General features: G+C 41.8%; 1 protein-coding gene, 1 long non-coding RNA gene and 1 other non-coding gene across 4 annotated transcripts; 2 read left to right on the forward strand and 1 right to left on the reverse strand.

Moving 5' to 3' along the window:
- The first annotated feature begins 20,392 nt into the window (after window positions 1-20,392).
- LOC116270921 lies at window positions 20,393-20,582 on the forward strand. Its single transcript, XR_004179223.1, has one exon. It is a non-coding gene; the product is annotated as a U2 spliceosomal RNA (small nuclear RNA).
- Window positions 20,583-25,147: 4,565 nt separating this feature from the next.
- Window positions 25,148-119,890, forward strand: TOP1 (DNA topoisomerase I). Of its 2 annotated transcripts, XM_021921056.1 has the most exons (21): window positions 25,148-25,440; window positions 25,770-25,794; window positions 57,855-57,957; window positions 72,377-72,500; window positions 73,814-73,869; window positions 76,319-76,414; window positions 77,372-77,447; window positions 81,003-81,109; window positions 89,355-89,470; window positions 94,102-94,223; window positions 95,410-95,532; window positions 97,237-97,424; window positions 98,386-98,530; window positions 108,465-108,608; window positions 109,598-109,783; window positions 111,056-111,124; window positions 111,963-112,077; window positions 113,550-113,677; window positions 117,108-117,202; window positions 117,420-117,569; window positions 118,604-119,890. In XM_021921056.1, the coding sequence occupies exons 1-21, from the start codon at window positions 25,408-25,410 to the stop codon at window positions 118,704-118,706; spliced, it is 2,304 nt and encodes a 767-aa protein (XP_021776748.1). In that variant the 5' UTR covers window positions 25,148-25,407; the 3' UTR covers window positions 118,707-119,890. The 2 variants fall into 2 exon arrangements, with proteins under 2 accessions (XP_021776748.1, XP_021776749.1); XM_021921057.2 differs by lacking the exons at window positions 25,148-25,440; window positions 25,770-25,794; window positions 57,855-57,957; ... (4 more) ...; window positions 81,003-81,109; window positions 89,355-89,470 and adding an exon at window positions 93,724-93,896.
- Window positions 54,156-54,881, reverse strand: LOC110740501. The gene is made up of 3 exons (XR_004179076.1): window positions 54,792-54,881; window positions 54,376-54,509; window positions 54,156-54,230 (listed from the first exon to the last, which is right to left on the reverse strand). It is a non-coding gene; the product is annotated as an uncharacterized LOC110740501 (long non-coding RNA).
- Window positions 119,891-125,295: the final 5,405 nt, after the last annotated feature.

Genomic DNA, 125,295 nt, shown 5'->3' on the forward strand with positions numbered 1-125,295 from the left:
ACACTCATGAAATACCATCTTTTACAAATGAATGAATGAATGAAAAATGTGCCTTTCAAGGCAGGAGGATCCTCCCCATGCTTCAAATGAGAAACCTGATGCTCAGAGAAGGGAGTGAGTCACCCAAGGTCCCAGAAGCCACCTGTGGCAAGCCCAGCCTGTCGGGCTCCTCAGTTCAGTTCTCTACATACAATAAATGAGGCAGGAAAGTGCAATTTTCTGGGCAGCGAGGACACATCACCCGTCCTGCCCTCCCACTGAGGCTTGGTTGACAGGCCCATAAACAGGGAGCAAATATACCAAAGGGTTTCCTTGCTGATTCAATCTTGGGGCTCACTCTGAAGCCAAGTAGGACCTTGATTTGTCATTTCCGGGTCTCTGAACCACAGATGTTAAGTACGTATTGAGCGAGTGAGTCACTGGTACTGTGGACGTTTTAATTGCTGATTAAGTGTTCCGTGAATTCTGGGTCCCGCCCCAACTGTGCCTGTCCCTAAGGTACAGACAGTAATCTCTACTTCTTCGGGGACCTGCAGTGTCTAACACCAACTAGGGTACACAGTGACACTTAAAAATGAGGCATAGGCATAGAGGCCGGGTATGGTGGCCCACGCCTGTAATCCCAGCACTTTGGGAGGTCGAGGCGGGCAGATCACTTAGGCCCAGCAGTTCAACATCACCCTGGGCAACATGGCAAAACTCTGCCTCTACCAAAAAAAAAAAAAAAAAAAACGGCCAGGTATAGTGGCGTGCACCTGTGGTCCCAGCTATTCAGGAGGCTGAGGTGCTAGGATTGCTTGAGCCCAGAAAGCAGAGGTTGCAGTGGGCCAAGATCACATGCCACTGCACTCCAGCCTGGGTAACAGAGTGAGACCCTGTCTCAAAAAAAGAAAAAAAGATAGGCTGGGCACGGTGGCTCATGCCTGTAATCCCAGCACTTTGGGAGGCCGGGGCGGGTGGATCACGAGGTCAGGAGATTGAGACCATCCTGGCTAATACGGTGAAACCCCATCTCTACTAAAAATACAAAAAATTAGCCAGGCATGGTGGTAGGCGCCTGTAGTCCTAGCTACTCAGGAGACTGAGGCAGGAGAATGGCGTGAACCCGGGAGGCAGAGATTGCGCCACTACACTCCAGCCTGGGCAACGTCTCAAAAAGAAAAAAAAAAAAAAGGTACAAGGCTTAGGAAAATTCTGGAAGGACATGCCTCAGATAAACAGTGGGCAACTCTTTTGAAGCAAGTTTACTTAGAACTTTAACTCTCTGCTTTAGGTCTTTATGTAGCATTGGAACAGTCCACAATCAGTATAGATTGCTTCTACAGGTGTGAGTATAGGTATGCTTCTGATTGCATAGGTAACATTCAGAGAACCAATCTGAAACTGGTCTAAGTTCATACTAGCGTGCAAAAAGCAATTACTTGCTGATTGGTTTGGAAACTCCTGAAAATCCTCTTCCTCCAGAATCCTTCTCCCACACATTGTCAGAAGCCTGCTTTCAGAAACACTGAGTCAATTCCCAATCACTCCTTCAGTTGGTAAGCCCAGGAGCACCTACAACACGCCAAGTGCTGAGTGAGCCACCAGGGTGACAGGTGATAAGCAGGGAAACAGGTGGTAGCCCGAGTCAGCGCGGCCTGCATTCAAACCATAGCTGACATGGATGGCACCGGACCATGGACCAGACACTGTGCTAAATGCCCCACAAGGATTATCACGTTTAATCCACACGACAAGTTGATGAGGCAGGCACTATTATTATCCTGTTTGACAGCTGTGGAAACTGAAGTGCAGAGAGGCAAAGGAACTTGTCCAAGGTCACATAACTAGCAGATGGTGGAACTGACATTTGATTCCAGAGTCTGTGATCCCCACTGTGACCCAAAACTGCTTCCCACTAGGAACTTGTCCAGATTCCATAGGCAGTAAGTGGCAGAGTCAAAATTCAAACTCAGAAAAGTTCATCAGCCTCCAAAGAATATTGTTTTAACTGATAAGATGTCCTCCCTTCCAACCCCCTCGATTTCTGGATCCAACACCAACATGCTGGGTGACCTTGGGGAGCCTCCCTGAGCCTCAGTTTTCATGGCTGCAAAATGGAAAGAACACTGCTTACCTTAAGGAGCTGCAGAGGGGCTTTCATGCGAAGACAGTTCCTCCTATGGAAATACGGTAGGCACTCAGTTGAGACACATCTGCGTTCTTTCTGGTTTCCAGGAGTTTGGGGCATTTGGACAAGTGGACACTGGAGCAAGTCTGTGTGATAGACCAAGGGTGCACTAAGTGCTGGGCCAGAGGCTGCTGTGTACCCAGAAAACTCAACTGAAGGAACACTGGAATAAACAACCCTCAGAAGGAGGGAAGTTTTGTTCATCATCTTTCCTGTTTTCCTAGTCTGGCCCAGATCCAAAACCTCTTCTTAATCTTGTCAGGAGTTTGGCCCAGTGCCCCAGGAAGGAGCTGCCAGGAGGCTTATAGTGAGCCAAGTCTTCAAGGAAGTGATGTCTTCTGTGAGTCAAGAGAAGGCAAGAGACTTTCTGGAAGAGAGAAGGAGATAGGGACAGAAACAGGGAAGGGCTCAGCTGGAAGACCCTTCCTTGAAGAAGTGGAGAAACTGAGGCTTAGCACAGAGCAAGGTTTATTGATTGTGCTGGTAGCAGGGTTGGGGCAAGTAGCTTGTCTTCCTTCCTCCCAGGTCAGAGTCCTCTCCACTGCATGTATTGACTGCTCACCCCCTTCCTATTCTAGGACTACCCAGGCAGGGGGAACTGCCTTCACTCACCCTTTCCCACTATTGCTTCCAGAAACATCTCCCCATCTCTACAATGGGGACTTTGTAAGCACAGATGTGGGTCCCATGAGTACTAGAGAAGGAAGCAGTAGCTGCAAAAATCTTGGTGGGTTTGGCCATGCAGGAAATGAGGATGATAGACCCTCTGAAATAAAGAACCAATGCTTCCCACACACCTACTGTGCGTCTGTGCAATGCCAGGCACATCCAACATGTTGTTACGGGATCCTCGGGCTGTCATTTCACCAGCCGGAAACCTCTGTGGCCAGTGGTGCCTTTGCCAGAGTTTTGCTCAGGCCCACTGCGCCCACTTGGCCTGGCAGGCTGTGCTCAGCTCGTGCTAATGGCCTGGATCCCATGCCTGCCAAGGGCGAGTGGAGCAGCGAAGGCGTGTGTGAGCAAGCAAGCGTGGGGTCCAGCCACTGTGCACAGCCAGGAACAATGACTGGTGGAGTGGGCAGCTCCAGGTGCCAGCATGAGTGCTGGCTCCCTACGAGGCTGCAGTTGGACCAGGCATCCTGCAAGCAGTTTCCACTGCTGCCTCTGGGGAATGCAGTGGTTCCTGGGGGCTTGGAGATGTCAGGAACCACAGACCCCCAAAGAGGGTGTCATAGCCCTGGCTCAGGGAGCACCTAGGTCTGGGGTCCCCAAAGGGCCTCAGTCTTCTCCCCTTCTTGTTACCCACAATGTGGTGAGTGAGAGGTGTGTTTCAGCCCTGTTTGCATTACAGCTCTTTCAGCCCCACCATTCAGGAGGTCCTGAGTTCTTGTCCCATTCCGGGGAAGAATGAGGTATGCAGACAAGTGGAGGGTGAGCAAGCTGAAGAGCCGTATTGAGCAATAGAGCAGCTCAGAGGAGACTCACAGTGTGTAGCTCCTCTCTGCTGCCAGGGTGTCCCACTAATGTTCAGCTTTAATGTTAAGCTCTCAGCAGAGAGGAGCTACAAGACCCTGGAGTGGGTAGCTCCTCTCCACAGCTGGTCATCTTGATGTCTGCTCAGCTCCCAGCAGAAAGGAGACTCTGGAGGGATAGCTCCTTTCTGCAGCTGGTTGTCCCGACATCTCTCTGAGTCTGGATGAGTCCAGGGTTCTTATGGGCTTCAGAGGGGAGGAAGTGCATGCTGATTGGTCCATGGGTGGCCATAGGCAGGCCCAGAAAAGGCACCATAAGTTCCTACTCCAATCTGCAGGACTGGCAGCCTGGCCTCCAGGCTTCAGGCCTTCCCAGGATTGAAGATGGGGCTTCACCAGGGACCCACCCCTTTTTGCCCAGAGCCTATCTGCCTCCTGCCACTGTTCATGGCACCCAGGTTGTTCAGGCAGAGGGGCACCTGCAGGCCAGTGCTGAGCTGCCCTCAGCCCTTCCTTGGCCTCCCTCCCATGTTAGCTGGTGCCCAAAGTCTGAAGTGGGCCAAGGTGTCAGAGGGCTGGTGTGTCAGTGCTGCCCCAAGCATTCACACACCCAGCTGGGTTGCAACAGCACCTGGGATCAGCCTCAACTTTGCTCTGAGATTGAAGCAGGCGCTGGGAGCAGGGAGAAGCCAGGCAGTGGAAGCAGGCATTTCTGAGCCTGCAGGGGCAGGGGGGCCTTCCTGGGCCCCCAAGAGTGCAGAGATGCCTGGGTCTGCACCCCTGGTTTGGGCAGCTGCAGCTGCACCCATGGAGCATGAAGCTCCCTCCCTGTCAACTCAGAAGATGGCAGGGCTCCTGCCTGTTCCCGACTCCTGCTGGCTCTGTGGAGTGCCTCCCCCACTGCAGACTGCATCATGGCAGTGACCACTCTAGACAGGCCACTGCTGCCATCAATGTTACATAATCTAATCCTCACACTAACTCTGGGAAGTAGATTACATCCCCATCTTGCAGATAAGGAACCTAAGGCTCATAGGTGAGACATTTCCTGCCCAACTCTATCTCCAGCCCATAACTGTCTTCCAACCTCTAATCCTGGCTATCTACTTTGTCTCAGATGTCACCACTTGTAACCCCACATGCTTCTCAAAGTCACCTTGAACTCATCCTCTTCCCCTCCCATAGATTTCTGGTCTTCCATCATAGCCTTACTACTCAGAACCCCAGATATTAATGTTGACTCCACCCTCTCCCTTATTTTCATTTCCAAATAGCCTGGGATCAGTGGTCCCCACTCCGAGTCTATTTCCTAGACATAGGCTTTCTTCAATTCAAAGGCATGTAGCATAGTCCAGACTTTCATCATCTCCCTCTTAGATGACTTCAACAGTTTCTGTAAAAGCTCCTCTGCCTCCAGTTTATCCTTCTATCCATCCATACCCCGCTTAAAGTGTCAGGGGCAATCTTTCTAAAATGCAAATCTGTCTAGTCTCAACCAGCTGAAAACTCTTCGGTGGCTTCACAGTGCCCTCAGGATAAACCCGTTACAGAGGCTTGCCTGGCCCTAAAAGTCTTGGCCTTTGCTGCCCTCTCTGGGGTCAGATTGGGTCACTGTCTATCCTCTGCCCCTGAAGCCTTGGACGTCCTGGAATACATACAGTTCCTCTTTCACTTCAAGGATTTGACCCATGCTGTTCTCTCTGCCTTCCCCCAGCTAACTCCTTCTCATCTTTCAGGTCTCGGCTTAGTCACCACTTCCTGACCACCCTGCTCTTAGGCTTCCTGAGCTGCCCTTCCAGTGAATCCCACAGTTCCCTTATACTTCCTACACTGGGTTACCCAAACCCTCCCTCTCACATTCCCCTATACAGCCCAAAACAGCCTTCCCCAGCAGCACAGAACACTGGGGCAGCACTCTCCAATGAAAATACAATGCATGCCACATGCGTAATTATAAATTTTTGGATTGGGTGCGGTGGCTCATGCCTGTAATCCCAGCACTTTGGGAGTCCAAGATGGGTGGATCACTTGAGCTCACTCGAACCCCTGGCTCAAGTGATCATGGTAAAATCCTGTCTTTACAAAAATGCAAATATTAGCCAGGCATGGTGGCTTGCATTTGTAGTCCCAGCTACTCAGGAGGCTGAGGTGGGAAGATTGCTCAAGCCTGGGAGGTCGAGACTGCCATGAGCCATGACCATGCCATTGCGCTCCAGCCTGGGTGACAGGCTGAGACCCTGTGTCTTTTAAAAAAAAAAAAATTAATTAATTAATTAATTAATTAAATAAATTTTCTAGTAGCCTCTGTCTCCCAGGCTCAAGTGATTCTCCCACCTCAGCCTCCAAGTAGCTGGGACCACAGGTGCACATCGCCACACCTGACTAATTTTTTGTATTTTTGGTATAAATAGCATTTCATCATGTTGCCCAGGCTGGTTTCAAATGCCTGAGCTCAGGTGATCCACCGGCCTCAGCCTCTCAAAATGCTGAGATTACAGGTGTGAGCCACTGTGCCTGCCCTCTAGTAGCCACATTTTTTAAAGTAACAGTAAACAGATGAAATTAATTTTAATAACAAATTTTAACCCAATATTTCAACATATATCAATATAAAAAGTATTCATATTTCATTTTACTTTTGTACTAAGAATCTGAAATCCAGTGTATTTTTCACACTCACAGCACATCTGAGTTTGAACCAGCCACATTTCAAGTGCTCAGTAGTCCTGGGTGCTAGCGGCTATTAGATTAGACAGTGCAGTTTTAGAGGATGCTTACAGCTAACTGGCCTACGTCCTGTACTGGAGGACATTCATTCTGCGAAAAATTCATAGAAATTCTCCTCTTTGGAAAAAAGGATTCTAAGTCAGTCTGGTCTTAAAAACACTGACAGAGTGAAACAGGGTTTTCAATGCTTTAGGACCTCAAGAGTCTTCTCTGTGCTAGTGTGAGATGTGATACAGACCAGAGAACATGTAACATCTCCCCAGCTTACTTGAGCTCAGAGCTCTGTTTTCATAAAGATTTCTGGAGAATGAGATGTGATAAAGACCAGAAGAGCAATATAGCATTTCCCCAACTTATCTGAGCTCAGGGTTCTGTTTTCATAAGGCCTTTCAGGGGATTAGTGTCCAGTGGAATGCTCTTTGGCAAATGTCACATCCCTGATTCAGTAGATCCCAGGATCCCCACAGGAAGAATGTGGCGTTCAGGAAGTCTGCCTTAAGTGCCTCAGCACCTGAGACTTGATTACTGAATTGACTAAACTAATTATGGGAGGCCACATAGGGCAGGACTAGAATTAGTGAACAAAAATTGCAGCATATTTCAGCCCAAACAAGGATTTTTTTATTGTGTGTGTGTGCACACACACGTGTGTTTTAAAAAGTTTAAATCTAAGTTGCCAGATCTGTCTAAAAAATGCAATATGTGGCCTTGCGAGATGATGATTTCTCTGTCACTCATAATCAAGGAGTGATCAAGGTTAGAATTCTCTGTCGGGTAGGGGGCTCTGACCCAGAGTCTCTAATTTTTTTTTCCAGAACTTAAAAAAAGAAGGAAAAAAGGCAACAATGGGCAGAGAACTTGAGCATCAGAGGAACTCATCAGACATGCTCTGGACCATTTATTAAGAGCACACTTTGGGATTCTGAAGGCTTCAGTGGAGGATTGGTTTACAGTCAAATACCCTTTGAGGCTACAGACTCTTGGTTCAGTTCAGATGATTTTTTCTTTTTTTTTCTTTTTTTTTTTTGAGACAGTCTCACTCCGTTGCCCAGGCTGGAGTGCAGTGGCCACTATCTCAGCTCATTGCAACCTCCGCCTCCCAGGTTCAGTGATTCTCCTGCCTCACCCACTCTAGTAGCTAGGATTACAGGCATGTGCTACCACACCTGGCTCTCTTTTGTATTTTTATTAGAGATAGGGTCTCACTATGTTGGTCAGGCTGGTCCCAAACTCCCATATCTGCCTGCCTCAGCCTCCCAAAGTGTTGGATTACAGGCATAAGCCACTGCATCTGGCCTATATTACCCTTTGATAAAAAGTTTTAGGGCCGGGTGCAGTGGCTCATGCCTGTAAACCCAGCACTTTGGGAGGCTGAGTCGGGCAGATCACAAGGTCAAGAGATTGAGACCATCCTGGCCAACATGGTGAAACCCTGTCTCTACTAAAAATACAAAAATTAGCTGGGCATGGTGGCACATGCCTGTAGTCCCAGCTACTAGGGAGGCTGAGGCAGGAGAATCGCTTGAACCAGAGAGGCAGAGGATGCAGTGAGCCGAGATCGCGCCACTACACTCCAGCCTGGCAACAAAGCTAGACTCCGTCTCAAAAAAAAAAAAAAAAAAAAAAAAAAGGTAGCCATGCTATCGAGAGGCCCCTAACCACCCTCAGACAGACAGACAGCAGATGGAATCAGACCAATCATCTCAGAGCCTCCAGGTGCCCCTCAGTAAGATGACTGGAAGGACCTGGAAGCTGAGGCCTTTAAAGGTTGGGCTCAGTGTCTCTATGCCAACCACGGGGCCTGGTACAATGTAGGTGTTCAAGTAGGTGTCTCCTTCCTTCCTCATACCTGGATTTTAGGTGTGGCAGTTCCAGAAATGCCATGGCCTGTGTAAGAAGGGTCTGGAGTGCCTCATTTAAAGCTCACAAGGATCACAGAGGCTGGCACAGCTGGGCTGAGAACAGAAGGGGAAACGAAACCCTTTCATGGCTCACATATGCTCAAGCAACTACAAAGAAGCCACCTGTGGTCAGTTGAAGAGTGGATGGGGGAGAAAGAGGGAGCTTCAGAGAATTGGGGGTGGTGTTGAGGAAGAGAGTTTTTAGATGGTAGAAATGGGGGAGGTCAAAGAAAACAGCAGTTAAGAATAATAGGCAATACACCATAGGGTGAGGGTAGGGGTGGGGAGGGTAGGTTTCGGGTGGTGGAGATGGGAAAGGTTAAAAAAACACACAGCGGTTAATAATAGGCAACACACCATCCATCGCGCACCAACCATTGAGAGGTTGAAATCAGTCGATGCATGAAAAATGTACAAATCTTGCTGTTGCTGTTAATAATAACAGTATTGATAATATCATAGGAAGAAGCTTCCGCTTCTGAAAGGAGACCAGGTGGACTGATTTGGGAACCAAAAACAACCAGAAATCTAGAGGGGAGGGGAGAAGGCGAGGAGAGATCTTGATCTAGGTGCACTGGAACTTCTGTGCAAAATGCTGTGTTTAAGTGCAAAGATATTAATATATTAGAGGAAGAGATATGATAGCCCACATCAACTTCCCAAAGGAGTCCATCACACACACACACACACGTTTAAAAATTACTGATCTAGAGAAATTAAGAGCCAAGAAAAAGAAGCAGATGAGACAAGAGGCCCACAGTCGTCCATGGTTGGAATGAGCCATCTCCACGGACCTAAGACTTGGGATCAGGGGTGGCAGAGAGTAAAAAGGGAAGAGACAAAAGAGAATTTGTTGGAATGAAGACGTAAAGAACCCAGCCAGCTCACAGTGGGAACGGAATGGGGGTTAGTTCAGCTTTCACATGGCCCAGAGCAGGCTCACAGAGGCTGTTGGCTGAAGGCTGGGTGAGTGGATGGATGGGCAGGGAGCCTGACTCAGCAGCTGAGGATTGGGGAAACTAGGGAGGCAGACTGCAGATCAGGAGGCAAGGAATAAGAGAGATCTTGACTCTAGAGGACTGGCAGGGATTGACTGGAGAAATGATTTCCGTTTGCCTGGTGTGATGGGAAAAAACTGTCAGCCAGTGTATACTTCTCCCCATCTAAAATACTTCTGACTCTGTGGGTGAGGATTTGCAAGAAGGCACTCTGCCAGGGGGAGGGACTTAACTGTTGGCTCTGTGGCTGTCTCAGGAACACTCTAGGGCAGATGGGGGGGGGGTGGGCAGAGACTTTTCTTTTTGAAAGTTGTGAGTTTGTACCCTGACTTGCCCATTTCATTCATGTATTCATGCAAGAAATATTTCTTAAGCACCTACTATGTGCACACCTTTCTGCCAGGTGTTGGAGATGCAACAATAAATAAGAGATAGGATAGTCCCTGAACTTAAAAATCTTACATCTAGTTGAGGAAATGGATAATGACAGTGCAGTATGATAGGTGCTGAGACTGGGGCCATGCACAGGTTGCTATAGGAACAGAGGAAAAGGGCACTCATACTTCCCCAAGCCTGTCTTCTTTTTATTTATTTATTATTATTATTATTATTTGAGACAGAGTTTTGCTCTTCAGCCTAGGCTGGAGTGAAGTGGCGTGATCTGGGCTCACAGCAACCTCCGCCTCCCAGGTTCAAGTCATTCTCCTGCCTCAGCCTCCCAAGTAGCTGAGATTACAGGCGTGAACCACCACACCCAGCTAATTTTTGTATTTTTAATAGAGACAAGGTGTCGCTATGTTGGCCAGGCTGGTCTCAAACTCCTGACCTCAGGTGATCCACCCACCTTGGCCTCCTAAAGGGCTAGGATTACAGGTGTGAGCTACTATACCCGGCCTTAAGCCTCTATCTTCTTATCAGCAAAGTGGGAATCATGGCTGGGTGCGGTGGCTTACACCTGTAATCCCAGCACTTTGGGAGGCCAAGGAGGGTGGATCACCTGAGGTCAGGAGTTCTAGACCAGCCTGGCCAACATGGAGAAATCCCATCTTTACTAAAAATACAAAAAAATTAGCTGGGCATGTTGGCTTGCGCCTGTGATCTCAGCTACTCGGGAGGCTGGGGCAGGAGAATCGCTTGAACCCAGGAAGCAGAGGTTGCAGTGAGCCAAGATTGTGCTACTGCACTCCAGCCTGGGCAACAAGAGTGAAACTCCGTCTCAAAAAAAAAAAGAAAAAAAAAGGGAATTATGTTATTCACTGTAAGGAGTTTTCTGGCACATTCCAGGCCCCTGCTTGACACATATTAGGAGCCCGTTGCAGCCCATAATTAATTCATTTCTTCAACAAATGTTGATTGAGTACCTTATGTGTGTCAGACACTTCTGTGGATGGTAGAAATGTGGCACTAAATAAACTGAGAAAGCTGGACACAGTGGCTCATGCCTGTAATCCTAGCACTTTGGGATACCAAAGCAGAAGAACACCTTTAAGCTCAGGAGTTTGAGGCCAATCTGGGCGACATAGCAAGACACTGTGTCTACAAAATATAAACAATTAGCTGAGCATGTTGGCGCACACCTGTAGCCCCAGCTGCTCAGCAGGCTGAAGTGGGAAGATTGTTTGAGTCTGGGAGGTCAAGGCTGCAGTGGGTCATGGTTGTACTGCTGTACTCCAGCCTGGGTGACAAAATAATATTATTTTTGTCTCAAAAATAATACATACATAAATAAATAAATAAACTGATAAGAATTGCTGCTTTCATCAATATTACATCCTACAGGGGAAAAACAATAAGTAAAATATTACGTAGGCCAAATGGTGACAAGTGTGTTGGAGACAAAGTAGGGATGAAAAGAGGGAAGAGCTGAGGGGAGAGGGTTGTAATTTTAAATAGAGTAGTCAGGGCCTGTCTTAGTGAGAGATTTTAGCAAGTATCTGAAAGAAGAGAGGCACTAGGCCATGGAGCTATCTGGGGGAGGAAGTTCAAGGTAGAAAGATCCACAAATGCAAAGGGCTAATGTTGGAAAATGAGTGTTGTGTAATAGGCTTTTACAGAGCCCAGGGTGGCTGGAAAGAGGTGACCAAGGTGGACAGCACCAGCAGATGAGGTCAAGGGAGGCCTTGGAGGGGAGCAGGTGTGGCAGGGTCTTGGAGCCACTGTAAGTCTTTAACTTTACCCTGAATGAGATGGGAGCCACTGGAGAGTTTTGCACAGAAGAGTGACAGGATCTTACGTTTTGTTTTGTTTTGAGATAGAGTCTTACTCTATTGCCCAGGCTGGAGTGCAATGGTGTGATCTTGACTCACTGCAACCTCTGCCTCCTGAGTTTAAGCAATTCCCCTCCCTCAGCCTCCCAAGTAGCTGAGATTATAGACGTGTGCCACCACGCCTGACTAATTTTGTATTTTCAGTTGAGACGGGGTTTCACCATGTTGGTCAGGCTGATCTCGAACTCCTGGCCTCAGGTAATCCACCTGTCTCAGCCTCCCAAAGTGCTGGGATTACAGTCGTAAGCCACCACATCTGACCCTTCCCTCCCTCCCTCCCTCCCTTCCTTCCTTCCTTCCCTTTTCTCGAGATGGAGTCTCACTCTGTGGCCCAGGCTGCAGTGCAGTGGCGCAGTCTCGGCTTACTGCAGCCTCGGCCTCCTAGGTTTAAGCAATTCACCCTGCCTCAGCCTCCCAAATAGCTGGGACTACAGGCGCCTGCCACCACACCTGGCTAAATTTTTTGTGTATTTAGTAGAGATGGGATTTCACCATGTTGGCCAGGCTGGTCTCGAATTCCTGACCTCAGGTGACCTGCCCACCTCAGCCTCCCAAAGTGCTGGGATTACAGGTGTGAGTCACTGCACCAGCCCTTTTTCTTTTTTCTTTTCTTTCTTTCTTTCTTTTTTTTTTTTTTTTTAAAACAGACAAGGTCTCCTCTGTTGCCCAGGCTGGAGTGCAGTGATATGATCATAGCTCACTGCAGCCTCAAACTACTGGGCTTGAGACCCTTCTGCCTCAGCCTCCTGAATAGCTGGAACTAGAAGCATGTGCCACCATGCCCAGCTAAATTTTAAAAAATGTTTGTTGAAATAGTATCTCACTGTTGGCCAGGATGATCTTGAACTCCTGGCTCTAAGTCATCCTCCTACCTTGGCCTCTGAACATGCTGAGATTACAGTCATGAGCCACCATGCCTGGCCAGGACCTCAAGTCTTAAATAGGACCACTCTGTTTTAAAGGATCACTTGTTCTGACTATATACCATGGGATGACAAACATAGAGCGAGGGACACCAGTTAGGAGACACCTGCATTAAACCAGGTGGAGATGATGGCAATTTGGGCTAAAGTGAAAGCAAAGGGCATGGTGAGAAATGGTTAACATCAGGATATTTGAAGGTGAAGTCAACAGGATTTGTTGACAAATTGGATAAGGGGGAATAGGCAGGCAAAACGGAGTCAAGGAGGCGGGGTGTGGTGGCTCACGCCTGTAATCCCAGCACTTTGGGAGGCCGAGGCGGGCAGATCAAGAGGTCAGGAGTTCCAGACCAGCCTGAACAATATGGTGAAACCCTGTCTCTACTAAAAATACAAAAATTAGCCAGGCATGGTGGTGTGCAACTGTAGTCTCAGCTACTCAGGAGGCTGAGACAGAAGAATTGCTTGAACCCGGGAGGCGGAGGTTGCAGTGAGCCGAGATGTTGCCACTGCACTCCAGTCTGGGCAACAGAGCTAGACTCTGTCTCAAAAAAAAAAAAGAGTCAAGGATGACCTGAGCCATTAACTCATTAACTATGATTGGGGAAGACCAAAGGAGGAACAGGTTTGAGAGGAAAGATGGAGGGTTGATTTGGCACACATTGTGTTTAAGAAGCCTGTTGGAAGTCCAAGTAGGAATACTGGGTAGGCAGCTGGATACGTAAGTTTGACACCTGGGGGCAAGGCCCTGATTATGGGTATGAACTTAGAACTTCTCAGTATATAGTTGGTATTTAAAGCCACAGGAGTGAATAAGATAGTGAATCAAGAGGACAAAGAAAAGAGGTCTGAGGATTGAGCCCAGGGGCTCTCCAACATCCAGCAATGGGGGCCTCACTTGCTTTTAATTTGAGGGTTCCAAGGCTAGGTTTGAACATTCTGTAAGGGCTTGTGCAAATATGTCCCCTAAGTTCTGTCTCCCCCTTTGAACCCAAATGCTCACCATGAAGGGAAAAGTCCACAGAACAACAACAACAACAAAAAAATAGTTTTAAATAGCTTGTTAAAATCATTAGGTTATGTTTTCCAAAAATAGAAGGAAAGCTAAGTTCTGGGTCAGTGGGAGAATGTAGAGTTTTTAGCATTATCTTTCTCCCACCAAACCCTTTGAGTCTTCCTGTCTTTCCAGCCTTGAGGGCTCTCTCACAAGGTCCCAGAACTCTGTATTGTAATTATCTATTTTCTCTACCTCCAAGTGGAAGCCCTATTGAGTTCATCACAGAACTACTAGCCAGGCCTGGCACCAAATAGGCATCAGGGAATGGCAGTGGAACTTGACTGCATTGCAGAATCTGACGAGGAACTTCCATCTTCCTGGGCTCTGGGTGTCCTTCTCTAGTTCCACCACCAGAGCTGGTGTCTGTTCTGCCAGGCCCTTTTCGAGGCACCCATAGCTGATCCTGGAAAGGTAGGGACAGACCCTGTAGGCCTGGACTCTGCCCTTTGGGCAGAGAATATCCTCAGGGGCCTGCATGAGCCATCCTGAAAAACTAGTTCTGTGAGTCAATCCTCAAGTGAGTTCCTGTGGGAAAGGTCCCAGAATCTTGGAGGTGAGGTTGGAAGCAGCTTGTCACCTCTTAGGGGCAAAGAGGGGTGTCTCCTCTGAATGGACCTCCCTCTTTATCTGACCCAGAGTTCCTGGCATATCAACTCTGCTAGTACTTTGTCAAGGTTGCTGGGATGAGCCAAAAGGCCCAGAACTGGAAATCAGCAGACCCTCCTATTAGACATGAGTGTGTCATGTCCATCATAAACAAAGAAACAAAACCTCTCTCTTAATGCCAGGCTACTTTAGTTGCTGCATTATATTCTTCCTACTGTTTGTAGCTAAATCTCTTGAATGACTTGTTCAAACTTGCTATCTCCACTTCCTCACCTTCTATTTCATTCCTAACTCAGGCCCATTCCTAAAATAAAGCTGTCCTTCCAGGCCCTCCCAAATGATGTCATCTGGTGTCATTAACTCCAGGTACTACCTTGATACTAACAAACTGCAGTCCCTCTCCTGAGCTCCAAACCCATGTATTCAGCTGCCTACTAGACATCTTGACTTAGCTAACCCACAGACACTTCAAACTCAACATGTACAGAGTGAACTCATCATCTTTCCTTAAAACAGATCCCAAGTGTTCCCTGTCTTTGTGAATGCACTGCCATCCTCATCCTTAACTCCCCTCCTCCCTTTCCCTGGTATATATATAATCAATCACTAATACATCAACCCTATGCCATGAATATCCACCCAAACACATACACTTCTCTGCATCCTCATGGCTTTTTTGCTGATCAGGGCCATTATCATCATTTTTGCCTCAATGATGACAATAACCTTTTAACTGTATTCTAACAAGCTCTGTGTGGTGTTTTGTTCTGTTTTACAGACACCGTCTCACTCTGTCACTCTGTAGAGTGCCAAGTGGCATGATTACAGCTCACTATAGCCTCAAACTCCTGGGCTCAAGTAATCCCTGCACTTCAGTCTCCTGCCTAGCTAGGACTACAGGTGCATACCACCATGCCTGACTAATTTGAAAAACATTTTTAAGGGGAGAGATGAAGTCTTGCTATCTTGCCTAGGCTGGTCTTGAACTCCTGGGCTCAAGCAATCCTTCCGCCTTGGTCTCCCAAAGCATTGAGATTACAGGTGTGAGCCACCATGCCTAGCCAAGCCTCAAGTCTTGAATACTTTAAATCCATTTGCTTTCTTTTTTTTTTTTTTTTTTTTTTTTAGCAGAGTCTTGCTCTGTCACCCAAGCTGGAGTGCAATGGCGCAATATCAGCTCACTGCAACCTCTGCCTCCCAGGTTTAAGCAATTCCTGTGCCTTCCTCCCCAGTAGCTGGGATTATAGGTGTGCGCCACCACATCCAGCTAGTGTGTGTGTGTGTGTGTGTGTGTGTGTGTGTGTGTGTGTATTTTTTTAGTAGAGACGGGATTTCGCCATGTTGCCCAGGCTGGTCTCAAACTCCTGAGCTCAGGCAGTCTGCCCACCTTGGCCTCCCAAGGTGCTAGGATTACAGGCATGAGCCACCACACCCAGCCTGTAGGTAATATTTTCTAAAACACATATTGATTATGTTCCCCCATCACTCATAGCAGCTCACAGTGACTCCCCAGTGCTACGAAGATAAACTGCAAATGCCTTAGAGACCCTCCATGAATTGGGTCTTGCTTACCCCTCCAGCCTCATATTTCAACATTCCTCTTCACCCTCTACCCCTTGGCCATACTGAATTACCAGGCATTCACCACATAAGCCCTGCGCTTTCCAGTTTCCAAATTTTTGCCCGTCTGTTCTCTTGGCCTTGAGTGCTTGTCTCCCTCACACGCCTTCTTTATTCTCCCCAACCTTTACCTGGCTGACTTCTGTTTCCTTTTCGAGACCTAAATTTAAATGCCATTTCCACTGGAAATCCGTGCCTAACTCTGTAATTCTGGATGGCAGTTCTTCTAAAGGGTTCCTACTGCAAACACACTGTACTTTATCCTCAAGGCACTCATCACAGTAAGTGACAATTACTTGTTCCCTCCTCTGTCTCACCCACCAGACCTGAGCTCCTTGAGAGCAGGGGCCTTTTGTCTTTCTAGTTCACGACTGAATTCCTAGTACTAGCATAGTACCTGGCTCATAGCTCATAGTTGATGTGTGTGTGTGTGTGTCTGTGTGTGTCTGTGTGTGTGTGCGTGAGTGATGCAGGGAAGCCAAAGAAGGGTCAGGATGCAATGAGAACCTGGCGAAGGAGGGACAATTACAAAAGAAGGTCTTGGGCAGATTCCATACAGGTAGTAGCCACCAATGGCATGTGGAGGACAGGATCAAGGGTTAACTCAAGAGGCTTCAAGGTTTTGAGCCAGAGTGACCGGGAGGAATAGAGCTATTTGCTAAGCGGGGACCATAGAAGGGAAGGGCAGTTTCAGGAGAAGAGCTGAATCCAGGACCAAAGGGCTGTGGGGGTCATCAAGGGGACACATGCAATAGGCTTATGGGTAAATATTTCTACGGCTCTAAAAAGAAGTCAAGGCTAGAGACATTCATTTAAGAAGCTACCTGGCTGGGTGCGGTGGCTCATGCCTGTAATCCCAGCCCTTTGGGAAGCCAAGGTGGGAGGATCATTTGAGGTCACGAGTTCAAGACCAGAATGGCTAACATGGTAAAATCTCGTCTCTACTAAAAATACAAAAATTATCCAGGTGTGGTGGTGGGCACCTGTAATCCCAGCTACTTGGGAGGCTGAGGCAGGAGAATTGCTTGAACCTGGGAGGTGAGGTTGCAATGAGCTGAGATCATACCACTGCACTCCAGCCTGGGCGACAGAGCGAGACTCCATCTCAAAAAAAAAAAATAAGGCTACCAAGAGGGGGGCATATAGAGAGAAGACAAGGTTGATGATATAATCTTGGGGATCCCTTAAATTGTGCTGAAAGAAGAGAGGGAGAAATAAGTGGTATTTGGAGAGGTAGGAAAAAAGCCAGGAGAATTAATGGTCATTGGATCCAAATGCAAAGGACCTCAAAGAATGTGCTCATCCTTGTCATTGAGGGCTGCAGGAAAGTGGAGAAGAATAGGCTACTCTATTTGGAAACTAGGAAGTCCCTGATTAGAATGGAAGCCAGACTGACAGTGTTTAAGGAATGAAAAGTAAAGCAGAAAAGGCAGCACGTGTAGATTGTCCTTTCCGAATGTTTCAAACACAGGTGAGGGCAACAGTGACCTAAGGACAACTTGGGAAGCAGGTTAGGGGTTCTAAGACTGGGCTCCATATACACACTGCTTGAGTTCAAATCATAGCCCCACCATTCAATAGCTGTGTAACTTTGGGCAAGTTAACTTACTTAACTTTCCTAAGCCTCAGTTTCCTTGTCTGTAAAATGAAGGAACAAGTAGCCCCTGTTTCATATGGTTATTGCAATGATTAAATAAAAATGTATGTGAAGCACTCAGCACAGGGCAGAGATGTGGTAAGCAACCAATTAATGTGAGACATGAATTTTGACAGGGTCAAGGAGGAAAACTGGGAGAAGGAGAAGTTGCCATGCAGGAGGGAGAGAAGATGCTCGAGTGAACTAGGCTCTGGGGAGGTGGAGGGGAGGGGATTGAGGACTTGGAGGGCTTCTGGGGAGGGAGGACGGGGAAGTAGGCCTTTTCAAAACCCAACTTTGGCTAAAGGATCACCTACTGGTTACTGAGTGAGGCAGCTACTTCTGTTCCATTTTCTTGGAAGTAATGCTGAGGCATCTAGGAGCTTCTCTCACTCTTAGAATCTTCCAGTATTTCCTGGAGCCTGGTCTCTGCCTCTATGCCTCCCACTGCCTGCTGGTTCTCTAGTTGGAAGCAGCTGGACTCAGGCAGCCACAGGTCATCCCAGGAGCACACATTGAGATAGGGGGATTCAGAGAGAGCTGCTTCACAACTTCTATTTGGGCTATACCCTTGACACAGGCCAAATCTTTCTGTCCCCGTCACAGTTTGCATCTTCAGGTATTGCAAATGATCTTCCATGGTTAAGGTTGCTTCTGACACACAATGCTCTCCCTGGACCTCCTAGCTAATCTGCTTATTTCCAGTGTCAATTCCACCAAATTTTTCCCCTTCTGCTGCCTGTGATTGTTCTCGTACCTGTTTAAAACCCTGTCATAGTTCACCTTGCAGTATCTCCACCGGCACTAGGAGGGCCTCTCCCACCTGCCCAGTCTACATTCGGTGTATCTTCACTTTTACCCTCTGCTCCATCCTGACCAAAGCTATGACTGTGCATATATTGCCTCTCTTCTTGCAATATCTTTTCTTCTCTTCCACGGGCTAGCACCCCCTCATCTTTCAAGAATAGCGTCCAACTAGAAACCTTTCCTAATATTGCCCCCACCACCACTGGTGAGTTGGATGTGCTCCTTTACTCAAGAGTTCCCATAGCAACTGGTAGCTGGCCCCCTCTTCCCTATCATTCCTTATACCTTAGCATTACAGTTGGGGAATACGTCTGTCTCATTATCAGACTAGGCACTCCTCCAAGATGACGATTAGATCTTATAAATAGCTATATCTCTAGGGCTTAGTATAGGACCTACCAGCCTCAAATAGGTAAATAGTACCTATTTGCCTTCATTCCTCAGGGAATGCTGGTTGAATGAATAAATGTCCTCATCACAGAAAGGATGTCTTCTGGCAGGAAAACAATGGAGATACAAGTGGACTACTTTTCTTGCCCCAAGCCACATGGCCAGGATCCTACATCTTTGTTGCTTGACTGCCTCTCATTTCACAATTCAAGAGTTGCCAGCTTTCTTATTGATTCTAACCGTTTTTTTTTTTTTTTTTTTTTTTTTTTTTTGAGAGGGAGTTTCCCTTTCGTTGCCCAGGCTGGAGTACAATGGTGCAATCTCGGCTCACCGCAACCTCCACCTCCCAGGTTCAAGCGATTCTCCTGCCTCAGCCTCCCTAGTAGCTTGGATTACAGGCATGCAGCACCACACCTGGCTAATTTTGTGTTTTTAGTAGAGAGGGGGTTTCTCCATGTTGGTCAGGCTGGTCTCGAACTCCCAACCTCAGGTGATCCGCCTGCCTTGGCCTCCCAAAGTGCTGGGATTACAGGCATGAACCACCGCGCCCGGCCTGATTCTGACCTTTTTATTCCACACATCTCAACTGTTGCTGAGCTGTTTCATTCTAGGAGGCAAAGGGCTCTTCTGGTTGTTCCTGAGATCGCCAGCCTGAATCTCCTTTCTTGAGCACCCAGCAGGTTCTTTTCCAAGGGAATCGGAATCTTGAAAGGGCAACAGATTCTTAGGCATTGGCGGGGAGAGGTGCTAGAAGACATGGTTGTCAAAGAATTGGCAAAGTCAAGAATGTGCCAGCATCCAAGGGTCAAAATGTCAGGAGGGGCATCCTGTTCCACAGCATGCCAACCCCAGAGGGGATGCCAAAAGGATAACAGAGGCCTTGTGAGTGCCCAGGAATCAGGTGGAGATTAGGACCAACCCATCAGAGTGCAATTAAGCAAAAGGAGGAATCAATTTAAAGGTGCTAGAACAGGAACCATGCAACCAGGCTTCAGGAGAAAGTAGGAACCAGGGTACTGAACTTCATTCATCAGGGTTCTCTCTCTCTCTTTTTTGAGACAAGGTGACACTCTGTCACCCAGGCTGGAGTGCAGTGGCGCCATCTTGGCTCACTGCTGCCTCAGCCTCTCAGGTGATCCTCACCTCAGCCTCCCTAGTAGCTGAGATTACAGGCACACACCACTATGCCCAGCTAATTTCTGTTTGTAGAGACAGGATTTTGTTATGTTACGCAGGCTGGCCTCAAACTCCTAGGCTCAAATGATCCAGCCACCTCAGGCTCCCAAAGTGTTAGGATTATAGGTGTGAGCCAAAGCCCCGGCAGGGACTTCTATCTCTTATCTCTTCCTCCACCCACTTCCTCCTATTTCCTCCCCCATCTCCAGGTTTCTCTGGCCCTTCTGACAGCAAGTAGGGCCAGGAGCAGCTCCCTAATCTACATACTACAGATCTATCCACAAGAAGATAGATGGAACCATTCTCCTCTTCTGAATTCTAGAGCCTTAAGGAAGTTAACCTGAGTGGCTCAGCTTGGATCGAGTGCCCATCCTGGTCCAAGTAACTGTAGCAGCACATCTGTGTATTTGTGTATCTTGTTCCTCCATAATCTTGCAGTCCAGGGAAACTGTGCAGATGGATGGGTTCCTGAAAAGCAGGAGTTGCTTAGACAACCCTAGAGGTGTTCCGTTCTGGGAGACAAGAGTTGGGCCAGGTTGATAACTAACCTAAGAGAGTCAGAATCAAATGAATAAGAATTAAATCTTGGGTGACCACCTAGATCAAGAGTCTCGAGGTTCAGTCATTTCAAAAAGTTCAAGTCTCATTGCTTCTTGGCCTTCTGGCTAAGATCATGTGCAGCATCTGTTCTTACCAGTTTAATATCTGATACATTCTCTATCTGAGGATAATATAATAAATAGATTTTTGGAGCAAGGAGATGGAATAGGAGCTTGGTCTGTCCACTCTACACATTGACCTGGATTGCAGTACCTCCAGGAATGGTGCACCCTCTCTACCACCCCCAAAAAGTCCAAGTCTCAAGAAGTAGTCCGGAAAAAAGTGTTTTTGGATTTATCTACATTTTTTTTTTTTCTGAGATGGAATCTCCTTCTGTCACCCAGGCCGGAGTGTAGTGGCACCATCTCGGCTCACTGTAACCTCTGCGTCTGGGATTCAAGCAATTCTCCTTCCTCAGCCTCCCAAGTAGCTGGGATTACAGGTGTGTGCCACCATGCCCAGCTAATTTTTGTATTTTTAGTAGAGACAGGGCTTCACCATGTTGGCCAGGCTGGTCTCGAACTCCTGACCTCAGATGATCTACCTGCCTTGGCCTCCCAAAGTGCTGGCACTACAGGTGTGAGCCACCGCTCCTGGCTGGGTTTACCTACATTTTGGAGATGCTGCACTCCAGGTCCCTCTTTTCAAGAGTCACATAAGTATTTGCATATGGAAGACCCTGAGAAGGCGCCTGGGAAAAAAACCTGTTTAACTGTGAATATAATAATGTATGTATTTGTATGTGGACCTCTTCTTTTAGTGGATTATCTATAAACCGTCCACTGTTCCCAATGCATACTTTGGAGACAGACCTACACTACCAGTTTTCACCTGCTAGTTATTTTTATAAGGGTTGGGATGGTCCATGAGTGAACAGTCTTGATTTAAAGCAGTGTTTCCCAAACCTCATTTATTTGCCTATAACCTTCCTGGAATTTGTCTTATATGTCTCCTCTGTGCACTATTCCTATATGTTTTTATGTAAATCAATCATTTTTTTATTTTATTTTATTTTATTTTTTTTGAGACGGAGTCTCTGTCGCCCGGGCTGGAGTGCAGTGGCACCATCTCGGCTCACTGCAAGCTCAGCCTCCTGGGTTCACGCCATTCTCCTGCCTCAGCCTCCCGTGTAGCTGGGACTACAGGCGCCCGCCACCTCGCCCGGCTAGTTTTTTGTATTTTTTTAGTAGAGACGGGGTTTCACCGTGTTAGCCAGGATGGTCTCGATCTCCTGACCTCGTGATCCACCCGTCTCGGCCTCCCAAAGTGCTGGGATTACAGGCTTGAGCCACCGCGCCCGGCCCAATCATTTTTTTAAAAAGCCTCATCCCAGTTATATCCGTAAAACAATGGTCATTTTTTCTTATACATATTGGAATACATATCTATTAGAATTAAAATGCTTGTCCATGCACTATCAATAATCTCCTCAATTACCATATGGTGGGGACATGGGTTTGAAGTGTTAGGAGTCAGGAGTGGCCTCTGTAAGACAGAGTAAGTCAGTCAACCTCTGAGCACTGCCAGCCACACATGCTGGCAGAGTTCAGCCTGTGACAAGACCGCCTGGATATTTCCATGTTTGTGCACAGGGACGTCCTCGGTCTGCCATTGTGAAGTCTATGCTGTTTTCATGCCTACCTAGTCTTTTTTGGAGGGACCTGGAAAGCAAATGCACGCTGGGTATGGTGGCTCATGCCTGTAATCCCAGCACTTTGAGAGGCCAAGGTGGGCAGATTATGAGGTCAGGAGTTCGAGATCGGCCTGACCAACATAGTGAAACCCGGTCTCTACTAAAATTGAAAAAATTAGCTGGGTGTGGTGGCACATGGCTGTAATCCCAGCTCCCTGGGAGGCTAAGACAGGATAATCGCTTGAACCCAAGAAGCGGAGGTTGCAGTGAGCCGAGATGGCGCCACTGCGCTCCAGCCTGGGTGACAGAGTGAGACTCTGTCTTAAAAAAAAAAAAAAAAAAAAAAAAAAGCAAATGCAGATTCTCCCTGAGAAATGGGGGTTGGGAGAGTGGAGTAGTGTGGATGTACCATTTTTCCTGAAGGCAGTCCTCAAATTATCTTGGACTCACTGCAGCAAGCAGATGCCTCATCTTCTGGCCAGGGATTGATCCTGAGATGGGAAGAGTATGAGAAGAGACACCAAGAGCAAGGCAAAACTGGCTCTGGCAGCTTGCTTCAGAGAAAGAGTATAGCTTTGGAGTCAGGCCAACCTGAGGATGAATCCAAGACTCAGCACTTACTAGGTGCCTGCCCTCAAACAATTATTTTTTGATAGTCTATTAAAGACCCACAATGATCACCACAGAATGGACGAGGAAACTGGGACTCAGAGAAGTTAGACAACTTGCCTGAGATCACACAGGTAACAAACAGCAGAGCAGAATTCAAACCTCAGTTGATTTGACTTCCAAATGTGCGCTCCTAACCAAAGCAGGGTAACCTGCTTTGATTTGCCCATTTCTTGAGCACCTCTTCTGTAGGAGGGCCTGTTGCTAGGTGCTGGGAATTCAGTGGTAGGCAAGATGGACAAGATTCCCCCCCACCCCCTCACAGACCTTGCTTTCTATAGGGGAAATAGACAGGAAACCAATTACTCCATTTGTAACTTAATAACAAGTGTCATAAGTGTTACAAAGGAAATAGATACTACAAGGCACCCTTTGTTTTATTTTTGTTATTTATTTTTTGAGATTCACTCCCTCTGTAGCCCAGGCTGGAGTACAGTGGTGCAGTCTCGGCTCACTGCAACCTCTGCCTCCCGGGTTCAAGCAATTCTCCTGCCTCAGCCCCCCAAATAGCTGGTGTGCACCACTACATTCTGCTAATATTTGTATTTTTAGTAGAGACAGGATTTCACCATGTTGGCCAAGCTGTTGTTGAACTCCTGACCTCCAGTGATCCACCTACATTGACCTCCCAAAGTGCTGTGGTTACAGGCGTTAGCCACCATGCCTGGCCTATAAGGCACCCTTGGTCAGCCAGTGGAAGCAGGGTCAGTAGTGTGCCTGGAAGTCACTTTGAAAAAGTGATATTTAGGTTGATCTTGAAGCATTCACAAAGTGTGGTAAACACATCTAATGTTTACCATTAGATGTGATAAAGATACTGATGGTCCACTGGATGAACATTTTTCATATTTACTTCCAAATGATTTCATAGATACTATTTCACAGATAACAGGATGAAGGTAAATAAAAAGGAGATCAATTAAAATATTAAAAATAATAGTGAAAGTGGTAATAGATGCGGCAATATCCACAAAGGAGTAATGGTTCGATTAGCATGTTGAAAAGATCACTTTGGTAATTGTTGGAATGCAGTTTAGGAGAGGGCCAAGAATGGAAGCAGCAATCCGTTAGAGTGTAGTGTTTTGGAGTGCAGTGCTTTTTTGTGTTTTGTTTTGTTTTTGTTTTTAGACCGCGTCTTACTCTGTTGCCCAGGCTGGAGTGCAGTGCAGCCTCGACCTCCTCTGGCTCAGGTGATCCTCCCACTTCAGCCTCCCGAGTAGCCAGGACTACAGGCACATGCCACCACGCCCTGCCAGTTTTTGTTTTTTTTTTGGTAGAGTCGGGGTTTTGCCATGTTGTCCAGGCTGGTCTTGAACTCCTGGGTTCAAGTGATCTGCCAGCCTCAGCCTCCCAAAGTGCTAAGATTACAAGTGTGAGACTCCACCCCCGGCCAGCGTATTGTATTAATCCAAGCAAGAGAACGCCGACTTCAAAGGCTTATGGGCGGCAGAGAGAAGTAGATGGAGTGAAGAGAAGTAATCAGCGGGACTGGTGGGAAATGAGGGAAAGGAAGGTGTCAGGATGGGGCTTTTTCTAGCTAAGTAGAGTTGAGTTCATCCCCAGAGAAGCTTGAGAGGCATCCAACTATAGATGCAAGGTAGGTGGTTGTTGGTGCCTTGTCTTTAAGACAGTTTGCCTTTTGTAAAACAGGCGACCTCACAGAGCTATTGTTCAGAATTCAGAGCTGGGCACAGAATAGATGCTCTATAAAAGGCAGTTCTATTCCCCATTTGCTCCGTCCTCCCAGCATGCTAGGGATACAGCCGCGGATAGAGACAGGTTCAGTTCCCTTTGGTCTCTTGCATTCCTCCTCCCCTCAGCACAATTCCTGGGCTCATAGCGGATGCTTAGTATTTGTAGAATGAACCAAAGAAATCAGACCCTTGGTGACCCAGGGCTACATGTACTCGGCGGAAAACTGGGGCTAAACCGGACCCTTGGTTGGTTGAAAAATTAAAATAATTTTTAACAAGTGGGCGTGAAATACTCCAGAAGTTGGAGGGCTTGGACAAAGGCTGGGGAGGGGACTCCTCCCACCAGGCAGCCTCAGGGCCGGCTTAGCAAGAAAGGAGGCGCTGGGGAGACCTCTGGGGTCCCGGCTGCCAACGTACTCGCTGCTCCAAATAGATGGGAACGCGGGACACCAGCTCGCCTAAGATCGCCTGGGTCCCGCCGCGGCCTTTAAAGGCCCACCACGTGGCTGCGCGGCCAGCCCTGGCCCGGAGGCGGTGCCCGGGTGGCGCCTGCGCACTGCCTAGCAGAGGGGTCGGGGTTCCGAGAAAAGGCGTCGGGAGAGGAAGGGGAGGCTGCTTGGGGTGGGACGCCGTGGGAGGAGTCGGCTCCTTATGCAAATCACAGCGGCGCGCGCACGGTCCGGAGGCGGGGCTTGCGATGCAAAGCCGGGTCCGTCCGGCGAACCGCGAGGGGGCGGGCCGCAACCCTCGGCCTCTTTCCGCGAGCGCTGACGTCGTCGACGTGTTGTTTAAAAGCGACCGCGCAGGCGCAGTGAGCCCAAATGCGAACTTAGGCTGTTACACAACTGGTGGGGTCTGTTCTCGCCGCCCGCCCGGCAGTCAGGCAGCGTCGCCGCCGTGGTAGCAGCCTCAGCCGTTTCTGGAGTCTCGGGCCCACAGTCACCGCCGCTTACCTGCGCCTCCTCGAGGCTCCGGGGTCCCCGTCCGCCCGCACAGGCCGGTTCGCCGTCTGCGTCTCCCCCACGCCGCCTAGCCTGCCGCCGCGCTCGTCGCTCCGGGCCGACATGAGTGGGGACCACCTCCACAACGATTCCCAGGTACGGCCCGGCCTGACCCCGGCAGCCCTGGACCTCGGCCTGGCCGTCCCGCGACCCCCGGCGCAGGCCCCTACCCCAGCCCCGGCCCAGCCGCTTTGACAGGCCGGGACCCCGGCGAGGTGCCGCCCGCCGGAGTAGATCGGCTCGCTAGGCCGCGAACAAGGGCCGCGAAGTTACAGTTCGAGGGGGGATGGTTGCCCTCCGTGGCTACCCCCGGGACCCCGTCCTCCCTGGGGGCGCAGGGTGGGCCAGGCCCCCAGCCGCGCGCGCTCGCCGCCAGAGGGGTTAAAGTGGCTGTTGTTTGATATTCTCTCCTTTTCTTTTTCCAGATCGAAGCGGATTTCCGATTGAATGGTGAGTGTGCCCCCTGCCCCGACCCCGGGGCCCCCCAGCCGCCGGCCGCCTCCCCGGCGCCCTGCCGGTGCCGGGCAGAGGACAGACATGGCGTCCCAGAGACTAAGTCCCGGCTCCTCGCTCACCGGCCCCATTGTTCCCATCGGGCCGCCTCTTGACCCCCTTTCCGGGGACCCCAGCTCCCCCAGATCCCGGCCCTCCCAAGAGGGGGCAACGGAGACCCGGTGTCGTCCGCCACCCGGCCTCGGGCGGTCTTTCCGGGCCGGGATTCCTCCCGGGAAAGTCGCCTTGTCGACGGTCGGGACTTAGTCTCTGCGCCATTTTCTTTTTCTCTCTCCTCTCCTTTCTGTGCCTGTGTCTCTTTCTCTCCCTCCCTCGGCTCCTTCCTTGAGCTGCCCAGAACGAGATTTCTGCAGAGCAAAGCTATATAAATCACATACTTCACCAGAGAGGGAAGGATGGGGGACTGAATTATTATTTTTTAAACTTTATTTTGGGGGTTATTCCCTTTCTGCTTCATGTTTGTTTCCTTTTTTGCTTCCAGAATGAAAGATTTCCTTAGGCAACTGTTAATTTTTTTTTTTTCAATAGGATGTTTATGATAGGAATTATGGCTCTAAAACTAAAGTCACCGTTTGTGGAGTTCTTTACGTTTCCAGGTTGTTTTTCCCAAGTTACGTTCTTTGCAAAGGTAGCAGTACCTCACTAAAGAAAGTTTGCAAGTTCTCTGTGGGTCACCCAATGTAAATGTTGGATTTTTAAAAAATTAAACTGTTAGTGACTGTAACTTTTCATTGTGGCTGAGGTTCCCAATGTAGTGTTTTTTTGGAAACGCAGTTTAGTTTGTACTTGTTGGAAGGAAAGATTGTTGAGCATCTCTTGTGGACCTGGTGTGTTGGTCTTTTCGTTTGGGCTGTAGGGAGGAAAAAAGGATTTTATTTATTGAAACAAAGAGTGTCCAGCACCCACCCCTGCTTCCTGTTCATTCTTTTTCACGAGCCACTGTTTTTCAGGAATCAAGAACTAGCTTGTTTTTTCCAATTCTTTATGTTTTTGAACCCTTTTCAGTCAAATCAAGGCATTTATTCTTTGTGTATTTCTACTTCAGTTACCCAGGGAAGATTACTCCAATAAAAAACTCATCCTTGCAGGCTTTCGAACAACCCTGTTGAAGGAGAAGGTACCTTCTGTAGTGTGCTGGGAATTCCCACTGATTTTGATGGTGCATAATCCTGCTCAATTGAGTCTGGGTTCCGGGAACCTCTCCAATGGGAGAAGCTGATGAGTAGGTTTTCTAGTGTTGTAATCAGCAGTCCATCATGTTAGCCTGCTCTACTGAGAGCAACCTTATGTTCAGAGTTTGAAGTGGGGCATCCAGCAGGAGAGAATCTGGTTTAAAGTATGGCATTTCTTGAGCACCAGTTATGTGCCAACCACTGTGCTTAGTGTAGAGCTGATCCTGTAACCACAACACTCCTTTGCTCTCAATTCAGTCTATTGGGGGAGACATTATTAGTTAATTATAAGGTAATTACTGGGGCATATGTGTACCCAAAATGCTTTGAAGTATAGGGGACTTAATTTTATCTGAAGATGGGGAAATTTCTCAGAGGAGGTGACTTCTGAGCTGAGGGTTGTGGAAGACTGGACGCAGAGAATTGTCGGGTTGGAGTGTTTCTTAAGTACATTTAACCAACCTATCACGATTTTAAAAGAGGGAGGAGGTGAGGCCTGCAGTTTAGAAAACCACAGTATAGACATGTTTCTTTGGGATACAGGGGCAAAGAAAGGATGTGCAGGTGAGGCTGTAAGAAGTCCTTTTGACTTCGCTAGAGGAAGGTGGGATCTTAACATAGAATGTATTCTTTTGGCTGTCAGGCTGGGCTGAGTAGGTAATGTAAGTAATGAAACAAAGTTTAGCCCTTTCTTCTTGTGAGAAAGTTGACTTACATGGTTCTCACCTAAGTCACGTGAATGATTGTGAGCTGGTTAGGTTATTGATCTTTACTGACATATTTATAGAGGCTGAAGTAATCTGCCTATGTTGACTTTTAGAAGTGTTGGCTCACATTTAATAGCAATAATAGCTATTATTTATTGAATACTTACTGCCAGGCATGAATCTCAGCTCTTTCCATGGGTCATCTAATTAAATGTAATCCTTGGAAGGACCATCGTGAGTTAGGTCCTATTATTTCTGTTTTGTAGATGAGGGAACTCAGGCTTCAGTGTATTTACTGGCTTGCCCAAGGGCCGTGAGTTGACCACTCTAAATCCCATGAGCTGAGCCACTGTGCTAAAGTGATACTGTATGATACTAGCATGAAAAAATAAAAAGCCGCAAATCTCTGTTTTCTTACAGAGCTGAAAAAGGAGAGAGGGAAGGAAGGATTTGATAATTTGTCATTTGCTTTTTATCTAAACATGCTTCTTCAAAAGAAAAAGCGCTTTGACTGTCTCCCTGCCACCATAAAGGTCTGACACTGGTGTAATTATTCTTTGTGAATATTGTCTGGAAGATGTGGTGTTAGTAACTATGCTTGCTGTCTCAAGTAATACATTGTTAACCAGTGATTGATTTATGTAACTATGAAAGACACTTTAAAAAAAGTAGAAATCAATGTTTACTTACGCCCAGATATGTCATTATTGAACTTTGTATTAAGAGGATATTGCTTAAGCATGATTTTAAGAGGGCCTAACCCATCTTACAGATTAACTGTACAAGTTCATATATTAAAATCAAACGTCTCTCATTTTGCCTGCCCTCATCCCCTAAGATATAAAAGATTCCCCCCGCCCCACCCCCCACACATTTTGGAGTTCATTCTTCACAATATTTAAAATTGTAGCTGTTTGTATGTAATTTAGAACATTCTGGCCCATACTCAACTGCTGGGAAACTCTGTTATTTATATTTAAAACGTTGACAGTGAGTTAGGAATTTGGAGCAGAAACCGTATCTAGGTCTAAGTGAAAAGACTTCCTAAGTATTGGTAGAACAAACTGTAGTGGGGCTGAGTCATTATTACAGTACTGTACAGGCTGCGTAGCACTCTGTAGAATTGATAATGGTAATACCAGGTTAAAGTGTTAGCGATTCTTCTGGTGTTTCAGATGTCTTCAAGTTTTTACCTGTCTGCAATGGAGATAGGGAGTTCTCCCCCAATTGACCCCCTTAGCGAATCTCAATACTTGACTCCATCAGTCTTTAGTCTAAGAAATGATATATGGGATCATGGTTTGACATCTTGCGCTGATTCTGGTTGGCTTAATGGAATCAAATTGGATGAAGGTAATTAAATATGAATTGTTTCTGATGCTAATAGACGGTTGTACTTCTGTGCTATTGGGTATGGATTGGGATGGGCGGTAGCATAGCTGAATGCGGTGGGGGGATTTCAGGTAGCTGATGATGTGGCTTTCTGAAAATTGCCATTACCTTTTTAAAACTGAAAAGTGATGGTACCACCAAATGAAATCTGCAGCATCCTCAATCAGGAAATACTTAAGCATTATGCTCCAAGATGGTTGTCTTTCCTTACGTCGCAACTGGACTCCTTGAGGCACCTTTTTAGAATTAGTGAGCCGCTAGGATTTTTATACTACACTTTGACATAAAACAAAGTTGCTTGTCAACATGTGTTTTTTAGTTTACCAGCATATCAGATCTCACAAACAAATTTTAGGCTAGGATTGGATGTTTCTGGTAAAAACAAGAAAATCCAGGCATCACTAAAAGAATCATAAATATGTTGTGGCATGAAAGGTGCAAACTAAATAATATAGCTAGCAGTAACAGTCACCAACTCCTGCTTTTCTTTGGTTCAGTAGATAGAGTAAAATGGAAAATAGCAAACCAAGGTCAGTCCTCAAATCTCGTTTTAACCAATAGCAGCAAAAAGAATTGAGTCTTTTTCCTCTTGCTGTCAGCATAAAGATGAGGAATTGAGAGAGTTGAAAAGACATTCATTAGTTTGTTCAGATTATTAAATAACATATCTTAAAGTCTATATTCCAAAATTGGGCTGTGAAGTTATTTTGTTTTGCTTGTTTTCAGTGCGTGTGTGGGGTGGGGAGGTGCAAAAAAAAGTTTGCCTTTTAATATACAACTGTGTTGTGTATTAATTATATAATAACAGTTGTCCCCTGCTGCTAGTGGTATGGAAAATCATTCTGTTGTGCTTTCTGAATGCGTATCATTTTAGAAGATTTCAGATTATACTAAAACCATGTTATTTCATGTTAGTTGGACATGAATGCATATTTACATGACACATCATTATCAACTTTTGCCTTTTGCCATCTTTTTAGTGCAAAGTAAAACTGATACTCTTCAAATCCAAAGTTGTTTCCTCAGAAGTGTGTTTTGTGAGGGATTGCATCTTTCCCATGTGGAAACTGCGTCCAACTCCGGTAAACTGGGTTCACTTGGGAAAATGAATTCAAATGTAATTAGCTTGAATGAAGCTGTGGAAATGTTTGAAATGAGTATTTTGACGTTGGACCTGGAGGTTTAAAAAAAAACAGAACTCTTGAAAGAATAGTAAAATATATTGGATGTGGAGGTGAGAGTCAGTTGAATTTTCTGTGTTGTGTGGTTTAGATTATCTGACTGTCCCTTAATTATTTTGAAACCATTAACTTTGGATAATAAGGGCATTTAGGCAAACAGTTGACACATGGATTTCTTAAGGTAAAGAGTTTAGAGACTTCCAAATTAGCCCTTAAGAGGCGAATGGGTATCGTGTTTAAAGGAAGCTTTCAGATTGTGTTTAAACTTTGAGTAGTAATATTTGGAACAGGTCTTTTCTCTCTATTTCCATGTCTCAAACATCTCAAGTTTGAGCAGCAGCTTTCTATCCCCGTGGCTACAGACCAATAGCTGCAGTAGAAAATCTAAAATAGAGGCCAGGGTTGGAATAATTATCATTTTGCCAATCCCCACCCTCCCTGCCACCTGCGTGTCTAGATGTGGGCAGTATGTGCTGTGTTGATAGCATAGGGCCTGGGAAGGGTGGACAAAGTTTGGGGGTTGTGGGGAAGCTTGTAGATGAATGTCTATTAGATATTAATGGTATTTTGGTGGTATTATAAGAAATGGCTGATAGTTTGCTGAAATGATTTTGTAGTAAATAGGTATTGTTGAACATTTTCTGTGTGTATAAGAAAGACCCTAGATATTTTTCAAACTGGGAGAGAAGTGACATTACCGGTATCTCATGCATATCTCTGGAGTATATAGATCGTAATATCAACTTTGGCTATCTGTATCAAAGTTTGTATTAACTGTCTTTGTGTCATTTATGTCTCAACGTTTAGTGAAGAAGGAAATTCCAAGGGAGGTAGGCAACTTTTAATTTTAACTTCTTTCCTTTTTTTTGAGCCGGGTAGAGGGCAGACAGGGTTTCTGTTTGTTGCCCAGGCTGGAGTGCAGTAGTGTGATCTCGGCTCCCTGCAACTTCTGCCTCCTGGGCTCAAGCGATCCTCCCACCTCACCCTCCCAAGTAGCTGGAACTACAGGTACACGCTACCATGCCGGGCTAAATTTTGCACTTTTTGTAGAGACGAGTTTTCTCGCCATGTTGCCCAGGCTGGTCTTGAACCCCTGGGCCCAAGCAGCGTGCCTGCCTCAGCCTCTCAAAATGCTGGGATCACAGGCTTCAGCCACTGTGCCCGACCCTTAATTTCCTTTTGGTAGGTATTCGTTTTTCATTTGTTGTCTTAAGCTTCTAGTTTCACCCACTTATCTCTCTGCTAAATTTTTCTGCAATGTGTAATAAATGTTTTAATTTACCATCTTTCCTTCTACCCTTCCCATCAGATTTGGGGTGGGGAGGCAGCTCTACCAGGCCATTAATTCCCCTCTGAGCCTTTGAAATTCACATTTTTGTTTCTGTGGATTCAAGGAGCCTAAAGAACACAGTTCATTAGCATACCTAAGAAACACCTAGGTAAGCTCCAACAAAAGATGGTAAAGCAATCAGCATTTTTAGGGACTTTAGATCTCCAGTATTTGTTGTTGTAAATGATGATGTTGGGAAAAAAATTTCACAGGTCCCTGGGTATTCTGACGTTTTCCTATATTTTAAGAACGAAACCGACCCAGTCAGCACATGGTCCCATTATTCTTCATATTGTTTTTCTTAGCACACCCTAGCAAAGATAGATGCCTAGGACTTTTCTCGGCTGTTGGAGTTTACAGAAAAAAAGTTCTTTGTTGAAGGTTAGTCCTCCACCAGAATAATACACCCTTTTGCCCCTTAATAGAAGTCCAAATGTTAATCTTGCTATCATGTATGTATGAATACCCAAATTTATAAAGCTTTGTAGGTATATTACTGATTGTGCAGGAGACTAGTAGGTTTCAGAATCATTGTCATTTGTGGATCTCATTGGCTAAGACCCTTTACTTAACCTGACTCCAGTAAGGTAGCCCCTTTGTTTCCTTCTCGTTGTCTGAGCTCTTGCCAAGCAGCAGAAGGAGAAGTGGGATGAAGGGAACTAATTTTGAAAACGTATTAGGCACCACATTTTTATGTGCATTAAATCTGAATTGAATGAAGATAGTATAGATTGCACAGGCTTATGGAGAGAACCAGAGACCAGGAAAGGAAATGTTTTTTTCTTTTTACCCTTTATTCCTTTTCATGTCCCCTTTTTGATAACGTGCTGCTTTGGTCCAGATTCTGGAAACCCCACTCAGGCTGTAATTGGTAAGCTTCTAGTACAGGTATCACAACCTGCCCTTGATTATCTGCTGGTAGAGATAGCTTGGACCCTTTGTGTGTGGAATGTTAGGTCTAGGGTGTAGCGGTGAAGAGTGGGGGTGTGAGGAGACAGCTGTGTTAAAATACAAAATTGGTATAGGATTCAGAAAAATCTAAATAAGTCCCTATTTTTCCTATGAAATGTGGGCTGGCCACTGAACCTTGTTTTCTCATCCATAAGCAAGGATAATATTTATGTTTCACAAACTACTGAGAACTGGATAAGTATATGAAGGTGCCTCTCTGTCCTCATTGTAAAATGTAAACTTTGATCAGACAGCTTCTATTCTCAACTGGATCTTTATTTTGAATGTTAGGTTTGAAATAGTGATTGATGTTGGGGAGTCTTTCACTGGTATTCCGTGTTAGTTTTAAATCTTCTTGACATTTACACAGTGAATTGTACCATGTAACTAGTGTTGTTGAGTCCTTACCTAATTGAATCAGCATAGCCTACACTGATCTCTTCCAATTACAAAGTAGTCACTGTAAAGTAAAAGGTGTCTTCATATCTAGGTTTGGGCTAAGTAGGAGCCAATGTATATCTGGTTCCTACTTTTCTAAGAACGAGGTTACAGCAAAGTGGTCATTGCCGAAAGAACTTCTAGCAGTACTGAAGATGGGCTCAGAAATGAAAGAAGTCTATTGATGTGACTAATTTCTCAACCATTTAATAGAATTATGGATTTTCTATTAAAAATAACCTGACCCTTTTCGATGCATTTAATAAAATGCCACGTTCATTATTTGTTAATTTTTTTTAACTACAAAATTCAATATGTCTTGTGTCAGCATATTTTTTCAAAGGCCACTATTTTACTTCTCCCCCAAAGCATTTTAAATTGAACAGAGAAGTCTCAAAGCACCTGAGAATTCAGTTTTTCATTTATTCAAATAGTTGCTTAAAGTGACCAACTCGGTTTTCTTTGAAATAGTAATTCTTGGGAATAAGAATACCTTAAATAATATAATAAAGCTTATCTGTGAGAATTTAGTACCAAATGCCATGTTAACAGTTACGCGTGAGTATAGGCATTTGGGAGATTCCATGAAAAAACTTGATAAATTCAGCAGAAATTTCAGTAATGGCTCAAAAGTCTAGCTAATGCTGAATATTGAATTGCTTTGAATTTGTTATTTTGGAAGTGCTACTTAAAGGAAATAAACGAAAGTCATTTAAGGATGTGTTCAGTAGTGTTCATTAGATTTAAGCCAAATGGATCTTAGTAGAGATCTTATGCCATTCAGCAAAAGGATTATCACAGAAGCATCACAACAGGCGCAGACTTACATTCAATTAAAAGTAGGCAGGAGGACATAATTTTGTAGTGTAGAATTTATGGAATAGGGCCTAATTTTAAAGAATCTTAAAAGATAAACATCTCAGGAAAAATATAGTTCATAAAATATGGGAAAAAAATCTGGGAAGATGGGTATTTGTTAATGCTCTGTAGCTCTATTGCCCTCAGTATACAAGGAATGTGCCCGCAGTAGGGTTGGATTTAAGTCTTCAAAGCTTTGGTCTCTTTTTCTTTCGTGTTCTTCTGATACAGAGTGCGAATAATCTCCCGCCCCTCAACCCCACCTACATCCCCACCACCCCATAATAGAGACTTAAAGGGAATTTAAATTCGAGTTCTTGAGCTTCTGCTCAATGGCTAGGTCTTTGAACAAGTTAATATCAGAGCCTTAGTTCTTCACCTGTAAAGTAGGTTTAATACTTACTTTACAACATTGAGGATTAAAGAGCATGTGAGGATTACTTTATGAAAGGTGAAGCTTAGAACAGAATTTTTAGTTCCTTGCCAATGCCAAAAAAAAAAAAAACCCAACACCTTTTTCAGAATTTGCTTTATTAGTCTCTTTGTACAAAGGGAACATCTTTAATTTCTTTAAATTTGGACATACATCTATTGTGAAATTCTAACCAAGCTGGAGGGGTCACTAGGGAGCATTGAGTATGATACTATTGCTGTAAATCATAGAAAGGCCGGCTCAGGAGGGTGCTGACTTGCTTTGACTTTGTGGCAACTTCGGTTGCCCAGTGACAAGCACTTGCTGTGTACACACCACTTCGTTTGTTTCTCATACCTTAAATTGTGGATTAAAAATCTTTGGGGCAGGGCTGGCGGCTCATGCCTGTAATCCCAGCACTTTGGGAGGCCGAGGTGGGCAGATCACTCGAGTCCAGGAGTTCGAGATCAGCCTGGGCAACATGGGAAAAACCCGTCTCAACAAAAAAATAATACAAAAATTAGCCAGGTGTATTGATGCACGCCTGTAGTCCCGGCTACTTAGAAGGCTGAGGTGGAAGGATTGCATGAGCCCTGGGAGGTAGAGGTTGCAGTGAACCGTGAGCATGCCACTGTACCTACCCCATCTTGGGCAACAGAGTGAGACCCTGTCTCAAAAAACAATACTAATCATCATCTTTAGCAGTGATTAACTTTCGCCTTTCACACTTGGGATGGTGCAATATTTGGCAGTCTACTTAGGACACTAAAATTTTCACGTTTAATTGTAAATGGAAAAGTTTAAGTTGCCATATTCATTCGTACAAACATTCAGAAAGTGAATATCTGTAACTAGACACAGATGAACAAGACAAACCTACATGCCTATCAGGATGAACTTTGAAATTAGTAAGTTGTTAGGTATATACAGTCACTTCCTCTGTTGAGATTTTTCATTAGGCCTCAGTACAAAGGCTCCTGTCATACAACATGAATGGGGACTGGAGGTACTTTCTGGCAGTTAATATTTCACTATTGGTGCAAGAGAGTGACATCTCCATTTAGTCCTAATCGTGAGTTTTTTCCCCTCTTAAAGAAATTGGAGACCTAGGACCTTGGATTTCCAAAGATTTCCAAACTCTTATTCCTTAAAAATGTTACAAAAAAAAAAATTTTTTTTTTTTTTTTTTAGTATACTTATATACCCGTTAAACCTTTTTGCCTGAAATAGACAGAAAGATTTAAGTTCTGTGTATTTATTTCCTATTATCTTTTTGTATCAGACACCCTTGTTGCATGAATTTTAGAAAAATAGTTTTTGGCTGGGCGCGATGGTGGCTCACGCCCGTGATCCCAGCATTTTGGGAAGCCGAGGTGGGCGGATCTCAAGGTCGTGAGATTGGGACCATCCTGGCTAACATGGTGAAACCCCGTCTCTACTAAAAATACAAAAAATTAGCCGGGCGTGGTGGCGGGCACCTGTAGTCCCAGCAACTTGGGAGGTTGAGGCAGGAGAATGGCTTGAACCTGGGAGGCGGAGCTTGCAGTCAGCTGAGATTGTGCCACTGCATTCCAGCCTGTGCAACAGAGCGAGACTCGTCTCAAAAAAAAAAAAATAGTTTTCACGTTTCCTGAGCAGGTAGGTTGTCAGAATGGCTAGAGATGTTCACATTCTATGTGAGAAATCATGTGACAATAGCTAATTCAAGTATTTTGAATAATTTAAATCCTTGAATTTAAAATCACCATCTTCACATATTTGAAGAACTAAAATCTTAGAGAATAAATTCTAATCCTGGGAAACTAATTTTATGAAACTATTTAAATATTATTGACCCTTCCTAATCCATGAAGTGTCTTGATATGGGTAATACATAAAAGCTGTTAAAGCTCTTCAGAGAAAGGTGCAGAGTACATAGTGGTGTTACTTACAGTGGTTTGAATACTAGAAAAGTGATCGGGACAAAATGTTAGACTTACTGTGCCTTAATCGTACTGTCAGTGCATTTTTTCAGGAATGGATGCAGTGTTAGTAGTTCTTACTGTTTAATACCAGAAATGAAGAAACAAGAGGTTCTTAGGAATTGATTGTGGCTCAGGATCTATTTCTTAATTTTTAGTGTTTCCATTTAACCAGGAGAGGAAAGGAAAGGGAGGAGAAGGACACAAATTGGCTAATCTTTATAACTACTGGCTTGTTACACTTGATTTCCAGGCCAGGCACACAACACTGAGAAGTCCCTAAGAAGTACGTTTATTAGAAAATCGATTTTTTAAAAAAAAACTCATCTCTACTAAAAATACAAAAAATTAGCTGGGTGTGGTGGTGCATGCCTGTAGTCCTAGCTAGTCAGGAGGCTGAAGCAGGAGAGTCACCTGAACCTGGGAGGCAGAGGTTGCAGTGAGCGGAGATGGCGCCACTGCACTCCAGCCTGGGAGACAGAGCGAGGCATCGTCTCAAAAAAAAAAAAAAAAAAAAAACCATGTTAGGTTCTGTTTAAGTAGTATTTCTTATACCCTGGAATGAATGAATGCCTCTTAGTCTTTAGAATTTGATAACGTTTAGCTAGGTATACCCAATACTTCTCCATTTTACTACATATTTTTAGGAAGGCACTAAGTATTGTGAACTCCTTGAGAGTTCTAAACATCTCAGAGCCTGTTTCAGTATTGATGGCATAGTCACAGATACTCCATTTCCTTTCTAGGGAAGTCTGCCTGCAATTACCACCTAACCCCAAGCCAGAAGTGTAACCACTTTTCTCTGGCTTTCATTGAGCTTTTGTTATCCTCTTTTAATATTTCATTCTGTAGTAGTCTGTATTTATGTGTTTTCCTTATTAAGAAGTGGCCAGCACTTTGGGAGGCCAAAGTGTGTGGATTGCTTTAGCCTGGGAGTTCTAAAGCAGCCTGGACAACATGGTGGGACCCTGTCTCTACAAAAAAATACACAAATTAGCCAAGCACGGTGGTGTGCGCCTACAGTCCCAGCTACTTGGGAGGATGAGGAAGGAGAATCGGTTGAGCCCAGGAGGTCGAGGCTGCAGTGAACTCTGTTTGCCCCACTGTGCCCCATAACAAGACCCTGTCTCAAAAAAAAAAAGTAAGAGCACCGTTTCATTCTGTATGGTCAATATAGATGCTTTCAACAAACGTTTCAGTTATGAAGTGCAAACTCCTTTCTCCCCTAGCTTGCCAGCTGGTTGAAGATCAAGTGAGAAACTTTGAGAGCTTAACAGTAAGTTTTCATTGTTATTCTCTTTTTTTTTTTCTTTTTTTTTTTTTTTTTTTGAGACAGAGTCTCGCTTTGTCGCCCAGGCTGGAGTGCAGTGGCGCGATCTCAGCTCACTGCAAGCTCCGCCTCCCGGGTTCACGTCATTCTCCTGCCTCAGCCTCCAAGTAGCTGGGACTACAGGCGCGCACCACCACGCCCGGCTAATTTTTTGTATTTTTAGTAGAGATGGGGTTTCACCATGTTAGCCAGGATGGTCTCGATCTCCTGACCTCGTGATCCGCCTGCCTCGGTCTCCCAAAGTGCTGGGATTACAGGCGTGAGCCACTGCGCCTGGCTCATTGTTGTTCTCAAGCTAATGTGCCTAAAAGTCACCTGGGGATGGTTGATGAAAATACGTATTCCTACTCGTACACCTTGTAGTGGAGGGTACTGAAAATCTGCATTTTTAATATATCTTCAACAATCCCAAATGATTCTGACTAATGCAGGTGACCCATGACCTCCTTTGGAGAAGTTGATCTATCTATCTGAACTTTACTATCTTATTTGGCTGAGGATGTGTATTTGCTTCATTCAATTACAGTACTCCATTGGTTAAGGTATAATGCTTATAGGATGATGATGATGTTTATTATTAGTTGGAGACAGAGTCTCGCGTTGTGGCCCCAGCTGGGGTGCAGTGGCACAGTCTGGACTTGCTGCAACCTCTGCCTTCTGGGTTCAAGTGATTCTCCTGCCTCATCCTCCTGAGTACCTGGGATTACAGGCACACACCACCACACCCGGCTCATTTTTGTATTTTTAGTGGAGACGGAGTTTTGCCATGTTGGCCAGGCTGGTCCCAGACTTCTGGCCTCAAGTGATCCGACCGCCTCGGCCTCTCAAAGTGCTTGGATTACAGGAGTGAGCCACCGCACCCAGCCAAGCTTACAGGATATTTTTAAAGGACCCGAACAGTGTTTTTTAATATATGTTTATAAAAGCTTGATACTTCGCTCTAAGTTAAATAGTTTCTACCTTTCAGTGAGCACTTACCAAATAGCAGATATAGTTAACTGCCTTTGCAGCTGTTTTACTGTGTGTCAGAATCCTAATCCTTTCTACTACTTCAGTATTTAACAAACCATTTAATTCTGATGTTACTTTTTCGGATTGGGTGACAAGCAGAGCACAAAGAGCAGGGTTTGTTTCATACTAATACTAGGATGGTTAAATCAGGACTTTAGAAAGTAAGTGGGGTACAGCATAGTTTAGTGGAATACTGAAAATCCAATCTGAGGAGCTCACTACCTTTAGATTAAATTAGTTGGGGACTTCAGCTCCTGATGGTACTGACTGAAATGGAAGCATTTGAATAGAGCAGTATAGTTGACCCTTGAACAACACGAGGGTTAGGGGCGCTGACTCCTGTGCAGTCAGAAATTCGAGTTATAACTTTTGACTCCTCAAAAACTTAATAGCCTACTGTTGACCAGAAGCCTTACTGATAACAGAAACAGTCAATTAACACATATTTTGTATATGTTTTATATACTATAATCTCACAATAAAGTAAGCTAGAGAAAAGGAAATATTAAGAAAATCATAAGGAAAATATGTTTACTCTTTATTAAGTGAAAGTGGATCATCATAAAAGCCTTCATCCTCATTGTCTTGTTGGGTAGGCTGAGGGGGAAGAGGAGAGTTTGGCTTTGCTGTCGCAGGGATAGCAGAGGAGAAAGAAAACCCTCATGTAAGTGGACTCAAGCATTTCAAACACGTATTGTTCAGGTGTCAGCTGTGGTTCTCAATGTGTGGTTTCCTGGTCAGCAGCACTGCATTGTTTGAAAACTTGTTGGACATGCAGATTCTTGGGCCTCACCCACAACTACTGACTCTTAAACTCTGGGAGTAGAGGCTTAGCCATTCAGGTTTTACTGAGTGTCTACCAGGTGATCAGACGTGGACTGAAGTTTCAGAACCAATAGAATAGAGCAAGATACTAGTTTTGTAGTAATTCAACCTCTTAAGCAGTATTCCTTCTTCTTTCACAAGGAATCATGGATGGGGTTATTACTTGTGCGTGCTTATAGTTGTGAAGTTGGAGTAATTCATAATCGGGGGAGAATCTTCTGGAGTATAAAAAAATTTAAGGAGCAGTTATATGATTAACACCAGAAAAGCTTCTTGTATTTCTGAAGAATATATACCACCTCAGTAGGAGAGGTGTGTTCAGTCTTACTCTTTCTACAACTAGTCGCCCAGAGAATGGCCTGCGCATTTCAAGCCCCGTCAGTGAGAATTGTCTAGACAAAGAAGGTACCTTGGTTGAATTAGTAACAGGATACATGAAACAATGTATCAGCATACTTAAAGTCTTTATGGCCAGACAAGGTGTGGACTTAGTGTGTTTAGAGGCCCCTGACCCTTGGAAACAAACGCAGTTTAGGCTGAGCTGTGGATCCCCATGTAGGCCAGAGGTTTGTAGTCGCTCTCACTCTTCCTGGGCATCAAGGATTCCTTAATGGAAGCAAAGGAGGACAAGCCTACAGGAATGGGCCTGCCCTAATTGAGCTGGCCTGAGAAGATACATTTTCAGGTTAGACAAGTCCTTTTTCCCTTTTAAGTTCTGCCTCTTGGGAAAGGAGATGCATTTGTAGTGCAGGGATGTCCTTGTGAAAATGTGACTTGCTATATATAGAGCAGCATATGAAATACAAGTGCCCAGCCGGGTGCGGTGGCTCACACTTGTAATCCCAGCACTTTGGGAGGCCAAGACAGGCGGATCACCTGAGGTCGGGAGTTCGAGACCAGCCTGACCAACATGGAGAAACCCCATCTCTACTAAAAATACAAAATTAACCGGGTGTGGTGGCGCATCCGTGTAATCCCAGCTACTCAGGAGGCTGAGGCAGGAGAATCGCTTGAACCCAGGAGGTGGAGGTTGCAGTGAGCCGAGATCATGCCTTTGCACTCCAGCAGGGCAACAAGAGCAAAACTCCATCTCAAAAAAAAAAAAAGAAGAAAAAAGGAAACACAATTGCCCATCTTAAGGGTCTTGTACTAGTTAATTACTTTCGGAGATAAGTAAAAAAAATTCCGGCGTTGTCTTCTATTAAGAGAACAAAGGTAGTTGGTAAAAATGGAATTTGTTTGCCCTGCTCCTGAAGCTTAAAATAATTACTCTATCTCTGTTTTGTCTTACACTTCGGCAGACTAATAACTTCAGTTGAAATGTTTTCTGGGCAGGTGCTCATTGAGGGCCTGCTTCTCCAGAGGTTCTGTGCAGTAGCAGGCTACTTTGAGACAGCCAGCTTAGCCAGGCCTGGGAACCACACAGAATAGTACAGTGCCATGTAGGGAAAAGGTCCTTGACTGGGCTCCAACAGGTACAGTAGAGAGTGCTAGGAAGCAAAGTATTGTCCTGGATCATTTCATCCAATAGAACTTTTTGTCATGATGGAAATGTCCTATATTTGTGCTGTCCAGTATGGTAGCTGTTAGCCATATGAGGTTTTGTTTTTGTTTTTGTTTGTGTGTGTGTGTGTGTGTATGTGTACATGTGTGCATGAGAGACAAGAGTCTTGCTCTGTCACTCAGGCAGGAGTGCAGTGACGCGATTTCAGCTTACTGCAACTTCTGCCTCCCAGGCTCAAGTGATTCCACCCTCACCTCCCGATAGCTGGAATTACAGGCGTGGGCCACCACACTCAGCCAATTTTTTTGTGTTTAGCAGAGACGGAATTTTGCCATGTTGACCAAGTTTGTGTCAATTCCTGGCCTCTAGTGATCCACCTGCCTCAGCCTCCCAAAGTGCTGGGATTACAAGCGTGAGCCACTGCATCTGGCCCATATGAGGCTTTTGAGCCCCCTTGATATGTGGCAAGTGAGACCGGATAACTTATTTTACTTAATTTAAATATAAACTAGCCACATGTGGCTAGTGGCTACCATATTGGACAGCACAGCTGTAGATAAAATTTAGATAAGACCCAAGAGATTGTGGTTTAGATTCTACTTGGAATATGAGTGATTGGGGCTCTTGGAATTTAAAAATCCAAAGACACATGTGAATTTGATGTGTTATTAGTTTGAATAACAGCTTTCCTTCAGTATGTCTACATTGTTTTATCCTGACTGACATGCTAAGAGGGCTTACATGCTAAGAGGGTAAGTAATGTTGTGTTTACCAAAGCAGTTGGAAGCTCAGGCAGTTTTATTTGTCCGTTTTATTTGACCCCTTAGAGCTAAACGGGTGAAAATTTCAGGTCCTTTGGATGAAGTAAGTTCTCATTTTGTCTCAGCAACCCTATGAGGTAGGTTATGTCTATTGTGTAGTTGACAAAACAGATGAACTTACGTTTATATACACCTTTATGGATTAGTAGCCTTTAAAATGGTTGGTTTTATCTCACAACTTCATTTGAAATTGTAAGTTTCTAGCATGTTGCCTATAACAAGGTAATTTATTTCTATTTGTTAAATTGTTACCAGTAATAAGTCAATAGCCTACTATAAGCAGTAGAGAAGCAAAGATTGTAGACTACCAAATAGCACCCAAGAGGCTAACTCATGCAAGGTGTTGCTTATAGTAAAAGCAGATCAGAACTCAGCCTCTGTATTCTATATGGGATTATCTTCTCACTTGCATGTTCATGATCAGTGTAGGCTGCATCTTATAAGTAATCTGGCTCACAGTTAGCTAGACATATATTATTAGTCTGATGGAACAAAATGGGATTGTAGCTTTGACCACTATGATGACCACTGTCATATAAAGTCTTAGATACCAACTTGATAAATTGCTTAAAGACTGGGAATAGATCCAGATTCCTCCAAGTTTAGCTTCCAGTTGTGATCAGTTTTGGGGGGATGCAAGGAGAAAATGAATAGGAATGAAATAAATAGCTGATATTTGAACATTTTTATTTAATTTTTTTTTTTTTTTGAGACAGAGTCTCGCTCTGTCACCCAGGCTGAAGTGCAGTGGCGCAGTCTCTGCTCACTGCAAGCTCCGCCTCCCGGGTTCACCCCATTCTCCTGCCTCAGCCTCCAAGTAGCTGGGACTACAGGCGCCCGCCACCATGCCCGGCTAATTTTTTGTATTTTTAGTAGAGATGGGGTTTCAACGAGTTAGCCAGGATGGTCTCGATCTCCTGACCTTGTAATCCGCCCGCCTTGGCCTCCCAAAGTGCTGAGATTACAGGCGTAAGCCACTGCGCCCAGCCTGAACATTTTTAATGCCCTAGGCAGTACCTTAAGAATTCTAAGCTTTCATTTATCAATCCTGAGGTAGTTACCATTACTATTTCCAGTAATGTTAACTGGGCCAGTTTACTTTTGAAGAAATTAAAGCTTACGGTTTAAGTAAAGTAACTAGCTCAAGGCTTTATAGTTACAACTAAACCACAGAGCAGGGGGGCTCATCTAGGCCTACCTCATGCCAAAGCCTGAGTTCCTAATTGTGACACAAAACAAGGTAAAGGAGGGCCTGGGGTAACTTAGTTGCCTCCTGAGAATTCTGGGCTGTGGTGAAATTACCCATTAGACTGGGGGCTCTCATCTCTTCACTTACGATGTGTCCTTAACAGACTAAATGCAGGCTTTGCTGCGCTTTAATGTAATTCTTTCCCTATTAAAGGAAGCTTGCTTGCCTTTGCAGCAAAGCCCCCTGGACAGTTTATTTTTTAGCAGTTCAGCTTGTGCTTGGACCCAGTTATTCCAGAAATCAGTAAAATCTATTTGAGTATTCAAGAAAAAGGATCTTTTTGTTAAATAAGGATTAACTAGAAACCTTATTTTATAAGGATCCCTGAAGTCTGCTTATTTACTAAGGAATTTCATCAGAGATGGTTAGCATTTTGTGAACAAGTATGATGTTGTTCCCACTTCAAGGGGGATAAATAACAAATTTAACCAGCTTGTTGCTTAAGAAGCAGAATTAGCAGTGGGCCAGTCATTGGCCTTGCTTCAGAGTTATCATGTGACTTACTTAGTTTTGCAGAGTGGTAGATTTTAACCACTTTCAAGTCAAGTTGGTTGGCCATTCATGGACTGTGTGCAGGGCGAGAAGAGAGATGAGAACAAGTTAACAGAAAGCTGAGGTGTGTTAGACAGGAGTAGGTAAATCAGGGAGGATATTCTTCATTTAGACCCTGAGCTTGAGTAAGACACCTTTCTACAGGAGACATTGCAGATACTTTCTAGTTAATACTAACTCAGTGTTCTGCAGACTACACCTGCTTTTGTGTGGCCCACGAACTAAGAATGGTTTTTGTATTTTTAAATTTAGGCATGTGCCACATAACAAGATTTCTGTCAACAATAGACCACTTATATAATGATGGTCCCATAAGATAGAAGATGATACATTTACTGCCCCTTTTCTATGTTGTAGATACGTTCAGATACACAAATACTTAACACTGTGTTACAGTTTCCTACAGTACTGTAACGTGCTGTACAGGTTTGTAGCCTAGGAGCAACAGGCTATACCATACAGCCTAGGTGGTAGTAGGTTATACCATCTAGGTTTGTGTAAGCACACTATGATGTTTGCATGACAAAATCGCCTAATGACACATTTCTCAAAATGTAGTTGGAGGAAAAAAATTGAAAGGAGGAGAGTATTACTTCACGACACAGGAAAATCACGTGAAATACAAATTCCAGTGTCCATAAATAAAGTTTACTAGAATGTGGCCATGCTTATTCATTTACATGTAATCTGTGGCTGTTTTTGTGCTACTGTGGCAGAATTGAATACTTGCAGTGGAACTTGAATGGGCTACGAGGTCTAAACTATTTAGTACCTGGCCCTTCACAGAAAAAGTTTGCTGACCTGATTGAGTGTGCTTGTGTGTATCACAGGAAGCTCGCCAGGACTCTTGGTACGTAACCTCTAGCTCCCAAAGGCATCTGAGCCCCACTGGCAGGACTCAGTTACCTGTCTCTCTCTAAGCATGACTGCACTCACTAGTGTCAAGACAACAAAGAGAACTTCTATTTTAAAGAGCTTGACTAACCCCCTCCTTATTATCTAAGTTAGAGTAGCTGTGCCATCCCTTAAGTAGCTTTTCCTCCTTCCTCTCAAATAGGGGTTGGAAGAATAGCAGGTGAAAACAACCTTTTTCTTCCTCAGTTGTAGAGACTCAATAGTCTAGGCTGTAAATTTAAAAAAAAAAAAAAAAAATTCCCCAGAGGCTGACTCAGCACATGCCTGCCTTTTAAAGGAACAGAGAGACCTAATTGAAATAGAAACTGAAAATAAAATCAGTAGCACATCAATTTTTGTAGGTGGCTCATATTTGGTATTAATGTTGCTCAGAAGATTCAGGAATAAGAAGTAACAATGCAGGGTTTCTTCAAAATATGGTTCTGGACAGTGGATTGTAGTTACCTGGAGAGCTTGTGTTAAAATATCTGAGGATGAGTCCAAGTACCAGGGCTCATACACAGGAATATTTGAGAACCACTGCCCTCAAGCATTTAAAATTTTCCTTTTACCTAAACCCACATGGGCCAAGACAATTTAAAAAATTCATAGAATTCTTGTGACCAGACATGTAAGGGGTCAATAGAGGTCATTTTACAGATCAGAAAACAGACCCAAAGCTGAGAAGTAAGTTATCTAAAACCCCACCAGGACATTGCATTAAAGGAGTTGCTCTAAGCATGTCTTCTTGCTATTAGAAAGTGAAATTGACTTGTAAATCTGTCATTTAGTTTTCGGCATAATAATAAAACAATGAACAGTCTGTTCTGGCTCTGATTGCACCCAGAATCTCCAGATCAGAAGACCTTCTTGTAGATCAAGTAACATACTTCTCTGAAAGACAGTTTGGCCGTCCTATCATTGAAGTCTGAATTATCTTTTTTGATTTTTAAATATAATTAATTGGTCCCGGAAATGAGAACCAGAGGAAGACAAGAAGATGAACTTGAGTTTAAAGAGCATAATGGAAGGAGTGGGATGGGAGGGAAGGTTGTAAAATAAGACAGGAAGGGTTGTGGAGAGACAGATTAAGGTAATTGTGGTGTTGTAAAGCCATAAAAGAAATTTAAATGCGGAAGTGGACTGGAAGAGAAAACATTCTCTGACCATTTAACCCTTTTTTGTGTGTGTCAGTTTGAGGCCTAAAGTAGACCAATAGGCTCCTTCTTGTGTGTCTTTTCCATGGCAAAGCCTTTAAGGATAATAGCTGACCACTAATCTCACACAGCTGCTGATGTTTAAGAACCTAATTCTTGAAGTGTTTTTAAGTCAGTTTGTGGCATTTCTTCTGAACACATGGGCACTTTGGAAATTGTAGTGACAGGTTTTAGAAATTTGAAGTTGTGTTGCAGAGTTGATAACAAAATTGGGTCTTTGAGCAACTCAGTCTTTTAATACAATGCACTTCTAAGTTTCTGATGGTATTTCCCCAAGTTTTGAATATTGAAGAGAAAGACCACACTTTGCAAAATAATTGACAACTTTCGTTTAATTCGGTTTGACCCTATCTTGAACTTGGTCTTCGTAACTTCTTTTGAGGGTCTTTTCCGACTATAACACTAGAGGCTGATTCTGGAACTTCATGGAGGCAAGTCCAGTGAAACTTGCGCAGTTAGGGGGACCCTTTTCCCCCTCCCTTTTCAAAGTTAGTCAACAGCTACTACTGTTGGGATGGGGTCAGGTGGGTATTATGCTTATTATGAAACTTGATGAGGGCAGGGACTCGGTTTTGTGGCTGAGTTGTATTTCAACACTAAACTGGCACTCAGTAAATACTTGAACAAATGAATATTGTGAACCCCAACTTCCTTAAGGACAGAAGAACTATTTGTACTTTTGTCTGCCATCTTCTCAGCTGGAGATTTTTTGTTTGTTTGTTTTGTTAGCTTTCAATACCAGGTCCCTAACGGGGGAACCCCATAGTTTCAAGATGAACAAGTCCATGACAAAAATTCTTGTTTATATGCAGTACACATTTAGAGAGAATAAATGATCATTTGGACTTTAAAAATTGGAAATGTTACTAGTCTCTTCTCTCATTCTTTAGTTTTTTTTTTGTTGCTGTTGTTTTGTGTTGAGGCGGAGTTTCACTCTTGTTGCTTAGGCTGGAGTGCAATGGTGCGATCTTGGCTCACTGCAACCTCCGCCTCTGGGTTCAAGTGATTCTCCTGCCTCAGCCTCCCAAGTAGCTGGGATTACAGGTGTACATCACCATGCCCAGCTAATTTTTGTATTTTTAGTAGAGATGGGGTTTCACCATGTTGGTCAGGCTGGTCTTGAACTCCTGACCCCAGGTGATCCACCTGCCTCGGCCTCCCACAGTGCTGGGATTACACGCATGAGCCATTGCTCAAAACCCCCATTCTTCAGTTTTTTTAAGGGTTTCTTTAGAACTGAATCTTCCCAGCAGTTTTCTTTCCTTTTAAATTCCAGAGCTCTTTGGGCCTTTAGCCAGAAACAGTCTCTATCCTGCTTACTTTGAAAGGCTATTAACTATGCCCTGGAATTTTGGAAATGTTCTCCTTGAGAATTGCTGTAAAGTAGTGATAAGGACTCTTCTGTAGGCTACATATTGAAGCCAGCCACCATTAAGATGGATCACAGACAGGGTGTCCTGGATTGAAACTGGACCGACATTGGTATAGTCTGAATTTGAGGAGTAAAGAAATATGCCCTTCCCTCTCCCCTAACAGTTGGGGGATACTTGTTTTTACTCCTTAACCATTCCCCTTTTAATGATGACAAGTTTTCAGCTTTTTCAGTGCCTTTAGTTTTACATTAAGTTCCTGGGAGATTGACACACCCTTGATATTTACCGCACTCCCGGATGCCAGTCTTTTATCACTCAAGACCAGCTTGTTATCTGTCCTAGACAGAAGCAGTCTTCTTTTAAAAGTATTAGAACATACTAGGTATAGAGTGTTAAAGAGAATGTTGATTTTGTTAAAACTCTTGCTTTTGGGGATGTGATATGGGTTTGAAAGTCAAGAAGTAGAAGATGTAAGGGTTTATCCCAGTATATAAGTTTTAATGATGAGGTGATATTTTCTTTAAATAATTTATTCACCCATTATGTTCACTCAAATGGTTCTAGTGTTCACTTTCCTTGTGCGCTAGCTGTATATATGTATGTCAGAGAAGAGCAGAGATTATCTTTGACAGAAGTTGTATTGTGAGTGTCTTTTTGCGGAAGATATTGATTGTGTAACTGTGCCCCACCTCCATCCCTCACACACTTGATTTGATGATTATCTTTGAAGGAGGAGCCCATCATATTATACAGCTGCCCTAAGTCTCAAATCTATCATCAAAAGACGGTGTAAAGGGGACTGGCTCAAAACATGGCAGAGTCTCCTTTATATCAGAAAGCTTTCTGCCTTTGCTTATAAGGCAGCAGAGGACTCTTCTTTCCTGCCCTGATCTGATTACCCTAAAAGCTTTAAGATCATGGAATAGTTGATAAAACAATCAGTATTCTGTGCTGATGACTTATCCTTTTCTCCCTTAAGAAGAGGTAAATGTTTTTGCTTGGATTGAGTTTAGAGACTCCAGGTAGAATAAGATAGGCAACACTGTTAGCCACCTACCGACCACAGCTAAACAGGCAAATGTGCTTCTGCATGGGGAATGCTATGGCGTTAACAGTGCCTTCCTTAAAACCTGTGAGTTCTTTAGGCTTCCGGGTACAGGGTTGTTAGAGTAGACCAAAGTTTACTTCCTTTTTCATATGTGCTTTTCTTTCCTGGATCTTAGTATAGGAAAGAAAATCAGACAGCATATCTGTCTGCTGTCTGACCCAGTTACTGGCCGGGTGGGCATTGTGAATGGGTATGGTTGCTGCCTCAAATGCACATATACAACCTGGCTAAGTTGTATCAAATGATTGAGTAGGCTGACTTCAGTTCTATGTAAATTAAGGAGAAGGTTTAGGAATGGTTGTACTGCCTTGACAGTTGTTAACATGTTTATAATTTCTTGGAGATTAGCCAGGAATTCTGTTACAACTATACACAAATATTGATTGACTTTCAAAATAAAATTCTTTAAAATCACTGAAATTTTCTGAGCCCAAGTTTCTTCATCTGTAAGATAAGCAAATTTACTAAGGTCATGGGTATGTAGTACCTGAGGAACAGAGATTTGAAGCTCTTTACCACTGATTTATGCTACTGTGTCATAGATCTAGTAATTAAGTGACTTTTACCCAAGGTCATATACTGAGTGATAGAACAAGGATTTTGAATAAGATATTTTTCACTGTTGAACTAGTCTGCTTTCTCCAGCAGAGGCTGCTCTGCAATGTCTCTATCACATTAGGGTTTGGTCATGGTCTTTGTGCTCATCATGTTTGAACATGTTTAACAAAGTATTTTACAGACTTGGTTATTTCTTCCCCTCATGTAATTTGTGTATTTGTCTGGTTTCCCTATGGAGAATGAACTTTTTATCTTATATATGCCTGATGTGACATTGATTTGGCCACTTGGGGTTGACCTTGTACTTGGTTTCCATATCTGCAGCTTCATTGTCATTTTGGGTTTAGGCCAGCTTTCAGAAATTTTTTTAACAGTTGGATCAAATTTTATTGGATTCATTTGATACTGAGTTTCTTATTCCTGTATATTTTGTTTCCTTTCTATCTAAGCAGAGAACTAGGACTCTAGAGTTACAAAAAGTAGGAGTATATCTATAACTTTTTTAAAAGAAAAAAGGACCAGGTACTGTGGCTGACGCCTGTAATCCCAGCACTTTGGGAGGCCAAGGCGGGTGGATCACTTGAGGTCAGAAGTTCGAGACCAGCCTGGTAAACATGGTGAAACTCCATCTCTACAAAAATACAAAAATTAGCTCGACATGGTGGTACGCACCCATAATCCCAGCTACTGGGGAGTCTGAGACAGGAGAATCGCTTGAACCTGGGAGGCGGAGGTTGCAGTGAGCTGAGATTGCACCACTGCACTCCAGCCTGGACAACAGAGTGAGGCTCTGTCTAAACAAACAACAACAACAACAAAATTCTGCTTTGGACACATGACTTTAGGGAGATAAACATAACTCTGGGGTTTTATTTTTTAATATGCTCCTGAAAACAGTCAACTCTCCCATTTCCTAGCTGGGAGAAGTATGTCTCACTTAATTTTGCTCATTCAGGAGAGAATGAATTTTTCAGCAATGATAGTAATAGCTGGCTGTCGCGGCTCATTTCTTGCTGCAGTGTAGCACATCCGCCAAGAATGCCCTTTCACCTTCCTTTGTCTTGCTAACTCCCTCTTAGCTTTCAGTAAGATTTGGCTCAAACTGCATCCTCCAGAAAGCCTATGTTAACTCCTAACTGCCACTCTTGGATCCAGGGTCTTTATTTCATCTTGTTCTCTGGTGGAACCAGGCTGTTTTATCTCATTATATTACTCTTCACTTTGAAACAAGGAGGCAGTTAACCTAGATTCAGTATTTTTACTCTTACGACTTTTTTCCCCCAAAATGCCCATAAATTAAGTAATCTTACTGCCTTACTGTGCTTACTGAAAAATAGCAGCAGGGCAGAAAAATAGAAAATCTTGCTATCATGTAAGAGATGTGGAAGTAATGGTACCCACATGCTTCATTTGGAAAATGTCTATTACCTTTATAAAAAGTTTGTATAGTTTCTAAATACAGGAGCATCATGATGCAATAGAAACTGTTACTTTAATGTTAATTGACATTCGAAATTTTGGGTTTCAAACGTTTCCTAAAACATTTTTTCTGAACCCTTTTGGTATTCCCTTGATCTACCATTCTACATTCTGCCTCCTTTGTTTCCCTGTCATTTATTAAAAGTACTGCCTCTTAACTTTGTCATCATGCACTTATTTCTCTAGATACACCTTGGAGTGTTTTTTTCAGGCTAAATTGTTAGGCATGGGATTGCTGGGTTTAAAGAGGGAGAGTGTGTGAGTTTGTTTGATATTGCCAAATTCTTCCTTCATGGGGGTTATACCAACTAGATGCACCTTATTCATCAGAGATGTTAAAATGAGGCAACAGTATCTTAGCTTAGATTTGAGGAAATCGTTACCACCAGAGTTGTGAAAGTTAGGTGATATATGTAATACTGCCTTGCACAGAATATACATTTAGTAAAGGATACTGATATGGTTTGGCTGTGTCCCCACCCAAATCTCATGTTGAATTGTAGCTCCCGTAATCTTCATGTGTTGTGGGAGGGACCCGGTGGGAGGTAATTGAGTCACCCGGGCGGTTACCTCCATGCTGTTCTTGTGATAGTGAGTTCTCATGAGGTCTGATGGTTTTATAAGGGGCTTCCCCACCCTCCGCCCACCCCACTTTGCTCCGCACTTCTCCTTGCTGCCACCATTTGAAGAAGGACAGGTTTGCTTTCCCTTCCACCATGATTGTAAGTTTCCTGAGGCCTTCCCAGCCCTGCGGAACTGTAAGTCAGTTAAACCTCTTTATAAATTAACCAGTCTTGGGTATGTCTTTATTAGCAGCGCGAGAATGGACTAATACAGATACCTAGATACGTATTATTATCTTTTGTGAACTGGTACTATTACTCTATCATAAGAGTGGAAAGAAACTTTAGTTGAGATAGTGTTTGTAAGCACCCTAGCATGGTGCTAGCACCCATATTAATGCCTTTTCCTCTTGTGTGCCGTGGGCAGCCAGCTACTTAAGATTATATCTTAATTACCTTAATGGATTGTAAACTGCTTGAGGGCCGAGTCCTTGTCTGGTGAGTCTTTAGCAGGATGCTTTGGACTTGAATATATTTGGTTTTAAATTGAATTAGCCTTCAGAATATATTTCTGAAATGGTAGCAAAAGGATTTTTTTTTTTTTTATTTCTTTTTTTTACATATTAACCCTCAACTCCTGGGTAATGGTACCCAACACCTATTCCTACAGTGGGAAAAGACAGAGACACTTTCCTTTTGTTAATTGGAAGCTTCTTTACTTAAAAACTTTTTAAACCCCAGGGAATATGTTAGGTAACAATAGCAAAAGATGTTGATTCCTGTCCTATCTGTTTAACTTATCTGTCCTTAGGGAGTAACTCCAGTTAAATTGCAGTGAAAGGAGTTAGTTGCCTTAAGTCTTCTGTTTTCTCTAGACTGCTTTATTTCAGGGGGCTTCCATGTCTTCATCTAGAATTTTCACTAGGAATTAAAATATTTGTTATTAGAAAGCATTAGTTGGCCTGAATTCACAGTGAATTAGGTTTTCTGATGATTTAATATGCACTGGTTTTTATCTTTCATATCTTATCTGTCAGTTAAGTTCAACACATTTCTTTTTGCACTTAACAGGTGCTTGAAGTGGCAGGGTCCTTCCTCTAAAACATTTTAAATAACACTAGTAGATGAATTCCAGTTAAGGGGAAAAGGTATGTGCTGAAAGTAATCTTCAAGGCCACAGTATGTTCTCTCCAAACACATATTTTTCACCACAAGGGATGTAGATCTCTGTGTGCCCTTATTGGCATTACTTTTTCAATTATTGGCATCTCTTCTGAACAACATCTTTAGTCAGATGTCCCACTGTTACCTTAGATACACTATGGCTCAGATTGGTCCATCATTTCTCCAGTCTTTTCTTTTTCACCATCTTTATTATGCACAAGTTTCTTGTTTTTGCCAAGGCCTCTTGTTCCCCCAGTCACCTGGACATAAAGACTCTCTCTGACTCTTTATTACACTGCATTTATTACACATAGTAGTGAGTTCCTGGAACTGGGGTCTACTTCCATTTTCCCAAATGTGCTTTTACATTTTTTCCTTCCCTCTCAGTTCCTTTGCTATCATTTTTTTTGTAGATTGCTTCAGAAACCTCTAGCTAGTTATTTTGCTTTTACTTTTATCTCTACTGTTCTTTAACACAAACCCTCTCTTGGAACTAGGCCAGTCTTCTTGCCATACCCTCATATAATAACACAAAAATGAAGGGTTGGAAAGGAAGAAGCTTAAAGATAAGGTTTAACTTTTCCTTATGAAATGTTTCAAGCATACATATAGAGAAATATAGTGAACTCCCATTTATCTGTCACTCAGCTTCAATAATTATCAACCTTTTGCTAGTCGAATTTTGTCTATCCCCATATCTCTTGGTCACATCCCCCCACCCCACCCCAGAGAGTATTATAAGCAAATTCCAGGCATCATTTACATGGAAGTACTTCAGTATTTATCATTAGAGATTCTCTAATCTGTCAATTTACCTACTGCAGATTATCTCTACAGTTTTGCTGTCAGTTGGTTATTTAGTTTGTTTAAATGCTTTTGGCGTTCAGAAGGCATCCCATTCTTTTAGTGGTTAGTTCTTTTGTACTGACCTCAGTTTGCCTCCCTATCATTTCTCAGCAGTGATAAAAGTTTATATTTACTCAGAAATTACAAATTTACAGAGTAAATTTATATAATTCAATATAATATTTGAAGAAGTTGCCATGTAATATACTTTTTTTTGACACACCTTTCACAGCACACATAGCACATGTAATAACTTTTATTTGTATGTTAGAGAGAGGGTCTTGCTCTGTAGCCCAAGTGGAGTGCAGTGGTGTAATCATATAGCTCCATCCTTTAACTCCTGTGCCCAAGCAGTCTTCCCACCTCACCCTTGGAGCAGCCAGTGTTACAGGTGCACCAAGATGCCCAACTAATTTTTATAAAAGTTTTTGTAGAGACGAGGTCTTGCTATGTTGCTCAGGCTGGTCTCAAACTCCTGACCTCAAGTAAGCCTCCCACCTTGGCCTCCCAAAGTGTTGAGATTGCAAACATGAGCCACCGTGGTCAGCCATTCCTTTAAAATAGGAATACTTGGGGTTCAGAGCTGTGACGTAGGTCTTATTTGTGTCAGTGAGATTAATGAGCCACAGCCCCGAGTTTCTCACAAGACATTTTTGATTTGCATTTTTAGACAGCAGTTGCTTTAAAAAACTTGGGGACTTGGCTTAAAATCAATTTTGAAATTTTGTGCATTAAAAAAAAGAATGTAGCTGGGCGCGGTGGCTCACGCCTGTGATCCCAGCACCGGACTTTGGGAGGCTGAAGCGGATGGATTGCCTGAGCTCAGGAGTTCGAGACCAACCTGGGCAACACAGTGAAACCCCATCTCTACTAAAATACAAAAAATTAGCGGGGTGTGGCGGCGTGCACCTGTAGTCTCAGCTACTTGGGGGGCTGAGGCAGGAGAATTGCTTGAACCCAGGAGGCTGAGGTTGCAGTGAACTGAGATCGCACCACTGGACTCTGGCCTGGGTGACAGAGTGAGACTCCGTCTCCAAAAAAAATGTTATTGGCAGACTGTTATCTGAAACCTGCCTGGAATTAATTTCAATTTATCGTTTTCTTAATTTCTTTTTTAAGTTTAGAGCTTTTTAGTGATTTAAGCAAATTTTCCTATGTACACTAGTATTCGTCAAAATAAATTTTTAAAGCTTCGTCCATTTTTTACTATAGAAGTAATTTATTGTGGGGAAGAACTAGAAAACAAGATGAAGTATGTGCACAAAAACTCAAGTTACTCATAAATTGACTACCCTAAGATTACTGCTTTTAATATTTTGATGTCTATATTCCAGTCTTCTTCATATATATTTATGCATTTGTTGAATTATACACAGAGTAGTAGTTGTTGTTTTTTTTTTTAATGTGATGTCCTTGCCATACCCTAGGGCTGTATTAGCAGATCTTGATGTTCTGAGGCTTGTTTATTGAATCTGGGCTGCAAACAAAATTAAATGACACGTGCTTTATTCCAGATTGTAGTGCTATTACATGTATTGTCATTATTATGATTTTAGCCATAAGTGTTTGGTTTGAGGCAGAAGTAATGGGATATTGCTGTCAAGTAAACAGGGGCCACTAACCTTGTGTGAATCAAGTTAGCATTTTAAAATTATAGACTCGAGGTTTTTAGAAGAAGCTGAAGGGTTCTGTATGCTGCATGAAGATTGAGTTCAAATCCTGCTTCTGACACCATATGATTTTGTTGTTCCCATCTCTGTAGGATGGGAATTTCTTACAGTTAGTACTGCAGTCATGCAGATTTCTTTTCCCCAGGGCCTGGCACAAAATAGATGCTCAGCAGATTATGACACATGTGGCTTCTTTCGCTTTGAGCCACTCAAGGGATGAAGACACATTGCCTATACATTATTAATTGATTGCTATAAAGCATGTTGCCTCAAAATACAATAGCTTAAAACAGCAGACACTTATTTTCTCATGTAGTTCCTGTGAATCAGGAATCCAGAAGTAGTTTATCTGGGTGGCTTTGGCTTACCATCTGTAGATTGCAGTCAGTATGTCAGCCAGGGCTGCAGTCATTTGAAAACTTAATTTGGGCTAGAAGGTCCACTTCCAAGATGGCTCATTCACATGGCTAATTGGCAGGAAGCTTCAGTTTCTTACTACATGGGCCTTTCCAGAGAGCTTCTGAGTGAGTACATGACAGTGTGTCAGTGGCCTCCCCAAGAGCAAGGAGAGAGCAGGAAGGAAGATCTAATAATGCCTTTTATGGCCTAGAGTCAGAAGTTGCCCCCTCACATTTCCACTTCATCCTATTTGTTAGGAGTGAGTCACAGTGTCCAGCCCACACTCAGGGGAGGGGAATTAGGCTATACCTCTTGAAAAGCGGAGTACCAAACTGTCTTATAGTCAAGATAGTGTGTGTTTGTGTAAGGTTAGAGTAGAGGGTCTGGAAATAGACCTATAATTATATGACAGCTCAAAAAGTCCAAGACAATTTAATGGGGAAAGGGCCATCTTTTAAAAAATGATGCTAGACTATTCACGGTAACGACGACATGGAATCAACCTAAATGTTCATTAATAATGGTAGACCGGATAAAAAAAGAATGTGGCACATGTACACCGCAGAATACTCTGCAGCCATAAGAAGAACGAGATTGTGTCCTTTGCAGGAACATGGATGGAACTAGAGGCCATTACCCTTAGCAAACGTAACAGAGGAACAGAAAACCAAATATTGCATGTTCTCACTTATAAGTGGGAGCTAAATTGTGAGAAGACATGGACACATATAGGGGAACAGCAGATACAGGGGCCTTTTGGAGGGTGGAGGGAGAGAGGAGGGAGAGAATCAGGAAACATAATTTGTGGGTACTAGGCTTAATTCCTGGGTGATGAAATCATCTGTACAACAAACCCCCATGACACAAGTTTACCTGTATAACAAACCTGCACATGTACCCCTGAACTTAAAAGTTAAAAAAAAAAAAAAACAGTGTTAGGACAACTTGACATCTTTATTGATTTAGGAAAAAATGAACACTGGCCCTTACCTCTGTAAAACTGCTAGAAAATAAAGAAAGAAAGAGAGAGAGAGAGAGAGAGAGAAAGAAAGAAAGTGGTGGTATGCCCTTGAGAGAGAGAGAGAGAGAGAGAGAGAGAAAGAAAGTAAGTGGTGGTATGCCCTTGTAATCCCAGCCATTCCAAAGGTTGTGGCAGGAGGATTGCTTGAGTCCAAGAGTTTGAGAGGAGCCTGTGTAACATTGTGATAATAAGAAAATGAGACTCTTTCCCTGCCTTTCACCCCAGAAGAGAGGGAGAAAATCTGTGTGGCCCTTGAGTAGGCAAAGATATCTTGGGGTACAAAACATACCCTAAAAGGGAAAATTGATGAAGTGGACTTGATTAAAATTTAAAACTTTTGTTCTTTGAAAGATACCATTAAGAAATAAAGACAAGAAAATCATGGGGAGAAAATATTCACAGTTCATATAGCTAGCAAAAAATTGATAATCCAGAATGTATAAAGAGCTCTTACAACTCGGTAATAAGAAGACCAAGAAAGGTTTGAGCAGATACTTCACCAAAGAAGGTATATGAGTGGCCAATAAGCACATGAAAAGGTGCTTGTCATTAAACATCATATAATCATCAGAAATACGTGAATTGAAACCACAGTGAGATACCACTCCACACCTGCTAGAATGGCTAAAATTAAAGACTGATGTCAGATATTGGTGAAAATTTGTAGCAATTGGAACACTAATGAATTTTTGATGGAGAAATACAATGGTACAATTTGGCAATTTCCTATAAAGTTAAACATACTTTTTTTTATATTACCCAGTAACTTTTCTCCTAAGTATGTACCCAAGAGAAATGAAAACATGTCTACAAAAATACTTGTATATGAATGTTTGTAGCAGATAAATAATAACCAATACCTGGAAACAACTAAATTGTCCAGCAGGTGAATGGGTAGGTTACAGTATATCTGTACAATGTAACACCACTCAGCAATAAAATGGAACCAACAACTGATATATCCAACAACATGGATGAATGTCACAAATGTTATGCTGAGAGAAAGAAATCAGACACTAAAAGAATAAATCCTATGTGATGTTACTTAGATGAAATCTAGAAATCTAGACAAATCTGATCTATAACATGATCAGATCAGTGCTTCCTTTGGGCAGGGGGTGGAAGATGGGAAATAACTGGGTAGGAGCACAAGGAAAACTTTCTGAGGTGATAGACTTGTTCTAAATCTTTATTGTAGTGGAGATTGCACCTGTGGGTGTCTTTGAAATGTTTATTATTACAGTTGTTTCTTAATATTTGTAGGGGATTGGTTCCAGAACCACACCACCCCCTACCCCTAGTATATCAAAATTTGCAGATGTTCAAGTTTTTTGTATATAAAATGGCACAGTATTTACATATAACTTACACAATCCTATATGCTTTAACTCATCACCATATTACTTAGATTACCTAATACAGTGTAACTATATAAATAGTTGTTATATTGTGGGGGGATTTGTATTTTTTGATTGTATTGTTATTACTCTTTTTATTTTTCCCTGAATATTTTCAGTCTGCAAATGGTTGAATCTACGGTGCTCAACCTGTGCATATGGAGGGCTGACTGTATTTTATTGTTTCGAAATTATACCTTATTAACATTTATTTAAAAACATATCTCTTGAAGTTTCGATTTTTCAGAAGTTGTAACATCTGATCTTTAGAATCAGTGTTCAATATCTATCCCTTTGTTATCATTTATAGGTCAGGCTTAATAGTATTATGTCTAGGGAGAAAAACGCCAAACTGTGGCTTCTTTTCACAGAATAATTGGCTCTCATTTCCTCATCCTCCCCATATTCGTAACATGTCTTGATTGTAGAAGTAGGCTAATGGGACGCTTTGTCTAGGCTTCTTTGTGAAAGCTTTTTTTTTTCGGTGGCATGTGCTATTACACCTACCATGCCATTTGAATCCTGTCATTGTACTTCTTGACCATCTTGTCAGGGTAGGCATACAGAAGATAGTTCATGACTCCTGTTAACTGACTCATCTCTTATGGTTGCAGATTCTCATAAACACAAAGATAAACACAAAGATCGAGAACACCGGCACAAAGAACACAAGAAGGACAAGGAAAAGGACCGGGAAAAGTCCAAGCATAGCAACAGGTAAGGGTGGAATCAAGCAAGTCCCTCATCATTCAGCAGTAGGTTGGCCATTGCTTGGCTTACCTAGAATAGGTCTTAACTTGAGCTACCGGTAAAGATAGCAAAGTAAGTAGAAACTGCATTTGATCCTAGAGTTGCTAAGAGGATGGCCCTGATTTCAAGGCCTTAAATGGGATGCCGTTGTTCAGATCAAGATGTAGAAAGCAAGTATGTTTGATTTTCTTTTAATATATACCTCGTTAAAAATACAGTTGTTCACTAAGATAGGTAAGGATTCGTTGTGACACATGATGGCATTTAATCAAGTCTGTAGCAAGCTTGCTTTGATAAAAGGTAACTGGATTGGAGACCTGATTTTTTTCTTCTTCTTTATATATTTTAAAGAGTTTACATTAAAAATTCTTAATTTGGGCTTCCATGGTCTGTTAACCCCTGAAATTATATGCAAATGGTTGAGTATATGAGATTTCTTGGAGAGGCTATTCCTAGCTTTCATCGTGTTATCAGAGGAGTTTGGCTCCCACAAAAGCCTACAATCACCAATATGAATGAAACTCAATAGTGCTGTCTTCTGGGATGCAAGCCTCGAGGAGATTTTTCTCTTGTTCATTTTGCTCCCATTTTTTTTTGGTGTAGGAGGCAAGTGGTTAAATCTAGTTATTGAAAATGAGGACTTGCACTTCCATTCTGATTTGAAGACAGTTGTTGGTGAGAAAGCCGTATGGTATTCCCATTCCCATAGTGGCCTGAGCTTGGTTAGGGAATGTAAAGATCTGTTACACATTAGAACAAGTGTCTTCATCCTAGAGTTCCTTAGAACTTCTTTATTAACTTGTGTTATTGTCTGTAGACAAGTTAAAGTGAGAATTGCTTTCCAAGTCTGTTCTTTTTTGTGAATTATTAAAATAACCAGATTTAATTTTCTCGATTGGGGACATTTCTTTGGGAATCATGTGTCATGCCTGTGGCCTTTTTTCCCTGTCCCTCACTCATTTCTTATCACTTGATCATCTAGTTTCCATTTTCATTATTCTGGTAAATTTAATCTCAGTAGTTGAATCTACTCTGCATCTTTTCTAGTTTACAGTTGTCTAGCTCATGTTAATATCTACCATACAGCAAAGAATATTGCCAAGGATAAAGAAGTTCATTGCATAATGATAAAAAAGGGACCCATTAGGAGAACATGACAGTTATAAATGTTTATCCACTAACATCACAGCCTCAAAATACATGAAGCAAATCTGATAGAGCTGCAAAGAGAAACAAACATTCATAATTACGGTTTTACCACCTCTTTCTCAATAATTTTTAGTCCAAATAGAAAACAATTAAGGATATAGAAGACTTGAACAATATCAACCAACTTGATCTAATCGACATTTATGGGTTTTTCCCATCCAACAATATTAGAATATTCTCTTTTCTTTCTTTTCTTTTCTTTTCTTTTTCTTTTCTGTCTACTTTTCAGATTTTAATTTTTTTCAGGGTTTATTTTAGATTCAGTGGGTACATACAGGCAACTTTGTTACCTGGGTATATTGCTGTGATGCTGAGGTTTGGGTACAAATGATTCTGTCACCCAGGTACTGAGCATAGAACCCAACAGTTAGTTTTTCAACCCTTAACCGCCCTCCCTGCTCTAGTAGTCCCCAGTGTCTATTATTGCCATCTTTATGTCCATGAGCACCTGATGTTTAGCTCCTGCTTGTAAGTGAGACTATGTGGTATTTCGTATTCTGTTCTTGCCTTAATTTGCTCAGGATAACAGCCTCCAGTTGCATTCATGTTGCTACAAAGGACATGATTCAGTTCTTTTTTTATGACCATATAGCATCCCGTGGTATATACGTACAACATTTTCTTTATCCAATCCATCATTGCTGGGCACCTAGGTTGATTCCATGTCTTTGCTATTGAGAATAGTGCTGCAGTGAACATGTGAGTGCATGTGTCTTTTTAGTAAAATGATTTGTTTTCTTTTGGATACATACCGAGTAATGGGATTGCTGGATCAGAAGGTAGTTGTGTTTTTAAGTTCTTTGGGAAATCTCCAAACTGCTTTCCCTAGTGGCTGGACTAATTTACATTCTCATCAACAGTGTATAAGTGTTCCCTTTTTCCTGCAGCCTGCCAGCATCTGCTGTTTTTTGATATTTAATAGCCATTATGGCTGGTGTGAGATATCTCATTGTGGTTTTGATTTGCATTTCTCTGATGATTAGTGACATGGAGCATTTTTTCATAAATTTGTTGGCCATTTGTATGTCATCTTTTGAGAAATGTCTATTCATGTCTTTTGCCTGTTTTTTAAATAGGGTTACTTGTTTTTTGCTTGTTGAATCATTTAGGTTCCTTATAGATTTAATTAGATCCCATTTGTCAATTTTTGCTTTTGCTGCAATTGCTTTTGGCATCTTTGCTATGAAATCTTTGCTCATTCCTATGTCCAGAATGGTATTGCCTAGGTTGTCATCTAGGGTTTTTATAGTTTTAGGTTTTATATTTAAGTATTTAATCCATCTTGAATTTATTTTTGTATGTGGTGTAAGGAAGGGGTGCAGTTTCAGTTTTCTGCATATGGCTAGCTAGTTATCCCAGCATCATTTGTTGGATAGGAAGTCTTTTCCCCATTGCTTATTTTGGTTGACTTTCTTGAAGATTAGATTGCTATCAGTGTGTGGTTTTATTTCTGGGTTCTCTGTTCTGTTCCATCTGATCTATGTGTCTGTTTTTGTACCATTACCATGGTGTTAGTGTTTTTGTACCATTACCATGCTGTTAGAATACATTTTTTTAAGTGCACATGAAATGTGCCAAAGTAGATCATACTTTGGACCCCACCCTCCTTAAACCATCTTCCTTTGGCTTTAATGCCTCCATGCCTCTCCATCTTTCTGGCCACCCTTTTCACCTCTTTCTAATGCACAGTCATTCCTTAACAGTTTTTGGCTGTCTTTCTCTGCTACCTGTTTTGCTCTTTATCCTTATTTCGCATTCCATATTCAGTCTTGTGAACTTATTTTCAGTTCCTTAAACATAACATGTTTTCTGATGCCACTAAGCCTTAAAACATGCTGTTGCTGGTTCTTTAATAACCCTGTTGCCCTTTTGCTGTCATTCTTTTAGTTGCAGCTCAGACTTGACTTGTTCCAGGTATCCTTTCTACCCATCTTCTCATATTAAATGCCACTTTTGTGTGCTCTCTGGTGCCTTGAATATATTCCTATCATAATAATAATTATGATATTTAATTGTCTCTTTACTTTTCTGTATGGACTCCTGCACTCTAAAGTCCCTGAAAGCAGAATTGGGATCTTTTTTTTATTTTTGGAGGGGGGTGTTTTTGTTTGTTTGTTTGTTTGTTTGTTTTTGAGATGGAGTCTTTCTCTGTTGCCCAGGCTGGAGTGCAGTAGTGCCATCTCAGCTCACTGCTATCTCCAGCTCCCAGGTTCAAGTGATTCTCCTACCCCAGCCTCCCAAGTAGCTGGGATTAAGGTACATGCTACCACATCCAGCTAACTTTTTTGTATTTTTCATAGCGAAGCTAACTGTTTTGTATTTTTAGTAGCGACGGGGTTTCACCATGTTAGCCAGGCTGGTCTCAAAACTCCTGACCTCAAGTGATCCGCCCACCTTGGCCTCCCAAAGTGCTAAGATTACAGGTGTGAGCCACCACACCCAGCCTTTTGTATTCATTTTGCATCCTTCAGGCTTAGTATAATACCTGGCAGATAGGTGGCACTTATTAGTCTATATTTATTGAATTAATGAGTGGATGATCTATGGGTACATTAGTTTCCATCTTCTCTCTTTCTTCTCACATACTCTTAATCTTCTATAGGATAGTTATGAAGTCACTTTGGCTTATCTCATTTTTCACACAATTGTGTGTGGTAAAGTAAACATAACAAAATTTACCATTTTAAAGTAGCATTTAGTATATTGACAGTAGTACACAAGTATCACCACTGTTCATCTCCAGAACTTTTCATCATCCCAGACAATCTCTGAATTCACTAAATAATAACTTTTCATTCTGTTCCCCTATCTCATTATCTTTCTACTTTGTCTTTTTTTCTCTTTCCCTTCTACTTTTTATCTTTATGAATTTGCCTATTCTGAGTACCTCATATAAGCAGAATAATACAATATTTATCTTTTTTTCATCTGTTTTGTATTCCCTTAATATGTTTTCAAGGTTTATCCATATTGTAGCATATCAGAAATTCATTCTTTTTTATGACTGAATAGTATTCCATTGTATGCCTGTTACCACATTTTAAAAAATCTACCTGTTGATGGACACTTGGGTGTCCCTTTGGCTACAAATACCCTTTGGCCTCAAATACGTATTTGAGTTCTGCTTTCATTCTCAGGGGTATACACCTAGGAGTAGAATTGCTAGATCATGTCCAGCAGTGGCTGCCTGCTATGTTTATACTGTGCTAATTGATGTGAAGTGTGAAAAAAAAATTAGATAACCTTTGACCATGAACAGTATCATCTGAGGATGTGAGAGACCTGCTTACAGATCAGATGAAGAATGTTGATTTTTATTTTACTAGACTGTAAGAAGAAATTCCAAAAGACTTTAAGAAGAAAGAGGTTAATGTTTAAAACATAAGCTTTTGAAAAGTTATCTTCTCTAACACATTCTACTTTGTTTTGGGAGGAAAGATACAGTAAAAGTGACATAAAGGGCTTTGAGACATGTAAGTTTGGCCTTGTCCTGTTTTACAAAAATCTTAAAAAAAAAAAAAAAAAAAAAAAGGATGTGATTTTTGTAGAAGAAATCCTCATCCTTGTGCATCCATTTAGGTCTCATGTGATCTTGACTAGGTTACCTAACCTTCTTCAACTCAGTTTCTTCATCTTCATCTTGATACATGCTTCACAGGGGAACCATGGGAGTCAATAAATACAGAAACTCTTCAGTTGTGAACTGCTCTACAGATGTGCAGAGATGACACTTTGACATCTATTTAAAAGCATACTTTTCCAAGATCATATTGTAGGCAAATTCAATAATTTGTTATATGTACTTTTGTGCCCTTTTTTTTTTTTTTGAGACAGAGTCTCGCTCTGTTGCCCAGGCTGGAGTACAGTGACATGATCTCAGCTCAATGCAACCTCCACCTCCTGGGTTCACACCATTCTCCTGCCTCAGCCTCCCAAGTAGCTGGGACTACAGGTGCCCACCACCACGCCTCCCTAATTTTTTATATTTTTAGTAGAGATGGGATTTCACCGTTTAGCCAGGATGGTCTGGATCTCCTGACCTCATGATCTGCCTGCCTCAGCCTCGCAAAGTGCTGGGATTACAGGCGTGAGCCACTGCGTCCGGCCACTTTTGTGCCTTTTAATATTTTCTTCATTCCTATAAAAATGCTAGCCTTTTTGCCAAGAGCTATTGGAAAAACCTGGCCCGAGTTTCTGTTTACATGTGACATGACTAAATCTAGCCCTTGGTCTCTTTATTCACATGAGTAAATTTTAAAGTTTAATCAGATGATCTGTTGTAAGCAGACTTTTAAGTACTTCCCTGTTTTGATGTCTACTGGCACAGTACCTCTTTGCAGCAAAGCAAGGATATTGGTTATATTTCAGTAAAATTATTTTATTTTATTTTTTAATTTTTTTTGAGACAGAGTCTCGCTGTGTTGCCCAGGCTGGAGTGCAGTGGTGTGATCTCGGCTCACTGCAATCTCCACCTCCTGGGTTCAAGCAATTCTCCTGCCTCAGCCTCACGAGTAGCTGGGATTACAGGTGCCTACCACCACACCGAGCTAATTTTTGTGTTTTTACTAGAGATGGGGTTTCACCATATTGGTCAGGCTGGTCTTGAACTCCTGAACTTATGATCCTCCTGCCTTGGCCTCCCAAAGTGCTGGGATGACAGGCTTGAGCCAGTGCACCCAGCCTCCAGTAAAATTTTATATACACTGTGATCCTTTTAAAGTATCTCTGATATTTTTAATAGTTTAGGGTTTCTTCGATTTCTTCTGTAGCAGATTAAAGAAATCTTCGGGATTATTTAATCACGTCTGAACCCCAGAATAATTAGGATGTAGCATGTTCTGTTCCAAAATGCTCTCATTTATTCCAATCCTTGCTTATCAATTGTAGCTAATTTTGTGGCCATTTGTTATGAGAAAACAAGTGTTTCTAATGTGTTTCTGTGTCCCTCCCTTCTCTGCTAGATATTAGCACCAATCATTTGTCATCAGGCTACACTTAGGACCCAAGCCCAGGAAGCATCTTACTCTCCTGTGCAGTAGCAATACTGAAGACTTGGAGTGGGAGAGTAGCCTTTCTGCAAAAACAGAATGGGGCTATGGATCCACATCCCAGGGGATGCCATTTGGTTTCCTCTTTATTGTCCTCATGCAGGGTGCAAAACAGGGGAGCAGGTATTAAGAATCATTTCATCTTGTCTCCTCTTTGTGTGGACAGGAGTCTGAGGTCACATGCTCAACCATAGTGACGTGGTAGCAGAAAGAAGAGGATGTGAGACCAAGGATCCTGAGTCCCCACTACATTATTCCTTCCAGTGAAAAATACCTCCCTCTGTAAAAAGAGTTAGTTTAGTTTTGTAGCCAAACTGTCTGTTTAAATATAAGCACCCCTTACTTGTATGTGTATGGTAGGCAGCTCAGGTTTAAAAATGTCAGATCATCTCAGGCACTGCCATTATCTCTCTTTGTCCCCAAATCCCTAAAATCTTTGGCACTGAAAGTATTAATCTCATCAAATTCTGAACCTATGAAAACTTCATCTCTGTCTTTCTCTTGTCTGGTCTGTAACATCACAAGAACAGCTCACACCAAAGTTAAAAAGTAATTTCATCAATCATCACTTATCTCTTGACACTGCTTCTTTCTGCTCTTCAGGTCCTTTTTCTTTTGTTTTTGGAGTCAGGGTCTCATTGACTCCTAGGCCGGGGTGCGGTGGTGTGATTATAGCTCACTGCAGCCTTCCTAGGCCCAAGGGGTCCTCCTGCCTCAGCCTCTTGAATAGCTGGGACAATAGGCATGCACCACCATGCTTGGGTAATTAACTTTTTTGTTTTTAGTAGAGATGGCAGTCTTGCTATGTTATCCAGGCTGGTCTGGAACTTCTGGTCTCCCACATTGGCATCCCATAGTGTTGGGGTTACAGGCATGAGCCATCATGGCCGTCCCTCTTTTAAAAAATACATAAATAATCTCAAAAGGAATACTCTTATAGATGCCAAGGAATTACTTGGCTTGTAGGATCTCACAAGCTACCTTTCTTAAAGGGTTGCATTCTTATCCATTGTTTATCTTTAATACTAGATCTCTTATATAAACAGAATATTATTAAAAGCAATTTGGGAGAGGGGGCCAGATTTTAGAGAATAAGAGAATCGTGTGAAATGAAATTCCTCCTCTTAGTTTTTGACTCTGTGCATCTCTTGCCAATTTTAAACCTGGCATTCACACTGGAGTGACAAATTTGTGGAAAGCAAGGGAAGACAGAAAACTGCTGTGAAATAGCAAGGGAAGTACTTTTCCAGCCATATTGGCAGTGCTATTCTGTACTGTCAGTGTGAGAAACATCTGAGAATAAGGATGCTTTTGGCTTCTGCTTTCCTTTCAGTTCCAAATCCTACCTGAACTGTAATTGAGAAAGTGTAGAATTTTAGGAATATGCACTTGATTTAAGCATCCAGTTCTCAGATTAGGGGAGATTTTTCTGAAATTAATAAAATTTAAAAGAGACGTGTGCTGCTTTCCGTGTGAGTGGTTTGCCAGAGCCCTCCCTTTGTCTACACATCACTATATCAGCCTGTCTAGGGGAAATGGATAGCTTACATAGGTAGGCAGAGAAGATTGAACAGTTTAGAAATGAGGAAACTCAGTACCACTACCATTCACATGGGAGTCAGTATGATATATTGAATAGCATACTAAGATAAAAGTTAAGAGGCCAGGTTCTGTCGTTTATAAGCTATGTGTTGTGATCCAAGCTGCTTAACTTCTCTGGGTCTCATTTTCCATTTTGATCAGGAGTTGATAACAGTACCTGCTTTGTCAAGCTTTCAAGTGTGTTTATGCACATGATAGCTCTTTGGGAACTGTAACATACTAAATAATTGAGATAATGATGGTGATGATGATAATTACCACAAAGCCTAGTATAATATCATGCAGATAAATTGGAGCTGTTGAGTCTGGTAGTTGAATCTAATTCTATAGTTATTGATAGCATTCAATTTGGAGCCCTGATATTTTCAGTATTATATTTATCCCTATTTATTATAGTGAGCCATCATCATTGTTTTTAAGATTTCATGGTGGAGACAGCATTTGAGCTAGCCATTCAAAGATGGTTAAAATTTTGCTAAGGGAAAGTAATGGTTAGAAAGAAAAACATAAGCAAAACGTACAGGCACTGTAGTATATGCTTTGTTCTGGGAGGAATCTAGTTAGGTGGGTTACACAGGGTGGAATAGTAGAAAATAAGACCCAAAAAAGTGACTTGAGGCAAAACCATTAAATGCCATTTCAAAAAGTTGGGACTTTTACTTACGCTAACTAAAAAGGTGCGGGGGAAATGTTGGGACTCGATTCTGAGTTGAGCAAGAAGCCATTGGAAATAGTTGAGCAAATAGGACTTAGCCACAAATGACATGAAGGGTCTGAGAAAAAGGGTTCCTGTCTTGGATAACTGGGAGGCTGTTTACACTATTAATAGAGACAAAGAACTTAAGGGAGGAATGGGAGTTAGAATGGATATCGGTTTTGCCATCTTTGCACACATTCTTTTATCGTCTCTGGCCTGAAAACAAAGGATTAAATAATTTCTAGGAAATTAAATTTATCTTGAAGTTTTGATACTTCTATAATATAAAACACCAGAGTCCTTGTGATTTTGTTTAGTGATGTAGAATCGGCATTGTAGTGTATAATGATGATGGACATTAAGGAACCCTTGTTTCTTAGTGCCTTTTGGAAACTGGCTAATTTCAGAAACTGCGCTCTTTTCCCAGAGGGAACTTTTGAAGTTACTTAAATATTTAATTTTACAAACATCATTTAAGCTTTAACTGTCTTACTATCCTTGAAAGGGTCATGAGTTTCCCTCCTAAACCAAGACTTTGAAGCTCTCTGTGCTCTCACAGGAATCCCCATGATCCAACTTCATGTGACCTGCAGAGGTCTGCTGCCTTGAGAAGTAGACAGGTAGCTGGGCTGTGAGTGGCTAAGTCCTTTTCTCAGAATATATGGAGGCTCCTTCTACCTTTAACAGTGCTTTTTTTTTTTTGCTTTGTTTGGAAAGTGACAGTAGTCAAGTGCATGACTCTGGAGCCGGACTGCCTGAGTTTAAATCCTATTTTTCTCATTAGAGCTAGTTCCTTGGGTGAGTTACTTAACTTCTCTGTGCTTCAGTTACCACATCTGTGAATTGTACCAGTACTTACCTGAGTTTTGTTACTGATATTAAATGTGCCTGGCACTGGGTGCTACTCAAGTATCTGTTAAATACTTTTATGGGGGATGGAGGACAGATTTTAAATAGTTTCCCATAGCCAACATTCTAGCTTTCCAGAATATCAATATTTTGTTGTGGTAGTGGTGGTCTTTTTTCCTAGAGAAACAATGCTTTGCCAGAAGGGAAACATTTTTCCCTACTAGCTCCCTACTTCCACCCTTTCTCCCACTCTTCTATATAAGTGCCTTAGAGAGACCCTGGTCACCCTTTTCTTAGCTCCAGCAAGAATCATAGACCAAAGGTTTTGCTGTCATCACTTTAAAAACAGTGTAGGTTATTTTTTCTTTCTTTCTTTTTAATTTTTTTTTAAATTTTTTTTGAGACAGAGTCTCACTCTGTCGCCAGGCTGGAGTGCAGTCGTGTGATCTTGGCTCACTGCAGTCTCCAACTCCCTGGTTCAAGCGATTCTCCTGCCTCAGCCTCCCGAGTAGCTGGAATTACAGGCATGCGCCACCATGCCCAGCTAATTTTTGTATTTTTAGTAGAAATGGAATTTCACCATGTTGCTCAGGGTGGTCTCAAATTCCTGACCTCAGGTGATATGCCTACCTCAGCCTCCTAAAGTGTTAGGATTACAGGCATGAGCCACCACACCCAGCCCAGTTATTTTTTTCTTTAGTGGAATTCAGCCAATTGAAGCTAACACATGGCATGGACACTCTGGAAAGGTGGGTTTGGATCTTTCCATTTGTTCTCTTTAGCATTGACTTTTGCTTTTCTAGTCCCTGCTAGTGTGTTGGAATCTTACCCCATACAGATGCAAAACTATGAACCAAGAAGTCAAGATCTATGCTTAGCCAATAATTGGTTGTTTTCTCTTTCAGAGTTCCTCATGCCCATGGGGTAAATTCATATTTCATCCATAAGTGTGACCATTACAGAAGTATCTAGGACTGCTACTGTCTGTATTTTTGTCCTTCAGCATATCCCAGACTAAACTTACTCTTAAAATATGTTTGTCTGACCTTCGGGTTCCTTCCTATGGTTGATATTAAGCCTTTCTTCTACTCTTAAAAGAGAAAATGGGGGGTGGGGGGGAAAGAGACCAAAAAGGCAACCCTTTCAGGTGTCCAGCATTTTTCTAATTTAGCCCTACTGAAGTTTCTTCAGTAATTAATTGGCTGTTTTTCAACCTGTAAACTGGCTAATATTATAGCCTTCAATTGTACTTTTAAAGCCCTTTTGTTATTTTGACATATTGTGTCTGTTGTGTATGGAAAAGTAGCAGGTTCAGTATGAAGATAACATAGTATTTTATCTCTTAAAACAGCCAGCCAGCAAATGAACTTTCTGCACTGGTCAGAATTTCCATCATTTCACTGTTTTTTTTTTTTTTTTTTTTTTTTTTTTTTTTTTTTTTAAATTTATTTATTATTATTATACTTTAAGTTGTAGGGTACATGTGCATAACATGCAGGTTTGTTACATATGTATACTTGTGCCATGTTAGTCATTTCACTGTTAATGAGAAAAGTGCAGTTCTTTAGCTACCTTGAAAGTTAAACATGTCCTAAGTCTTTTGGAAAAAGACATACATATTAGAAAATCTCAGAAGGATGCGTCAGCCTAACTGACCCCACATTGACTCCATTTTATTTGCTGGCCAAATCTTGTTTCTGACTTTCCTGGCATAGCCCTGGACATGCTTCTGTATCATAGGACTTGTTCCCCAGTACCTTTGCTACTTCCTTCAGGTGCATTCCTAGGAAAGACTTGCAGTGGGGTTTGCTGTTTGCCAGCACTCCTGCGGATTTGGGGTTATGGAAGCCAGGTTGGGCTCCCAGACACTCTGCTCTTTCTTTGTGGAGGCAGGGACAGCAACAGCACCTAACAAGTAGGGATGATCACATTGTATTCAGAAGCCTGGTGGAGCTCTATAAACCCAAATTTCTAGCAGTCTTCTACATGATGCCCTGTAACAGAAACTGTCCTTAACCCTGAATCATCTGAGTTCAGCTAGTGTAAAAATCCAAATCTGCTCTTATACCTAAACAGTTAGGAGTAGAGAAGACTTGGCTTCCTTTGGAAAGTCAGGATGATAGCTTCATCCCATTCTGGTTTTTGTGATTAATTGTGACCTGCAAAGGGGTTTACTACTCTAGCAGGAACTTTGAATTTCCTATATACATTTCTCTCTGGTTAGCAGACAGAGGAAATATCATTGACTTTTGGCTTCCTGGCAGATGTCTCATTTGCCTTGTCATTTGTTGATTCCTTTTCCCTGATCTCTGTTTGATGTGATAGTGTACACCAAAGCTGAAAACTGCAGGGCCACATGTACACTTGTAGGTACCTATGCTGTGATTACCAAAAGGCTCAGAAAGCCAGTTTTCTAGTGAAATTGGCTAACATTCTAAGAAATGCTTTCATTGGGAAAGAGAATGGGTCAGGGAAAGGTGGAACTTAAAGGAAGATGGAGTGTTCTTGAATTCAGATTCCTGAATTAGCCATTTATAGTTTCATGGGAAGATAAAAAACAAAACAAAACAAAACAAAAAAAAAACAAAACAATCAACCCCAAAGGTGTTTATCCTTTCAAGTATCCAAACATCTTTATTCTAGAAAGTTTCTGCTTGATGGTAAAATAAAGCTAGGACCGTAGAGCAAGTCTCAGACTCACCATGGCTGTTTCTTAACACCAGTCTACCTTAAGCAGCAGGTATCAATTTAGTGGAAATATAAAGGTATTGATATGTAGTGGAGGCTGCTCTGCACTTGGAGGTGGAAATATTCAATTTAAATTCCAACTTTGCTTTTAACATTGCAACTTTGAGTAAGTCTTTTAACCACTGTCTCCTGTTTGTATGAGCACAAGGGGATAGATAATAAAACTGGCCTCACAGGAGTGTTGTGAGAATTGAATGAAATAATGTATGTGAAAATACCAAGTACAATGCTTGCTTAGAAAGTAGAATTTTGTTTTGCTGTCCCCTCCCCCGCTATAGTTGGCAGGGCAAGGGGAGGCAGTATATTCGTCCATCAATATTGTAGATGCAGTTGTTCCCAGATTTTTTGCTTTTAGGCAAAACTTTGTATAGATGACTTACATACCCTCTTACAGTGATGCTTAATAAAACAAAACTACCATGCTTTTATAATGGAATGGTAAGCTCAAACATTTTGCTGGTAGTATAAAAACCAAGTGCCTGTGATTATATATACAGTAACTCCTGAAGAATCAATTATAATCTCAGCAACCTTGCTCTTTGACCATTCATTCTAAAGCTTGGAGAAGTTAATGAGAACAGATAGTAAGAGTGCTAATGCAATTGGAAGACTTTTTTTTTTTTTTTTTAAACAAAGTAAGGGATACATTTTTAAATAAAACATTGCATTTTGGTAAAAAACACAGATTATGCGAACACATTGAGTTAGAGGAACATCATATTAATTCCAAGAACAAAAAGCATGGTGAAGAAATTTTGTAACCATGCACATGCTCTGTTCTCATGAGTTAAAAAGAATTTTCCTCCTATAGAGACTTGTTATTTAAATGTGTGTCACATGTAAATAACAGTCTAATGAGCGCAATATAGAAGGAGAAATATGTAAGCAAGGGAAAGCGGGCGTTGTGTTTTTCCATCTATTTCAGTTCTTGAGTCTTTCCTAACCTATAGTGTATCCTGTTTCTCCCTGGCTAGATTTCTTAAAGTTTCTGCTTATTCATCACTCAAATACCTTTCTCAAGTTGTAGCTACTTCTGTGTGCAGTGTGTAATAGCAGATGTTCTCCCGATCTAGATTTTGTTGCTCTGCCTAACTGCATGCCATCATTTGTTTCTCCCTTTGTGATCTTCTGCTGTAGTCAAGTATCCCTTCAGAATAAACTTCATGGGATGGACATAGCCTAATGAGCTCATTGCTGATGAAGTCTTTTTTTCCTGTGCATTGGTTAGTGCAGTAAGCAAGGCTCCTTAACTGCCTGTCCCAGTGTACTGAAAAATAATAGTGTTCTGTCACCTTAAACTACAACTTGTGGTTTTCGCTTATTGCTTCTTTAGTCTTTGACCACATGCATGTTTTTACGTAGTTGCAGTTATTTTATTATATTCCTTTTTCTGTCATAAACACTTTCGAAATGTATTTGTGGTACTCAAATTATAGCTTAACAGTTAAATAATTTGATATATTACAGTTTCCCCTCTTGTTAGGTTGTATCCAATTTTGGGGTTTGTTTGTTCGTTTTTGGTTTTTTTTGTTTGTTTAAGGGAAGCACCAAAATAAACATCTTTATATGTAATGTTATTTCCCTAAGAAAAATTTCCAGGAGCTTGATCCCAGGGTAAGAAGCTATGCACATTTTCGTGGTTCTTGCCTTATAATGTCATATTTTGCTTTTTTAACCTTTAATAAAGAACGTTCCTATGCCCTTGCTTTCAGATGGGTCTTTTCTTATTGTAAGGAAAGGACTAACATAAGTCCCATCTAGAAGTGACTAACTTGACTAGTTAAAACTAGAAGGAAATATCCACTGTATTGGGCTGTTCACTCCATAAACCCTGGCTTGGCTACATGTGTGATATGTTTCAAGTCTGGCACAAAGCCACCAAACACTTTCTTGGTGAAACCTCCTCACATCAGATATGAATGCTGAAGTGGGAGCTTTCATTGTTTTTGTGCTGGTAGAACGTTGCAGAAATACACAGGGCTGGCTGTGTATTCTTAGTCACTTTAAAAAAAATGTCCTGGTGTGTCTAGAATGATGGTTTCTGGTTCTTTGCAAAAATAAAAACATCAAACAAGATAAAGTCCGATGTAACCAAGACCCTCTACTTGAACCTTCTGTCAGTACTGTTTAAGTACTGTAAGTTTCCATGGTTCATGTTATCTTAGGATATCTTGTGAAACGAATCCTTGTGGTCCCTACTCTGGGTAACACTTTGTGACTTAACTTTTTACAGTGAACATAAAGATTCTGAAAAGAAACACAAAGAGAAGGAGAAGACCAAACACAAAGATGGAAGCTCAGAAAAGCATAAAGACAAACACAAAGACAGAGACAAGGAAAAACGAAAAGAGGAAAAGGTACAGAGTTTTCTAGTGGGGGAGGAAGGGACGTGGATGCACTTTTGTTTACCTTTAAAAGCAGCTATCTTCACTGCATAGTAAGATCCCTTGGCCTTGGAGTGAAAGGTCTCTTGTCAGGAGAATTCAGAGCAAACTTTAGTCTTAAACTATAAAAACTAAGCCTTTTATCACCATATGTCTCACAGTAGCAGATCTGTCCATATCATTACCTTTTTTTTTTTTTTTTTTTAATTGCCAATGGATACATTGAGAATGCATTAGGGAAAATTAATTGTTTTTGGGAGAAGGCCTAATGCCTTGTTGGTCTTCTGTTCATTAACTTCCCGAGTGAAAATTTAGTGATGCTGGTGCCCTTTGTGGCTTTTGGTTCCAGCATAACCAGTACAAGCCTTCTAAAAATGACTAGGCTCACCTGGTTGAGAATGAATAGTACTCTGTATAGTTTTAAAAAGAGATTGTTTTTATTTTAGCTTTGAAAAAGTAATTTTTGTACTTGGTAAATTCAGATACTATGAAATAAGGAATATGGTGAAGAAGACATCTCTTCACCACTGACTCATTGTCTCCCATCCTTCTCAGAGGCAACCGCTATACTGATTATGTTTTGTATCCTTCTAGAGATACTCTGTGTATATCTATGCGTGTGTGTGTGTGTGTGTGTGTGTGTGTGTGTGTGTGTATCCCTTCGTGTGTATATATGTGAAGATTTTTTTGAAAGATAAAGTTTCTGACGAATCTACAAAGCAGGAAGTTGAAGGGGAGGGGGTCATAAGTATACTTTGCCGGAGTCAGAGAAGGCAGGGCATATAGTTTTTTGTTTGTTTGTTTTTTAAATAAAGACAGGGGTCTCACTATGTTGGCAAGGCTAGTCTCGAACTCCTGGCCTCAAGCAGTCCTCCCACCTCATCCTCCCAAAGTGTTTGGATTACAGGCATGAGCCATCACATCTGGCCCATATGTTTTGTTTGGTTGGTTTTTGCTTTTGTTTCCTCTCTGCACTGCCAATGGCAACTTCTTGAGTAGTGGAACGTACTTATTGGGGAAAAGAGACCTGCCATCACTTAAAGGTAAAAAGCTGCCATTTTGAAGGGAAACCTTTCTCAGTGAGTTGGACAGTTTCACCCAGAAGAATTGTTAAAAACGAGTTTTGGACAAATGTCAGGACCTTTAGTTCATCTATTCAGTTTTGCTAACATAAGAGCCAGCCTGTGATCATGACGTCCCAAGACTTGATGCTACATATTCTCAAAAAGAGGTTTCTTCAGATTTAGTCCTTTCAAGGTACTAGTTACTGTTGTTTGACTTTTCAGGTTCGAGCCTCTGGGGATGCAAAAATAAAGAAGGAGAAGGAAAATGGCTTCTCTAGGTAAGACTTTGCTGCTGCGTGGGCTTCCCTTTTTCCGGGTGGGCAGCAGGCCAGCTGCCTGTGTTGTAGTGTTGTCTGAGTTTACCCAAAACACACTGACCTGGCCATCTTGATGGTTCCCAGAAAGTCAGCAGTGAGAAGACTTCATCTAAGCCAACCTGAGCCTTTCTACAGTGCCATATAGTGAGACTGACCAGCACATTTTCCAGAAGGTTATTTCGAGTAGAGAAGGTTGACAGGAGAGATTTTTAAAAATTGAGATTTACATATCACAAAATTTGTCTTTTAATGGTATACAGTGTACTGTTTTTCTTTTAGTATATTCACAAGGTACTACAGCCTCTTCACTAATTCCAGAACATTTTCATTTCTCTAAAAAGGAACTTCATATTCAGTAGTGATTATGGAGTTTTCTGAAAAATTGCTTAGTCTGAATTCATCCTTAATAATATTGGGAGACTTATATATAAAAGATCATTTGACCTACATGTTAGGGATGAGTGTAGATTTGGGAAGAATTATGTTATCTCTTTTCTAGAAGGAGAGGAAAATGCACACAATCTAGAGGTTACTTCCTATACTGCTTTTACCTTTATAATATTTTTTTCCTCATCCTCAATTTCCTAAAATAAGCCCAAAGGGTCCCCTCTAGTTTCGAAACAACTGGATGTTTATTGTTACATATTCTCACTTCACTGAATGACAGAATGGATTTATTAGAAATGGTTGGAAATATTTGCATTATTGACTAGGACAAAACACTTTGAGAGTTTTGCTTCCTTGAATCTTTGAACTTCCAGTTTCATTTGTTAAAGTTTTTGACAATTGTGCCTGGTTCTCTGGGTCCTTTAGACAAGGAGAAGCAGGTGCCCTCTTCAGGCATGTTTCATAATTGTTCTAGGAATGCAGAATAATAAAATTCAAGAAGCATTAGAGCTGCAAGCTGCCCTAGGAATTTTGATTTCTGAGATAAAGTGACTGAGGCACTGCTGGGCTAATCTCTGCCAAGAGACCGCCCTGGATTTTTATTAAACTGATATGAATAAACTTTTTGGACTTGGTGTGTAGTTGTGAGTTCATTTTCAGACTTTTTGGGTTAGAAGATTAGGAACACAGCCTTCTTTGAGGCAGTGGTCTCTGTGTTCACTTTGTTGGACTCCTTGCTGGCTTCTGTGTATGTCTTTGTAAAGAATCCAGATGCTTCACTGGAATACAGTTTTCTGGTAAATTGTTTTAGGACTTCTTCCTTCAGACCTAGTAACCCTTCCCACATGTTTTTGTCTTCAGTGTGACAAACTTAGGATCTAGCATTTACTTAACTAGTTGGGTAAATGACAGGCTTTCTTTCCTTCTGGACCCTAGGGTCTATGTCAGTATTCAGGCAGGAGGGGGAACAGCTGTAGAAGCTGGCATTTGGTTAGTGTGCTAAAATAAGTTCTTTAAACATTCAAATTCTATCACAAGCAGGGGAACCCAGTATGCTTTTTTTTGGTTGGAGGTACTCTTGAAACCCTGTGAATATACTTTGTAGTGGAGTCTGGATTCTTAATCCTTGGATCCCTCCACAGGGGGCAGCTACATATAAGGACGCCATTCCTTGTGCTGAGTTAAGGCAATGAGGTTCTGAAGAGATGTGCCAGGCCACGGAGGATCCCTTGGGGGGCAGTGATTGTTGGGCTTTATGGTATTTTTTACTTGTTCCTTCTCTGTTTTGGTTCAAGATGGTTGTCTCAAAGGATTGTCTTTTTATATTTATATTTTAAAGGTAAGATCTTAACAAATAGTAGTGAGACACTCTTCTGTATATAAAGTAAACCTAAGTTAGGACATTGAACAATGAATAGATTTGGCATAGGATACCTTCTGTTTATTCTGGTTTAACACGTGCCCTTCTTTTGTTGTAATGGTGTCAGCTTGGTTATCTTTCCACGTAACTGAATATACATGTACATTATTGCCAGAGTTTTAGAACTTTAAGATACTAAGTTGGGGAAATCAACTTAGTTTATTTCTTTATTTGTTTATTCCTTTCCTTGTAAAAGCTGTACTTTAGCTTTTGGAGTACTGGAACAATCAGTTCAGCTTGTGGGGTCAAATATATGGTAGGTTTCTTGTGTAAGGCAAGAAAACACCTTAGGTTTATTTCTGGAGTGGTTCATGCCATGCTGGCAAAGACAGCTAAGAAATAGTGAGAAAGAATTCTGACTTAGAGTAAGGAGTCTTGATCCCAAATCCTGATATTGCCCATTCACATGTACAATGAGGACAAATACTCTCTACTTCACAGGATTGAAGTGAGAAAAAGTGCTCACAGAAAATCTTTATAATATGTATGTGGTTATCCTTATTTATATTAGCTTCTTTTCAATGAGATGACATATTCGTTCTTTGTATTAATACAGTACAGATGTTCTAGCACTCTGTGACCAGCAATTTTTTTTCTCTTTAGTCCACCACAAATTAAAGATGAACCTGAAGATGATGGCTATTTTGTTCCTCCTAAAGAGGATATAAAGCCATTAAAGAGACCTCGAGATGAGGATGAGTGAGTATTTTCTTAAAACTTTGACTTTGGAAAACAAAAAGGAGGAGTTTAAAGAATACATGTGATGTGTTTCTTTATAATACATATAGAAGCTGCATTAATTGGCTTTTACTCATTTGGGATTTGTGATTAATGGACTGATTTCTCTGAATTATGAGAAGTAGGGTTTGCTAAACAAGTAAGTAGTATTCCCAAGGCTTACATGAAGATTATATAAATTTTTCTTATTGTAAAGGCAATAGATATTTATTGTAGAAATTTCAAATAATACAGAATTCATGAAGAATAAATTAAGTCACTTAAAATTTCTCATTGCCTACCATAGATAACTTAAAGCAGTTTCTCTTAGACCTATCCCTGTCAGTACATTCTAAGTGAAGTTTCAGTGTGTAAAAATAATAAAACTGCTCATAAAACATGTACCTCTTTCCCCAGATTCAGTGAGATTAAATTATATTCATTATTTTCACTCTTACATAGCTTATTACGCTATTATTATAGTAGAAAATGGATGGAAAGGGAGAAGGGAAATACTTAGTGAACTGCTTTGTATTCATTCAATATAGAATTTCTTTCCTCCACATTCCAGTGAGTTACTGCTATGTGGTAGCTAGTGTGCTGTGCGTTTGGTTCCCAAACTTTCATCTTTTATTTTTTATTTTATTTCCCAAACTTTCATCTGATAATGGTATTTATTTCTGCATATATCCCCCCACCCTATTTTGCTTCCAGGCCAGTATGAGTGGTTAGTTTTGTTCTATATAGGGCTGTAACTATTTCTTTGGTCTGACCTTCATTATTTTCTCCACTTCTGTTACTCTTGACCATAGAATGCCCAGCCAAGAATAACAGCAATTACTCCTGCCATGGAGGCTTCCAAGAGTTTGTAGGTCTCCTATGAGTGAGGACTCCTGAATCATAATTATGCTAACTGTGTATTCATGTTCCCCTTTCTAGTGCTGATTATAAACCTAAGAAAATTAAAACAGAAGATATCAAGAAGGAGAAGAAAAGAAAACTAGAGGAAGAAGAGGTTAGTAAAGAGACTTAGGCCCTTTGGGGTGAGTTTGGAAGTGAGAGTTTTCCAGTAAGCAACTTCTTAAGACAAATGAGTTTTAGGTATTTATTGGCTTGTTTGTTGTAGTAATAACATTAGGGAAAAAAATTCAATAAGTGATGGCTGTGGCACTGGTAGTTTTAAGATCTCTATGAATCCCCACAGTGTCTTAAGTTAACCACAACCAGCAGTGATTCTGCTCTCAGCCTTCCTGGGTGTCTGTCTACCCACGGCTATGCTGCCAACAGATGTTCTTCCAAAAAGTATGTCATCTTCATGTATACAGAGGCAATGTTAACAAGAAACCACATTTTGGCTTATAACCCTGAAGAAATTTCCCTAAGAATTTTTTGCTCGTCATTCACTTTGGGTAACCATTCCTATCTAAAGTTCTTTAATGGGTGCCCCTTTGACATAAAATTGACACCCAAACTCTTTACCGCAGCTCCTCCCAATCTGGCCCCTGCATCTTGTGCCTCTCTTCATCTTGTGCCTCTTCTCTAGCTTGCTTGTACCAGTCACACTAACCTCCTTTGTTTCTTTTCCACACCAAATTCTTTCATACTTCCGAGATTTATGGAGCACCTGCTGTTCCTCTCTCTGGAGCACACATGCTCCCTTCTTTATCCTCTTGGCCTATAACCTTCCTCAAAAAACTCGGTTCCATTTAAATGCTTTCCTAAATGTTCTTGTTGATGCTTGTGGTAGATTGAAAATAGAATCATATGCTTTCTCCTTTTGACACTTTTGAGTTCTTATACTAAAAAATTGTTAGCAGGTAATTCAAGAAAAGATGTCAGAAATTCACAGAGGTCTTAATGATGCCTTCCCCTAAGAGAAGAAGGGGTTGTGTGAGTTCTTAGCTCTTATGCTACATTTGAGGTTAGCCACTGTCATGGGCAAAATGGGTTCACAAATGTAAAGTGGATAGTTTGAAGTACCAGCAGTAAAGAGAGTGATAGTGAAGGGGCAGGGAGTCTTAAGAGGATAATCTATCATAATAGTAGAATGATGTTAATAATCACAATTAAATGTAATAGGTGCTTACCATGTGCCAGGCATTCGTCTACATTTTTTATATATGTATCATTTCATTTAATCCTTACAACCTGAAAAGGTTGTTATATCCCTATTATCATCTCCATTTTGCAGATGCAGAAATAGAGTATAGAAGTATTGAATCACGGCCGGGCGCGGTGGCTCAAGCCTGTAATCCCAGCACTTTGGGAGGCCGAGACGGGCGGATCACGAGGTCAGGAGATCGAGACCATCCTGGCTAACACGGTGAAACCCCGTCTCTACTAAAAAATACAAAAAACTAGCCGGGCGAGGTGGCGGGCGCCTGTAGTCCCAGCTACTCCGGAGGCTGAGGCAGGAGAATGGCGTGAACCCAGGAGGCGGAGCTTGCAGTGAGCTGAGATCCGGCCACTGCACTCCAGCCTGGGTGACAGAGCGAGACTCCGTCTCAAAAAAAAAAAAGAAGTATTGAATCACTTGCCTGAGGTCACATAGCTACTAAAGTGGTAAAGGCAGCATTTGATCCCATGCAGTCTGACTTCAGCGCCAGCACACCAGCTACTATATTATCCTACCTCCCGTGGGACTTTGTTGATCCTCTGATTCTGCAAGGAGGGAGAAGAAAGGTCTTTAATGAAATCATATGAAGACTATTAGTGAGTGAGTTGAGCCATAGAGAGATGATCAGGCCCTATATTTAGAAGATCGTAGTTTTTATGACAACTAGTCTATTCTTGGCCGAAGTTCAAATTAATAAGCACTAATTCAAGGAATTGAGAGTGAAATGTTAAGTAGTGATTATGGTAGTCAACCACTCCACTTCCATGTACCTAATCAGTGCAAACTAGTCAGTAAAGGAATACAAAACTTGAATTCTCCAAGTGTTGTTTTTCTTTTATGTTTATATTGCATTTATGCAAAAATAATACTCTGAATTTGTTAAACCATTGGGAAAAAAGAACAGTTGACTTCAGTTTTTATTCTATTTAGCAACCCTACCACATAGGGGAAAAATGCTGGCTGAAAGACTGAATTAATACAGTCTTGCTGTGGCAGGGACCCCAGATGGCAGAATCTGTCATTAAACGTCACTCGCCAACTATGTTTTTTTTTTCCCCCTCTTGTTTTTGAGAATTGTTCTGAGGTCTCTCCGTGACTGATACCCCAGTTTGAGGTTTGAAAACATACAGTGTAGCCAGTAGTTTCCTAATGGGACCATCTGCATGCCTACTCAGAAGCTGTTTAGAGTATCTTCACCGAAAAACATTTTCCTTTCCTGTGGTGTGTTTCACCCTAAATAGTAAACATTATCTGAATTAATGTGATCCTGTAGTACCTTCTCGCAAACATACCCACATATTTATATTCTCCATGCCTGTTTTAAAATATGGGTGGTACTGTAAGCTTTTCCTCTTTTTTCTATTCCTATCTTGATTGCTCTCCTATTATGAGGGTCTAAAATGTTTATTCCATTTATTGCCGTAAGTCACATTCTGTTATTTTTCTCATAAAGTTAGGCTCTTATCATAGTTAATAACAGCTGTATGACCTTTATCAAGTGAAAAAACCTATTTCAGAGTCCTTGCTTATAACTGGAAGTGGTTAAATGGACCCGTCCATACACTTTCCAACTGTGCCACTCTTTAATTGATTTTAAGATTGTTCAAAACCACCTTTAAACTTGTTGAATAAAGACTGAATAAATAGTTAAATTATGTTGAATAGGTAGGACACAGGAAAATATTCTTTGAAAGAGTTCAGATTCTGAGTGGGATCTTCACTTGTTGAATATTACATTTTTGTTTGGGTTTTGTGTGTATGTTTTGAGATATATCTCTGTATTGGTGAATTCTGCCTGTTTAGGTTTGATACCCTTTTTTTGTGCCACTATGATCAGCTCATTTACATTCAGAGTTCAAAGAAGAGCCATAAAGAAATACCACCATAGGAATTGGTATCATTTTAGAACCTCTGAAATACTTGCTTACTGCATCATGACTTTGTGTATACAAGCAGCAGTGATAGAACTATACTCAACTAAATCAACTGGGAATTTTCTTTCATACTGAATGCTAAATATCTAATGCAAAGCCTTGTATAGCCGTTATTTGATTGTACTAGAAGAGGTTTAAAGATGAGTAGGATTAAACATAAGTGAGGAAAAACGTAAGTGAGGAAAGTACACTCGGATTACTCTCTAGAGCAGTACTTTTCCAAACTCCTTTGAGGTTTAAAAAAATATATATATATAGTTTCCAAGTCTCTTCCCCTGCAGAGTGTTTTTTTAACTGCTTTCTCAGGTAGTCGTTTGTCAGGAAATTTTAGGAAATACTGCTCTAGAACAGAGCACCAGTACATTGTTATTCATCTGTCAAATGAGAGGAGTAGACCTGAGATCCTCTTTAGTTCTAATACACTGTGATTACAATTTTTCTTCCTCGTGGCTCCCAAAAACTGCCTCCAGAAGTGTGATCAGTCCTTATTTAAGTGCTTTCTCACCATGTTTCTTTGTAGGATGGTAAATTGAGAAAACCCAAGAATAAAGATAAAGATAAAAAAGTTCCTGAGCCAGATAACAAGAAAAAGAAGCCGAAGAAAGAAGAGGAGCAGAAGTGGAAATGGTAACATTTCAGCACTGGGTTAAAATGCCACCTCTTTTATTGCATATCCTTACGAAGCAAGAATATTGAGTTATTAAAATTAATATCCTGATATTTGGGGTAAAATACTTAAAACAGTTTCTCTAGAATAACATTCGAAATAAGTTTTCCAACTTCTAGTGAAATCATTAACTGGCTCTAAATCTATTGGATCTCAAACTGGTTTCCACCACTGTGAACAGAATGGACTGTAGAAGCAGACCTATGTATAGGTGGGAATTTAGCATACGAAGAGAGTACAGATACATTTAAAATCATAGGGAAAGGATAGATTATTATGTAAGTCATGTTGGGAAAACTGCCTGTTTGTTCAACAACAGAAGAAACCTCAACAAGGAAACGTGGGTGAATATTTTTATAATTGTGCAATCGTGACGATCCTTTGAAGCAGGACATAACCAGAGCCATAAGGAAAGGTGTTTTACATTTGATACATCAAAGTTCAATTTATGGCAGATGGATGACAACATGCCATTAAAAAAGAAAAAAGCAAAGTATTTGCAATACAAAGGGCTGATATTCCTAATATGAAAAAAAGCTCTTTTAAAACAGGTGTGAAAGGAATGGTCTAATCAGAATGTGAGGAACAGGCAGTTTAGTAAAATAAATGGTTAATAAACATCTAAAAATATCAACTTCATAAGTAATCAAAGATGCAAAAAAATGATAAATCTTTTTTTAATGCCTCTTAGATTGGGGAAGATTAACAAATGAAAATATCTAGAGTTGTGAATATGAGAAAACAAGCATTCTCCCTCCCTGTAGGAGTGAAAATTCAATCTTTATGAAGGACAGTTTAGTCATAGCTGGTCGCTCTTGAGAAGTGTGTTTAGGTGGAGAACTTTTCTACTTTTGGTGTTTAGAATCTTGAAATAAACATGTTTTTAAAAAATACTTATTTCTGTTAACATATTCTACTATTTACTATACCAACAGTACATGATTTTGTGTTTATGATGAAAAAACTCAAATGATTGAGAGATTTAATAGTTAGAGTAAAAATCAAAGTCACCTGTACCTCTCTTCTCCCATTCTCATTTTCCTTTCCAGCTTTCCAGCTTTGAGGTAATCACTGTTCATAACTCGGTATATAGCCTTCCAAACCTGTTTATGTGCCTTTATGGCTTTTGTAATTTAGAACTTTGATGTCCACAGCACCTCTGAGGAAAGGGAGGAGAAAGAGCACTGACCAGGAAGGTGGCAGAGAGGAGAGCCAAAGTGGCAGAAGTGTGGCCACACAGTGACAGCTGTGTGATTGGCATGTTGCTGTGGCATCATGGGATTAAATGGGAAGTATAGAAAAGGAGTATCACAGAGCAGAGGAACCCTGGCTCTTTCTAGAGGTCAGAGTCAGAAAGTAAAAGAAGGCCAGGTGCGGTGGCTCATACCTGTAATCCCAGCACTTTGGGAGGCTGAGGCTGGTGAATCACTTGAGGTTAGGAGTTTGATACCAACCTGGCCAACATGGCGAAACCTCATCTCTGCTAAAAATACAAAAATTAGCCAGGTGTGGTGGCGTGCACCTGTAGTCCCAGCTACTTGGGAGGCTGAGGCAGGAGAATCACTGGCACCTGGGAGGAGGAGGTTGCAGTGAGGTGAGATGATGCCACCACACTCCAGCCTGGGTGACAGAGCGAGACTCCATCTCTCAAAAAAAAAAAAAACAAAACAACAGGGCACAGTGGCTCATGCCTATAATCCCAGGACTTTGGGAGGCCAAGGTGGGCGGATCACAAGGTCAGGAGTTCGAGACCAACCTGGCTAACATGGTGAAACTATCTCTACTAAAAAAATATAAAAATTAGCTGGGCATGATGGCATGCACCTTAATCCCAGCTACTCGGGAGGATGAGGTGGGAGAATTGCTTGAACCCGGGACGTGGAGGTTGCAGTGAGCCGAGATTGCATCACTGCACTCCAGCCTGGGCAACAAAGCAAGTCTCTGTCTCGAAAAAAAACATGAGTTTATTTTCCTTGTTTTTATGTCACTTTTCTTTAGAACTAATACAACATTTTCAGTGATCTTGATCTTTAAGAAAATGATTTTTAGAAATAAAGTGATTGTGTAAATTAGGGGTTATTACTTGGAGTTAAGAGAATGGTACGTTAGTAAATTCATCAGTCAGGGTTCTGTGGTAGGTACTCAATAAATGCTTGTTAAATGAACAAATAAATTTCCTTATCAGGAGCTTCCTGCTGTCTCCCCTTTACTTCAGAGCTTTGGCTCTTCTTGGAATCCAGGCAAGTGCACTGGGTCCGGCCTTCTATGTGTAGAATTAGGTGCCCTTGAGGGGTTTAGGAGCCTAATTTTGCTTTTGTGGTTGAAATCCTTATCAGTGTTGGCACACATTCTCTCTGAGAGACCATGACTTTTGGTTTTTATTCTTATTTTGGGTTAAAGGGGAACTGGCTGGTCTTTAACTAAAAGTTGTTTTTTGAGGGATGAGCAGACTTTGCTACAGCTTCTATCATTTCTCAGGTGTGATGGTTAAACCTTGCACATTCTTTTCAAGCACAATGGTTGAATGGCACGTCGAGTTTTTGGAGTTTAAAATAGGAATGAAGAGCCTCTTAACTGATAGCTAGAGGCTGCGTATAGTACTCTGAAGTCAGTTATCCAGTCCTCAGTGACTGCCACTGATGACCTAGTCGGGAACTTAAATGGCAGAAACTCTTACGTTAACTATTCCTTATGCTGTCCCACTAAAATAAGTACACACTTTACAAGCTTGACAAATTTGCATATCTTTTGCTTTCCTTCTAAGTCCGCAGAACTGTTTATCCTTACCAGGAAAAAAAACACTTACTCTGATCTTTATCTCCCTCCTTTGGTAATTGTTCGATTGGAAAAGGTCCAGGTCCTTCAGGGTTTCTTTGCTATATCACATTATCTCCATAGAAACATTGTTATAAGTGGTGGCAGTGTGCTTGGGTTCATACATGAAATCCTGTTTATCCCAGATGTCCTGATTTTTAACTGTTGGCCATTGCAGCTGAACAGAGTTTTAGCATTGTTGGGTTAATTAAGTACGCTTTTGTATCAGAGCTGACCTGTGGGAATATAAGTTGCAAGTTAATTCTCAACAGATGATTCTTCATAAAGAATTAGAACCTGGGGAGTTTATTGCAGGTGTTAGGTGTGACTTTAAATGGGGTTTTGAATCTCTTAGCAAAGGTAAAATGCTGTGAGGAGTCAGGACTATAATGTTGTAAGGAATTAGTGTTGCAAGACCAAGACTCATAAATATATGGTCAATGATAGTGATAAGAAATTTATGGAATACGGATTATTGACATTTTGCTCAAACCAGAAAAACTGCCCTTAATTTCAAGGATTAGCATTCGGAATCTATAGCATGTGACCTTTATTTCTAAATTTAAAAAAATTAAATAAGAGTTTTATAGCATACTGTGAAGTGCTTGCTAACTGCAAGGGAACTTGATTTTAAAAAGCACATGGAGTTTACTTTCCTGTCTTTATATTTCTAGCACTTTTCCACCTTTCCCCTTCCAAGCAAATGTTATTATTAAATTGGTACTTGATTATTCCAGTCAAGCTGCCAAAGGGAAGCCATTTTGATGTCTAAGTACATGTTTTTGTTTGTTTGTTTTTAAATTTGGGGGGAATATATGCACGCATGGGGAGGCTTAAAGGACAAAACTGTTTGCTTTTATTTGTACAATAATAGCTGTCAACCCAGTCACATGAGCTTATTGAAAGACATGCTCTTTCTGTTTAAACTGAGGTTTAGCGTTGTGATTTGTTGAATCTCTTAATTTACTTAAATGGTAAAGAAGTTGCTGTGGGTCTTGAAGATACACATGTTGAAATAGGAATTGTAAAAACAGTTTGGAGTCTTCATTTAAAAACACTGTAGGACCGGGCACGGTGGCTTATGCCTGTAATCCCAGCACTTTGGAAGGCTGAGGTGGGCAGATCATGAGGTCAGTAGACGAGACCATTCTGGCTATCACAGTGAAACCCCATCTCTGCTAAAAATAAAAAAACAAAATTAGCTGGGCATGGTGGCGGGCGCCTGTAATCCCAGGTACTCGGGAGACTGAGGGGCAAGAATGGTGTGAACCCTGGAGGCGGAGCTTACAGTGAGCGGAGATCGCACCACTGCACTCCAGCCTGGGCAACAGAGCGAGACTCTGTCTCAAAAAACAAACAAACAAACAAACAAAAACCACTGTAGTTGAAGAGAAGAATGGTGCCAAAGTCCCAGGATAAGGGAAAGTGTGGCGTTCTGAATCTCCTCACGGTTACTCCGTGACTGCTACATGTCTGTTTGTTGAGATGTAGGAGCTCTGTATATATTTTGTATGTTAACCCTTTGTCAGATACATGATATACAGATATTTTCTCCCATTCTGTGAGAGGCTCCTTGCAAATGCTCTCATACACCTACATATATGTATATTTTCTCTATTTGGAGAGTAATAGACTGTAGGACTGGGCAAGTTCCTACATTGAGATCTTTTTATTAATATATCAATATCTGAAAAAGTGGTAGATTAATTATAGAAGATCTTTAGTGTTCTGAGGTCTAAGATTCTACTAAATCTTTATTTTTGTTTAAATTATTTGTGTAAAATACATATGACATAACATTTATCTTAACCATTTTTAAGTGTACAATTCAGTGGCATTAAGTACATTCATATTGTTGTGCACCATCACCATCTCTAGAACTCTTCATCTTGCAAAACCGAAACTCCGTAGTTATTAACAATTTCCCACTTCTCTGTTGCCCCAGTTCTTTTTTTTTTTTTTTTTTGACGGAGTTTCGCTCTGTTGCCCAGGTGGGAATGCAATGGTGCGATCTCGGTTCACTGCAAGCTTCGCCTCCTGGGTTGAAGCAATTCTCCTGCCTCAGCCTCCTGAGTCGCTGGGATTACAGGCTCCCACCACCATGCCCGGCTAATTTTTTACATTTTTAGCAGAGATGGGGTTTTGCCATGTTGGCCAGGCTGGTCTGAAACTCCCGACCTCAGGTCATCTGCCCACCTTGGCCTCCCAAAGTGCTGGTATTACAGGCGTGAGCCACCGTGCCCAGCCTATTCCCCCCAGTTCTTGGTAAGCACCATTCTACTTTCTGTCTCTATGAATTTGACTACTCTTGGTAACTCGTATTAATAGTCATACAGTATTTGTCCTTTGTGACTGACTTATTTCACTTAACAGAATGTCAGCGCTCATCCCTGTTGTAGTGTGTTTCAGAATTTTCTGACTTTTAAAGGCTAAATATTCCATTGTTTATACTGCATTTTGTTTATTCATTCTTCTTTTGATGGACACGGGTTATTTCTGCCTTTGGCTGTTGCAGATAGTGCTGCTGTGATCATTCGTGTACAAGTATTTATGGGCATGTTCCTGGGAATGGTATTGCTGGGTCATGTGGCATTTGGATGCTTAACTTTTTGAGGAACTGCTGTACTATCTTTTTTGGCTGCACCTTTTTACGTTCCTACCAGGACCACACAAGGGTGCTAGCTTCCCTACATCTTCACCAATGCTTGTTATTTTTTGTTTTATTGCCATCCTTATGAGTATGAGTGGTATCTCATTGTGGTTTTGATTGGTATTTTCCTAATGATTAGTGATGTTGAGTATTTTTTCAGGTACTTATTGGCCACTTGTATATCTTCTTTAGAAAAATGTCCATTCAAGTTCTTTGCCCCAACTCCCCACCCCCACACTTTTTTTTTTTTTTTTTTTTTGGAGACAGAATCTTGCTCTGTTGCCCAGGCTGGAGTGCAGTGGTGCAGTCTTGGCTCACTGCAACCACTGCCTCCCGGGTTCACGTGATTCTCATGCCTCAGCCTCCTGAGTAGCTGAGATTATAGGCATGCACCACCACACTCGGCTAATTTTTTGAATTTTTAATAGATACAGAATTTTGCCATGTTGGCCAGGCTGGTCTCGAACTCCTGACCTGAAGTGATCCCTTCTGCCCGCCTCGGCCTCCCAAAGTATTGGGATTACAGGCGTGAGCCACCGTGCCGAGCCCCTATTTTTTATTTTATCTTTTTTTTCCTCCACCTTAAGACTGAGGCTTTGCCCATTTTTTAAATTGGGTGGATTGTTGAGATGGAGGAGCTCTTTATATATTTTGTATGTTAACCCTTTATCAGATACATGATTTACAGATATTTTCTCCCATTCTGTGAGTTGTCTTTCACTCTCTTGAAGTGTCCTTTGATGCACAGAAGTTTTTAAGTTCAGTGAAGTTCAATTTACTTATTTATTGAGACAGAGTGTCTCTCTGTTGCCCAGGCTGGAGTGCAGTCGCGTGATCTCGGCTCACTACAACCTTCGCCTCCCAGGTTCAAGCGATTCTTGTGTCTCAGTCTCTGGAGTAGCTGGGATTACAGGCGTGTGCCCCCATCCCTGGATAATGTTTGTATTTTTAGTAGAGACAGAGGTCTCGCCATGTTGGCCAGGCTGGTCTCGCACTCCTGTCCTCAAGTGATCCGCCCACCCCAGCCTCCCAAAGTGCGGGGTTTACAGGTGTGAGGTACTGTGTCCAGCCGCAATTCATTTATTCTTTCTGTTACCTGTGTTTTACGTGTCATATCCAATAAATCACTGTCAAATCCAATATTGTGAAGCTTTTTCCCTATGTTGTCTTCCAAGAGTTTTATACTTTTGCTCTTATATTTAGGTCTTTGATCCGTTTTGAATTAATATTTGTGTATAATGTAAAGACCCAGTTTGATTATTTTGCCAGCACTATTGTTGAAAAGACTGTTCTTTCTCCATTGAATGGTCTTAAGCATCCTTGTTGTAAATCATTTGACCATATATGTTGACTGTGGTTTTATAGTAATACCATTGTTACAATATGGTTTGATACATGTAATTTTTATTTGATGTTTCTGAACTTTGTTTAAAATTGAACTTGTTCCATGGCTGAATGATTGATAAAATAAAATAAAATAAATAAAATATTGGACTTGGAAAGTAAATATGAGGGTAGTAAGTTAGTTATCTATTAGAGTAAAAGAAACTTGAGACATATCAACCAGTTGCAGTATGTGAGCCTGAGTTGGATCCTGGTCTATAAAATAAATTTCGATCAAATAGGGAAGTTTTTAATATGGACTGGATATTAGAATTACACTAGGAAGTTATTAATTTTGTTAGATGTGATAATAGTTTTGTGGTTATGTGGAAGAATATTATTTTTATGGAGATACTTGCTGAAAAATATTTAGTGGTGAAGTATCAAATCTGCAACTAACTTTGAAAATGGTTCAGCTAAAATAGGAAATTTCGCAAATTATTAACTTTTTTTTTTTTTTTTTTGAGATGGAGTCTCACTCTCTTGCTCAGGCTGGAGTGCAGTGGCACGATCTTGGCTCACTGCAACCTCTGCCTCCTGGGTTCAAGCAATTCTCGTGCCTCAGCCTCCCGAGCAGCTGGGACTACAGGTGCGCGCCACCATGCCCGGCTAATTTTCGTATTTTTAGTAGAAACGGGGTTTCATCACATTGCCCAGGCTGGTATCGACCTCCTGACCTCGTGGTCCGCCCGCCTCAGCCTCCCAAAGTGCTGGGGTTACAGGCGTATATGGTGTTTATTGTATTACTCATTTTTTCTCTTATGTTCAACCATTTTAAAAATACATTTTCAAAAAGTTGTTTCCACTGAGCTTTAGATTCACTTATCAGTGTTTGCTAGATAGTTCCAGGTAATCCATAAGTACCTTAAACTCAACATGCCCCAGTTAAGCTGTCATTTCCTAGTCTTCTTGCTTTATGTCCTTTCTCATAGGGTTGTTTTCCCCTGTACCTTCCATCTGACATCACCACTCTGAGGAGGCCTTAGCCTACTTATGAACAATGTGAACAATCCCTCTGTCATGTATGCCATTGTGGTAAAACAGCTGTTGACATTTTCATGTCCCTCACTTGTTGCTGAGCTCCTTCATTGTTGATCTCTTCTGTCCAGTATCCTTGAACTGAGCTGTTGAAATGTATTTTCCTTTATTCACCACAGTATTTCATCTTTCTTGCGAGTGTTGGCGTTTTCAAAATGAGAGACACTGGTTCTTTTGATCCAGGCCTTGAATGTGAGGCCCAGAAGTCATTCCAGAGCACTAATCAGTTGCGCGGATAATTATTTGGCATTTAATCAGTGATGAGACCCCCATGTTAGGCAAGGTGATCACTAAATGAGGTTGTGCTTTGTCTTTTAAAGGTGGGAAGAAGAGCGCTATCCTGAAGGCATCAAGTGGAAATTCCTAGAACATAAAGGTCCAGTATTTGCCCCACCATATGAGCCTCTTCCAGAGAGTGTCAAGTTTTACTATGATGGTGAGTTGTTTCAAGGTTCTTGATTCTTGGCCAAGAAAAGAAATCTGCTTCTATTTAGGAATAGAAAACAAGGAAGGATCCTATATAATAGATAATCCTTTTTATTTCATTTTGTTTTATTGCCATGCGATTTTGAGGAAGGGGCATCAGGTGTTAACTCTTAAAGGCCCATTTGCTGCTGAAAAAGTGCCATGAAAAAGGGGCTGTTCATGTCTTCCCTACATAGTCCAAAAAAGGTTTGTCAACATGGCTCACAGTGTGTGGTCCACAAGCTGAAGGTTTTGATCTGAACTTCATTTCTAGGGAGTGACTCTTTGCAAGAGTTATTAGAAAATCCTCACTTGAATGGTAGTATTTTATGTTAGCAATATAATAATGCAATCGGGCAAGCTGCTCATCACTAGAAGCAGTACTAGTATATGGTTGAGGATTAATAGTCTGCTATCAATCTCTAGATAAGGCTGGTAGGCATCTGTCACTTATTCTGTGTAGCATAACACTATGCCTTTGATATATGTACAGTCAAGTCTGATGAGCTGCTTTAAAGAAATGCCCTGCCTGGGTCGCTTAGAACCCTCAGAATTGTCCTTTATCTGTCGTTGGTATTTCTATCCTTGGGTTGAAGGATTTGAGGGTAGCCTTTGACATGCCTCCTGTTGGCAGTGTAGCAGTATGTAGATGGTAATAACTGATTTTCTTCATTCCATGAGTTTTATCTGGGAATGGTTAGAGCATTGTTCCTCATACCCTTATGTGCTTACGACTCAACAGAGTGGATCTGAGCCCATTTAATAGTTGTGGGGTGGGCTTCTTTTCCCTTCCCCACCGACCCTCTTCTTTCCCCTTTCCCAACCATCCTTCCCTCTTCTTCTGTCCCCTTTCCCCACAGTCCCCCTTCTCCTTTCCCCACCATTCCTCTTCCACCTCCACTTGTCTTGCCACCATCTTTTGCCCACTGTTATTTCACCTCCCCATTTCTCCACCATTTTTCCCACCCTCAACCCCCCACTGTTTTCTTCTCACCCATCCCACTGCCCCCACCAAAAAGAAAAAGTTGTGGGGTGGGATTGAGTACTTCTGAACCAAGTGGTCTGCTGACCAAACTTTGAGAATCACTGGGCAGGATAACTGCTGAAAAGCGTCAGTGGTGAACACTCAAGTGTTCTGGTGCATCTCTCTTTCCACCAGTAGTGGCCGTAGGTCCACCAGTGCTTGTAGGCCTAGGTAGTAGTTTACACTAAAGGGCTGGGTCTGCAGCTGAGGAAAATGCCAGACTTGGCAAGCTGAAATTTGTTTTTTTAAATGACATATTTATTACCCAAGCGTGGTGGTACATGCGTGTAGTCCCAGCTACTCGGGAGGCTAAGGTGGGAGGATCGCTTAAGCCCAGGAGGCGAAGGTTACAGTGAGCCCAGATCGCGCCACTCCCCTCCAGCCTGTGTGACAGAGTGAGACCCTGCCTCAAAAAATAAAAAAATAAATAAAACAACATATTTATTGAATGTATTTGTGTTCAGACATCAACACCCAGCAGTGGATAGTACTACTGACTTAGACCCTGATCTTGGGGAGTTTGCAGCCTAACAGGACTCCATAGTCTCTGGCAAATGCTTATATTACGTAAAGGTTTTGAACTGTTGACCAGAGAGCCTAAGATAGTTCTTTTCAGCCCTCACAGTGGTCATTCCTGGAGACTCTTAAGTATAATTCAAAGCCAAAACTCCTAATTAAGAGAAAGGGCCTAGGACCTTGAAGAGCACCATCTCAAAGTGTAGTCCATAGCCCTGGTCTGGACTCACCAGGAGCTTTAGTATGCTCAGCCGGTAAAGCCTCACTTTGAGGTTCAGAGTGATGGGAGGGAAAGCTAAATTCCCTCGTCTTGGGATTTCTCTTCCTTTTCAAGATGGGAAGCAGAGGCCTGGTCTAGTTCACAGGTTGCCATAGTCCTTTCCTCCCATTCTTGCCCAGTCTCCAGCATTTTCTCAGTTGGTCCTCCGCTGGGATTTCTTCTCTTTGTGTGAACTCTTACTCTGTAGTAAGTCAAGAAGTCATATTTGACTTTACTTCAAACTGATACAGTAAGTGCTGCCTACTCTCTGGGGAGGAGAATTCTTAGACTCCTTTAGAACCTGCCAGGGAGGTGGGGCATGGGCTAGCTGAAGCAGTGAATTACTGCCTCCTCTAAGGACCTTCAGTTTACAGCTTTGACTCAGCAGTTTCCTTTTCCTGGAGCTCGGCCTTTTCCACAAAGTGTTAACATTGCCAGGAACCTTCCAGTCATCCTCCCACTACTCTACTGCAGGGAGCCATCATTTCATCTTTTGACAGCTCGTCTAAAATAGGAGGAGTCACAGTTGCTTCTTCCTCTATTGGGACAGAATTCAGTAAAACAGCCCAAAGTCTCATTTTAAAAATTTTTTAAATTTATTTTTATATTTATTTATTTGATACAGAGTCACGCTGTCACCCAGGCTGGAGTGCAGTGGCACAATCTTGGCTCACTGCAACCTCCACCTCCGCGGTTCAAACGATTCTCATGCCTCAGCCTCCCTAGTAGCTGAAATTACAGGCACACGCCACTACACCTAATTTTTATATTTTTAATAGAGACGAGGTTTTACCGTGTTGGTCAAGCTGGTCTCGAACTCCTGACCTGAAGTGATCCTCTCACCGCCTCCTAAAGTGCTGGGATTACAGGCGTGAACCACCATGCTCAGCCACATTTTTGTTTTAATGGTGTTAACATTTATTTTATACCAAACAGACCTGAAAACAGTTTACATTTTTCTCTTGCTATTTTATTTCATTTATTTTATTTCTAATGACTTAATGTTTTCCGTTATATTGGAAACATGTTACAGTTTTCTAAAGAAGTTCAGGGAATCTTTTAATACACAGCCAATCTTCCCCAAAGTGTCTTCCTTCCAAAGCAGAAGCTTGGGGGTTGATGGGGGCAACTGCGCCACCTGTTGGCCTTTTAAGTTAATGGTGTCCAAAGTGGGCTCTTTTTATTATAACTGTTTCAATTTTGTGCTATAGTTCTCTACACCCCTGCAGTCAGATTGCAAATCATTATGAGATAAGATGTTTTCTGAGTTTCAAAATTAATGGATTTCTGGTTAAATTTTAGTTTTCTATAAAGAATGTGGGCACCCTTGGTGAATTATTAATACCTGTGTAATAGTAAGGTGGTGGATTTATAGTTAACCTCATTTTAAGTATAGCCAGATGCTCTTAGTATAGCATTGATTGGTTCCAGGTGATGTTGTAAAGTTGGATTTTTAAGAAAAAATGGAAATTGGTGCTAAGAGTACTGACAAAAGCATTCTGTTTGAAAAGTGGATTAAATTCCCAAGTACTTTTCTTTCATTGCTTTATTAACTAAGTCAGGTACATAAAACCCCTAGGCCCTATTCAGATTTTCTTTACCAGTTAGCAGCTTTCATTGTGAAACATCTGAGTCCCTTTAGACAGCTTTTTGTTTGTTTGTTTGTTTGAGACAGAGTCTCGGTTTGTCGCCCAGGCTGAAGTGCAGTGGTACCATCTTGGCTCACTGCAACCCCTGCCTTCTGGGTTCAAGTGATTCTCAAGCCTCAGCCTCCTGAGTAGCTGGAGTTACAGGCTCCCACCACCACGTCCGGCTAATTTTTTATATTTTTAGTAGAGATGGGGTTTTGCCGTGTTGGCCAGGCTGATCTGGAACTCCTGACCTCAAGTGATCTGCCTGCCTCAGCCTCCCAAAGTGCTGGGATTATAGGCATGAGCCACCGCGCCCAGCCCCTTCAGACAGCTTTTACATAAACAATTGGATACACCAGGAACTCCAGTCATCCCTTGTGCTGTGGATGCATCCTGGTTCCCTGAAAGAGGCAGCATCATGGTACCCATGTTCCATAGCAGTGTATTGCAAACTCTAGTGTGCATCCAAGTCTCGTTAAAATGCAATTTCTGTATAGGATTCAGGAGGTCTAGGAGGGGGACTGGGATTCTGCATTTCTAACAAACTCCAGTGTGATGCCAGTGCTGGTGGTCTGTGAGCCACTGTTGAATAGCAAGCTTCTAGAAGAAGGTCTTATTTAGGCTTTTCATATGGGAAATCTGGGCTTGCCTAGTATGGATATATATTTTTTATTCATATTCCACCCACCTAACTTTGAAGAAGAAAGATGCCTATTTCTTTTCCCCACAATTCCTTTCTTCCACTCCCTGCCCTATCCCTTCCTCCCCTTCTTGAACAGAGGCTGCTTAGCTTAGCAGTGGCAGGAGTCCCTCTGAGGATTTGATTTTTAAAAACCATTGAAGAGGTGTAAAGGACCCTGCTTGCTGAAAGGAAAAGGAAGAGTGACTGGGCCTCCCCCAGGTCATCCCTGTCCTGAGCAGGCACCTGGGAACAATTAACTGGCATAGTCTCCAGAGAATGACCCAGGTAAATATATGCTAAAGGAAGGAGAATTTGTACAAGTAGATATAAATCAGTATGTTGTCTTTGTTGTTGTTGTTACTATGTGTCACCAGACCTTTATATACCATGAGAAGGCAAACCATTATTAAAGAGAATTCGCTAGCCCTGGGTATTTATACTTAGAACATGAATACTATACCTCACTTTTTGGAACCACTTTTTTCTCTAGGTAAAGTCATGAAGCTGAGCCCCAAAGCAGAAGAAGTAGCTACGTTCTTTGCAAAAATGCTCGACCATGAATATACTACTAAGGAAATATTTAGGAAAAATTTCTTTAAAGACTGGAGAAAGGTACTGTAGCCCATGTGTTAATATCTTAGTAGCTTGCAAAACAATCAAGTATGAAGTAATAAATAATTATTTTGCAAAACATTTCCTGATGTAAAATTTTGAGTTTTATGGATTTTGCTGTATTTAAAGTTGTGCACTTTTTGTCTTCATTTACTATATTATGTAGGGTTTCGGTCCAATAAGAATACTTGAATATCGGCCGGGCGCAGTGGCTCACGCCTGTAATCCCAGCACTTAGGGAAGCCAAGGCAGGTGGATCACAGGGTCAGGAGATTGAGACCATCCTGGCTAACATGGTGAAACCCTGTCTCTACTATAAAATAGAAAAATTAGCCGGGTGTGATGGCGGGTGCTTGTAGTCCCAGCTACTCGGGAGGCTGAGTCAGGAGAATGGCGTGAACCCGGGAGGCGGAGCTTGCAGTGAGCCGAAATTGTGCCACTGCACTCCAACCTGGGTGACAGAGCCAGACTCCGTCTCAAAAAAAAAAGAATACTCGTATATCTTTGCTATCGGCTGTCATGTGATGGCAGGTAGGGGGTTATGAGATTAGGCCAAACAGAAAACCTCGACTCTAGTTGCGCATAGGAAAGTTTGTCTCTGCAGGACTGCCCCGTGTCTGCTGTTGCAAAGAGAAATGTTAATCTGATGTCCCACTCCCTGTTCACTCCCTGTTAATTCTTGCTCATTTGTTCTAGGTACTTTCTACTCTTGAAACAACATATACTATATTTGCCTAGGTGATTTTTTAAAATCTCATTATTCTCAATTTGGATAATGTGGACAGAGGCAGCAGTAAAGTTTACTTCCTGAACTAGCTCTGAAAAGCAAATTTAATAAATGAATAGAATAGGGGTAATGTTTCTAAGAGAGAATCAGTATGGAATTCCAAACTTGTATTCATACGCCTGGGGACAGTGTGCCACGGAGTCTAAGAAACCACATAAGAGTTCATTTTTTTCCATGATAAGTCATTTTAAAACATTTTAATATTATTAAATACATATTTTATAATAAAGAAATACAACTGTGTTTTTTTGTTTTTTCAAAATTCATTAATTGAGATTGGCTACTTCGAGAAACCTTTGACTGAAAAAATGGTGCTTGGGTATATTCGCAAAGAAACCCAAGGACTTACTAGTGTAGTTTAGTTGTTTTTCTTTCATCTCCCTGTTTTCTTTTGACTAGGAAATGACTAATGAAGAGAAGACTATTATCACCAACCTAAGCAAATGTGATTTTACCCAGATGAGCCAGTATTTCAAAGCCCAGTCGGAAGCTCGGAAACAGATGAGCAAGGAAGAGAAACTGGTACTACAGAATTTATTAAACCTCTGGAGAATTTTGGAATCGTGATTGGTTCATTTAATTTTCTTCTTGGTTCTCACGACACAACACTAACATCAGTAATTTCACATCATTCTGTGCTAAAGACTTAGAATTCTCAAAGTCTAAATTTTCTTAAAGGTTTTAGTTAGACTGAAAATTGTGAATAAGTACTTTGCTCAGTAGCTCTCTATAGGAACCCTGGTGCTTCAGTGACCTAAAAACCAGTCAGTAACTCCAGCCAATAATATAGTAATTAAGGATGGACAGAACTGTCCCACAGTGGCTACTGGATATTAAGGATTTAAGACAGATGAAATCATATTGGCCATATACCTTCCTGTTCTTTTATCTGTTTTACTCTGGAATCTTGCAGTGCTCATCCATCTCCATCTTCCAGCCTTGGCCATCCTCATTACTGAAGAATCTTTCTGGTATCCAGCTGGGATGTCATTTTTCTTCTACAGGCTGCCTGTTGTTGTAAAAAAAGGAAAGAAAAAAAGAAAACAAAAGTTTATTGGAACCAGCTGCCCCTACTTGTCTACATATTATCTATGGCTGTGTTTATGCAACAATGACAGAGATGAGTAGTTGCAAAAGAGACTCTGTGGCACTCAAGCCTAAAATGTTTTCTATCTAGAAAAAGTTGTCAGCCCCTAACTAAAGGAATCTAGGCTAGAATTTCATTTTTTCCAATCGGAAGTCTAGAAGTTAAGGATTTTAAGGAATTTTTTGCACTTCAAATTCCTGTAGTTTCAGTATTTTGAAGGACTTGCATGTTTATATAATTCAGGCCATTGTATTTATATAACTCATTGTTTCATGGTACTTATTTGGCCACTAGTTTAAAAATTAATGTGTTACTATAAGAATGTTAATTGCATCAGACTTTCCGTCTCAGGTAAATCTTATCCTCAATATTCCAAGTTAGTGAAATTTAGTATATTATTTACATCGGGGCATTTTGAAACTTAAAAGATCACTTTGGAGCTTTGTTCTTAGAATACTGATCCAAAGATAGATTTTATAAACATCCCCTTGTCAGAGTCCCTGCAAGGACACCTGCTGCCAGCAAGGTCTGTTCCCACCCACAAGGCAGCAGGGCTTAGTTAAATTGAATCAATAAGTATATAAAAAGAGTCAATAGAGGGTAAGGAGGCTCAAAATCTTGCCCACCATACCCCACCTTTTTGGAGCAAGGATCATAGTATAGAGCATTTAACCTGTATACCTACAAAAAAATTAGTGACAGATCTGTCTGGACTTTAAAACCCATGTTTTTAAGCTGTTTAACTGTTGTTTTAATTAAATGGCTCGAGCTATTCTTTTATGAGGCTCTATCAGAGACCCCTCTCCATTTCCTGTTTTGATAGTACTCAATAAAACAGTACGAATTTTTAAAGTACATTTAAAAACACCCAAACAACATTTATAAACATATATCCTTTAAGACACAGGAATCAGTTTTGAATTTAGTTGAAATCAATCCTTATAGGCAGATCTTTTTGGGGAATTTTATGATATTTAAGTTTGAGAAAACCACTAGAGGTTTTCCTTTATTTGAATTCATTTTTCAGTCATTTTCAGACTTTTCTCTATCTTGACCTAGTCTCCCACAAGAGATAAAAATGTATTAGTAGAGAACAGCAATCGGAATCTATTTTGAGTACTTTCTTGGCTGTCTTCCAGAAAATCAAAGAGGAGAATGAAAAATTACTGAAAGAATATGGCTTCTGTATTATGGATAACCACAAAGAGAGGATTGCTAACTTCAAGATAGAGCCTCCCGGGCTTTTCCGTGGCCGGGGCAACCACCCTAAGATGGGCATGCTGAAGAGACGAATCATGCCTGAGGATATAATCATCAACTGTAGCAAGTGAGCTCGCACTTCATCCTGTGGGCCAAAAAGGGGGTGGAGGGTGTCCTTTATTGTACTTGGGAACATTTCCCAGGTTACACAGGACTGTTTGGGAAGGGAGATACTTAAGAGCAGGACAGTATTTCATGCATAGGTCTCCAGATGTTTTTGAGGTACAATAGTCTCCCCTCATCCACAGGGGATATGTTCCAAGACCCCCAGTGGATACCTGAAACTTCGACCCAACTGCTATCACTTGGAACACATTTCTGTTGATGTCTTCCACCCCCAAATTTAAAGCCTTTTCCATCTTTATTAAGTACTTACCACATACAGTGGCTATAACTTTTGCAGTCTGAGGTGCAACAGCAAAACTAGCATGACTTTCTTTTTCCTTCTTCACAGTTTCACAGATGGAAGATTCGTTTTTACCTTAGATCTCAGCAACTTCAGCATACGGTTTTTTTTATTAAGTCGATAATTTTCACCTTTTCATTTAAAGCACTCTACACCTTCTCTTTGGCATATCCAAATTGCCAACATCAATACTTTCGCACTTTGGGGCCTTTATTAAGTAAAAGAAGGGTTATTTGAGCACAAGCAATGTAAAACCATTATAGTCAACCTGATAACTAAGGCAGCGCCTTAGTTACCCGGGGCAAGTGACGTAATTCATGGATATGTTGTATATATGGTTCACGTGTCCCAGGTGGGACTACAAGAGATTTCATCATGCTCCTCAGAATAATGTGCAATTTAAAACTTACGAAATGTTTATTTCTGAAATTTTGTATTAAATATTTTTGGATGACAGTTGACTGAGGGTAAGTAAAACCATGAATAAGATGGGACTACTATATTGACTGTTAAGAAGGAAACTTGGAAAAATATGCTCAGCATATATGTCCACTTGGGGTCATGAAAGGTGAAATTATTCCTCACATCTCATTTCACTATCCTCTTGCTCTGTTATTTCCAGAGATGCCAAGGTTCCTTCTCCTCCTCCAGGACATAAGTGGAAAGAGGTTCGACATGATAACAAGGTTACTTGGCTGGTTTCCTGGACAGAGAACATCCAAGGTTCCATTAAATACATCATGCTTAACCCTAGTTCACGAATCAAGGTAAGTTACGGGATAGTTGAGAGCTGCACTGGTTCATGGTGCTGATAATCTTTTTCTGTTGAAATGTAATGTTCTCGTCCTCCAGAATCACTTTGACAAATTAAAAACCCTTCCCGTTGAAAGAAGGCAAGTAGTTAGCATTATGGTGATCTTCCTACAATGCCTCCATTTTTTTTGGTCACATTGTAATCTTATTTATTTATTAATTCACAAATATTTACTGAAATCCCAAATGTGCCACACAGAGTATACATTTGGTGCTAGGAATTATGTTGGCAAACGACAGACGTAGGTCCTGCCTTCACGTTGCTTAACGTCCAGTGGTCAGAATGTGTTGAAGTAAGGTGGTTGTATATTGGCCTCTGCAGATCTCTTCTACTTCCTCACCTCTCTTGGCTGTGAGAAGGGAATGTAATTTCTGTATAGCCTGAAACAAGTTGTAAAATCTAGTGTTTTACATACTTCTGGCTTCCTGCAGTCTCATCTGGGTAGGTTCACCAGGGCCAAATGAAATTATGTGTGTGAAAGCACATCATAAACTATGTTACATACCTGTGCATTGTTATTTATTGATAGTGTTATTGCAAGGAGATAACTGCCTTGGGGGGAATAAGTTCTCGTTTGCCAGATAGCTACGTATATCCAGCTTTAGAGAGTTCCATGAACTTCTTCCCTCCAACATACTATGAAATATAAACCTAATAGAGACAAAAGCACAGTCAAGGAATTAGTTCTATGTAGACTGTTACTGTTTTATGTGCAGGAGACCTGGGACCTTTCTGAAGAGGTAACATTTAAAGGATAATATAGAAAAAAATTTTTTTAAAAGTAGTACCTGAAGATCTGGCTGGCCTCACTATATGGCTTCCTCTCCTGCCTCTTCTTCTCTCAGAACTATCAAGCTCTTGCTTACCTCTGGGATTTCAAAAGGCTACTTTATTTTCTCTATTAGAAACACCCATTCTCCTATTCTTTCCAGGGATACAATCCTATTCATCCTGTAAATATCATCTTAAATGTTACCTCTTCAGAAAGGCCATCCCTGAATCCTAGAGGCTGGATCAGGTACCCTGGTATACTCTCAGATGGCACCCTGTACTTTTCCTTTGCAGCATTTACAGCAGTTTAAATCTACTGGTGTGATTTATATATAATGCCTGTAAGTCTTGCTGAAGTGAAGCTATGTTCAAGACAACTCCACTGTTCAAAGTCCTTTAAGGGCTCAGTCTCTTTAACATGACATTTAAAGCTGGCTGCATTTAGCAGTGGATGTCACAGGAGAGCATGAAGAGACTGAAGATCTAAGTTACACTCTAAGAAGATCTAAGAGTTCCTAGGTATTGGATCTTGGGCAAGTTTTGGGGCCTTTAAGTTTAAAAGGAAGCTACCAACCTGGGATTTAAAGAGGGAAATGACACCAGATTTGTATTTTGGAAACTCATTACATAATTGATCATTCTGACTGCTGCTCTGTGGAGACTGGATTGGACACAAACAAGAGGTAGAGAAATCAATGGGAGGCCGTTGCAGTACTCCAGGCAAGAAACGGTGATGACTTAAGACAAATGATGGCAATGGGGATGGAGAGAGGTGACAGATACATAATGTATGCTGAGTACTTGTACAGGTAAGGATTAGAGTTAATTGTAGGAGCCTCTCTGAGGGCTGAGATCCTTGTTAGATAGGCCAGTGGAACACCTCAAGAGCAGAGAGCCAGCCAGTTTTATTCCAGACAATATCCAGCTAACTGCTATACACAATAGACATTTTTGCAAGTTTCTGGATGATGATTATGGTAGTGAACCTAAAAGTCACCCAGAGTTAGACTCTGAACCTTATACTCAGGACAGAGTGCCTGACTTGAACTGCAATGGGATCCCAATAGGAGTCATTAAAGGCCTGGAAAAGTGGTGCCATTAGGGGAAAAAGAAATGATTTCTTGAGCTTGCTCTCAGTTCTCTTTTAGGCTGTCTCGTACTCAGCAGTATAGTGAGATCTTCAAAGGTTGGGGTTTGATAGTGCCTTGAATCATTTTTAACTTTATATTGCCAGCGGAAGCAGCATTCTCTTTTTAGATTTTTTAAAAAATAGAAAGATACAAACATTATGGATTTTATTTTTGGTGAAATATTGCAAACATACAGAAATAGATAATTATGTAATGAACACTTGTATGTCCACCATCTGGCTTTGTCACATCTTAAAATTATGTTCTATGTGCTCAATTATTTCATTTCATAAAAAATACTCTGATAAACGTAGCTGAAGCCACCTGTATACCATTCACCTCCTTCCTTGTAGATTACGATGAACTCGGTGTTTTTTATTCTCATATATATTTTTTGTATTTTTACAGTATATTTATGTGTGCATAAACAATATGCAATTTTACAATATGTAACATACTAGTAACATACTAATTTAAAACTAAAACTTGTTTTTAGTTTACAATATGTTGTAAACTTGTAAGCTAAAGACATATATATTGTACAACATATTGTAAACTAAAAACAAGTTTTAGTTTTAAATTAGGTATGTTACTGGGATCATTCTGCAACTTGTTTATTTCTCTCCAGCTTTGATTTTGAGGTTTTATTATCTTAACCTACACTTTTAATTAATCCGTTTTACTTGTTACATGGTATTCTATTATATCATAAAAACTTATCTATTCTGTTGGTTTTTGTTGTTGGTCTTTTGAGACAGTGTCTCGCTCTGTTGCCCACGCTGTAGTGCAGTGGCGTGATCTTGACTCACTGTAACCTCTGCCTCCTGGATTCAAGTGGTTTTGGTGCCTCAGCTTCCTGAGTAGCTGGGATTATAGGCGTGTGCCACCACGCCCAGCTAATTTTTGTATTTTTAGTAGAGACGGGATTTCTCTGGTTTTGAACTGACCTCAAGTGATCTGCTCACCTCAGCCTCACAAAGTGCTGGGATTATAGGTGTGAGCCACCATACCCTGCCTCTATTCTCTTCTTAAGAGGTATTTAGAGTTGTTATACAGTCTCTTGCCCTTTAAACAGTGCTGGAAGAAACACGTTTCTTGTGTATATGGATGAAAATTTGTTTTACACATTAGATATTTCCAAATTGTTCTCTTACGTACTTCAATTTACATCATTACTCTCCTCCTCTCCTCCCGCCTCCACCCACAACAGTATTCCTCTTTTTCCATATCCTTGCTAATGTTTCTAAAGTTTTGCTTTTTACATTTGGGTCTTAGATCGACTAGAATGTATTTTTGCATATGGGAAGAAGTTGAAATCTAATATATTTTCCAAATGAGTAAACTGTTGTCACAGAACTATTTAGTTGTATTACCTCCTCTCTTGTATATAAGATATATCTACATATGTGTCAGACTGTTTCTGGGCTCTCTGTCCTCTTTAATTAGTGTGTCTGTTTCTGCATCAGTAGCATACTGTCCTAACTTCTGTAGCTTTATAAAGTCTATTGAGTAGGACAAGTTTGTTTCCTTCTTCAAAATTGCTTTGGCTATTCTTGGCCCTCTGCTGTTTCATATTAACTTTAAGATAAACTTTTTCAAATTCTAATGAAAACTGTTGATAAACTTGTTAATTAACAAATTCTAATGAAAACTGTTGAGATTGTTATAGGAATTGCAATATATTTATAGATTAATGGGGAAAGATACTGACAATATAATTGAGTTTCCAATTCAGGAACATGTTGTACCTCTCTATTCATGTCTTTTGAATGTATCCACCAATATGGTTTTTTAATTTTCTTCATAAAGGTTTTACATTTCAAAAATTTTTATTTTTAAGTGACCTTATAGTTTTTATTGCCAATGTGAATGAGATTTTTTTCCATTACATTTCTGTTGGTTATTCCTGAAGTGGTTATGCTTATAATTTTGAGGTGTTGATCTTGTATCTGGCAGCAGATACAAGAGGTGCTCAGAGTTGTTCAGGGTTGCTGAACTCTTAGTTCTAAAAGTGTCTGTCATTTGGGGTTTCTATGTAGATAATTATCTATAAAAACAGTTCATTTTCAGTTCATATATTTCATATTTAAGTTTTAATTTTTATTTCTAAACACAATTATCCATAAAATCCTAACCCTTTCCCTAGTCAATAGCAGTCACAGCCAAATGTTTTATTAATTTCTATACTCAGTGCTTCCTTTATCTCTTACCTTCTGGGGTTTCTTGTCTTGTTGAAATACACCCTTTAATGCTTCTTTAGTGAAGACCCAACAGTGGCACTCACTCACCTTTGTTTACCTGAAAATTTCTTTATTTTCATCTTAACTCATAGTCTGTCTTTTCTCCAATCAAGAAAGTGTCTTATCATTGATAGATTCTGGTTTCACTATGCTGTATCCAGGGATATATATGTATTTATAGATAGTCAGACTTTCAATCTGAGGACTAATGTACTTTATCCTACAGTATTACCAGTCATTATTTCTTCCATAGCGGCTAGACCATTCCTTCTGTAGTTCTTTTTTAGAGTCCTATTAGATGAGTGTTGGCACTTTTCAATCTAGACATCTTTTTAAAACTATATTTTCATACCCTTTGTCTCTTTAGGTCTGATTTTTTAACTTTTAAGTTCAGGGGAATACTTCATTTTGGGTGAGTTGTAGCACTCACTTCCAATTCACTAATTCTGTTTCTAATTATATTTAATCTAAAATTTATTCCATCTATAATTTATTTCAATTACTACTTTTTGTTTTCAAAATTTCTAATTTTATATCTGATTTTGTTTCATTTTTGTTTTATAATTTCATGTTTTTAGATTTTGTATCTTTTTATGCATACTAAACATACTTACTTGAAAGTCTTTGTAAGATGGTTCTATAAAATGTTACCTACCATGAATTCATGTGCTAATTACTGTTGGCAGTTTTTCTGAGCCATTTTCCTTGTGTCTTTTGAAATTTCTGTTTGTAAGCCCTTTTAACTGGGAGGTGTTTTTTGCTTATGTATTATTCTCTTTTCTTCCCCTTCTTCTCCTTCTGTGTTCATTACTTTCTGTCTTGCAGGGAGTCTCCTAGGCCAGCTCAGCCTAAGCTAATAAGGCCCCTGACTTCAGGTCCCCACTTCTTGCATGGAGCAAGAAGTGATCCTCCTGTCTCGGCCTCCCAAAGTGGTGGGTAGGTGTGAGCCACCACATCCAGCCTAGAGCACTTACATTGCTACATATTTGGAGCAAACGTAATTAAAGTATGACTTATTGTGACCCAGCAGTCAATAACAGATAACGTTTTTATAGTAGAGTGCTGAAGGGTGGTAACTTGTGGTTTTACTTCATGGAGGGCTTTAGGTCGGCTGTATGGGAGACTGCCGTCACGACGCTTTTGTTCTACACATCTCTGCTCAGCCTCCAGAGATGTCTCCTATTCTAAGAGCCGTCTGTACTTACTCTTGTGTCTATATTTTACTTACTTACTTCCCTCACATAATAGTGTATCATTATATCCTATCTGTGCTCTATCAAGAAATGTAGCACAAGCATGATGTGAACTATGAATTTCCAACAATTTAAAAAAATTAGAGCATTGAAGGGTAAAAAGCACAAAGTTGTAGAACAGCTGAAGTGTGATCTTTTTATGTATCCTGTCTTTGCCCCTTTTCTGGAAACTTGGATTGGCCTACTTGCAGTCATTACCACAGTCATTGCCACTACTTCTAGCCTCAAAGGTCATTGAAAGGATTGGGATTTTTGAGAACTACAATAACACTTGCTCTAGGTACTGAAAAGTTGTCCTGAGCTCATTCATTTTATGTTCATCCCAGTTTTGTTTTTGCTTTTCCTCCCAGGATTTCCATTACACAGACATCTTGCAAGTGTATTTCCATTCTCTTTCTCTCCCACTCTGTGCCTGGTGCCCATAGGATCTGAAATAGCATTGGAATGACAGCTAGCCTTCTGGAACCTGCAGTTTCAACCAAGGAAACTCTGATTCCAGATAACCCAGGAGTTTCTTGTTCTGCATAATCTAGGAGTTTACAAAAAGGATGTTTATGGGTACTCACTGCTAAGTACAATCCACTGCTAAGTTTGGAAGCATTACCTGCTCTCACAACCCAGGGAAAGTAGCCCTTAGTAAAATTCAGGTTTTTCAAACCAGCCTTAACCTTACATACAGAATTTATCATCACAATTTTTCTTTCAAATGAAATACAGCAAACTTTAGGATCAATGTTGACATCATGTTGCGTTCAATCCTGTTAAAATACTCTCAGTGCCAAATACACACTTCTGCCTTTTTTCTCTTTAGAGTCTAGAATTCTGTGGGGTTCCAAAGATGTATGTGCCTACAACCTTTTTTATGTAACCACCTAGGGATTAAAGGGCTTAATGTGAAGGAAAATATATTTACACTATTCATCTTGGAAAGCTCTCATTTTGGTGAGTTCTATTAGAGAAAATAAGACACAAGCTCATTAAAAATATATACATATATATTCTGAGCCTGGCATCTTGGTATAAAATTCAAAACGTTTTAAATCTGTGTATTAATAAGACTAACATAGACCTAAGTGTGAAGACTAAAATATTAAAATTTGTAGGTGATATCATGGTAGAATATGACCTTAGAGTAGATTCCTTAGGACAGAGAAACACCAACAAGAGAAACAGTTGACTAAATGGACTTCATTAAAATTAAAAATTTATGTTCAACAAAAGACACTGCTAAAATAAATACAGAATTTACAGACTAAAAGAAAATATTTGCAACATGTTTATCTGGCAAAGGGCTTATATCCATACTATACCGAGAATTCCTATAGCTCCATAATAAAAAGACAGACATCCCCATAATAAAAAAAGCAAAAGACTTAAACATATACTATACAAAAGAAGATACAGCAATGGTCAATAAATAAGCAAATGAAAGAGTACTTGACATCACTAATTATCAGTGGAGTGAAGATTTAGCCACAGGGAGATACGAATTCCAGTTCTAGGTATTTTTACCTCAAGTGAAATAAAAACATATTTGTCCATGAAAAGACTTGTACAAGAATGTTCATAGCAGTGCTATATTCATAAGAGTGGAAACATCCCAGAATAGATAACACATTATGGTACAGTCATAGAATATACTATATTTATCAGCAGTTAAAGAAGGGAACTACTTATATATTCAACAACATGGATGAATCTTAAAAACACGTTAAAGGCCAGGTGTGGTTGGTGCGTGCCTGTAATCCAAGCACTTTGGGAGGCCGAGGCGGGTGGATCACTTCAGGTCAGGATTTCGAGACCAGCCTGGCCAACATGGCGAAACTATGTCTCTACAAAAAAATACAAAAATTAGCCAAGGGTGGCGCACACCTGTAATCTCAGCTACTCAGGAGGCCGAGACATGGGAATTGCTTGAACCCGAGGGGCGGAGGTTGCACTGAGCCAAGATTGCACCACTGTACTCCAGCCTGGTGACAGAGCGGGATGCTGTCTCAGAGAAAAAAAGAAAGCGTTAAAAAGGCAGACAGAGGAGTCTATACTGTGATTCTATTTATATAATCTAGACTAAGCAAAACTAATCTATGATGAGAGTAATCAGATTGAAGGATCAGTGGTTGCTTGATGGAGATTGCCCGAGAAGGGAAATAAAGAGCCATGTAAGAATACTGGTAAATGTCATCTTCCCCAATACAAACGTCTGAGAAAGTTACTAGAAAACAGGGTCCAGTTTGCCTTCTCACCCCCAACTTTGTAATCTTGAATCCAGATCCTGATTCCACCCAACCACTCTGCTGAATGGATAGCAGCTATATTAGAGAGACAATATAGTGGGCCTGCTAGTTTAAAGAAGTCACCCAAAGAATGTCACCTGCAATCAGTTAAATTAGATTTTTACCCATTACTGAAGTGTGATTGAATTAGGGAAAGAGGAGAGGTGGTCAAAGGCAGCCTTCTCCAATGGATTCCTTGTCTTCTTGAGATGGTTTTGTGATACCTTGCCTGGAAGACCTAGGTGGTTAGTTTATTTTCTAAAAGTAGTCTAAGAAAGTTTGTTTAGGGCATTGAACACTGCAGGGACAAGCATACTTCTTGGAGGCCAGCCATCTCCTGCTAGATCTAAGCGGGGTGGCTTCTGCCCCCACCTCCATCTCAGCTTGAGAGAATCCTGGATCCTTTGTGCAGGAGCCCAGCCAGCCTGTGAAGAAAAGTTGGTCTGGTAGTATCCTGTGAATGACTTATGGCTTGGGTTTTTCTAAATCTCATTTGCCTGACTCCTACCTTACATTCCAGTGGTGTGACTAAGGAACTGAGCAAACGTAACCCTAGGGGACTTTGAAACAGGCTTTGGTAGTCTGTGTGCATTAGAGTGAGGGGAAAGAGGCCACTTCTGAGCTGGGCACTCTACTGTTGAAGGTGAGCCTTTTGTGTCCAATTTTTCTGTGCATGTGTAAGAACAGTTGTCATGGAGATTTTCTACTGACTTGTGCATGAGGACAGCTTGTATCTCACCTTTTCTTATTCACCCTGTTAAATGTCAAAATGTACTAAGACTTAGGTATTTTTTCTGCGTCACCAACTACTAAATCACCCACCCATAATAGCAGGTAGTTACTGAAACTCCTGTTTTATAGCCAAACAAGTACATACCAGTGGCATACATGATTGTGAGAGTGCTGACTCCTTAGCTTTACTGTTGTAAGCTTTTAATTTCTGAGTACTTTCAGGATCGAGAAGTGGAAGACATTGTTGCTCTAGGTACCTCATGCTTATGCACACCCAGAAGGCTGGTTCTGCCCCCACCCCACCGCCCACCCCTTTTCTTTGATAGGGTCATCCTCTGTTACCCAGGCTGAAAGGCTGGCTATCTTCACCACAGGTCTTATGTCTCTAGGACCATGGGCCCACGTCATAGTCAGGAACCAGGCATGTGTGGGCAGAAATCACTACCACTTTCCTTTGTTGTGGGTGGGGAAATTAAGAGCAGAGATTCTTGGATTCTTAAATTCCTTCTCTATGTTTATGTCATGTAGTCTGTTTTATGCTGTTTTATGTAACCCCCTGCTTCTGGGATTTCTTGAAATTTTTCCCTTCTCACTTGTCATAATTGGCTCTTGCTTGTGAGTCTATTTTCATTCAGCTTGGTAGCAGAAATTCTTCTTCACTATTGTTTAGATTCAGTTTTCACACGGTTTTAATAACCCTTCATTGGCTTTAGAATCAACTTTTAACCCTTCCACCAAAAGCTCTTATTTTTTTTTCAAGGCTTTCCAGAAACATAGTTCCTCTCAGTCTCATCAAGAAATGCTTTGAAATGCAGAAGTTAGAAAATGGTGAATAAGTATGGTTGTTCCTGGAAGTCATTGTGTCCTTAGTAATTACATGTTGTAGTCTTTGGTTCTGTGTCTCTGACAGCTTCACCACACTGTAATTTAATGAAATTCACTTAGATTTAATGGAATTCAGTCCTAGTAGAAAACTGCTATTGGGTCGCAGAGTTGGCAGCAAGGCTGTGAAACTGATGTGGGAATGAGGGTGATTATGTGCTTTGTGTTGACAGAATTTAGTTTTTGGGACATCCCATGTGGGTTTTTCCCAGGAACATAAACATTTTACAGAATTAAAACTAGAAACTTTCTTCTGGGAAAGCCTCAGAAGTCAGTTGTGCTTGGCAGTGAGATGGGACAGTGTGCATTCTTATCAGGTTAAATGTGCCAAACTCTCTCTTCAGTACTATTCTTTTTTACCTTTGCTTAAGGTCAAGTTCCTGCTCTTTTATTCAACGTGTCGCTTTGTCACCCATGCTGGAGTGCAGTGGCATGATCTCGGCTCACTGCAACCTCTGCCCCCTGCGTTCAAGCAATTCTTGTGCCTTAACCTCCCGATTAGCTAGCCGGGATTACAGACTTGCATCACCTTGCCTGGCTATATTCAAAGTCTGCCTTTACTACACTGTCCCGAAGTAATCTGCCTTTGGGTTTGGGTCTTTATAGGGTGAGAAGGACTGGCAGAAATACGAGACTGCTCGGCGGCTGAAAAAATGTGTGGACAAGATCCGGAACCAGTATCGAGAAGACTGGAAGTCCAAAGAAATGAAAGTCCGGCAGAGAGCTGTAGCCCTGTACTTCATCGACAAGGTGAGAGCATCTTCCCATCGGCATTGTCTAGTGTTGAGCTTAACAAAGGGAGTTTCTGCTCTGCCCCAGGCCCTGTGCCACATACTATATATCACAACTCAACACACATAGAAATATATTTGTGTGTATAACTGAATCAGAAGTTGCACAGAACAATGCTTAGCCTTACTGTGAGCAGTAGATTCTGATTTTTTTTTTTTTTAACTTTATTTCATTCCTTTAGAAAGTTGGTTATAACTTATAAAATTGGTTAAATAAACCATGCAGGTATCACCATTATATAGTTTTAAAGACCATGCTCTAGAGGAGATCAATTTCTTGGTACTCACGAGAAGGAAAAGAAGTTCATGTTTTTCCCCCAGTCTTGTGTTTTAACATAAGTTCTGACTTGTCTCAAAATTCACACTAGCTTTTTAAGTTTGATTGCCCAGAGTAGCAGCACTCCCTCATTTGCTGCCTTATTTATTTTTTTTGTTTTCTCCATCCCCATTTCAGAGGACAGAACAGACAGAAGAGGAGCTTGAATATTTAACATCCCTATAGATTTCATAGTGGGTGGGGGAGGAAGTAACACTGCAGAATCCAGAGTTTCCAGGCCATGCTGACTGATGCTGTAGCTTCAAACAGAATTGGGAGGCTTCTGTTTTGGATTCCCAGAAATTGTATAAGGGTCAAAAGGCCGGGCGTGGTGGCTCATGCCTGTAATCTCAGCACTTTGGGAGTCCGAGGCAGGTGGATCACGAGGTCAAGAGATCGAGACCATCTTGGCCAACGTGGTGAAACCCCATCTCTACTAAACATACAAAAAAAATTGGCCAGGCGTGGTGGTGGACACCTGTAGTCCCAGCTACTTGGGAGGCTGAGGCAGGAGAATCACTTGAACCAGAGAGGCGAAGGTTGCAGTGAGCCAAGATTGCGCCACTGCACTCCAGCCTGGTGACACGGCAAGAGTCTGTCTCATGCTCACCTTTTCTTTCTTTCCTGGGCAGCTTGCTTTGAGAGCAGGCAATGAAAAGGAGGAAGGAGAAACAGCGGATACTGTGGGTTGCTGCTCACTTCGTGTGGAGCACATCAATCTACACCCAGAGCTGGATGGTCAGGAATATGTGGTAGAGTTTGACTTCCTCGGGAAGGACTCCATCAGATACTATAACAAGGTCCCTGTTGAGAAACGAGTAAGTTAATGTAGCCTGTACTGTCTGGCTTGTTTTTCATTATTCAACAAGCATGGGTTGACTGCTTTTTTGTGTGCTCTGCACTTTGCTGGGCACCAGCAAAAGTGACTTGAGACAGGCATTGTGGCACATGCCTGTAGACCCAGCTACTCAGAAGGCTGAGACAGGAGAATCACCAGAGACCAAAAGTTTGAGGCTGTAGTGTGCTGTGATCACACCTGTGAATAACCACTGCACTCCAGCCTGGGCAAAATAGTGAGACTCTGCCTCTCAAATTAAAATAAAAATAAATGACTTGAAAGAGGAGAGGTATTATTTGATATCTTGTGTACCCCCTTTTAGTCACTGTCCCGCCCTGTGCTATCTTCTGGTAGCAGTATTCAATTGAGTGGCCTTCTGTAGCAGTATTCATTGGAGCATGCTGTAGAATAGGCCCTTACAGCAAATTCAGCATATGATTTAACTGTATCTTAGTATCCCCTGGTCATGTGGCACATTTGTCACTTTGCATCTTTGCTCAGCCTCTCTCCAGCTCCTGAGTGAAAGGTTAATCTGTTAGTCCCCAGATCTCTGAGCCCATCACTGAAGAGGGTGCTACAGATCTATAGTCCCAATCTAATCTTTTCCATAGTATTGGGCTTGAACCAGAGACGTATAGTGTGCAGGATCCTAATAATCCAGCCCATCAGCAGTCCTCTTCTTATAAGGACACTATAATCAGTAATTAGGCTTTGCTAGCTGTGGAAGTACTCTGTATGAGAGACTAAAGAGATTTGACAATTAAATGTAATACCTGACCTCAGATTGGATTCTGTACTGGTGAGATAAAGGGCATCATCAGGTAAACTGACAAAATTGGACTGTGGACAGTAGATTAGATAACAGTATGTATCAATGTAAATTTTTGAAGCTGATAAATACTGTGTAAATGTAAGGGAATATCTATTTTTAGAACATACACACTGAAATGTTTGGGACCATATTATAAGTACTTATAAATGTACTTTAGGACCATATGATAAGTAAGTGCTTATAAATGGCTCAGAACAAATAATTATGTATATATATCTGTAAATATACACATGGAGAGAGTGAGCATACATGCGCACTGTGCAAATGGTGAATGGGGTGAAACGTTAACAGTGAATCTCAGTGACGGATGTATGCATCTTCCTTGTGCCTTTTTCTTTGCAAGTTTCTTTAAGTTTGGAATTATTTCTAAAGTTAGGATTTTTTCAAAGAATAATAATTAGGATTCACTTTGTCTTCTAGGTTTTTAAGAACCTACAACTATTTATGGAGAACAAGCAGCCTGAGGATGATCTTTTTGATAGACTCAATGTGAGTAGACAAAGCACACTATGTTGAAGGGAGTCCCAGCCAGAGCCTTACAGTACCTAAAGCGAGGGAGAGTTGCTGGCAGACGACTTGGGCTCTCCCTTTAGCCTGGCCTGCTCTGTGGCATCCCATACACACTGTCTTCCTCCCTCTGAGCCCACAGTGAATCTGCAGTCATGAGAAGACACATCTGCTGCAGAACAGCTGCTAAAGCACTCAGGGTTGGGGGTAGACAAGCCCTACCTTTTATCCTTCCCTGCTCCTGCAGCACTTTCACTTCACTGGATGCCCAGCCACCCCTGCTGGAGACCCAAAACCTGTCCCTGATATCCTAATAGGGAAGGACAAATTTGCTTTATTGGTCTGTTAAGCCCACCAACCTGGGCCAGGCTTGGTGGCTTATGCCTGTTACCCGAGCACTTTGGGAGGTCAAGTAGGGCAGATCCCTTGAGGTCAGGAGTTTGAGACCAGCCTGGGCAACATGGCAAAACCATTATCCAGGCATGGTAGTCCACACCTGTAGTCCCAGCTACTTAAGAGCCTCAGGGGGATTGCATGAGCCCGGGAGATGGAGGCTGCAGTGAACCAAGATTGCACCACTGCACTCCAGGCTGGGTGTCAGAGTGAGACCCTGTCATACACAAAAAGACTGAAATACTTCATAGAGAGGCATCATGTAACCCTGTATTCTGGAATTCTTTTCCTCTTTCCCTAACTTCCCACTTGTAGGGCAATAAACCAACAAGATTGTGACTGCACTGGCATAAATTACTCCTAGGACTGCCAGAAGGAGCAGGTAGTACAGCTTTGACCTAAATCTCTGTTGCTTTGTCTCCTCCAGACTGGTATTCTGAATAAGCATCTTCAGGATCTCATGGAGGGCTTGACAGCCAAGGTATTCCGTACATACAACGCCTCCATCACGCTACAGCAGCAGCTAAAAGAACTCACAGCCCGTAAGTATTGCTTGGCCAGACAGGGCCCACACCCCTACTAATGGTATCCATTGTCCTTGCTTAGCTAAGTCTTAGAGTCAGTTCTACTTTTTTTCCCTACCATTGTGGTCACTTTTTCGCTTTAGACCTCTAGTAGCCAGCTAATGCTATGCTTAGTTGTATAAACATAGGATCAGTACTGTTTCCCCCTTCCCACCCCCAACTTCAAGATTAATTTCATGGAATGCTGACAGTTTTTCACCTGCTATGAAAATGCCTGCATTTGTGTTTTATACGTATATTACTTAAAAGCCCACAGAGTGAAGACAGTGCTGTGATGTTCTGTTAAATTGGAGAGAGTAAAGTTGTCATGGTTACCAGAAAAATACAGGAACAAGTCCTTCCCCTGAAGTTTCTGTCATTTTTTTTCCCCATAAGAGAGTAGATACTTTCTATAGCTGATTTTTAGAATATCATCACCAAGATCCATGGGCTTTTTTTTCCTGGAGCCCAGTCACTATTGAATTTCCACTGCCCTCTGTAAATACGTCAAGTGGCCTTAAAATATGAACCAGAAAAGCCAGAGGTAGGTATGTTGAGGGTCATTATTTTAAGATGGTAGAAAGAATGCCACACTATACAAATAAAAACAATTTTTTTGGATGGCATTTATAATTTTTCTTTTTAAATAAGATACTACCAGGCCAGGTGCAGTGGCTCACACCTGTAATCCCAGCACTTGGGTAGCCAAGGCAGGACAATCACTTGAACCCAGGAGTTCCAGACCAGCCTGGGCAACATAGTGAGACCTTGTCTCTACAAAAATTTCTGAAAATTAGGCAGGTATGGCAGTGTGCACCTGTAGTCCCAGCTGCCTGGGAGGCTGAGCCCAGGAGTTTAGGGCTGTAATGAGCTATGACCATACCACCGTACTCCAGCCTGGGTGACAGAGTGAGACCCTATCTCTGAAATAATAATAATCATAAAATACTACTACCACCTGTGGCTTAAAACTTTTAAACTTTTAATGTCCCTTCAATTCCTCATTCTGTTCTGGCTATATTGGGTGGAGAGGTGGGGAGGTAGGGAGTGGCCAGCATAGAACTTAGGAATATGGGCAACAAACCATAGTAATATCAGCAGCACCTATGATGAGCATATGGGTGGGGAGGAAGCAAGGAGATGAAGGGTCCCTAGTCAAGTTCCCTGAGTAAAAAGAAAGATGTAGATTTTATTATATTACCTAGACTCAGAGTTCCTCTTGTGATGGGAATTTACCCAGCCCAAGCTTACATATAAACTTACTACTATCATTTTCTTAAGACTGTTGACTCAAATTTTGACCTTAGTCCTTGGGGGCAACTTGAATTAATCATCTGAGTAAGATAAGGGCCAGCAGAATCATGGGGACAAGGCAGTGGGGGAAGACATACTGTGTGCTCACTTTTGGCGTGCAAACTGACCCTCCTGCTACCATGTTCCTTTCTTTACAGCGGATGAGAACGTCCCAGCGAAGATCCTTTCTTATAACCGTGCTAATCGAGCTGTTGCAATTCTTTGTAACCATCAGAGGGCACCACCAAAAACTTTTGAGAAGTCTATGATGAACTTACAATCTAAGGTATCTTGGATAAAATGAAGGGAACTGTGTCTGCTGTGGGCAGATCATCTGCAAATGAGAGGATTTGGGGCTGGGATATCAGCAGGCCAGTTCTGGGTCTGTTGTAGAAGGTCTGTGCTAAAGATAAACAAATGGAAATATGATAGTAGTTAATCTCTAATCAAGATACTGAATATCAGAGTACCCATTGTTCAAGAAATCTTTCTTCTACAGATAGAAGTTCTATACTGGCCACTCCCTATTTTGAAAAACTAACTTTGATGTACATTCTAATTGCTAATTACTGTCCTTATTGTACATGAGGAAAGTGGATTTAAAGAGTCTTCATAATTCCTTGCCACAGCTCAGAAATACAGCCATTTCCAAATTAGATTGTTTCAAATTGAAAAGATGATGAAACAATTATATATTTAAAGTCTTTCCAATCCTAGCATAGCTATTTTTATTTTTACGCATTCCACATGAATCATATTTTTATATAGTTCATCATCAAACATCTGTTGAATACTGGCCATGTGCCAGACAAGTTGCTGCCCTAGACGGAAAGACTGGTGTGCAAATAGGTGCTATTCCTTGTCCCTGAGCCTCTTTCCTCCTTCTGACTCCACCTGGTACTGAGCTTTTAAACCATAAGGCACTTAACATTTGATGATGAACATTTTTGTGTTAGCAATGACTTTATAACTAATTCATCCTAACGTGGTGGTCCACAGTGAGAATTTGCAGATATTTCATTATAGAACAGATATAAAGGGTTAAAAAGGAAACAAATTATATTGAGATACAGTTATCAAAATACATTTTAAAGTCCGATACAGTAATAGATGTGCTTCCTTATTAAGGTCTTGAGGTGGCTGTAGTAAATTTCAAGGTAGTAATTAATTAATATCAATGATACTTTAAGATTTCTGCAGCAATTCAAATATGAAATGAAAATGTCTAACATCTATTGATGATAAAGTCATATGTGCTGCTGCTATTATATTACTATGGTTTGTTCCCCATATTCATAACTGAAGAAGAAATGCTAAATTTCAGCTAGAGGCTGGGTGCAGTGGCTCACACCTGTAATCTCAGCATTTTGGGAGGTTGAGGTGGGAGGATCACTTGAGCTGAGTAATTCAAGACCAACCCGGGCAACAGAGTGAGACCCTGTCTCTATTAAAAATTTAAAAGTAAATATAAATAAATTTCAAAAAGAGGTTATTGAAATTATAGATGTAATTTTTTTCTCATCCAAGTTCATGGAATTCTATACTTGTACAACTGGAGTTTAAGAACTACTACTATGGAATGAGACTGCATTTTAAGGCTCAGAATGTTTTCCATTTGTTGAGATTTCCTTAAGATAAGTACCCATGAGTAATACAGCTGGTTCAAAAGGTACACACAACCTATAATTTATGCTACAGATGCCATCTGGCTTTCTTGAAGAGATGTACACATCCACAGTGAATGAATATACATCCATAGACCTCTTGAGTCCTTGGATCATATGATTGGCAGGCAAAGAACTCTATAGATGGCCCATCTTAGCAGCTCACATTTGCTGCCACTCTGTTAAATGCTGGTCATCTGGAATTGTTTATTCTCCTCATGTTATCATTCCAAGCCAGAAATAAAAGCATGAATATTCAGGTGCTGTTTACCTAATTCAGGAAGACCCCTCCCAGGAGTATGAGGAGGTCTTTTGTTGCTCTCACTCTGGAACCACTGTTTGGGCAGCCCAGGCTGCCTGCCAGACGAGCCCTCCAAGCCCAGGATTCCTCTCCTGTGTGCCCACAAAGCAAACACACGCCCCTGTTTGCCAAGTGAATCAATGGAGTCTTTGATGCTTTGAGAGAATTTGACATAGCCTGCCAATTTAGCATTCACAGAAATGGTTAAAAGATTGTGGTTTGCTACATTTCTATCCTAAAAAGAATCTGGCTAGTGGTGTCTGTGACGCTTTTGTATATAGAATCAGTCCCCTCAGTTTGGCTTTGGACAACATAGATATTGGAAGTAAGCCATTCATAGTAAAACATATTTAGTGATTCTCTCACAATGGTGGCCTCTGTTTCTAGTCTTGGGCTGTGTGTATTTAACAAACAATTCTGGGCTCAGTGAGCCGCCCAGTGTGTGTCAGACATGTTATTTACTCTGTGGAGGTTGTGTTAACCTCACAGATCAGCTAGATTGTCATAGATATGGGGTTCTTCTGTCCTCAGAGCAGCGTGAGCTCACTGACAGGGGCTCTAGCTCCATGTTGTTACCCACTGCTGTCTCTAAGCAGGAATCTAAGAACTTTCTCACCAGTGGTGCTTCAAGGATTCTAACAAGCAAGAAAGGCTGAAACTGCCCTTGTCTCTTCCCTTATAGATATGGATTCCACGAGATTTCACTTGGGAAAAAAAGCTCCACAGCTGAAAGTGTTTTCACATCCATTGAGTGACAACTAAGGTCCTTCCCACCTCAGACCTCTCTCCTTTTTATTTTATTTATTTATTTATTGAGACGGAGTCTCGCTCTGTCACCCAGGCTGGAGTGTAGTGGCGTGATCTTGGCTCACTGTAAGCTCCACCTCCCAGGTTCATGCCATTCTCCTGCCTCAGCCTCCCGAGTAGCTGGGACTACAGGTGCCCACCACCACACCTGGCTAATTTTTTGTATTTTTAGTAGAGATGGGGTTTCACCATGTTAGCCAGGATGGTCTAAATCTCCTGACCTTGTGGTCCACCCGCCTCAGCCTCCCAAAGTGCTAGGATTACAGGCATAAGCCACCGCGCCCAGCAACCTCTCTCCTTTTAAAAACAGAATGCCAAAGCTAGGCCCTGCCATGTTCTGGTTTGGGACAGACTGGCTGAGCTCTTTGGCTTCCTGGGTATCTTTTAATTGCCAGTTTGTAGCCCCTTGAGTACTCTCTTCAGTGCATCCATTTTCCTTGAGAAGCTGTCACCACCTTCCCAGAGTACTGGTGGGATCTGAGGAACGAGCTGGGGTTGCCCAGTAGATGCAAGTATCCTGGCTCAGCTTCCTAAAGAGTAGCTCCTACAGTGTTCTTGGAATGAAAGCTAAAAACTGGCACAGGATCTATTTGATAAACAGCTGTCATTTGTAGCCGTTCTCCCAGATGTCTGACACAGCAGAGTGTTCTCTGATGGAAAGATCAGCACCCAGATTCCCAGCCCCAGCGGGTTCCTTTCCCTGAGCCCCTAGGTTACTATGCTGTAGAACCCTTGTTTCTTGCAGGATCACTGAAGAACAAATAGTTGAATTCAGTAGTCCCTGTGCATCTTCTCCCTGCCTTCATGAAGCCACCCTTGGTGTTTTTATCTGACAAACCACTGACAGAGACAGCTTGGTCCAGATAACATCTAGGTTTCACCTTGTCTTGAGGGAGCCATTTTTCCTCTACAGCTCATAACCTTACCACTATTATTTCCCCTAGATTGATGCCAAGAAGGAACAGCTAGCAGATGCCCGGAGAGACCTGAAAAGTGCTAAGGCTGATGCCAAGGTCATGAAGGATGCAAAGACCAAGAAGTACGTACCTGGTATTGTAAAAGTTGGGGCGAGTGGGGAAAAGTGTGTGCAGCATCTATCAGAGGTCCTGGGGCCCTGGCTTTTCTATGGTTTCTGAGGGATGTCTTTTGGAAATCTCTGTACTAGGGCTTTTATTGACTCAAAGTGGCAGCATGGGTACAGTGTGCTCTTGTTTAGAGCCCAGGCCTGGTTCTTGAGGACTGTGCTATTCTTCTAGGGTAGTAGAGTCAAAGAAGAAGGCTGTGCAGAGACTGGAGGAACAGTTGATGAAGCTGGAAGTTCAAGCCACAGACCGAGAGGAAAATAAACAAATTGCCTTGGGAACCTCCAAACTCAATTATCTGGACCCTAGGATCACAGTGGCTTGGTAAGTGTTGAACCTTCCTTGAGCTCCTGCTGCTAGCTTGAGAAAGGTGGAGGGCACTGGTGGCCTTCACATGCCATTCCTAAGCTGCACACTTCTAGTCCTCTGGGGAAACTTCTGGCTTCAGCTGTGTACAAGTTACTTTGGTTGCTGAACCTTGTCTGTAAATGCATTGCAACATTCTGGTTGCTCCTAAATGGTCAGTGCTGTCATACTGCCTTGTAGTGTATGTTATGTTTTTAAGAGGCAGGTTCCATCCCTATTCCTTATGGAACTTTAGGACAGGAATGGAAACTTAGCTTCTGGCAAAATAGGAAAGAGCCCATTCAACTCTACCCTTCAACAAAACTTTTCGTTGAAATTTTTTGCAGTTGAAGGTAGGAACAAGAGATAAAGATGAGAATAGAGATCTGAGCAACTTACACAGAGAGGCAGAGGGGTCTTTAACAAAGGCAGATAAATATTAGGTTTCTCTCTGTGTGTCACACACACTGTCACATAACATCTGAAACAAGTGGCTTTGTTTTGGAAGATGTTTAGTTTGAGCTGTTAAGTTCTGAGCATAGGTGGAGATATCCTCCCCTATGGCACTTGCTAGTCCGGGCTAAAGGTTCCACCTAACTCTTTTGTACCTGTTTCTGCTCGTTTTGCCTTGTTTGGTGCTAGAGGTTTGGTTAGCTCTTAAAAGGCAATATAGTATAGGGTTAAGAACATGGAGAAAAACTGCTTGGGTTCAAATTTCAGGTCACTTACCAGCTAGCTGTTTGAGAAAATCAGTAAATTACCTAACGTCTCTGCCTCAGTTTCTTCATCTGTACCTTTTTTACTTGTACATCTGCAGAAGCACCTACTTTAGAGATCACTGCCAAGATTAAATGAGTTGATCACATAAAACCTTTAGAACATGCTTGGTGCACTATTAATTTGCATCCTCACTAGACAGATGTGAAAGAGAAGATGGAACATCTGACCCTGGGCTTCAGATATGGGCCATTGCTGAGTCACCCTAATCCCCCTTATTTCTCCTTTGTTTGCAGGTGCAAGAAGTGGGGCGTCCCAATTGAGAAGATTTACAACAAAACCCAGCGGGAAAAGTTTGCCTGGGCCATTGACATGGCTGATGAAGACTACGAGTTTTAGCCAGTCTCAAGAGGCAGGGTTCTGTGAAAAGGAACAGTGTGGTTTGGGAAAGATGGATAAACTGAGCCTCGCTTGCCCTCGTGCCTGGGGGAGAGAGGCAGCAAGTCTTAACAAACCAACATCTTTGCGAAAAGATAAACCTGGAGATATTATAAGGGAGAGCTGAGCCAGTTGTCCTATGGACAACTTATTTAAAAATATTTCAGATATCAAAATTCTAGCTGTATGATTTGTTTTGAATTTTGTTTTTATTTTCAAGAGGGCAAGTGAATGGGAATTTGTCAGCGTTCTACCAGGCAAATTCACTGTTTCACTGAAATGTTTGGATTCTCTTAGCTACTGTATGCAAAGTCCGATTATATTGGTGCGTTTTTACAGTTAGGGTTTTGCAATAACTTCTATATTTTAATAGAAATAAATTCCTAAACTCCCTCCCCTCTCCCCCATTTCAGGAATTTAAAATTAAGTAGAACAAAAAACCCAGCGCACCTGTTAGAGACGTCACTCTCTATTGTCATGGGGATCAATTTTCATTAAACTTGAAGCAGTTGTGGCTTTGGCAGTGTTTTGGTTCAGACACCTGTTCACAGAAAAGCATGATGGGAAAATATTTCCTGACTTGAGTGTTCCTTTTTAAATGTGAATTTTTATTTTTAATTATTTTAAAATATTTAAACCTTTTTCTTGATCTTAAAGATCGTGTAGATTGGGGTTGGGGAGGGATGAAGGGCGAGTGAGTCTAAGGATAATGAAATAATCAGTGACTGAAACCATTTTCCCATCATCCTTTGTTCTGAGCATTCGCTGTACCCTTTAAGATATCCATCTTTTTGTTTTTAACCCTAATCTTTCACTTGAAAGATTTTATTGTATAAAAAGTTCCACAGGTCAATAAATTTAGAGGAAAATGAGTATTTGGTCCAAAAAAGAAAAATAATCAAGATTTTAGGGCTTTTATTTTTTCTTTTGTAATTGTGTAAAAAATGGAAAAAAAACATAAAAAGCAGAATTTTAATGTGAAGACATTTTTTGCTATAATCATTAGTTTTAGAGGCATTGTTAGTTTAGTGTGTGTGCAGAGTCCATTTCCCACATCTTTCCTCAAGTATCTTCTATTTTTATCATGAATTCCCTTTTAATCAACTGTAGGTTATTTAAAATAAATTCCTACAACTTAACGGAAACTTAAGTGTCTGCCTCTTTGTTACAAAGGGCCTCAGGCCAGAGTTGGGGCTGGGACTTAGTGTGGGATGAGGTCTCACCACTCAGGTCAGCAAGAGTAGATTCCTCCCAGGAGCAGATGAGGTAGGGCCTGGCCTGGAAAGGGGTGTGTGTGCCTGTCCTGCTGCTGTGGGTGTGGGTTAAAGGGGATCCAAAGTCCATATCCTTAGATGAAGACAGGAAAGGAAGGGAGGGTGCAAAATATCCACAGTAAGAGGTGTGGTGCAAAGACAGCATCAGAGGCCTAGCGTAGGTAAAGTATATTGAGCAGGATGTTGCAGCTGTATTTGAGAGTCAAAAGTTTTGGAGAGCTTTCCATGTGTACTGGCCAAAAGCAGAAGGGAGCTGCTTTGAGTTTGTTCATGTGGCTAAGCTTACAATCAGGATGGGGAGAATTAAGGTTCCAGATCCCAGAAGCCCCTTCCCAGGTGGGATGCAAACTTCTCCCTGCATTGACTGCTTAATTGAAAGAGGCAGTGTGGTCTCTGACCACTTTCTGATGCTCCAGATACCTTAGCTGGCTATGGTCTCCACAAAAATTGTTCCTTTGCTCATCCTAAATTATAGGTAAGTCTGGAATTCAGAATGAAAGGTGAGGTCTCTAGGTCAAATGGACTGCAGGGAGCAGGAAGGCCACAAGGGTCAGAATTGGTAAATTAATGGAAGGGCTCTGGGCCCTCTAGCTTGTTAGCACGAGCAGGTAGGTGTCTTCGGGGAGGCGAACCCATAGTCTCTGTTCTCCCTGAGGCTGGAGGCAGGGCTGGTATTAGGCCTACAACAGAATCCTAGAGGTCCTTGGCAGCCTGTATTTTCATTAACCAGTGAAAAAGGCAGCATTCACCCCAGGGAATAAGGGAGGTTATGTAGCCATCACTGCTTTGGAGCAGAGAGACTCCAGCCAGGTGTTTTTGAATTCTGTGTTGAGGTAGCTGGCCACTAAATGTAGGGAATACAACAGAGAGGCTCTTTTGGTACCCATTTGATACACTGGCTGGTAGGTAGGTGATAAGTGGACCTCAGATGCCACAGCTAGGGGACAAACTGGTCCAGAACTAGAAGGTCAGGTAAGGAGGCCTTGCAGGCAGAAGACCTTGCTGATGAACAGGAAGTAATGCTTACCTCTCTGGCAAGGACGGCCCTTGCAAGTCTGAGGGCAGATGCTGGGCAACAAGATGCTGCTCAACACAACTGAGAAGGGCATCCCAGACGGTGGCAGCAGGCTTGGGAGACCAAAGCCAGAGAATGGGAAGCCGACCTGGCCACTGGGGATGAGAAAATAAGCTGAACAGATAGGTGGGGGCTAGATGTAAAGGGCCTTGAAGGATGCCTGACCCCAGGAGTCAAGAGTAAACTTATCCCCTTGCCTAGTCCAGTAGGTTTTACTTCCAGCCACATCCAAGAACAGGCCAGATGGGCAGGGTCTGAGAAACCCTCCCATCAGGCCTTTCTATGATGCCCGAGTTCGGTGTGGGCAAAGGGCTTCCACATGCTACCCAAGCCAGATATCTGTGTGCTGACTTGGCTCCTCTCTTCTCTTACCTCACCTTCACCTCCCATCCCCCAAATCTGGCCAGCAAGTCCTGTCTGTCCATTCTCCCTGCCAAAAGCTGTCAAATTTCAGACCTCTGCTACATTAAAACATGAAAAAAAAAAACCCTTCACAACCCTCAGCCCTTTCCAGGCACTACTTTCCCTTTTTTTCCCAAACAAGCACCTGCAATGAGTCATCTACACTATCCAGTCATTCCCCCACCCACTGCAACTAGCTTCTGTCCCATGAGCCCACAATTCCTTCTCTTCACTCTGACCACTTATCACCAATGACTAAATGACCAAACCAATACATGGGCTCTCCATTCTGTGTCTTACTTAGGGTCTCTGTGGCACTGGACACTGTTGACCACTCCTTCCATCATTTTGAGGGTACAATGATTTTTAGTAACTTTGCTGAGTGGTGCAACTATTAACCATAAGTCAATTTTAGAACATTTTCATCTCCCTATAAGATCCTTCATGCTCACTTAGAGTTAATCCACATTACCACTTCCAGCCTCCACTAACCTTTCTAAATGTGCATTCTGAACATTTCATGTAAATGGAATCATTCAATATATGGCCACTCCCTTCTCTCTGGTTTTCATAATGCCAGACTCTCCTGATTTTCCTCCTGGTCCCTATCAGGCTTTTTCTGAGTCACCTCTTCTATCAGGCCCTAAGTGCCATGATTCTTATCTCAGCGTAGCTGATTTCATTTGCCCCTAAAGGTGATGACACCTCTTTCTCTAGCCTAGAGCCCTTTTCTAAGCTCCAGACTCACATTGTCAACTACACCTCTGCAGGGCATGTCCACGGGCACCTCAATCTCAGCGTCTCTAGAACTGAGCTCAGTACCTACCACCCCAAGCCTGTTGGGCCTGGGCTTCACAGCTCAGGGAAGGGCACCAGATCCTCTGTCCCTCAACCCAGAAACTAAGGTGGCCACCATCCTTCACTCCTCTCATTTCCACACCTAGTAAATTACTCCAAAATCATCTCCTCAATACCATAAAATTTAAATTTTTCTGAAAAAATTTTACTCCTTAGAAACTCCTCAAATAATGAGACACTGTCAACTTGTTTTGAACCAAAAAGCACTTTTTAGAGAAAACACATTGCCCTGAAATGACCTCAGTCAGGCCAGTTTTGGATGCTTATAAGTAGTCCCCTGACAAAAATCAGTAAACAAGGAGACAAAGAAATTTAACACAGACTTAGTAATTATTTTTCACAATCCCAAGAATTCCATTTAAACAAGCCTCTTAGAGATCACTAAACGGCAAAGCGTTTTTTAGATTTTATAATTGTACTGTGTGTGTTTTTGTTTTTTGGTTTTTTTTTTTTTTGAGACGGAGTATAGCTCTGTCACCCAGGCTGGAGTGCAGTGGTGTGATCTTGGCTCATTGCAACCTTTGCCTCCTGGGTTCAAACCATTCTCCTGCCTCAGCCTCCTGCCACCACCCCCAGCTAATTTTTGTATTTTTCGTAGAGATGGGGTTTCACCATGTTGGCCAGGCTGATCTCGAACTCCTGACCTTGTGATCTTCCCGCCTCAGCCTCCTAGAGTGCTGGGATTACAGCCATGAGCCACCGTGCCTGGCTGGCCCACACAAATGTTTTTAAAGGAGTCTTTTAGGCCAGGAGCAATAGCTCATGCCTGTAATCCCAGCAGTTTGGGAGGTCAAGGCAGAAAGATTACTTGAGCCCGGGAGCCCAAGGCTGCAATGAGCGAAGACTGTAACACTGCACTCCAGCTTAGGTGAGAGTGAGATTCTATCTACACACACACACCATAATGGATAACATGACAGAGTTGAGGTTTGGGTCAAAATAATATGGGAGGGGTTAGTGGGTAGAATTTGGCATGAAACAAGAGTGGCCACTAATTCATTATTGAAGCTAGATGATGGGTATGTGGGCATTCACTATACTACGCACTTAGACACATTTGAGATTTTTCTTTTTCTTTTTTTGAGACGGAGTCTTGCTCTGTTGCTCAGGCTGGAGTGCAGCGGCGCAATCTCGGCTCACTGCAACCTCTGCCTCCCAGGTTCAAACGATTCTCCTACCTTAGCCTCCTGAGTAGCTGGGATTACAGGCATGTGCCACTTGTAATGCTAATTTTTTTGTATTTTTAGTAGAGACGGTTTCACCACGTTGGCCAGGCTGGTCTCGAACTCCTGACCTCAGGTGATCTGCCCACTTCAGCCTCCCAAAGTGCTGGGATTACAGGTGTGAGCCACTGCACCCGACCCAGCCACCGTACCTGGCCGAGATTTTTCTTTAAAAATGTCTTTTATTTTGGCCGGGCGCGGTGGCTCAAGCCTGTAATCCCAGCACTTTGGGAGGCCGAGACGGGTGGATCACGAGGTCAGAAGATCGAGACCATCCTGGCGAACACGGTGAAACCCCGTCTCTACTAAAAAATACAAAAAAAAAAAACTAGCCGGGCGAGATGGCGGGCGCCTGTAGTCCCAGTTACTTGGGAGGCTGAGGCAGGAGAATGGCCTTAACCCGGGAGGCGGAGCTTGCAGTGAGCTGAGATCCGGCCACTGCACTCCAGCCCGGGCGACAGAGCGAGACTCCGTCTCAAAAAAAAAAAAAAAAAAGTCTTTTATTTAGACACAGGGTCTCACCTCTGTTGCCCAGGCTAGAGTACACTGGTGTGATCATAGTTCACTACAGCCTTGAACTCCTGGGCTCAAACAATCCTCCCATTTCAACTTCCTGAAGAGCTGAGACTACAGGTGCATGCTACCATGCCCGGCTAATTTTTTTATTTTTATATTTTTAGAGACAAGGCCTCACTATGTTGCCCAGGCTGGTCTCCAACTCTCGGGGTCAAGCAATCTTCCTGTCTCAGCCTCCCCAGATGCTGATATTATAGGTGTGAGCTACTATGCCCAGCAGAGATATTTCATAACATGTTTAAAGCAATACAGTAACTGGTTATTTTGAAGATTATTAGTATATATCCATAGAGGAACTGAGGGGGAAAAAAGCAATATCTTAATGTTATACTAAAAGGTAATTATGCTTAGGTTACAATTTTCAGTGATAACATCACATACTAATTCAGAAAGTATTCCCTTTGCTGTAACATGGATGAATCTCAATAACATTATGCTGAACGTAGACACAATAGTACATACTGTATGATTCCATTTATGTGAAATTCCAGAATAGGCAAAACTAATCTGTAGTGACAGTCAGTGGTTGCTGGGTGGGGACGCAGGAGACTGACTGCAAAGGGGTACCAGGAAACATGTTGGGATGATGGAAATATTCTCTTTCTTGATTGGGTGGAGGTTACATGAGGGTATACATTTGTCAAAGCACAAATTTTACACTTAAAAATGGATGTATTTATATGTAAATTATTCCTCAACAAAAATTATTTTTTAAGTAAAAAAATTTTACATAAAAAATGTTGACCGGGCACAGTGGCTCACGCCTGTAATCCCAACACTCTGGGAGGCCAAGGCTGGTGGATCACCTGAGGTCAGGAGTTCAAGACCACCCTGGCCATGGTGAAACGCTGTCTCTACTAAAAATACAAAAAATTGGCCGGGCACGGTGGCTCAAGCCTGTAATCCCAGCACTTTGGGAGGCCGAGACGGGTGGATCATGAGGTCAGGAGATCGAGACCATCCTGGCTAACATGGTGAAACCCCGTCTCTACTGAAAAATACAAAAAAACTAGCCGGGCAAGGTGGCGGGCGCCTGTAGTCCCAACTACTCGGGAGGCTGAGGCAGGAGAATGGCGTAAACCCTGGAGGCGGAGCTTGCAGTGAGCTGAGATCCGGCCACTGCACTCCAGCCTGGGCGACAG

The sequence above is a fragment of the Papio anubis genome, chromosome 16 (genome assembly GCF_008728515.1).
Source record: "Papio anubis isolate 15944 chromosome 16, Panubis1.0, whole genome shotgun sequence".
Classification (NCBI taxonomy): domain Eukaryota; kingdom Metazoa; phylum Chordata; class Mammalia; order Primates; family Cercopithecidae; genus Papio; species Papio anubis.

Bases quoted from the DNA above. Each gene is read 5' to 3' on its own strand.
- TOP1 (XM_021921056.1), top strand. From the start codon at position 25,408: ATGAGTGGGGACCACCTCCACAACGATTCCCAG. The intron at 94,224-95,409 runs GTACTGTAGCCC...TCTTTTGACTAG, and splicing joins TCTTTAAAGACTGGAGAAAG to GAAATGACTAATGAAGAGAA. The intron at 117,570-118,603 runs GTAAGTGTTGAA...CTTTGTTTGCAG, and splicing joins CCTAGGATCACAGTGGCTTG to GTGCAAGAAGTGGGGCGTCC.